The sequence below is a fragment of the Canis lupus genome, chromosome 36 (genome assembly GCF_003254725.2).
Source record: "Canis lupus dingo isolate Sandy chromosome 36, ASM325472v2, whole genome shotgun sequence".
Taxonomy (NCBI): domain Eukaryota; kingdom Metazoa; phylum Chordata; class Mammalia; order Carnivora; family Canidae; genus Canis; species Canis lupus.
The window spans coordinates 26036038-26162495 of NC_064278.1; the positions used below are offsets into that span (position 1 = coordinate 26036038).

Below are 126458 nucleotides of genomic sequence, written 5' to 3' on the forward strand. Positions count from 1 at the left end.
CAGGCGCCCCACAAACTATGATGTTTTAAAGCTTGAACTCGATCACAGAGAAAATTTGAAAGGAACACAAATACATGAAGGTTGAGGAGCATCCTACTAGCAAATAGGTCAATAGGAAATTTAAATATTTTTTTTAATTCATGGAAATGAAAAAAATAATTCAGAACCTTTGGGATGCAGCAAAGATGGTCCTGAGAGGGAAGTATACAGCAATACAGGCCTTCTCAAGAAATAAGAAAAGTCTCAACTACACAACCTAACCTTACACCTAAAGGAGCTGGAGAAAGAACACCAAATAAAGCCTAAATGCAGAAGGAGAAGAGAAACAGGAAATATTAGAGCAGAAATCAATGAAATAGAAATCAAAAGAACAGTCAAACAAATAAATGAAACCAGGAGCTGATCCTTTGAAATAATTAATGAGATAAACCTCTAGCCAGATTTATCAAAAAGAAAAAGGACTCAAAATTATAAGGGAAAGAGGAGAGATCACAGTCAACACTGAAGAAATACAATTATAAGAACATATTTCGAGCACCTAAATGCCAACAAATTAGGCAATCTGGAAGAAATGGATGCATTTCTAGAAACATATAAACTACCAAAACTGAAACAGGAAGAAATAGAAAACCTGAACAGAACTATAACCAGCAAAGAAATTGAAGAAGTTATCAAAAATCGCCCAAACAGGACTCTAGGGCCAGATGGCCTCCCAGCAGAATTCTACCAAACGCTTAATACCTATTAACCAAACATTAATATCTATTCTGCTGAAGCTGTTTCAAAAAAATAGAAATGAAAGGAAAACTTCCAAGCGCATTCTATGAGGCCAGCATTACCTTGTTCCCGAAACCAAAGACCCCACCAAAGAGGAGAATTACAGCCCAATATCCCTGATGAGCATGGATGCAAAGGTTCTCACCAAGATACTAGTCAATAGGATCCAATAGTGCATTAAGAGGATTATTCACCTCAACCAAATGAGCAAATGATCCTTTCCTGGGCTGCAAGGGTGGTTCAACATCCGCAAATCAATCAATGTGACACAACATTAATAAAGGACAAGAACCACATGATCCTCTCAATAGATGCAGAAACAGCATTTGACATAACACAGCATCCTTTCTTGATTAAAACCCCCTTCGGTGTAGGGATAGAGGGAACATACTCAATATCACAAAAGCCATATACAAAAAACCCACATTGAATAGCATCTGTGATGGGGAAAAACTAAGAGCATTTCCTCTAAGGTCAGGAACACGACAGGGACGTCCACCCTCACAGCTGTTGTTCAACATAGTGCTGGAAGTCCTGGCCTCAGCAGTCAGACAACAAAAAGAAATAACAGGCATCTAAATTAGCAAAGAAGTCAAACTTTCACTCTTCACAGATGTTGAAAATCCAAAGACTCCACCCAAAAGGGCTAGGACTCATTCATATAGGAATTCAGCAAAGTAGCAAGATAGAAAATCAATGCACAGAAGTCAATTGTATTTCCATACACTGTGTGACAGAAGAGAAATCACAGACTCGACCCCTTTACAATTGCACCCAAAACCCTAAGATACCTAAGGATAAACCTAACCAAAGAGGTAAAGGATCTATACTCTTAAAACTATGGCATATTTATGAAAGAAACTGAGGAAGACACAAAGAAATGGAAAAACATTTCATGCTCATGGATCGGAGGAACAAATATTATTAAAATGTCTACACTGTGCAGAGTAATCTACATATTCAATGCAATCCCTATCCAAATACCATTGACCTCTTTCCGAGCTGGAATAATCTCAAAATTTGTATGGAAAGAGAAAAGACCCCAAATAGCCACAGGAATGCTGAAAAAGAAAACCAAAGCTGGTAGCATCAACAATTCCAGACTTTAAGCTATATTACAAAGCTGTAGTCATCAAGGCAGCATGGTCCTGGCACAAAAACAAACACAGAGTCCAATGGAACAGAATAGAAAACCCAGAAATGGACCCTCACCTCCGTGGTCAACTAATCTTCAAAAGAATATCCAATGGAAAAAGGACAGTTTCTTCAACGAATGGTGGAGATTCTAGATGTGGTTCGGCTACTTACTAAGTTTGGACAAACTGCTTAATTCATCTTCTGCATCCTGATCAATTCATACGCTAACAGCAAAAATATCTCTTCCGCCTAGTTGTCACGTAGATAAAATGAGATAATGTGTTTTGTAAGAAAAACATACTCAAGCAGCAAAAATCAAGAATGTGAGGATTTTGCAGAACAAATGACATGATTTCTTAATGAAGAAAAATGATAAGAAAAAAAGAGGAAGAGAACTTATAGATTAAAAGAAAAATTTAAAAGAGACACTTTTGAGTCCTATCAGCCAAAGGCAATGTGTAGACTTTATGTGGATTTTAACTTGAAGAAACTGACTGCAAAAAATTTATGAAATATTTGAGGCTATTTAGAACACTTGGCTGGACATTTGATATTAACCGAATATTGTTTGGGGAGAGGGAATAATGGTGTTCAGGTGTGCTAGTAATATTTACAAAATAACAGTGTCTGGAATTTGCTTTAAAATCATCTGTGACCAGAATGTTGGAGGAAGATGGAGCAGAGGAGAGAAAAAAATAATAATCCGGGAGGTGGTTGTCAAGTGAAACAAGAGTGACTGTATCTTACTGGATCTGAATAATGGATAAATATGGGTTGGTTATACAATTCCATTTTTTCTATTTGAAAATTGCCATAATAAAGTTTAATAACTGTTTAATTTTTTAAAGGCAAAATGTTGTCTTTATAACTAAGATATTGTTGAAAGTTCATGCAGAACTCCAAATGACAAATTTATGATCATCTCTCTGCCAGAGAAATCAGTGTGTGAGGAGAGGTAGGAAAATTACAGGATAAAAATGGAATCGGTTGGCACGAAGTAGGACTACTTTGGAAGAGAGTATGTGCGATTCATTTTCCTTTCATTACTCCCTCCCAACTTGGAGCCCGAGAGCCACTTCACTATTTAGGGCCTATGTAATTGGCTCAAGCTACCAGAACGCCTGAAAATTAGGATCCCGTTCCCTACTCAGGTCATAAGATTGAATTCCCAAACAGAATTAACTAGAGATTGTCTGGTGGACCCAGACTAACAGAGCTAAAGCCTCGTTAGACACAGGTTCACCATCTTCTGCAAGGGCCATCTAACTGAATCTGCCAGAGAGGGCAGGGTCCACCATCTTCCTAATGCCACCTTTCCTCCTGCTCCCAAGGGATGGTCCTTTGGCCCACAGCACCTAGCACTTGCCCCTGATGGAGCTGCCAAAGCTTCAAAGAGCCAACCACCAGCGGTTGCTCCTCCCAGGGGTGCTTTTTCCTGACCTGAATCACTCTTTCCTGCCCTGGATCAATCCCATCTCTTTCTCTCTACAGCTCATAGGCTCAGTGTCCTTAGTGCAATAGTACTCCTGTACGAAAACTTGTGTTTCTAAAAAAAAAAAAAAAAAAGAAAGAAAAAAAAAACTGGACTTCCCTTGAAATAGTTATAGTTATTTAAGAGAGTTTTGTGCATTGCACATCATCTCAGATGATTCTGAAGATTATTGAACAATATCGCCTGTTTAACCAACATGGTATATAAGACACTATGGATACAACAGTATATAATCATATCATTAATGAGCTAAGTGGACTCACATGGGTTCTAGTCTAGAATGTACATCCCCCCCTTACCCCTCTAACTCCTTCCTTCTGCGTTCTAAGGCAGACTTTCTTCTGGCTTTGAATGTGTTTCCATAATCCTTGGAGGGCGCAGTCTTCCTTACCCTCCCCTGCATTATTGAGTAGAGCCCATCATTCTTCTTGATTTTACCTGAATTCAATCCTCCAGGAATCCTAGGAGCAACTCTCAAGATTTCTTCCATACCCCATCGTGAGGTATAGATGCACCCCTATACACATTGGGCCCAGAAACCTTCTTAGGTCAGCCACAGAGCCCCAAGCTGGAGGCACAAATTCAGTCCTACTAAGTTTAATAGCTATCAAGGAGGAAATTTCTTTGGTTTGAGAGGAGAAAATTGAGGAGTCAATCACCTAAATGTTTGCTATAATATTGTTTTCATATTTCACAGCAGTCTATGAATAATTATTTTTAGAGACTATGAAGAGAAAGTGCCACTCAAATCAGCAGATGAGAGCTCCAATGTGTGAATGAAAGGGTCAGAATGAGTAACCACTCCACAAAAGGGACTAGTGGTTTGGGAGAATCAATATTAGTGGTAGTTTGATAAGGATCACCTGTCTCCTTTTGCAATACAAAATATAAACTGGGGTGATAGCCGATGTACATGGTAAAGTTCAAGTTAAAAGAGAATTATCTAAAAAACAAAACAAACCCCTCTTATTCATTGAAAAAAATATTGGCTGGGACCAGCTAGAGAATATATTCACCTAAGCACCAGCCTTAGCCTAACCCCTCAGTATTTCTACAACTGCAAGTCCTAGTTCTAAATCAGGCGCATCCCCACCGGTCACGTGAACACTAGAGGGAATTCAAACTTATGGGTATTACCACCACTTTTGAGCAAGGGACTCAACACCCACTAGTCACTGGGGTCTCTGCTTCACAAGGCTCTAGAAATTGTAGAAGGAAATAGCGTAGGTCAACATTATCTGCAAACTACCTGGCATCTGACTTCTGAATAGTCAAGTTCTGCTGTTCAAGAAGTTCAGAGAAACCTATAAACAACACTGAACAGTCCATGAGTCGGCACAAAAATGTGCCAGCAGAGCCATAGACTAGGTCTAGGCCTTTCTATGCAAGACCACTACTGAAGGCTTACATGCTTGGTCATGAGCAGTTTCAACTTCAACTGGAAAAAAAAAATACAATTTAGTCAAAATAGGTTTAGGAATAAAGATGTAGTCATAATATATTTACTAGGCAAACAATGTTTTAGAAATTAGATGCCTGGGATCCCTGGGTGGCGCAGCGGTTTGGCGCCTGCCTTTGGCCCAGGGCGCGATCCTGGAGACCCGGGATCGAATCCCACATCGGGCTCCCAGTGCATGGAGCCTGCTTCTCCCTCTGCCTGTGTCTCTGCCTCTCTCTCTCTTTCTCTCTCTGTGACGATCATAAATAAAAAAAAAAAAAAATTAAAAAAAAAAAAGAAATTAGATGTGTCTCAGTTGAAGTAACGATTCGTAGAAAACTAGGATAAACAATTCCAATAAAATCTCAGATATAAGTGTAACAATTTTTTTTAAGAGCAACTGTTTGAGAAAAAAGAAGACTAAAAATAAGGGATAACTAAGAAGTATTAAAAGTTGAAAAATATTTAGAAAGGATGGAGACCTGAACTACTATCCCAGAATGAGAAATGTCAGCAAGAGATACCGGTAATCAATCCTCCCACAAGTATTGGTCATATCTGTGACCTTTAGTTCTGGAGGAGAACAGAAGTCAGCAAGCTGTGCCCAGCCCAACGGACTTCAGTTTATCTCAGGGGAAATCCAGGTAACTTCCCTTCTGGGACAATGGGATGTAGACCATATAGAAGTCTTCTAGAATGGCTGTCATGTTCTGGGGCTTTATGATCACTTAGAGTTAGTGATTGTTCTTCTCCCTGTACACAGGGATGAGACCTACGGTCAAGTATTTACACTCGGAGAAGTATCTATGGATTCTCTGCAAGAATATCAAGCATATCTAGGTTTTATCTTTGGAGGGAGGGATGTTCCAAGTCAATAAAGTGTGTTCCTTAGAACTCTTGATTCCTTTTAGTTTTCTAAAATGGTGACTAGCTACACAGAACAGGAAATTTACCGTCTTAATTATTCTTAGGTGCACATGACAGTAGTGCCAAGTTTATTTCACACGGTTGTACAATCAATCTCCAGAACTTTTCCTTCTCGCAAACCAAAAACTCTACACCCATTAAACAACAGCTCCCCATCGTCCCTTGCCCCAAGCCCCCGACAAGCACCATGTCCCTTTCTGCGTCTGTAAGCTTGCTGCAGTGGGTCTCACATAAATGGAGTAATACAGTATCCGTGTTTCCATGACTGGCTTATTTTACTTGGCGTCATGTCCTCAAGGTCCATCCATATGGCAGCATGTGTCAGTTTTCTTCTGAAGACTAAATAATATTCAATTCTGTGTAGATACCTCACTTTGTTTTTCCTTGTATCCATGAAGGGGACGCTCAGATTGCTTCTACCTTTTGGCGATCAGCAACAATGCTGCTGTAAACATGGATGTACAAACAGCTCTGACACCCTGATTCCAATTCTTTTGGATATATACCTAGAGTTGGAAGTGCTGGATCATGTGGTGATTCTATTTTTAGTTTGCAGAGGGATCCCATAATGTTTTCCACAGTAGCCACACCATTTTACATCCCTACCAACAGTTCACAAGCATTCCAATTTCTGTAAATCTTCACCCGGGCCTTGCTCTTTTCTGTTGCACAGTAGGCATCCTAATGAATGTGAGGGGATACCCTGTGGTTTTGATTTGCACATTTACAGTTTTGTGGGTTACTTAGAATTTTATTTATTTATTCATGGGAGATACAGAGAGAGAGAGGCAGACACAGGCAGAGGGAGAAGCAGGCTCCCTGCGGGGACCGGATCCCAGGACCCCAGGATCACACCCTGAGCCGAAGCCAGTTGTTCAACCCCTGAGCCACCCAGTGCCCCACATTTGCAGCTTTTTAATAACTTTTTCCATACCAATTTATTTTATGGGAAGTTGACTAACTTATATTTTCATACCCATTTCATAGTATTGTCCCGTTTTGATGCCTTTTTCATCCTACACCTCATCCTTTAAATCCAATCTTCCTTTGTGAAGCCTTTACTGATGTCTATATTACATATCAATTTCTAAATTTCTAAAAATATCTACCACATAACTTTGTATTTGTTTATAAGAAAGCACTAGTTTTTATTCAGCCCTGTATTATTCTCCAAATATTCCATATGTGGTCTTCCCAAGTAGATTGTTAGGACTTCAAGAGCAAAAGAAAAAAAAATTTTTTTAAGAAATTTGTTTTATACTAATAACCTTCAGGAGCCACTGAAATGCTTTCGGGGAGCTTATTCACTTAGTTTGCATGACTTTCCGGATGTGAAATTTGAGAAGTTTGCAAAGTAAATATTTGGACTTCTAGAACTGAACAATACTTCGATGTATTTAAATCTGCTATATAAAATGTCAAAAGTAAAATCCATCATCTAACAAAGCAATTGTCCCTTTTCTTAAATTACAACAGTAATAATCACACTTTCCAGCACCGAATATCAAATAACCTTAGTTTCTTAATACATCGGTTACACTGACTGCTGGTAGGATTTGTTTTTTGACATTGCCTTTGCTTTATTTTCTATCTTACTTCTTCCAAGTAGCCGTATTTATTTCTTTCCTCCTTTCTCTTTCTACTTTTGTTCATTATTCTATTACTTAAACAAGTAAATATTTTTAGCATTCTTTGGGATAAAATATACACTATATAAATCCAGGGGATAAATACGCACCCACAGATCCACCCTACATGAAATGTGTTCTCTCAGAAGTAGGCCAATTCATCCATTATGGGATCAAGCCATAAAAACTGAATCCAAGCAGTAATTCTCCAATTAAAGAAACTCCAGAGCCTAGTTTTCAGTCCTTCTGAATCATAACTTTTTGGCAACAAAACCTGGCATGCCATGGTGTGAATAAGTCTTAACATAAAAACTCCTGTCCCAGCCTCCAGACTCAGGATTTAAAGGAGAAAGGTGTTCAGGTGGCCATTCATACACAGTATTTTTTCAATACTATTTTGCCCAAGTTGCTATCAAATGGTTTGCAATCCAGTGAAATTTTAAAAACACACACATCTTGAATGCTCAGCCCAGCTAGAAGCTAACCTGTATCCTGACACCAAGCTGAGGAAAACAAATTTGATTATATGATGATTATATACCTCTGAGCAAAATACTAGCCACACCGACTTTAATTCCATGTCTTGTATTGAAGACATTCCTCAAACTGCCCTCCCCGAAGAAATTTTTCTTGACAAAGGAAACCTAGCTAGCACTGATAATGACTACAGCTGACCCTTGAACAGTGAAGGAGCCTTGGGACACCACCCACCACCCCACCAGTCAGAAAAATCTATGAAAAACTTTTGACTTCCCCCAGAACTTAACTATTAATAGCCTACCGTTGACCAGAAAAACAGTCAATTAACAGATTTTGTATATGTATTAATATACTGTATTCTGATAATAAAGCTAGAGAAAAGAAAATGTTATTAAGAAAATCAGAAAGACAATGTATTTATAGTGCTGTACTTTATTTACTGAAAAAAAATCCATGTTTAATCCATGTTTAAAAAAATCCATGCAGTTCAAGCTCAGTTGTTCAAGGGTCAACTATACTTTGCTCTTCCTTCCATTTATTTTCTGCTTAATAAATCAGCATCCAGACATACAAACTGTACATAGGGTTTGGAGACACTCCAGTGTAATGTGTATATGATAATTTAAAGAATGTAATCATGATACTATGCAGTAAGATTTCTAGTTAGGATTTTTAGTATCACATTTTAATTAATTGCAACATGGGCATAAAATACATGTTTAAAAGTCAAAAGTGCATTTCAATAGTGAAAGTTTAAAGTGTTTTTGAGGGGCGCCTGGGTGGCTCAGTGGTTGAGCATCTGCCTTCAGCTCAGGTCATGATCCCAGGGTCCTGGGATCCAGCCCTACATCGGGCTCCCTGCTCAGAGGGGAGTCTGCTTTTCCCTCTCCCTCTGCCCCTCTCCTGCTTGTTCTCTTTTTCTCTCTCTTTCTCCCCCCATCAAATAAATAACATTTAAAAAATATACAGATGTGCTGTCCAATGGATTTATTGTCTCACCTATCTCATTTTTTTAAAGAACAACTCATTGCATCCCACAAATTACAGACCTATTGGCTTAAGCAGTCCATTTAAAAGGCAGCCCAGTTTCTCTCTTGGTGAACTGCAAGCCTGTAATTTCAATGTGAGTAGATGCCAGGTTCAACTCTTCCACTAATGGAACACTGCGATCCTCTTTGTCATCTTCCCTTCAGCCTGCCTGAATAAAAATCCTATGAGCCAGCCACATGAGTTCAACACAAACCCCCATTGTTCAACAAAAATCCACTGGGCACTTAAAAGGTACTAGGCTTTGTTCCTTGCATTTCAGTTAGTAAATTAGAGTTCTTGACTTCAGGAGGATTTGATTCTAGTAGGGAAAGATAGACAATAAACTCCTAATATAAGTAAATGTTACAGTATGTTAGAAGGAGATATGTTACAGCATAAAGGACAAAGCAGAACAGGGTAAGAGGAATCAAGAGTGCGGTGGCAGCAGCAGGAGAGTTGCAGTATTCAACAGGGTAGGCAGGGTAGGTCTCCTGGAGAAGAGGACACTGGTGGGGCTGAGAAACCTAGCCACAGGATGTCTGCTGGTAGAGCATACCCCTAGCCAGGATGGCTGCGGCAGGAGGGCTCCACGTCAACACTATGCAAATACACAGGCACATATGCACAAAGTTGGTCACTGCAGCATTAGTTGTAATTTCAAAATACTATAAACAACCTAACTGCTCACTTATCGGACACTGATTTTATAAACTATAGTTTATACTCAGTAGAGCACTAAGTAGCTAGTAAGATGATTAAAGGTTTTTTTTTTAAGATTTTATTTATTTATTTCTGAGAATACACACAGAGGAGAGAGAGAAGCAGAGACACAGGCAGAGGGAGAAGCAGGCTCCATGCAGGGAGCCCGACGTGGGACTCGATCCCGGGTCTCCAGGACCAGACTCTGGGCCGAAGGCGGTGCTAAACCACTTGAGCCACCCGGGCTGCCCTGATTTAAGTTTTTTTTTTTTTTTTAAAGAAAAATCTATATAAACTGCTATGGAAGGGGTTTCTAGGATATATTATAAAGAGAACAATGAAAAGTTCAAAAGAATAACTGTAGAAAGGTACCTTTGCCTAAAAAATGCAAGGAAATAAGAGTATACATGTTTGTTTGTTTTTGCAAAAGGAAACACAAGAATGAGAAATTAAGGAAATTGGAGACCCCATAGGGTAGAATGGGGTAGAAGGGATAGAGGAGAGAGGAAAATTACTGAAGGTATGTATTTTTGTAGTTTTGGGATCATGTTAATGTTCTACATATTCAAAGAATCGTCAAAGATGAAGAGAAACCCCCCAAATTAATTCAAAAAATTATAAGTGAAGCCAACTATATTTTGAATAAACTACATAACCAAATTGAAGGGGAAAGGAGGACAAATTCGAGGAACTTTAAAAAATTGATTCACGTGTATGCCTACAGTCTAGGCAAATGCAAATACATCTTTAACTGGTTTGTTTTGAGTAGTGATAGGGATGTGGCCATTCTTAAACAATTCTTTGTATTTTGTAGGAATTAGAAAATGAGTTAAAATGTTGATGTTGTTGAGAGATAGGATTCTACTATGGAAGAAGGGAAGTTAAAATGTGAAATGAGTGAAGTCAAGAAAAAACCCTATGGGGTTGGATTGGAATTTGGCAGATGGGAGGATAGATAGGCAGATGGATAGATGAGTATGGTTAGCTAGGGTGGTGGACCCGAGTTCATTCCTACTGACTTATGAGAGCCAATTGTACATTTATTTCCAGAGAGACATTTAGTGATTTCATAATGGTAGCTTGAAACCATCCATGGTGGGAACACTTACACCTTGGAAATCGGCACATGCTAAAAATCAGGGCTTTCCACCCCTCCCTGTCTCTCCCCACCAGGTTGTAGTTCAACTTTTCCAGTTCAGTAATAAATAATAGATAAATAGGCTTCCTGGATCCATCTGTTTAAAAGGTCTAGAAGCAATTATACGCTAGTGGAAATAAACACATGTAATATTCAGATCATAGTTTCTAAATATCATTCCCCACTTAGAAAAAATGACTAAATTCAGAGCTGCAACAGTAAAGTTACAAGAGGAGCTTAGAACATCTTTCTGTGACGCAAAATGAGGGCATTTTCAAAAAATGATGAGGACACACAAGGTAGCAAAAAGCATCACACTCTGTCCAAATCTGGGGCACCAATATAAGGACAGGAATGATCTGTAACTCACTGAATACATTAGAAATCCAGGAGTCAAAACTAATGATAGGTAGAAAGGCAAGGGAGGGAGGTAGAGATGGCATGTACAAGGGGTGGGGGAGGAGGGAGGGAGAGGGAGGGAAGGAGGAGGGAAGGAGGAGGAGATGGGGAGAGGGAGGGAGAGGGAGGGAGAAGTCGCTGTAGCAGGCTCTCTCTCACAGTAGAATGTGAACTAATAAATGTAGGAGGACTGCTAAGTCATAAAAATCAAAATTTTGCGGGATCCCTGGGTGGCGCGGCGGTTTGGCGCCTGCCTTTGGCCCAGGGCGCGATCCTGGAGACCCGGGATCGAATCCCACATCGGGCTCCCGGTGCATGGAGCCTGCTTCTCCCTCTGCCTGTGTCTCTGCCTCTCTCTCTCTCTCTCTCTGTGTGACTATCATAAATAAAAATTAAAAAAAAAAAATCTTTAAAAAAAAAAAATCAAAATTTTGCAATGATACTACTAAGGACTGCTCGGGAAGTAATCATCCAGGGATACTAAGTGTAGGGGAGTGTGATGAGGAGCAGGACAATTACCATGGTCTCAAAGTCTCCCTCCATAGACGACTTATAGTTTCAAGGAGGGAAAGAGGAACTATGGAGTGGGAAGCCAGGGCCACACGTTGATGAAGTGATTATGTTACCAACGTGGAGGAGGGAGAAAGAGTGTGGCTCCAGATCGGGATGCTCTGAGAAGGAAATATTTTTATGGTATTCCAGCTGAATATGCACAACCTAAATGCAGTAAAAAGGAAACATCAGACAAACCCAAACAGAGAAACATTCAAAAACCTCAGTATCAAGGAAAATATCTGAAAAGACACTTGACCAAGAAGACATACATATGACAAACACACAAAATGACCTCAACATCCTCGGTCATTAGGGCAATGCTTAAAACCACAATGATATGCATTGGCTAAAATCACTAACGTTAAAAAGACTAATCATTTTAGTGTTGGCTGGAAGCTGCAGGATCCGGAACGCTTCTACGGTGCTATCGGAATATGAAACAGTACAACCACTTTGGAAAAGTTTGGCGGTTTCTTAAGAAGTCAAACATACACCTATCGTGTAATCCACATATTTCCTTACATACAATTTCCTTAAGACCATACAAAACTTGTACATAAATGTTCACAGCTTCTTATGTAATTGTCAAAAACAGCAAACAACCCAAATGTCCATCAACAGGTGAAAGGGTAAGCAATCTATGGTCTCTCCACACAAAGAAACATTTCTTAACAACAAAAATGAAATACTGATATATGAATCTCAAAATAATTATGCTGGAACATACCCTATATATGATATATATAATATAGATAATATAATATAATATAATATAATATAATATAATATAATAATATATATATTCACACACACACACTACTGCTTTTTTTTTTTTAGTTTTTTTTTTTTTAGACACTACTGCTTTATCCAGTCAACCATCAATTTATTTGAAAGAGAGAGCCAGAGAGATCAGAGGGAAAGTGGGAGAAGCAGTCCTAGTCTCAGAAATCAGACAACAGAAAGAAATAAAAAGTGTCCAAATCAGCAAAGAAGTAACAACCCTTTGACTATTTACAGATGACATGACACTCCATACAGAAAATCCAAAAGACTCCACCAAAAAATTGCTAGAACTGACAGGCAAATTCAGTAAAGTCACAGGATACAAATCAATGTACAGAAATCTGTTGCATTTCTACACACCAATAATGAAGCAGAAGAAAAAAAAATCAAGGAATTGATTCCACGTACAGTTGTATCTAAAACACTGAGATGCCTAGGAATGAACCCAATCAAAGATGTAGAAGATCTGTACTCTGCTAACTGTAAAACATCAATGAAAGAAATGACACAAAGAAATGAAAAAACATTCCATACTCATGGATCACAAGGACAAATAGTGTTAAAATGTCTATGCTGCCCAGAGCAGTCTACGCATCTAAGGCAATCCCTATCAAAATACCATCATCATTCTTCACAGAGCTGGAACAATCCTAAAATTTGGATGGAACCACAAGAGACCTCGAATAACCCAAACAATGGTGAAAAAGAAAAGCAAACCTGTAGGCATCTGCATTTTGGACTTCAAGCTGTACTACAAAGCTATGGTCAAGACGGTATGGTCCTGGCACAAAAAGAGACACACAGATCAATGGAACAGAACAGAAAACCCAGAAACGGACCCACAACTCTATGGTCAATTCATCTTCAACAAAGCAGGATGGATTTATATGTAAATGGGTTTTATTTACCCATTACATATATTTATTTACCCATTTACATATAAATCCATCCATTGTTTCCTTTGGATTTTCTGCCCATTAATGTGAGTGGGGTGTTAAAGCCCCCTACTATTATTGTAGGACTATCGGTGAGTTCCTTTATGTTTGTTACTGTTCTGTATATTTGGGTGCTCCCACGTTAGGGGCATAAATATTTACAATTGTTCCATCTTCTTGTTGGACAGTCCCCTACTAAGTCCTCCTTCATCTCTGGCTGCAGTCCTTGGTCTGTAATCTAGTTTGTCTGGTATGTAAGTGCTGCTACTCCAGCTCTCCTTGGTAGTCCATTTCCATGGTTAATGTCCAACCCCTCACTTTCAATCTGGAGGCGTATTTGGGTCTAAAATGAGTCACTTGTAGGCACCATGATGGGTTGCCTTTTTTTTTTTTTAAATCCATTCTGATACCTTCGGTCCTTCGGTTAGAGCAATTTAGTCCATTTACGTTCAGAGTCTTTATTCATAGATGTGTCTTTAGTGCCATTTTATTACTTGTTTGGTTATTGTTTCTGGAGATTTTTCTCTGTTCCTTTCTGGTCTTTGTCACTTTTGGTCCTTCCTTTCCACTCAAAGAGTCCTCTTTAACAGTTCTTGAGGAGCTAATTTAGTGGTCACGAATGCCTTTAGTTTTTGTTTGGGAACCTCTTTATCACTATTTCTTTTCTAAACGACAGCCTTGCTGGAGAGAGTATTATTGGCTGAAGATTTTTCCCATTCAGCACATTGAATGTACCCCCGCCCCCCGGCTTGCCAAGTTCCTGGGAGAGATCTGCAGCTACCCTGATGGCTCTTCCCTTATAAATTAGGGATTTCTTTTGTCTTGCTGCCTTTAGGATTTTTTCTTTATTGCTATATTTTATAAATTTAATTCCATCATGTCTGGGTGTTGGTCTGCTTTTGTTGATTTTGATGGGAGTTCTCTGTACCTCCTGGATCTGGATACCTGCTTCTTTCCCCAGATTAGAGAAGTTCTCAGCTATTATTACATCAAATATGTTTTCTGCTCCCTTTCTTCTCTCTTCTTTTGGGACTCCTATAATATGAATATTATTACATTTGAATGAGTCACTGAGTTCCCTAAGTCTATTCTCATGTTCCACAATTCTTCATTCTCTCTTCTGTTCAGCCTTATTATTTTCCATTATTTTATTTCCTATATCATTTACTTGTTCCTCTGCTTCTTCCTTGTGTTCATTGTATCCAGCCTGTTTCAAATCTGTTCTTGTTTTTCTCATTTCTGCCTGATTGTTCTTTAACTCTTTTATCTCTGTGGTAAGGGCCTCCCTGGAGTCTTCGATTCTCTTTTCAAGCCCGATGAGTAGCCTTATGATTGTTTCTTCAAACTCTCTACCAGGCGTGTTACTTACATCTCTTTTGCTTAGATCTCCAACTGTGAATTGATCGTGTTGTTTCATTGGGATTAATTCCTCCATCTTAGGCAAAATGCCGAGTCTCCACCTTCTTCTGTGTGTCAGAAAAGCCCGGTAGGTTTCCTGCTCCTGAGATACCGGCTTTGCGAAGAGGGCCTGTAGTGTCCAGGGCCTGGGACTTCATGGAGCGTCTCCGGTGCGTGCTGTCCTCAGTTGGCTGCCATGCTTTGGCCTCTCTAGCCTTCGGGCCGTTGTCTACACAGCTTTTCCTTGCCTATGCGGGCAGTGTTTGGTGCTTGGCCAGAGTGTGGCAAGTCTTAACGAGGCATGCTCTGATCTGTTAAATGAGACCTGATGCTACTTCCCCTAAAACTGAAGCCTTGCAGAACTCTGGTCAGGAGGCATGGTGTGGGCAGGGGCCTCCACTGACCTTCTAGGGGCACGGCCTGCTGTGCAGGGGCTGAGGCAAACTTGACCAGAAAGGACAGGAGTGGCAGAGAGCAAGGCTTGGGCCCTGGTGCAGGCAGGTTAGGTAGCTAGTGTCGGGGTTGTGCTGTTTACTGCATGTGGCTGCTGCTGCGTGTTTATGCTGAGGGGCAAGGGAGGGAAACGGCACCAGTTACTGCTCTGTCTCTGGACAGGGGCCTCCATGTTTGCTGCTCTCGGGGAAGCACTTTGAGAAGAGCAAATAATCTCCCCATTGTACAAATTGAATTTAAATAAAATATATTTTAAAAATCTCCCCTCCCCCCAAAAAAATTTCCCCCTTGTATTTTTTTTTAAGATTTTATTTTATTTATTCATGATAGACACAGAGAGAGAGAGAGGCAGAGACACAGGTAGAGGCAGAAGCAGGCTCCATGCAGGGAGCCCAACGTGGGACTCGATCCCAGGTCTCCAGGATCAGGCTCCGGGCTGAAGGCAGGTGCTAAACCATTGAGCCACCCAGAGATTTGCCCGGCCTTGTGTATTCCAGACATTGTTCAGTCACTGTTTCCATGATGTATGCCTCGAGGGTGTTTGCCTGTCTTCTCTCCAGGAGCTTAGCTATACATAACTGAGGTCCTGGTAATGAGCAGAGTAGCTTCAACGAGTTCAACAATGGCTTAAGAAAGTTGGTTTTATTCATTTTAATTTTTTTAAGATTATCTTCATATCACCATTTTTTTTTTATCACCAATGCAAATATTTGATTGCATCCGCTTTTAAGAATTCCAGATTAAGGGATTCCCATTCAGGATGGTGGCATAGGAAGATCCTGAGCTCACCTTCTCCCACAGACACAACAAATATACAACTACATATGGAATAATTCCCCTTGAAGGAGACCTAGGAACTCAAAGAGCAGAGCCTTTACAAGGGACATGACCAAGACAGAAAAGTACAGGTATAGTCTCATCAAGGAAAAAAAAAAAAAAAATCACACCTCACCTGCAACATTCTACAGTCAGGAAGGGAAATTTTCTTGTGGATCGAGAGGTTTGAGCTCTATGTCGGGCACCCTAACCATTAGATCCTTACCGGTGAAGTGAGCCCCAAAACACCTGGTTTTGAAAACCAACAGGATTCCGAAAACTATAGAATTGCAGGAAAAGGAAAAATCACTCTTAAAGGACGTGCACAAGCCAGAAACCAGTGCAAAAACACCAGGTTGAAAAGCTGATAGGCCACAGATGAAGGAAACTCATTGACCTTGGAGTACCTGGAGGGGGAGGCAGCTGGGCTTCTCCATGGGACTGAGACCCTGGTGGCTGCCGTTTTTGCTTCTCACTCAGGCATGCTGATCCCAGCACTGAAGAATGCCATTTTGGAATCCCCCTCTTAGGCTCCTAACACTATGGGGTCTGTTCTGCTAAAAGCTCCATGTAATGCTGGGCCTGGGCTGGGCCTCACAGCGAACAAGACAGTAATCCCCCCCCGCCACCAGGATGCTACAACAGTCCTGGCAGGGTCTGCAGCCAGCCAGGCTAGGGCCACCCCAACTGACCAGCATGCCCACAGCACCCACACCCAGCCTCATCAGGAGGATACAGGTAACACTTCAAAGAAATGATCATAAAGATGTTTACTGAACTCAGGAGAAGAATAGATGAAACCAGAATGTTAATAAAGAGATGGAAAATGAAACAAAGTACCAGCCAGAGCTGAAGAATATAGCAACAGAAATGAAAAATACACTAGAGGGAATATACAACAAATTAAATAATAGAGAAGAATGGATTCACAGTCTGGGAGACAGGGTAATGGAAATCATCTAAACAGAATAGCAAAAAGAAAAAAGGATTTTTAAAATAACATTAGTATAAGGGACTTCTGGGAAAACATCAAGCACACTAACATTAATATTATAAGGATCTCAGAAGGAGAAGAGAATGGGGCACAAAAGTTGTTTGAAAAAAATAATAACTGGAAACTTCCCTAATCTGGGGAAGAAAACACATTTCCAGGTCCAGAAATCAAAGCGAGTCCCAAACAAGATGTATCCAAAAAGATCCACACCAAGACATTAAAATTTAAATGTCAAAAAGTAAAGATAAAGAGAGGATTTTGAAAGCTGCAAGAGAAAAGTCTGTTACATATAAGTAGTTCCTCCATATGACTATCAGGTGGTTTTTAGAAGAAATTTCACAGGCCAGAAGAGTGGCATGACATAGCTAAAGTGCTGAAAGGAGAAACTTACAACTAGAGTACAGTAGATGGTGAGGTTGTTATTATTATTAAGAATTGAAGGAGAGATAAAGGGTTTCTGAGACAAGCAAAAGTAGACAAGTTTATCACCAGCCTTCCTTATAAAAAAATTAAAAGAACTTTAAAAGGAAAGAAAAGGTCACAACTAAAAATAAGAAAATACATGAAAGAAAAAAAATCTCATTAGTAAAGACAAATATACTGAAAAAGTAATGGATCAACACTTATAAGAGTAGTATGAGTGTTAAAAAAGACAAAAAAGTAAAATCTGCTGTATCTACAATAATTAGTTTAGAGATATACAAAATTAAAATATGTAAAATATGACATCAAAAACAAAATACGTGTAGTGGTTAAAAAATGCAGTTCTTAAAAAAAATGCAATGCTTTTAAAATGCATCTGGACCAGATAGCTACCAACTTAAAATAGACTTCTATATACATAGGCTGTTATATATCAACTTCACAGAACCACAATCAAAAACCTGTAATAGATACATAAAAAACAAAACGTAAAAAATCCAACATAACACTAAAGAAAGACACCAGATCACAAGGGAAGACAGCAAAAGAACAAAGAAAAACCATATAAAAGTTAGGACACAATTACAAGAGGACAATAAATACATACCAATCAATAATTACTTAAATGTAAATGGACAAAATTCTCCAAAGAAAAGATAAAGTGTGGCTGATGGATTTTAAAAAGGGACAGGGGGACGCAGTGGATGGCTCAGTCAGTTGAGCCCTGAGTGTCTCAGTTGGCTGAGAGCATCTGACTATTGGTTTTGGCTCAGGTGGCAGTCTCATGGGTCATGGGATTGAGCCATAGATTGGGCTCCATGCTAAGTGGGGAGTCTGCTTGATGGTTCTCTCCCCCTGTCCCTCCCCCCTCTCACAGGCTTGTGCTCTCTCTTGCTCGCTGTCTCTCTCAAATAAATAAATAAATAATCTTTTTTAAAAAAAAAAGGTCCATCTATATGTTGCCTTCAAGAGACTCACTTCATATTTAAAACACACATAGACTGAAAGTAAAGAGATGGAAAAAGAGATTCCATAAAAATAGAAGCAAAAAGAAAGCTGGAGTAGTAATACTCATATTAAAAAATAGACTTTAAAACAAAGGCTATAACAAAAGACCAAGAAGAGAATTACATAATGAAAAAGGGATCAGTCTGGCAAGAAGATAAAACTTGTAAATGTTTATGTACCCAACAAAGGAGACCTAAATATACAAAGCAAATATTAACAAACGCAAAGGGAGAAATTGACAGTAATATAATAACACCCTATTTACATCAATGGATAAATTTTTCAGGCAGAGAGTGAATAAGAAAGCATTGACCTTAATGACACATTAGATCGATGGACTTAAAAGATATATTTAGAACATTCCATATGAAAACAGCAGAATACATATTCTTTTCGAGTGCACACGAAACATTCTCCAGGATAATCACATTAGGGCACAAAAAGGTATTAATTAATTTAATAAGATTGAAATCATATCAATCAGTTGTGTCAGAAAAGACCACAACTGTGTGAAACTAGAAATCAATTTATAGGGGAAAAGGTGGAGAATAAGAAGATGAACACATGCAGACTAAACAACATGTAAGTAAACAATGGGTCAATGAACAAAATCAAAGAAGAAACAAAGAAAGTACCTTGAGACAAATGGAAATGAAAACACAATCCTCCAGGGCCCCTGCATGGCTCAGATGGTTAAGTGTCTGCTTTCTGCTCAGGTCATTATCTTCAGGTTCTGGGATGGAGCCCAACATCAGGCTCCTGGCTCAGCGGGGAGTCTGCTTCTTCCTCTCCCTCTGATTCTCCTCCCTACTTGTGCTTTCTGTCTCCTCTCTCTCAAATGAATAAAATCTAGAGAGGAGAGGGGAGGGGAGGAGAGGGGAGGGAAAGGAAGAGGAGGGGAGGAAAGAAGAGGGGAGGGAAAGAGAGAGGAGGGGAGGGAAAGAGAGAGGAGGGGAGGGAAAGAGAGAGGAGGGGAGGGAAAGAGAGGGGAGGGGAGGAGAAAAAAAGGAAAGAATAGAAAAAACAAACAATCCTCCAAAATTTGTGGGATGCAGTAAAAGTGATTCTAAGAGGCCCATTTCAAAAGAAAAGAAAAACCACAAATAAACAATTTTATATTACACCTGAAGTAGGAAAAGAAAAACAAACCACAAAGTTAGTATAAGAAAGTAATAAAGATTTATAATAAATATAAAAATAATAAAGAGTAGAAATAAATGAAACAGATCAATAAAACTAAAAAGCTCATTCTTTGAAAAGATAAAATTGATAAACCTCTGGCAAGATTCACCAAGGAAATAAAAGGCCCTAAATACATAAACTCAGATATTGAAGAAGGGAAGTAACAAATGAAACCACAGAAATACAAAGGATCGTAATAGACTACTACAAATGATTACATGTCAACAAATTGAAAAACCTAGAAAAAATGGATAAATTACTAGAAACATATAATTTTCCAAGAATGAATCTAGCAAAAATAGAAAAAGTGAACAATCACTAGTAATGAAATTGAATCAGTAATCAAAAAACTTCCAAGAAACTAAAGTCCGGCACCAGATGGCTCCAGCACCAGATGACTTCACAGGCCGGTCCTACCAAACATTTAAAGAATAGTCAATACCTATCTGTATCAAAGTGTTTCACAATATTGATGAAGAATTAATACTTAGGAATTCATTCTAGGAGGCCAGAATTACCCTGCTGCCTAAACTAGACAAAAATACTATAGAAAAAGAAAACTAGAGTCCAGTATCCTTGATTAACATAGATCTAACATAGATCTAAAAATCCTCAAAAAATTATTAGTAAATCAAATTCAACAATACATTAAAAAATCATAAACCATGATCATATGGAATTTATTCCAGGGATGCAAGGATGGTTTCATATCTGGAACTCATCGTGATAAACCACATTAACAAAACAAAGGATATAAATTATATGATCATCTCAATAGATGTACTTTGTCAAACGTTTTCTACAACATCCATTCGTGATAAACTCTCAACAAAGTGGGTATAGAATGTACCTCAACATAGTAAAGACCGTGAGTGACAAACCCACAGGCAACGTACTCAACAGTGAAAAGCTGAAAGCTTTTCCTCTAAGATCACAAACAAGACAAGGATGCCCGTTCTTCCCAATTTTATTGATCATAGTAAGTCCTAGATACACCAATTAAGAAAAATATCAAAATAAAAGGCATCCACATTGGAAAAGAAGAAGTAAAAGTGTCACTATTCACAGATGATGTATTATATATAAGAAACCCAAAACTATTAGAATATACGAATTCAGTAAAGTTGCAGGATATAAAAATCAATATATAGAAATTTGTTGTATTTCTATCCACTAATAACAAACTATCAAGAGAAATTCTGAAACTAATCACATTTACAATTGCATCAAAAAGAATAACATACCTAGAAATAAATTTAACCAAGAAAGTCAAAGACCTGTACTCAGGAAATTATGTGAGATTGATGAAAAGATACACATACACGGGATACCTTGTCATACCTGGGGAGAATTGATATTGTTAAACTGTCTCTTGTACCCACGGCAATCTACAAATTCATTGCAATCCGTACCAAAGTACCAATGGCATATCTCACAATACCAGAACAGGTCATTCTAACATGTGTATGGAACCCAAAAGACCCCTGAAGGGCCAAAGCAATCTTGAGAAAGAACAAAGCTAAAGGTATCATGCTCCCAGATTTCAAACTATATGACAAAGCTCCAGTAATCAAAACGGTATGGTCCTGGCAAAAACAGACAATCAGTCAATGGGACGAAACAGAGATCCCAGAAATAAACCCATGCTTATATGGTCAATTGACCTACAACAGAGTGGGCCAGAACATGGCAGGGCAAAGGATTGTCTCTTTAATGAGCAGCGTTGGAAAAGCTGGACAGGGACAGCAGCCTGCAAGAGGGGGAAACTGGACTTGTTTTATGCCATCCACAAAAGTAAACTCAAAATGGGTCAAAGACTTAACTATCTGCAACTGTAAAATTCCTGGAAGAAAATGGAGGCATAAGCTCTTTGACATGGGTCTTGGTGATATTTTTTTAGTGGTCTCCTTAAACAAAGACCAAAAAAAATTAAGAATAAGCAAATAAAACTACACCAGAATAAAAACGTTTTGCCTAGTGAAGGAAATCAATTTTCATTAATCAAAATCAAAGGGCAGGGGCAGCCTGGGTGGCTTAGTGGTTTAGCGTCGCCTTTGGCCCAGGGCCTGATCCTGGAGACCTGGGATTGAGTCCCACGTTGGGTTCCCTGTGTGGAGCCTGCTTCTCCCTCTGCCTCTCTCTCTCTCTCTCTCTCTGTGTCTCTCGTGAATAGATAAATAAAATCTTTAAAAAAATTTAAAAATAAATCAAAGGGCAGCCTAAGGCACCCGGGTGGCTCAGTGAGTCAGGCAGCCAGCTCCTGATTTCAGCTCAGGTCGTGATCTCAGGCTCCTGGGATTGAGCCTCGCGTCACATGCATCAAGGAAGTCTGCTTGAGGTCTCCTTCTCTCCCTCCACCTCTGCTTCTACCCCCAGCTCACATGCACACACACTCTCTTTCTCTCAAATAAATAAATAAATCTTTAAAAAATATCAAAGGGAAACCTACTGAATGGGAAAAAATAGTTGCAAATGATAGATCTGATGAAGGGTTAACATCCAACATATATAAAGAACTCCTAAAACTCAGCATTTCAAAAAATTAATTTTAGGGGCTCCTGGGTGGCTCAGTGGTTGAGCGGCTGCCTTTGGCTCAGGTCATGACCCTGGAGTCCCGGGATTGAGTCCCGCATCGGGCTCCCCACAGGGAGCCTGCTCCTCCCTCTGCCTGTGTCTCTGCCTCTCTCTGTGAATAAATGAACAAATGAATAAATGAATAAATGAATAAACCTTTAAAAAAGTTAATTTCGGAAAACGGCGGAGGACCTCAACAGACATTTTTTCAAAGATGTGCGGAGGGCCCACAGACATAGGAAAAGCTGTTCAGCATCACTGATCGTCAGGGCAACGCGACTCGAAACCACAGAGAGCCACCACCTCGTAGCTGTCAGAAAGGCTGGTATCAAGCAGACAGGCAATGACGAGTGTGGGCAAGGACGCAGGCAGCAGGACGCCCTCGTGCCCTGTCGGCCGGGAGGCCGTCACTGCGCAAAAGTGTGGCGTTTCCTCTAAAAATGAAAAATGCAGACACTATAGAAGCCGGCTCTTCTGTGTCTAAGTATTTATCCGAAGAAAATGCAAACACTAATTCAACACTGAATGTGCAGGAACGTCTCGGTCTGCACAACGTCACTCTGGCTCCATGTAGTACTGGGGGGTGGTCAAGGCCCCGGATCCTGTTCCCTCGCACGGGGGGTCCGTGCGGACTGGGCGGCCCTGTAGTCAAGCGGTATCCTTGCATTTCTTCAGCTTTTACCAAAAAGCCCCTTCCCTTGCCCGTTGGGTTGGCAGCTGAGGCCCCACGCGCAGGCCGCAGCCGAGAGCTGCACCCCGGGCCTGGTCGGGGGCCTGGGGCTCCCCAGCCCTCACAGTTTTACAAAAGCCCAGTTGAGAGAAATAATAATTACGGCCTGGGCCTGTGGAGTCCACAGTCCACTCTTCCCCCGAAACAGCCTAAACTGTTCCCCTAAATTAAGCCAGCCCAACGCAGACCACGAACCTGACCACGGTTTCTGGAATCCACGCCCCAGTGGAATGGCTTTTTTTTTTTTTTTCCCTGAATTGGGCCTCGGCGTCAGTCGCACATCATGACCCAGTGTAGGATGTCGTCGGAGGCGGCCCTGCCGCCCTGTGGTGGCCGCTCCTGGGAACTTGCAGGACAGGCCCCCCCTGTCCCGACCAGAAATAATCACCGGCTCCTGAGCGCCTGGCCTGCTGTCGCCTCCCGAGCCCTGGGAGGCAGGTCCCGGCCGTGTGTCCTCCTCCATGTCCGCTGCCACAGCCCGCGGAGGGGAGCTAGGGCCCAGCCCGGCACCCAGCACCCAGCCACCCGCCACCCGGCACCCACAGGCCCCTCGCTGGGCCAGGGAGAAGGAGCCCGCAGGCCCTGTTCGGGGCCGGGGAGCCCACCGACTGGGGTTGAGGCAGTGTCATCCCTGTCTCACCTGTCCGATCTGCTTTCCCTCTGTATCCATTCCCTCTTTCACCAATTTTTAAGTCTGGTCGTAGGTAAGCCGCCTTAAATGCCTCCTCCAACAGAGCTGGGTGTTAAAAAAGGAAATGCGCGCGGAGAAAGCGCCAAAAATATATGCAGCTCCTGACAGTCGGTTACAAGTCATCAGTAGGAAAGTATTACTTCTTGTAAAAGATGCCTGGGCGGCTCAGTTGGTTAAGCGTCCGACTCTTGGTTTCGGCTCAGGCGATGGCCTCAGCGTCCTGAGATCCAGCCCTACGCTGGGGCCTCCGCACTGGGTACGGGGCCTGCTTGAGATGCTCTCTCTCTCCCTCCCCCTCCACTCACCCCCTCCCGCCACTCACACCTGTGCTCGCGCCCTTCTCTAAAAATTAAAATGAAACACATAATAAACTTACACAACAAGCATAACAGGGATTATCATCTCAGTAGACGTTAACCCGGCTCTTGCACCTTCCAGAAGCTGCTGGAAGGATGATCCTGTTCCGATTTGTCCTGGTGAGTTTCTGTGAGCAAAGGCTGACCCTTTGTACCACCTAACGGGTCAAAGGCTGGCACCAGGAAACTGCACCAAACTCTTCATCAAGAGACAAGCCAGTAGGAAAGGGATTTCTCTGCCGTCCCCTTGACTACCAGGGGGCTGGGCTCTGAAGGAGCGCCCCTGATTCCCCAGCACCACTGATACATCTCCTGCAAAGTCTGTTTCTCATCCACTTTTTCCCTCTCACTCTCCGTTGAGAGCTCTTGGGAAGGCTAGCCTTGGGCCTAGCTCAGAGATCATCCGAAGGATCCCTTGCTGTGCAAAAAGACTTGCTTGAATCTATTAGTTGCTACGAATTAGGGCGTGTTCCGCTGGCGACCTCACAGCACGGTCTCTCCCGCTATAACGAAAGCAACCCCCAGAAGGGGTCGTCTATCAAGGTGTCTCAAGCCCCCGGAGATAACTATTGGGTTTTAACTAAAAGCAGGTTTTGATAAAAGAAGTGAGTCGGTAAACATTTACTCAGCACCCACTTGGGGCCCAGCAGGCGTTGGAGTTGCCCCAGCGCAGGACTCCCTCGGGGCGCGCAAAAATGGTGGGAAACCAGGAATAGATGGTGTGTCGGATGATGAGGGCAAAAGGAAGTCATAAAGCGAGAGAAGGAGAGAGAGAGAGATGAGGCCAGGCGGGGGGAGGTGGGGGAGGGCTACTCATGACCCAAGGGGGTTGGGGAAGGCTCATGGATGGGAGGACAGGGATCCCAAGAGGCCTGTGGTGAGGGGTGGGACTACCCCCAAGGAGAGGAAGAGCCCCTCCGGGAAAGGGGGGAAGGGGTCCTGGGGGTAACTTAGCGGGGGCTGAGCAGCAGCCAAGCTCTGGGCCCTAAATCTTGGCTCCGTCAATCCCTGCCCTGCTCCACCTCATGTCTCAGATGAAGCTAATGTTTGCCCTGTCTGTGCCTTGGAGCGACTCGCGTTTGAGGTAACGTTTAGAGAATATTTTCAGCCCCACAGGCTGAGACACATGAGGAGAGCACAAGGTACAATTATGGTTTTTCCCCCTATATTTCTCTCCTGTTCCTTTCAGTTTTTTTTTTTTTTTTTTTTTAATTATTAAGACAAACAAACAGGGCTGGTGGCCTCTCCCTCCGAGGCTGTGAGCCAACCTCACGGGTCAGTTCCTACATTCTTGACCTGACAGGGCCCTGAGGTCATCCCCCATCCGGTAGGGTCTAGGTCCACGGGGAACTGGGGAGGGAAGGTCGTGAAGCTTGAGGCAGGCCAACTCTCTCAGCCCCTCAGTGCCCGACCCGGTGCGGAGGGCCAGCGCGTACGAGGAGGCTCCCCTCAGAGAATCTTTATTCTCCGAAAAGCAGACGAGCACAGGATGGCACAGAGCCCCTGGGGGGGCAAGAGGGCCATGGAAATAGCAGCCCCAGCAGCACGATACTCATTTACTGTGCCGACTGTTCTCGAGAGCCAGACAAAACCCCACAAGACATGATTTTTCTGGGTCTGTGCAAGTTCAAGACACTGTTTTTTGGAGCCCTCAGATTGTATTCTAACCTCCTCTCACGTTCTCTTAGGACGGAAGAAAGGGGTAGAGCTGAAGGAAACAGGACAATAAAAAAAAAATCATGAAGATGTTGAGTCAAATACTGACATTGATCGGAAGCATCAAACGTTCATGAAAATATCTCTAATTCAAGTGTTCAAATATTTATAATGGGATTTAAAGGTAATTTTTTTTATGATTGGAAATGCCAAGCATATACCAAAAGAGAGAAAAATAGCCTAATGAGCCCTCAGGTGTCCATCACATGGCCTTACCAATCTCCGACTCCTTGGCCATGGTTCATCTATGCCCTGACACACTGTCCTGGACCCTCCTGAATTATTTTACGCAACCCCTAGTCACTTCGTCAGAAACTACAGTCAATTCTCACTCTTCTGTGTGGTTTTGCTCCATGAATTCATCACAAACATTTTATTAGCAAATACTGAGCCACTCCTATGGGATTATAGGACAAGGTTCCCAAAGCCTCTGGTCACATTTCTGACAACTGGTGAACATACAGCTGAATTTTATTATGAGTATTTTCTCTGTAAGGTACATCCCAGGATCCTTGTACTTAGAAACACGAGATGGCACTTTAACGCTATGTTTGGAGGCCACTTTAAATAGCAAAATAATAAAGCTTCCCACGTGAAAAGCATGGCACTAAACAGACCCTAAGAACACTGCTTCATGACATGAAAACTGAAAGAAGGCAGAGAGCCACCTGGGCAACCCAAGCTAGAAACGTGTATGTTGGGCCCCTCGAATTGTGCCGCACTGCTCACGACTGGGAATGACCATGGAGCCGCCATAAGTATTGATGCTGGGGTTACAAAAACCTTTTAGTCTGTGGGCAAACTCATAAATATGAATCCACAAATAATGAATCAACTATATTTTGACATGTATTTCATGTAAGGGTTCCTTCTTATTAACAAAACCACAATATCGTTTTTTTTTTTTACTTAACAACAAACAAACAGTATTTTAAAGTGACCTTTGTCACTCATTAATAATACTCATTCAGTAATGACACTCATTCAAAATGATATTCAAAAATGGCAATGATAATTCAATAACATCACTCATTAACTCAAACATTTATTAAGTCCCCAAGAGGGGACTGGTTTAGTAGATCAGGTTACAACCAAGCGATGGGGCTCTCTGCAGTTATAAACGTGGAGACAGATCTTTGCATGCTGTTATGAAGCTATATTGCTAAGAGCAAAAGAACAAGTTAGAAAAAAATACATATGACATGCTACCATTTATCTAAGAAGAGGAAATGATTATGGATGGATAGACCTCTTGGTAGATCAGTCAGCCAGTAGATAGGACAGGTAATTTACATAAAAGAACAATGGAAAGATGGAGCTTTTTTTTTTTAATGATTACTGATAAAGGAAGACTGGAAACAGAATAGGAAAGATGGGTATAAAGTAAGATTTCCCTGAATGTATTTTAGTCCATAAAATTTTATTGTGGAACACTGTAAAGAATATTAACAATCATAAAACTTATTTTTAAAAATTCCTAAAGAGCAATGATAAAACAAATGAGTCTAACCGTAACCAGTTGGTGGTAGGTATAGTTGATGTTACCAACTAACATCAAAACACAGTGTTTGGAGTAAACACCCTCAGTGAGATGTAGCCTTAGGACAAAAGAACTGCAAAGATTCATAAAGAGCATCTAAAAAATTCTATTATTGGCAGCAATAGTACTTTCATGAAGATTGATGGATTATTTGAGAAAGAGAATGAGCATGAGAGAGAAAGGGAATGAGCATGAGAAAGAGAATCAGCATGAAGGAGCAAGCAGGGGGGAGGATCTCGACCCCAGGACCCTGAGATCATGACCTGAGCCAAAGGCAGAGGCTGAGGCACAAGGCACCCCACACTGCAGTTTCGAAATATTATGTCCCGCCAAAGAGCCATGGCTTCTTTAGTAGTAGCCAGGGCCTACCACATTCTTTAATGTCAAATGAGACTTAAATTTGTTAAAGATGAAGTTCTAGCAATAATTAAGTATTCTATAGGTTGTCTACAAGAAACTCAATTATTATCCTCCCCACCTCTTGGAGATAGTGATTTTTTTTTTCTATTTGGATCTATACCCTATATATCCTATATATAGGATTCCTGGGTCGTAAGGTGGTTTTATTTTTAATTTTTGTAGAAACCTCCATACAGCTTTTCCACAGTGGCTGTACCAATTTACATTCTATTTATTTATTTGAGAGACATAAGTATATGATGGGGGTGGGAGGGGGAGCAGACAGAGGGACAAGCAGATTATGTGCTGTGGGCGGAGCCCAACTCAGGGCTTGATCCCACAACCCCAAGATCATGACTTGAGTCCCAATCAAGATTTGGATGCTTAACCCACTGAGCCACCCGTGGCTCTGAACCAATTTATATTCTGACCAGCTCTGTACAACAGTTGCTTTTTCTCCACATCCTCAACACTTGTTATCTTGGGGGGGGGAGGGGTTCTTCATTGTATTGGAATATATTTGACATATTGCTCTGTAGAAATGTAATATGCACAGCATAATGACTCGGCTTACAAGAAACCCACTTCCAAGGTTTTATTTTTAGGTAATCTCTATACCCAATATGGGGCTCAACCTTAAAACCTTGAGATCAAGAGTCACATGCTCTACTTACTGAGCCAGCCAAGCACACAAGAAATGTACTTTATTTTTATTTTTCTTAAATATTTTATTTATTTATCTGACAGAGCAGGAGAGAGAGCACAAACAAGGGGAGTGACAGGCAGAGGAAGAGGGAGAAGCAGGCTCCTGCTGAGCACGGAGTCCAATGTGGGACGTGATCCCAGGACCCTGGGATCGTGACCCAAGCTGAAGGCAGATGCCCAACCAACTAAGCCACTCAGGTGCCCCCAAGAAATGCACTTTAAAGATAAAGCTCCATATAGAGTAAAAGTAAAGAGATAAAGAAAAATATACCATGCTAACACCAAAAGACAGCAGGAGTAGCTCTATTAATTTCAAACAGAGCCGACTTCAGAGCAAGGAAAGTTACCAGAGATAAAGAGGGGCATTACATAATGACAAAGAGGTCAAGTCTCTAAGAAGATGAGACAATTTTTCACACATATGCACCGAACAACAAAGCATCAAAATACATGTGGTAAAATCCGATAGAACCACAAGGTGAAATAGGTGAGTTTATTATTATAATTGGAGGGTTTAATACCGCCCTATTGGAAATGGACAGATCCAGCAGGAAGAAAATCAAAAATACCTGAACTCAACACCATCAACCAACCGAATATAATAAATACTTTAGCCTATTTCATCAAATAATAGCAGAATACGCATTCTTCAAGTTGACATGGAACATTCACCAAGATAGAACATATTGTAGGCCATAAAACACACCTTAATAAATCTAAACCAACAGAAATCACACGATGTCTGCTCTCATACCCCAGTAGAATTAAACTAGAAATCAGTAACAAAGACAACTGAGAAATCCCGAAATAAATGAAAATTGAACAACACACTTCTAAGCAACACATGAGAGGAAACAGTCTCCATCCAGAGCAGAGCCCGACACAGGGCTTGATCCCAGGACCATGAGATCATGACCGGAGCCAAAATCAATGGGAGGCTTAAGCAACTGAGCCACCCAGGCACTCAAGAAAAAAAAAACATTTTAAACAATCCCAACACCCATTCATTCTAAAACCCTTGATAAGCTAGGGATAGAGGGAAACCTCAACTTCATTTCTAAAAAGTAAACAACTTACGGCCTGACGTTACACTTAATGGTGAGAAACTCAAGGCTTTCCTACTAAGATGGGGAATGAGGCAAAGACTTCCCCTCTCATCACTGCTCTTCGACGCTGTAATGAAGTCTTGATAACGCAGGAAGAGATGGAAATTAAGGGACATAGTCTGGGAAGGGAGAAAGAAAACCGCCCTCATTTGCAGATGACACGATCGTCTGTGTAGAAAAATCCTAAAGAATCAACAAATTAAACCTCCTTATAGGAAACTCACGTAAGAAGTTATAACCAGGTTGCAGAACACAAGGTCACTACTCACAAGTCCGTCCCTTTTCTCCAGAGCAGCGATGAACAGTGACATTTCAAATAAAGGACAGTATCAGTCACATTAACACCCCTAAAAATGAAATACTCGGGTACAAATCTAAAAAGAAAATACGTAGGATCTATTTGGGGAAAGTGACAAAACTCTGGAAAACTACAAAACTTTACTCTTCATCTGTCCTGTCTACTGTCCCAACTTCACTTTCACTCTTTTTGATCCTCTTCCACCTTCATTCTCCCCGACACCCCGTAAGCTCTGGCCACATGCAGCCGATCCCAGGGCCCCAAACGTCGGGCGGCGACCCTCATCAGCTGCCCCCAAGGACTGGGGCAGCGGCCATGCAGCCCCCCGAACACCAAAAGAATCATGCGAGTGAAGTACAACCTGACGATCTGAGGTGCTCGCTTTCAAAGGGGGACCACCTCGAACCCAAAACTTCTCTTGTCCAGGTGGGGCACCGACGACCCCGGGCCCCCTTCCTGCGGCCCATCTGCTGCACCTGCTGGCCGCGCTGCCCACTCCGGGCAAGCCAGCTGCTCCCGGGCCCCCTGCTCCCCTCCTACCCCGGGCCCCGGGGGCCCCCTGCACTTCCCTGCCGGGCCTCCCACCCAGGTCCAGGCCCCACGGGCATTTGCCCAACTGGCCATCTGGCACATCCTCATGGCGATCCTAATGGTACCCCAAAGCTTACAGGAGCAGGTCGGCCCTACAGCCCCCCTCCCCAGAGCCCCACTTCCTCCCACGTTCTTTCCATCTCCCTGAAAGGTCTCCGCAGCGGCTCGTCCCCAGAACCTGCGAGTCACCCCTGATGCCCCTTTTCCACTTACCTTGCATCACCCCCGTCATCAGCGAGGCTCGCAGAGGCTACTGCCAAAGCCTCCCCTGCGCCCTGGTTCCGCCTTCAGCCTCTCCTGTCCCCCTTACCCGCCCGCCTCCCGCCGCCTCTACTCGGACCCCCTCACAGTTTGTTGTAAAGATTATTTCTACTCGATCAACAAAGTGTAACCCAGGCCATTCCCTGCTGAAGAATCCCTCCAAGCGTCCCACGTCACGCAGAATAAAGCTCAAGCTTCCTGGTGACCTACGACAGCTCTGGTGGGACGTGCGCCAACCTCCCAGGCGCACACACCTCCCTCCTGCCACGCTCCCTTCCAGCCTGTGCGCCCCGCGATCGTGCTCTGCTTGTGGGCCTTGGCTCATGCGGCCCCTGCCTGGAGCACCTGGGCCCCGCTGCTTGTGCACTTGCTCCTCCTGCTCTTTGAAATCTCACTGACTCCCACCTGTAAAAGCCGGTTCCTGAAAACCTTGCTGCTCTTCTTTACGACCCAGTTTAGGTGATGGCGTGCATGGGAATTCTCTAAAAATCAGCCAGGAAGCATAGTTTTTAAAGATAATGAGTTCAGCTTAGAGCCTGTTGAGCTCGGGACAGGATGCTGCCCAGCAGGTGAGCGGATGCGCCCATCCTTCGGAAAATGGGTGTGATGGAACATGTGGGTCGCAGCAGAACGCACGGCATCAGGTAGGTTTGCCCCAGGAAATCAAAAAAAGAAAAGTTACAAAAGGACTAATCTCAGAGCACTGTGAAATGCCACCCATTTATTTCACTGAGGAGCATAAGAAGAGTTACCAGAACGGCCCAGGGGGTAAGACACCCAGTGAAGAATGGGGACACAGAGCAAAGGAGAACGAAGTTTCCAGAAGAATGATGTGATGAACTCCGATGAGACATTAAAAGTGGAACAAAAAAGGTCCACTGCGGTCGTTGCTGGCCTGGGCTGGAGTATCAAGCCCAGTGGGGATAAGTCGGAGGTAGGAAGTGAGGACGAGACGACTCCACCCCCTGTTTATCAAGTGTTTGTCTTCTGTGCCAAATATTAGGCCCCATGAGGACACAGCCCGGTCTTTCCAGCACATTCCTGTTTTCACCACAGTGTCAGACACATCGCCGGCACCCCCACCAGGTGAGTGAGGTTGCGGGGGGAGAAGGGAGGAGGAGGACGGGGAAGGCAGTTGTGGAGAAAGAGAGCAAGGGAGGCAGCAAGGGATGAAAGGACAGAGCGCAGGACAGGGAAACGCGGCAGTGCGTGGACAGGATCTAATGGTTTTCAGGATGGGAACCTCGTGAGCATATGGGGGGGGGGGCACAAATAGAGAAAACTCTGCCAGAAGATGAGAGGAGGGACCAGGAACTAGTGGAAGGATAAGTTTTATATTGAGAATCCAATGAAAATTACGTTTCAGGGGCGCCTGGGGGGCTCAGTGGTTGAGCATCTGCCTTTGGCTCAGGGTGTGACCCCGGGGTCCTGGGGTCGAGTCCCACATCAGACTATTTCCCGTGGGGAGCCTGCTTCTCCCTCTGCCTCTCTCTCTGGGTCGCTGATAGATAGATAGATGATAGATAGATAGATAGATAGATAGATAGATAGATAGATAGATAGATGAAAGAAAAGAAAGGAAAGAAAAGAAAAAAGAAAGAAAAAGAAAAGAAAAAAGAAAGAAAAGAAATAGATAAGTGAATGAATGAATGAATGAAAATTAGGTTCTAGTAGGACTATAGAATGTCACTGACAAGCCACAAACGATCTGTAAAGGATTTTCATTATTTAATATTATCATTTTCTTATTTAATGCAATTACATGAAATAGCCAGTATTCATATCAGATTTTAAATTCTTGATTAAATCGTCGATGACCCACTTAAGAGTTCACACTCGTTCCGTCGGAATTTTAATTCTTTAGAAGAACTTTCTACCGTAGCTACGAAACGCTTTACCTTTGGAGGTAGAAACAGGACCGGGAATAATAATTGAATAATATTATTCAACTGTCACATAAAATCAAGGGCCGGATCTCGAAAAAGGTCTTTGTTGTTCTGGGCTGCCCGCGTCAGAACCGATAGATGACGACGGAAGAAACCAAGAAAGGTTTGCTGTTTGTTATAAGAAAAGATTCCAGTCCCGGGCTCCTCTATTTTGGTCAACAACGTCCTTTGAGGAATGTGACCTTCCCTCCACGTCCAGAGAAGAGGAGGACCCTGAAGGGACTGAGCTCTACCGTGGGGCTCTAACTGGGCCAACCTCCTTGTTTACCAAAAACGAACCGTCCTAACATTTGTCCCGCACGTTCCCACCGAGAGGACAAGGCTCTGCTGAGCTCCTGGTGCTCTTAAGCCTCGAGCCGGCCTCACCCCCAACCCAAGGAAACAAACGCGCGTTTTCTCCAATTTGACTCTCAGTTGAAGACGCCGAGGACAGGACAGGCCTCGCTCACGCCTCGAGGACAACGGCCCTCGGGGGCCGACGAAGGACAGAGCGTCAGGGCTGCCCTGAGAGACGGTCATTCTGGAAGAAGACGACACCATCGACAGAATCAGGACTAGATCTCAGGTTTTCCGCCTGTTAAGCCAGTTTGTTTCCTACTAGGCACCGGGTCGCCGAAAGTATTTGCGAATATTCGTGGATGAAAAATATTAATCGTTGACACCAAGGTACAGCGAACCCCATCTGACCCGTCTGCGCCTTAAATTCCGCTTCTTTCCCACCCCAGTGGCACCCACTGTTTCACGGATTCGGGAGTCGGTGAACCTGCTCGTCGTGAACCGGATTCCCAGTTGGACTTGGGGGGTCATGGTCTAATTGCCCGCTAACGCCTCCTGCAGCAGGGAGCGTGCGCCACCATGGGCCGAGGGGGACCCCCCGGGGCCGGACCTGCAGAGTTGGTGAGCGCGGCCAGAACTGGCAAACGAACGGTGCCTTGGCGGGTGTTTCACGTGGCGACTCCTGCCGGAGCAACTGAGAGTTGGTAGGGGTGCCGGGGGCCCCCCACCCCGTGGGCAGCCGTGCCCGTCTCCCCGGACCAAGTCCCAGGCCTGTCCTGCATGCCCGCCCCGAGCCCCCCAGCCCTGATGTGGCCCGGCCCTGAGTCAACCCCACCTCCCCAGGGGAAGCCTGCCTGCGCTTGGGGCGCCCCTCCCCGGTAGGGCCCACCTCCTCCCGCCACCCCAACCTCACACCCCAGGGTTACTCCCGACCAAGGGTGATGAGAACCGTTGGGCAAGTTCTCCAAGGTCTCCCCAGACTCCAGCAAAAGGCCCCAAGAGTCCAGTCCTTTGAGTCCTTGAAACCTCCCTCCTCCTAATCCTCGTTTCTTAGGGAGCTGTTGAGGCCGGCGGGTGGGGGCTTCCTGGGGGAGGCAGAGGTCGTAAGAACGCGGAGGGTGGCCGAGAGGAGAGGGGCACACGCACAAACCCTCCTGCACTTACATTTCTGGGACATTCACAAGGAAGGGGAGACCCCAACACCCTTATTAAGAATTTCCTTTAAATCCTTTTTAAAAAACTATTTACTTGATTTATTTTGAGAGAGAGGGAGAAAGAGGCTCTAAGCAGACGCCCCCCCCCGGGGCGAGGAGCCTGAGGCGGGCCTCGACCCCGCGACCCTGGGCGCACCGGCCCCTACCCAGCCCCTACCCAGCCGCGCCCGGCGGCCTCCCCTAGGTGCCCCTACACCCGCTACTGCTCCCCCTGGTTTCCCCCCCAGACATCTCTGACATACCGGCTCTGCCCAGGACGCCTTCGCGAATTCAAGCCTCCGTCTGGATTTGTGCCGCCCTCGGTCTCCCTCCAAGGCCTCCCTCCTCCACCTCTCGTCCTGGGCACCGACGCCGCCCCCCCCCGCCCCAGAGCCCCGTCCCCAGCAGCATGGCCCTTCTGGATGTTTTCTAGGGCGACCCCCGGCAGGACGGCGGGTCGAGTCGGGGGCCTGGGGGGCGGTTCTCACGGTGGCCCCTGGGCAGCGGCCGGGCCGGGCACTGGACGGAGGGCTCCGGGGGCGAGCGCGGCCAGGACCGCCGGGGAGCAGGGGCCCGGGGAGCTTCGGGGACCCAGCGCCCCAGGACCAGCCTCAGGTGGGCTGTGCCGGCGCTGTCCCCTGGGCTGCGAGGTGGTGGTGAGGGGGCAGGAGCGGCCCACGCGTGGCAGCTGCTCCCGTGGGACCCGCACGGTCCTTCGACTCCGGGCACACGTGGCGGCCCCGGCGACAGGGCCTGCGGTGGCACCGGGCCTCCCGCACCCGGGAGCACACTGCAGCTCCGCCGGGCTCTTCCGACAAAGGCCGCATTTTAATTCGCTTTTATTAACAGCAGCGAGCGCTGCAGCCCCCGGGCTGGGCATCAGGGCGCCACCTCCTTCCCGGGACACCAGCCGGAGGGCACCAGCGCAGGCTCCCGGGCGATGACACACTGCTGGGGGCGGGGGGGGGGGAGGGCAGTAAAGTCTCCGTTCAGGGGTGACAGAGTCACCCAAGCCTCCGCCTCCCGGGCTTCATCTGCCTCGGTCCCCACCAGCCCCTGTGACTCGGGGGCTGTCAGCCTCGGTCCTGGCACAGCAGGTGACCGAAGGAGGAGGACCCTGTCGGGCGGAGTACGGGCCCGCCGGTGGATTCAGGTGTCGGGACTTTCACCCGGGTGGCCCGAGTGCCCTGGTTAGAACACCCCTCACGGCTAGCCAGCAACCGGCTCCCGGCGGCCCGCGGCGGGGAGAGCCCCAGGCGGCAGGTGGCGTCTACACAGAGTGAGCCCCAGGGGGCAGGTGGCGTCTACACGGAGTGAGCCCCAGGCGGTGGGTGGTATCTACATGGAGTGAGCCCCAGGCGGTGGGTGGCATCTACCAGAGTGAGCCCCAGGGGGCAGGTGGCGTCTACACGGAGTGAGCCCCAGGCGGTGGGTGGTATCTACATGGAGTGAGCCCCAGGCGGCGGGTGGCGTCTACCAGAGTGAGCCCCAGGGGGCAGGTGGCATCTACCCGAGTGACCCCAGGGGGCAGGTGGCATCTACCCAAGTGAGCCCCAGGCGGGACAGGGCTGGGCACAGGCACCCCTGGCAGGAGCGACCCGCTGAGCATCCCATAAACCCGGTGGTTCCGTAATCCTGGAAGGCATCCACCAACTCCAGGACCGCAAATGTGGAGGGAAGCGCCACTTTTAGAGGCGGCTGGAACGGGGTCCGTGTCACACCCACACGACATCCACCTTCGAGGGTGTCCGGAATCCCCGTGGGGCTGGACATCCGGGGCGCTCACCTCGGACCTCTCGCCGCAGGCCGCTGGTGGCCGGAGCCCGGAAGCAGCCGGGCCAGCAGGAGACACGATGCGTGCACAGGGGTGCAAACCCTCCAGAGCTGGCAGGGGACAGTCCTCCGAGAGGACCCGGGGACCCGACCAAAGGCCTGGGAAGTAAGAGCCCCTCTGCGGTGGACGAGGGAGCGGACGAGGCACTCGGCCGCCGCGGGGGATGCAGAGCTCGGCTGGGCTCCTGGTGCTCCCCACGCCCCGACCCGACCCTCCGGCTGGGCTGCCACCAGGTAGGGACCCGCCGTGGACGGGGAAAGCCACCCCGGCCGCACCGTGGCCCGGCCACCGCTCTGCTGACCCAGGTCACATGCACGTTGCCACTTGCACGTTTTGAGGCAATACGTTTAGCTTAGTAGAAAGGGAAACCAGAACAAAAAAAGATGTTTTGATGTTCTAGATTTTAACCTCAGATTTTTCTTTCATGCGACTGTAACCCTCACATATACAACCCTGAGTCCCGCTTTGTTCAAATTGTAGCACAAGCATTGAACACACAGACGTTTGCTACTTGATTCTATTTTCTCAGGAGGATGGATCATGGGTCTTTAGCCACTCCTCCATCAAGGTCCTAAGGCTAAATTTGAAGTCAAAAGGTTCACCTAAAAAAAAAAAATTAATTAAAAAATAAATAAAAATAAAAAATAAAAAAAGGGGATCCCTGGGTGGCTCAGCGGTTTGCCGCCTGCCTTTGGCCCAGGGCACGATCCTAGAGTCCCAGGATCGAGTCCCACATTGGGCTCCCTGCATGGAGCCTGCTTCTCCCTCCTCCTGTGTCTCTGCCTCTCTCGCGCTCTCTCTCTCTCTCTCTGATAAATAAATAAATAAATCTTTAAAAAAAAAAAAGTTCACCTAACTCTTGCTTCAGCTCCAGAGGCCCAGGAACTTCATCCGTGGGCACCGCGCCCCGAGCCGCTACCTGCAAGGCTATTGCAATCAGTGAATTACGGAGCACGTCACACTTGATCAATTTTTACCATATTAACAGTGATTACACGTTTCTCGGGTTTCAGGGGGAAATCGAATAATTGACCACAGCTGGCACTATTTTATTTTACATGGAACGCCACAGCTGGAGGAGCGCCAGCCTAACCTTGAACAGGGCTTTAATTGACTGCAAACATTTCGGGGCCACGTCTCGCGCCGGCTTTCTCTTCGTCGCCCAGTTTTCATTTGGTACCTGAGTATTTTTAAAAGCGCACACAGGAATTGCAAAGCCTTCGCCGAGGCCCAAGGAGAACCCAGGAGCCCCACAAGCTTTTATCCCGAGAATGCAAAACAATCCTGATCATGTGGGATCCAGCGTGGGCATTTCTGAATGCCTATGGAAGCTGGAAACGCGCTTGAGCCCCTCAGGTTGAACAGCTGCTTCCAATCGATAAGCAAAGACGGTCATTTCAGAGCAGATGTTTGGAATACCAGCAATTCTTGCCACAAGATGGTTATAAACAAGGACGAAATAAAAATGGGAAGAGCGAGAAAGAACTTTTCCCAGCCCTTGGGTTTACAACCTCTCCCTGAGCGTCACCGCAGTCCACCTACGTTGACTGAACACAGAAGCGCTGCAGGAGTGAGGTGTAGGTGCGATGCAGCCTAATAGAATGTTTATCCGTCCTGCGTTCTTGGTTGCAATCGTTTTTGCTATTAGAAATGTCAGATCTGGGGATCCCCGGGCGGCTCAGTGGTTTAGCGCCTGCCTTTGGCCCAGGGTGTGATCCTGGAGTCCCGGGATCGAGTCCCGCATCGGGTTCCCTGCATGGAGCCTGCTTCTCCCTCTGCCTGTGTCTCTGCCTCCCTTTCTCTCTGTGTCTCTCATGAATAAATAAAATCTTAAAAAAAAAAAAAAAAGTCAGATCTGTGCTCACAATCCACAGACTTTAATTTTCCTAAAGATGATTAGTTTTCACTGGGCGCTGGAAGGAAAGGGGGCGGGGGGGCGGGGGGGGGGGGAGATCATAGGAAATATTTTCTAGGACATATCCTTGATTTACTAAAAATAGAGACAGAAGCAAAGAAGCCAGTCTTATTACAGCTGCTTTTTACTTGACAGAACAAAGGTTGCTGCTGTCTACAGTAAAGGCACTTACGGTCCACACTTGAAATAACAAAAATAATCCTTAAAGAATTAAATTACTGCAGTAGGTCATACCCTAACTGAAAAACATACTTAAGGACCAATTGGAATCAGCTGATTGAAATATTTTCACTCCCAACAAATAGCCATATACAGGTATGAATAAACACACACACACGCTCAAATATACTTCCCACAAACTCTCGTCCACTAGAATGTTAAAGACTGAACAAAATCATCATTTTAAAATTTGTATATGTTTTCACTCTTATTATGTAATTTCCATCTTAAAATGTGGGGCTGCAATGCCTGTCTTCACGCGGAACAATTTTACAAGGTGGACTAAACCATCTTAGCAGCCTTCAAGCTTTTACATTATTTTCAAAAGCTTACTTTTAAGAAAAATGTTAACTGAGAACTTTAAATGTGCCTCCGGAGTCGCTGGGCCCATCTTTCTTGTGGCTTCTCCTAGGTTAAAGCGGACGTCGCTTTTACACGGTACCACCGAGAATGGCTTTGGGGGCAAAAAAAATCCTGCAGGTATTTTACCCCAGGGATGATTTTAAGAATACTTCCAACTGAGATGTCATTTGGAGCTTAACACAACTTTATGAATAACTTTAGGGGGTAAACCACATGTCAAGGTCGTAAGCGGTTAGGAACCAGAGGACTTCACCCGGTGTGAAAAACTGGTAACCTGGGCTGAGGCCGCCTAACCACTAACCCAGCCACTTGCCTGCAAATGCCACCGGTATTTCTTTTAACCCAGCTTGCACGCCTGCGGTCGCCTCCTTCCCCGGGTGCGGAAGGGAGCTGTCGTGTTGGTGCGGCGTCTTGTGCCGTCACACGTGGGGACCTAGTAACCTTTGCACCGCCACGGTTACAAATAACAAGGTGTGTGTCCCTCAGGTGTGAATCCTGAGCCCTAACAGTGGGCCCGGGTCTGGAGGGTCCTTGCCGGGTTTCTACCTTGGTCGGGCGGGTGTCCGCCGCGGTGCACGGAGCCTGCAGCCGGGTCCTCACGCTCGGGGGGACACCAGTCCATAGGGCAAAAGGGCAGGTAACTCTTAGTCAAGCGTTTCTCCGCTAGTTGGGCCACACACTCCTGCAGGCGCAGGTGCACACGGCGCGGCTGAGCTCCGGGAGCCTCCCCGCGGCCTCCTCAGCCCCGCAAGCGGCGCCTCGGGCCTCCCTTCACTGCCTCCCCTGCCCGGGAGGGAACAGCGACGGCCGCAAGCCAGGCTATGTGCCAACGGTGGCTGAGAGGGGGGGCCAGAGCGGGTGGGGCGAGTGGGTGCTCCCAGATCAGGTGGGGCCAGAGCAGGTGGGGCGAGTGGGTGCTCCCAGATCAGGTGGGGCCAGAGCAGGTGGGGCCAGAGCAGGTGGGGCCAGAGTGGGTGGGGCCAGAGCAGGTGGGGCGAGTGGGTGCTCCCAGATCAGGTGGGGCAGAGTGGGTGCACCCAGAGCGGGTGGGGCCAGAGTGGGTGCACCCAGAGCGGGTGGGGCCAGAGTGGGTGGGGCCAGAGTGGGTGCGGCCAGAGCAGGTGGGCCCAGAGCAGGTGGGACGAGTGGGTGCACGCAGAGCAGGTGGGGCCAGAGCGTGTGGGGCCAGAGCGGGTGCACCCAGAACAGGTGGGGCCAGAGTGGGTGCGCCCAGAGCAGGTGGGGCCAGAGTGGGTGAGGCCAGAGCAGGTGGGCCCAGAGCAGGTGGGACGAGTGGGTACACGCGAGTGGAGCCAGAGTGGGTGGGGCAGAATGGGTGCACTCAAAGCAGGTGGGGCAGAGTGGGTGCACCCAGAGGGGCCTCCTCCCGAGGCCGCGACCGCCGAGGGTGACAGCTGTCCCCGTGGCTCACAGACCAGGAATGCACCAGAGCAGAGCCCGCAAGCGCGTGTCTCTCCTCTCCAGCAGGGTGGCCCTGGGTGGTCCTCGGTAATCCTCGCTCGGGCCTTGCCTCTTACTCCATGTTCCCCCAACGTTTTTTTCTTGTCATGAATGTGTCGCTCTTTAGGGTTTAACACTAATGTCAGGCGGCCACAAGAGTGTGATTTTCGCCCCTAGAGCGCTTAGGTCGGGGGTCGCTGGTGCTTCCTACTCTCCGCTACCTTCCTCACGCCTCCCTTCTTGTTTTGTTTTGTTTTTTTTTCTAGAGTAGATTTCTATTCAAATCCCGCTTAACCTTCAAAAGAAGTATTTCGGGAATGGTATGCATGAGGGCAGTCGAGGACAGAAATCCCATAAAGATAAGGTCCAAAGGGCTTCTAGGTCACCAAGTCTCACCAAAAATAGAAAAGCATCCAAAGAAACGGGTCTGTAATAAGACGGGGGTCATTCCCACGAGATCCCCCGTGGAAAAACGCTTACAAAGTCCAACCCTGCCCTGATTCTGGCATCTTCACATTTCATAGCTACAGGTGTCCTCCCCGACCCACCTTACTTTGTAGCCTAAGAATCTCCTTCCAGAATCCCAAAGTGATTTCAATACCTGTGCATTTTTTAAAGGCTGAGACTGAAGCTGTTTAAGAACAGCACAACTTTCTTTGCATGTGCAAGTCCTGACTACGTGTGCTCGCCTAAATTCCATAAGGAAAATGTAAGCATTTTTTTTGAAATTTATTTATTCATGAGAAACACACAGAGAGAGACAGAGACACAGGCAGAGGGAGAAGCAGGCTCCATACAGGGAGCCCGACGTGAGACTCGATCCCGGGTCCCCAGGATCACACCCTGGGCTGAAGGCGGCGCTAAACCGCCGAGGCACCCGGGGATCCCCATGTAAGCATTTTTGAAAGGCCAGCGTAACAGATTCCTTTGCCCTCATACTCCAGTATCTCCGTCTCACAGCTCTTTGAAATTGTCCCCAGTGCTACCGACACCACGCAGAAATATGGTTTTGTCGGGATCCCGAACCCTCAGATTGTGTTTAAATAAAGTTGACATTCAGGACTTTTCAGCCAGATGAGCCAAGATTCCTATTCCTTGCTTATTTGCAAAAACGTGTATTTAACTTCTGGGAAAACACAAGCCTCCTGAAACCTCCTAAAGTCAAGGTCTTAATCCACAGGCAAACACAATGTTGGCCCCATTTCACGTACGCTTTAAAAGCCGGGTCTGTTCATTGACTGGAATGATTCAGTGTTAGCCAGACCATTGTTTCTCGCAGGCCACTAAGAAATGTAAACTTACTCGGATAACAAAGTTAACGTCTGATTTGTGGAGACGGTGTACATATTTCACACGCCTAATTCATTCCTGCACACTCGAGTGGGATTAAATAACACAGGATCACGTCTAACTCCATAATCCTGCTTTTATATCACCTTCAAAGAGATGTCAACATGGGCATATTTACACTTACAAAGCCATATCCACTATAAGGTTAATAAATGCCTTTCGAGAAATTCCTGATACAACTTTTTGTGATTATTGCAACCTGCCGGCTGTACTCCAGACTCCAACGTCTTTCTAGAAGGATCCCGTAGTTCCACATAAAGTACCTCTGCAACTGAGCAGTTCTACTTAATCTGGCTTAGGAGCTTCTTCCTGCCTCGTTTGATTACATTATGGAATGAAGAACCACTCAAAAGAGCAGAGGTAGGAATCTTGTAGGGTCGGAAATGTGCTGTTTATCATACGTACGTTGGCGACTCCTAAATTTGCACCTGTAGCTTTCCTCTATGTTCCAGACCATGTCATCTCACTCTCTTCCCGTTGGGTAGTAAGCATGGCCAACTTAATACAACAAATCAGAACTCTCATTTCCCCCCAGACCCACCCACCCAGCTTTTCCCTCTTCCTGGGCCCCAGGTAGCACTACGCTCCATCCAGTGGCTCAAGTCAGAAAATCATTTGTCGCCTTTGACTCTGTCTCTTTCCAGCTCTGTCCATCCAGCCCATCAGCTAGTCCTAGGGTTCCGTGGACCAGAATCCAAGGTGGGCCTTAAGTCTGGCCACTTTCCTCCATAACCCGAGCCACCAGCATCTTTCACTTGGAATATTGCAACAGCCTCTTTCTCTAAGCATGGCCCCCAACCCTATATCAAGCATTCTTACAGAATCTGAGTCATTTTTTTAAGATTTTAAAGTTTTATTTATTTATCTATCATCTATTTATTTTAGAGAGAAAGGGAGAGCGCATGCCTGAGCAGCGGGAGGAGCAGAAGAATAGTGGGGTCGGGTGTGGGAGGTGGGGTGGGGAGAGTCCCAAGCAGACTCTGTGCTGAGCGCAGAGCCCCCCACAGGGCTCGATCTCATGACCCTAAAATCACGACCTCAGCCCAAAGCAAGAGTCGGACGCTTAAATGACCGAGCCACCCAGGGGCCCCGGAGTCATCTCTTAAAAACATCCATCTGATCGTGTTATTCTCCGGCTCCGAACATGCTGATGGTTTCACATGCCCCAGTGACACAAACCAAACTAGGTAATCCGGCCTCCGCGGCCTCCGCGTTGGCCCCTGCTATCGTCTCCAGCCTTATCTCTCCCTCCACAGGTCCTCCCAAAGCAATTTCCAGCTTCGGAAGTTTCAAATGGCCCAGCGGCCCACCCGGACCACAACCCTCACCATCCTGGAAGGAAGCGTGGCGGCTTCCTTCTGATCCTGTTGAAATCAACTGAAATAGTTCTTCCACTGAGAGATCTCCCCTAGCCACCAAGCATGAATCCAGACTCCTTGGGCCCTAAAACTCATGCAATTGGAGGGAATCTTCTTCTACGGAAAACCAATTTTTTAGAATCTTAAATTTGCAAACTTCACAAAGACACATGATGACGGGGTGCCTCTGGGCCTTGGAAGAGGCCAGGACATGGGAAGGACACTGAAGCTCAGTGTCATTAGCTCCACAGTGATTGTACCTCGGTGACTCCCCTTGTTCCGCAGATACCAGCTCCCCATCCCCTCCCTCTGCACCCCCGCCTCCACCTCTAACATCTTATTCATCCTTCTCAGCGCCTCTCACAGCACGTCACTTGTCTGCTCCCTGCCCCACGTCGTGTGCTACAGCAGGGCAGGCACCACGCGAGAATGCCCTCCACCCAACGTAGCGTCTGGCACAGCGGCGCTCAGTAAAAACGTGCCCTTGAATGAGTAAATGACAAAGTGTCCTTTCAGATGAACACTGCCAGATAAATGTAAAGAGCTGGGGCCCCTGGGGGGGCTCAGCGGCTGAGCGTCTGCCTTCGGCCCAGGACGTGACCCCGGGGTCCCGGGATCGAGTCCCGCATCGGGCTCCCTGCTTCTCCCTCTGCCTGTGTCTCTGCCCCTCTCTATGTCTCTCATGAATAAATAAATAAAATCTAAAAAAAAAAATGTAAAGAGCTATTTGACAACTTAAATTTGCATGTTATTAAAGCAGGCTTGTTCCTTTCCTTTCTCCCATGTCAAGAAGCTTGCAGTATGGACAATTTCTGGTGCAGAGGAAACAACTGCTGTGCCCTTTCTATCTACTCCAGGCCTCAGGAATTTTTTAACACCACAACCTAATTTCCTGAGACAAAAAAAAAAAAAAAGCAGTTGTCCAAGAGGTTGGTTCTCTGGGTGGAAGTCACCATCCACTGTGTTTGGGAGGAAGATTTTTGCTTCAATCATGGCTTGTGGCTCTTTGACCTAGACTAGGGCCAAGGTACTAGCCTCCTCTGTGGAGCTCTGGACTTTTCTAAGCTCAAAGCCTATCTTTGGGTACATTTGTGCACCCACTGCCTCCTTTATTCATGTTTTTTGTTGTTTTGTTCGTTTGGCTGTGTTAGGCAGCCTGGCCTCAGCACACAAGACATTTTCCCAGCTCTCAGGCTGTGGCTCCGAGAAGGGGATCGGGTCAAGGGCCTGTGGTTTGTCTCCAAGGACAGCTAGCGCCTGAACCCAGGCATATTTGAAGCTAACACATTCTGCCCTGAGCTTGAAGGAGAAAGGTAGGACTTAAAATGTTACCAAGACTTATTAGGAAAATATCCAATCTAAGTCCAAAATACAGATCTGGCTATTTAAGTGTAAGGTATTGAACAAGTACTTCAAAAAAAAAAAAAAAAAAGTAAAACAGTTATAATTGTCGCTAAATATTTCGTGTAATTTGACATTTCCTTGTGCTAAAAGCCTGCAGCGGAATTTAAGAAATGATTCTTAAATTCCAGAATTACCTACAAAAAGAGATATGTCTTCCAGAATATTCTTTTTGAATGAGATAGATGATAGATAAGTCGCTGTCTTATATAGAGTATATTTGGCTTTACCTAGACTAGGTAAGAATTACTGGGGTTGCTCTCAGGTGTAGAATGCTGCAAGAATCATGTCTGCCTTTCACGGAAAGTCCCTAAAAGTCCTCAAAAAAGGAATAAACTCACAAATTCAAAGTTCTTTTGTATTTGTACGAGCAAACTGCAGTCCGTTTGTCGAATGGCTCAGGGTCTCTGCCATTTATTTATTTATGGCAGGATCAACAGTCAGCTGGAGTGTATATTTTATGGTTAAATTAACCTGAGGCAGGTTAATTATGCCGGCAATTGAACCTCGTTCCTCTAAGCTCGCAGACTGAACCCTAGTATGACCATATTTGACTCAAAGCTACGGTATTTCAAACACAAACTTCTGACTGGGAGCAGTTTCAGAATCAATTTACATTCAAATAAAAAGGGACTCCAGTGAGAGGCACATTAAGATGTTTAAATTATGGGGCATGTGGGATTCATCAGGCCGGGAAAGCAGTTGTAAATCAAGCTCACGGCGAATGGGTTAAACACACAAGAGGGTCTTGATGCGTGGGCAGCACTTCCTACTGTCTGTTTTTTCCCCTTTTCTTTTCTTTTTTAGTTTTAGCAACTTAAATGGAAATATTAAGGAAATAGCAAAGAGTTAATAACATTTTTAAAATTTTTTATTTATTTATTTTTAATAACATTTTTTTTAAATGATAGCTACCAGTCCTATTGATAGTCTCCCATCATTACAGGCAGCCCAGCTTTAAAGAGAGGGGATAGTTCGCGGTAGGAACACATTTCAAGACACCAAACCAGAATGAATGGGAGGGGAGGCCAGAGAGAAGAAATGAGACCAGCAGCCAGAGGGACTTTTCAAAGAATTACCTCTTGTTCTTATTTCTTTTATAGATCCTACCATCGTGTATTATACATGGATTTTCCCCGCTGGATCATCCCAAAGAATATGCCTTTGTAGAAAACAACAAACTATTACTGGGTGGTCAGCCGAGTCCTGTGGATAATTGCTTAAGGGAGGCAGCTAACATCTCCCTTTCCCGGCTCCTTTCAATCTCCTGTTCCCCGGGCCAGGTACCATGTACTCTCTGGCAACTTCTAGGGCCTCTTTCGGCCCTCGTTACTTAATTGATGCTAAGGAAGGGGTAATTTGATATATTTCCCAAGCCCTTGCATTTCATTCCTGAAGAGAACAGTGTTCTACGCAGTAGATTCACTCTGTTGGTAAAATGTTAGGCAAAGTCCTATTTAAGCACAAGCCCAACCTTTCCCAGGAAAGCGTCTATGTCACCAAAACTACCTATTTCATTAAGCCCCCAAAAAATGATCATTGAAGCTAGTTGGCGGACATTTGATTAGACGACCCACAAAGGCAGGCAAACTACAGCTTGTAAGCCGGTAAGGCTTGCAAAGCCTGAAGGACAGAGCTCGTAACAGAGGCCGCGCGGCCCACAAAGCCTCAAGTGTTTGCTGTGCAACCCTTTACAGAAAGGCATGCCAACCCTAGAATTTGGTTGTTCCCTGTTTCAGCTGGCTGATAGGTTATCCTCTGCTTTTCCAATATGTTCTAGTCCAAGGCCTGAGGAGTTACCCTTATTTCCCAAATTTCAACTAAAGCTGCCTCTGTTTTGAGAACCCTCAGTGTGCAGCCTGGAATGCAGAGCCTGCACTTTTGAAACATAAACACTTCATCTCGATATAATTTTAGTACTTCTGGAACTCCCTAGGAAATGAAAAACACCAAGAAGCTCCTCTGACAAAATTCAGCTCGCACAGAGAGCGCATATCTTTGCAAGAGGCGTCGTCTTGCTCACCTAAACAGTGAACAACGGCTCTTCTCGGGGACCAGAATTTTACCAATAACATCAAGAAAAATATTGGTTTACTTGTTTGGTTCCCTTACGTGAAATGACCTAAAACGAATCACATTAAAGCATAAAAGCCCACTTCCAAAGTTGGAAGATTAAGTGAATCAATCGGAAAGTTCACATCTCCATGGAGATAACCAACATAAAGATGTTAAGCTTCCCGTAAGTTTACCATCTTCTGTATTCAGAAGTCGTTAGAGAAGCACTTTGGTTTCTCGATTTCCAAAACAAATCATATTTGGAAGAAAAAAAATTTATTATCAGTTCTATAAGTACTTGCCGAACTGAGTATTATGAAGTTTTTCCAGAATTGTATCTCTTTTTTTTTTTTTTAAATTAAATAAGAATTCATCTGGTCTCCTGACCATGCTACTGTCTAAGCACGTCTGCGTAGGAAGAGGAAGGAAAGAAAGAGGATTTCGATCTTCAACCTGAGAATGGATGAAAGGGATTTTTTTGAGTTTGGCATCTTGAAGATGGTGGGGCCAGAACAGGTCAGGGTGTAAGATGTGTTGGAAGCCACTTTTTCTTCCTGGCTGGGTAAGCATGCACTAGCGCCATGTTTGAGAACCGTGGACCTTAGAGAATTCAAGAGTAAAGGTGGAATCGTTCTGACATTTTTTGAGCACCTACCTCGCTCCAGGCACTGCTCAACATGCTCTGCCCAGCTCAACTCACCTGATCTTAAGACTTGGGGAGAAGGCTAAACGCACAGTAACTTGCAAAGCAAGAAGTTGAATCCAGGGGTCCTAACTTCAGAGCTCTTTTCAGGGTGTGATAATGGGGCCATTTTGAGTGACTGAGTGTTTCTAAGGAGGAAGTGCAGGCAACTGTAGTCTCAGGCTATTGGTACCGGGTACACAAGAGAAGAGAAGACAAGACTGCGTGAACCAGTGATTCGAAAGAAATTCAGATGAGCTTCGTGGATATTGATCAATGGGCTTGAGGATTGTCCATCTCTTCTATTTGTTTCGTGCTTGATTTTCTCGCGATTCTGAATTTATTTCCTACTGGCCTGTATTGGACTTGGCACAGCAATATAAGGAGGAACAGAAAAGGGGAGGATGAACAAGACGGGAAGAGACAAATGTGCACAGACAAGACAATGAAGTCTTTGCAGGGGTACTATTTCCGAGCTTCGTGCTTCTTTTTATTTTTTTTTTTTTATTTTTTATTTTTTTAATTTTTTTTATTTATTTATGATAGTCACAGAGAGAGAGAGAGGCGCAGAGACACAGGCAGAGGGAGAAGCAGGCTCCATGCACCGGGAGCCCGACGTGGGATTCGATCCCGGGTCTCCAGGATCACGCCCCGGGCCAAAGACAGGCGCCAAACCGCTGCGCCACCCAGGGATCCCTCGTGCTTCTTTTTAAAGCTTTGAGTTACACGTCACAGGGAAAGGGTTGTACAGTAGAGATTTTGTTTGTATTCATATGTTCTTTTGTCCAGTTAAGTAATAACTGTTTACCTCAAATTCTGTTAATACTAGCATAGGGATCCTATCTGAGAAGCCCTGATCCTTCCACTGCAGAGTCACCAAAAGAACATGGAAATAAAATGAGAGTAAACTAGATCGACTTCATTAGCTTATTTGCCATCCAGTATAGACAAGAAACACTTTGTTTTCTGTTTCACAGACTATTTACCATCTCAGAAGCTTCATGGATCACCCCGGCCTACCCTCGCTGATGCCCCAAATTTTCTTTTTTCTTTTTTTTTTTAAAGATTTTATTTATTTATTCATGAGAGACACATAGAGAGAGAGAAAGAGGGAGAGAGAGAGAGAGGCAGAGACACAAGCAGAGGGAGAAGCAGGGCCCATGCAGGGAGCCTGATGGGGGACTCGAACCCTGGACTCCAGGATCACGCTCTGGGCCGAAGGCAGGCGCTATACCACTGAGCCACCCAGGGATCCCCAGTGATGCCCCAAATTCTCCTAAGACCCAACCCTACAAGCCTATTCAATCCTATTTCATAATGTTAAGTGTGCGGAGGGGCTGCTGGCTCCTTGGAAGGGCAGCCCCGGCACTACGATGCCACTAAGAGATGGCCTTCCCTTCCACCGCCTGGAGATTGGTGGGAAGTTCCTTTCCACATTTGCTTTCATTGCTGACTTCGCCTCCACAGTCCATAGATCCCTTCCTTCTTCAGCTCCTCCTTGGGCTCTCAACACCCGCCGTTCAAGTGCAATAATGGTTGCACTTCCAAAAACAAACAAACAAGAAACAAAAACGCCAGCTTTAGTTGTCTTTCAACGTGTTGAATTCCTGTCATAATAAAAATATTTAATGGAAGAAAAGCAGGAGGAATTAGGTCATGTAGAGGCTGGGGAGGACGCTGGCCGTGCGAGGGCTTGGGGGAAGATCTGAGAGTGGGAAACAAGAGCTCCCCGTGGAAAGTAGCCAATCTGGTTTTATTTGGAGTAACTGTCAACTCTGAATTTCGCCTTTCCTCCTGACCTTGTTCAATACTATTAGCTCCATACTTCTCTCCAAATTCAAGGGAAAACAGAAACGTAGAGGGAAAAATACCATTTTTGTTTCTTCAAAGAATCACATATCTTTAAACTATTGATGCTAAACAAAACAATTAATGCCAAAAGAATCACTTTAATTGTTCATTTACCTGCTCATACTCGACAAGAATCATTCCATTAAAAAACTTTGATTTTCGGGCAGGGAAAACTGAAAAGCAAAAACGACAGCGCTTGGGATCAGAACTGGAACTCTATTACATGCACTTTCTGGCATTCAGTCAGTAGATCTCCATTGAAGAAAAAAATATCAGCACCCCACTCCAAGCCTGACACTATTTTTTTTTTTTTTTTACAATGTCAGGATGCCCTGATCTTTTTATCAGCAATTGCGATGGTGGGAAACATAAGTTGGGAAATAAAAATAAGAGGGTCTGAGGCCCAGCTCTGCTGCTTATGAAACTCTGCGTTCCCAGTCCTTGATTTCTTCATCCATAAAGTGGAAATAATACTTACTTGACAGCCCTTGCAGGATTACATGAGGTAACACACATACAGGTGTTTTCTATAAAGCTCTAGCCCCTGTTAGATATTATTACCCAAAGAGACAACTAAAAAAGACTTGACTGTACCATTTTTTCTTATTAATACAGCTGGGAACCATATTCCAAAACTCTATCAGTTGGATTTCAGTAACAGTATTAGAAATCTCTGTTTTAAAAAAATAATAATAATAAAAAAGAAATCTCTGTTTTGTCTCATTTTTACCATCTTCTTGAACACTTATATTACTTAAGTATTAAAACTCACAGTCTGCATAAACACCAGTCTTGAAATACTTATTTGTCATTTTACTTGTTGAAAAAATAATAGCAAGCAATTTCTTGCAGAAGGCAATAAGTAGTGCTATTTACTCACAGTGACTGTAATTTTTGTATTTGCCTTCTTAATACTTAACAGATGTGGAAAGCCGTGGACTTGTCCCACCCCACCCCCAAATGCTCAGTGCAACATATGGCACCGAATCAGGTTACACTCTCTATGTGACACAGTAAAATACTCACAAATCTGGGAAGAGAATCCAAGTTTGCTGCTATTTTCGTTTGTGCTGGCCTGCGCAGCGGGCGCCGAACATTTTGGAGCTGTTACCTGGCTGGGGAAATTAAAATCCCGGAGGTGAACAAGGTGTTTCTAAGGAATTTATTTATTTTATTTTATTTTATTTTATTTTATTTTATTTTATTTTATTTTATTTTTTTATTTTATTTTTTTTTTATTTTTTTTATTTTATTTTATTTTTTTTTTTTTTTCAAGGGATTTGGTGTCTAAGGAATTTTAAATGAACTTTCTCGATCTGCAGGCTACCGACAAGGGTGCATATATATTACATGTTTAGTGGCTCTGGGAGTTAGCGCCCGGCCGAAGAGCCCTACAGAGGCGCCAAGAAGACGCACTTGCATTTTGGCGATTACGGAGGAGAACGGACTCTGCAGCCGGATTAGGAACCTGCCCGACCTGGGGACCGTCACCTCCTCGCCCGGGGAGGCCTGCACGGACTCGGGGTGCAGCTGCTGCGCCCCTCGGCCGGCGGGGACGTGGCCGAGGACACGGCTGGATCAAAAGCTGCAGTCCTCTGTTGGTTCTGAGTGTAGGTGTCCTGAGCGTAAACTGTGTCACACGTGCACGTGGAATCGAATTATTCCTGCGGCTGCTGCCTCCCGCCGCTCAGCAACACTGCAGGCGCTGGATACACCTGCGCCCTCGTGGGGCGTTGGAAGAGGTCCCTCACTTAGACTTCCTGGGGGGGCGGGTAAGCCACCAGGCCTGGGCGGTGGCTCAGGCCGCGACCCCACGGCCAGCTGCTCGGGGGGGGGGGGGGGGGGGGACACCACCTGCTGGCTTCTCCCCGCCCCCTTCCTCCCCCCCTTGCTCACCTGCTCTCTCAAAAAACGTCTCACTATGCTTTGGAGAGGGGAGGACGCCTTGTGGGTTCAAGAACCCCAGCCTTGGAGGTCTCCCGCCGTCCCCCCTTCTGGCCCTTCTGACCAAAGCAAACCTGAGAAGCGCAGGAATCAAGCAGGACCCACCACGCAGAACCACCTGGGCCCCCCTCCTGGGGATCCCAGGGGGCCGCTGGGGGCTGGGGGCACCCCGAGGACAGGCGCATCTGGCAAGGGAGGCACCTGCCAGGGCCCAGGGCGGGTGGAGGCGGGCGCCTCAGGTGGGCAGGTGAGGGGGTCCTCCGGGATTCCAGAAGCTGCGGGCCCGGGCATGAGCCGGCCGTCAGGGTGCCTGCTCCCTCTCAAGAGGGGGGACTTACAAGACGTATTTGCTATTTGGGGGGCCGTTCCCGAACGCATGCCTCACTGCCCCCCAACGGCCCTTGTAGCCGAGGAAAGCGCAGCAGGGGGCTGCACACCTGTGCACACCTGGCCTGCTGTCCAGGCCCGAAGCTCAGAACCGTGGTTCTGCTGATGTCCCACAGGGAGGGGAGGGACTCTGCTGGGGGGGGGGGGGAGAGCCGCGACAGCCGCCCCAGGTCCCCGGGGTGGGGGGTACACAGCTTGGCTGCTGCTGGCTCCAAGGTCCAACAACCTCCCCCCGATGACCAGGACTCCCTTTACTGGGCAGATTTCACCGAACATGAAACAGCACAAATCCAGGCGACAGGAGCACAGGCCTGCGATTGGGTCCAGCTCGGGTGGGAGTGCACACGCACGCAGGCACACGCACACTTCACCATCCTGCAAACCACAGCATCTTCTAGAGCTACGCATCTTTTAAAAGCAACACCGCGGTGCCCGTGCATGCATACTGCCTCTCCGGGTCAGCGCTGCAAGTCAAGGTTTATCTTAAAAGATTGGGGTGGGGGGAAGACTTACGCCGATGGGTTTAAGTCCAGGGAAGCGAATGTAACAGAGCTCCGCTGCTAACGGCAGAGGTCTCCTTCCAACTCACTTCCCTAGTGCTGATTAATACATTCAGAAGCAAACCAAGTGTATTGGCCAAAAGAAAAACGCTACTGGTAACACCCCAACGGCTCCCGGTTTCAGTTGTGCTTCTCAATCAGGCGAAATGTTCTCTCCCCAGCTACCAGCACTATTTATTTTGCTTCCTGCCAATCTTGCAAATAATTTATCTTGTGTGTCGTTTCCTCATAAATGCTTCCCGGTGCTTGATTGCTCTGCCTGTGCGGCGTCTGATTTCAAACTGCCATTTTACCTTTATAAACATTCAGAACTTTGAAGCGCGAGGAGAAGGCCCAAAAGGCATGTGAAAATGAGGCGACCGTAATTAGAGGAGCAGACTCCGTTTCACGGCGCGCCTGGCCTTCTGCATGTGCCCCAGAAGTCTCCCTCTGCATCCGGGATTGCATCCCCAGTCTGGGTGCAGGACAGCAAATTCACATTTACTCCAGCAAAGAGCACCTGGTATCAACATGTTTAATTTATTATTATTATTGCAAAGAACAGTTTTCCCAGGATTAGTGAAACAGAATACATATATTTAAGGATCTGCACTCAGACCACAAAAAGAGAGAGAGAGAGAGAAACAGAAAACAGAGAAAATAGAAGTAATATCAGTAACCACATGATTTTTGTGGTAAAAAATAGAATATGGCGTGCAATAGTGCAATTTTCCTTTGCTGATCCAGCAACGCAAGTCTTAGTAGGAAGTCCACTGGTGTTCTTTCTGCATTTCAGGATTTAGTTGCGTGCTTGCCGGGGGTTGGCGTTCCTGCCAGACTTCTGACTCTGGGTGGAATCACTGTGGCTAGAATCACTTTTATTCAGTCCAAGATGACGGAGCTTCATGTCCCAGCGCTGTGAAATTCAAAACAGGAAATGGTCACGTGCACATATCACCAGGGTCATCATTACAATTATTCTAACAACTAAGCAAGGCCGCAAAGTCAGGTCTCAAAAGCATTTTCCAACAGCATAAGCCTTCGCTATCTCAGGGTAACAAAACTGGTGCTAAATGGACATGATTCTCTGATCATAAGAAGCGCAAAACTGGCCCCTCTGACGTATCAGTGATGTTTTCATATCAAACCTTCAACTCAAAATCTCCATGTCAAGTGATGACAAAAGAATCTATCAAAATCTGCAAGTATTTTTGCAAGTGACATACACAAATCTGGCACTTCACAGGTGACCAACAAATGGAAGCTTTGCACGGGGAATTCGAAGGGTTATTTTTCATCTTCTCTTATGACACATCAGAACACAGTCTTTTAAAACATATGGAATTTAAGCAGTGAAAAAAATAGAAATTTGGGGGGCAAATGGGATCTCTTAAAAACGTCTACCAAGTGGACCAATCACAACGGACAGGGTTCTGCACTCAAAGTTTTCCAAAGCAGACATCACCAGTATTTCTAATAACCACAATCAAGCTCACTGATAATTCATATTAACAATGCCAACAGTGTCCACATGTGAACTAATTAAAATTAAAAGGGAGTTATATTTTGAGTATCACAGCTAGTGAATAAGGACTACAGCTATACTTCTCAAATTTCAATAAATATAGAAATAACTGGAGATATTGTTAAAATTGCAGGTTCTTATTCAGTAGGTCTGGGATGGGGCCCAAGATTTTCACACCTAACAAGCTCCCAGGTGATGCCAGTGTGGCGGGTCCAGAGACCACACGTCGAGCAGCAAGGAGCTAATTTGGTCCAAAGGCCCAAATTCAAATCCAAATTCCATTGGTTACTGTGCAAAGTTTCTTGAACTTATTCAACCTCATTTTCATCATTAACACATTGGAATTAATTATAGAATATACTTAGAAGACAGTTGCGATGATTATCAAATAAAAAGTGTATAAAGGGCTTAGTACATAATAAATTATCATTTTTCAAATACTGTAAGGAATTCTTTATTTTAGCATACTCTATTCCACAATCTTACTGTTTTTCATATGAGAAAATAGTCTGATTCTCAGCTGCCCAAGGCAGACCAAATATTTTGATTTGAACAACCTGTTATGTCAGAGACTTAGGTAAACAACCATTTGTACAGCAAAATCATAAGAAGGTCTTTATTTCTAATTCTATTCACTGAGCAAAAAGAAAAAAATCAGCTGAAAAGGGAAATTCATATCTGAAAAAAAAAGTGTCCTCCATAAAACTTTTTGACATCCTCAAATTGACTAGAAAACTAAAGTAAAAATCGCAGTAATTCTAGCCAAAAGAGATTTTTCTACCCAAGATCTTTAGCCATGAGTATCTGCATGTGAATTAGAAATTGGGTTCACATCATGGGTTTAGTTCTTCCCTTTAACATGTTTAAATCCAGACTGAGAATATAAAGGATTTCACAACAACTCTGTGAGTAGAAAGCAATGGACACCGTATGTTTGCCTAAGAAACAGGATAAACAAGCCATGCGTCCTGGGTCTTTACATGATAGTCATTGTTTTGGTACCAAAAGAGAAGCAGCAAGCCTCGTTACATGCTTTGCAGCAGGGATGTTGAAAGGTCTTCCAACTGGTACAGGAATTTAGGACAAATTCCTGTTCTGCATTAGCAAGCAGAAAACCAAATTAAAAGAACAGTAAGAGATTCCAACGTACTGAAGAGCCACTTTTTAATAAATACCAAAGTAACTGAAAAGAGATACAAATGGACAATTCCCACAAGCCTGAACCCGAAATGCATCTCCCTTTTGACAAACACACTGGGGGCAGGGGGGAAGAACTTACTGAAGGATAGTTTCTCCCTGCAAAATAATAATGCCCTTTACATTTTTGTAGGTCACTTAGGCTCAAATGTGTCTGCTGTGTCAAGTGCCAGATGTAGAAGATAAACCGCCCAGGGGTGTTTAACTTACCCTGTAAATGTTTTCCAAGCCTTCAAACTCACCGAAGGAGGAGGATGTATTATGTTCGGTACAATTCCCACTCTTTCTTTCTCCCTCCCTGCCCACTACACACACACATGCGCGCGTGAGCACCCTTTTCAATTCTTGGCCATTCTACGCATACGTTCCTTTCTTTGAAACAGATTTGCTTCGTAGAGTAAAAAGAAATGAAACCCAACTTTCTACAGTAAGGTAATTTACTGTGATTTTTTAAAAAACGCATCACTTCCAGAATCTGAGAATAACTGGCTTAAAAATAAAGCTGCGCGACTGCTCTAAGGACCTAACTGAGCCAGGTCTCTTACACGCAGATGAATGTGGCTGCACCTCGTACAGAAGAACTGGGGTCTATGATTTGGGACACTGGCAGTTTCCTGCCCATCATCCATCCTCCCCTTCCTGACTCGCAGAACTGCAATCTGTTCAAAGAAGCAATATGCCCAGCTAAAGAAAAAAAAAAAAAAAAAAACTACATTTGCCAGCCTCTCTTGCAGCTAGGGATGGATACCAGACTAAAACCTAACTATAAGTTGCCTTTGCACCTCCCTTTTTTTCCTCCCTAAAACGTAGGTGCGATGCTGGAGGTGACCTCCAGGTGAACTTGAGCACGGCAGTGATATCCTTTCAAAGGGCAGAAGAGTAAGGCAGGAGGAGCCTGGAGCCCTGATGATAACGTGCAGCCACCCAACCAGGACTCGACTCCCCACAGCCAGATTTCTCGTTGCAAGAAATGAGACTATTGTGGTTAAATCTCTGATACGCTTACAGAGAATTCATTCCTCAAATTAAGTGGACATTAAAAACAAAGTCCAGGGGTGTCTGAGTAGCTCAGTCAGTTCAAAACAAACTCCATCCTTAGAATTTCACACACACACACACACACACACACCCCTCAGGTTTTAGTATTTCTCCTAAAGGGCAACTCTTTCGTTTAAATGACAAATGGCTGATTTTCTCCTTTTATTTCTTTTATGAACACAAAGTACAGGCTTACCTTGACTTTTTTACCAAGTCGATCCTTCCATTTCTCAGCAATAGACCCTTCCACCAACAGTAATCTGTAATTTTTTAAAGAGAAGCAACCATTTTTGACAGGTTAAAACATGTTCTTGAGAAATACAAGGAGTCATGGGTCAAAAAAGCTTTCCTGTTCATTGTAGGACAGCCAAGTTTTAGATTAGCAACCCTCAACAATTTACGAGTCACGGGCTCCTTTAAGAAGAAATGATGCAAAAAAAAAAAAAAAAGAAATGATGCTATGATCTCTCCCCCCAGAAAAATGCACGCCCACAAACCGCACACCTACACTTTGCTACCCAATCCATGATAGTGAGGGACCCAACTGAAACCTAACTATCGTCCCCTAGCAGGTGGACAGGGCCCCAGGTCAGAACCGCAGAGTAAGAGGTCCGGAGAGATGCAGGAAAGAGAGGCAAGCATCCTGCACCAGGGAGCCACTACCTGGCACGCTCCTCATCCTCATAGCCCATGATGACAGTACTCCTCGTTGACGCTGAGCGGAGGACACAGGCAGCCAGAGCTGGTGTACAGGTTAACGGTGTCCCTTGGAATGTTTACCAGGGAAGCCTTTAGAATCTCCTTCACCTCAATGACCACAGTCACATCATGGCACTTGGTCTTTATTTCTTTAACTTTAGCCCGAATGACTGGATAAGAGAAAATAAAGCTGAAATGGTAAAACGACACACAACAGATGCTCCATTCCAAAAAGACAAGTCGGCTTTCTCACGGTCGATGCGTGAAAGTCAACCAGGTATTTTTTTTTTTTTAAGATTTTATTTATTTATTCACGACAGACATAGAGAGGGGCAGAGACACAGGCAGAGGGAGAAGCAGGCTCCATGCAGGGAGCCTGACGTGGGACTCGATCCCAGGTCCCCAGGATCAGGCCCTGGGCTGAAGGCAGCGCCAAACCGCTGAGCCCCCCTGGGCTGCTCTAAGCAGGTGTTTCTGTCTTAGGTGGAGGGGAGTGGCACACGACACAACACACCTGCCCCTTTTACTGGTCAGCCCTGACCCCCTTCCAATTCGCGGGCACACACATATTCGTGCACACACACACACACACACGTGTGCACCTGTATCTCATTGTGAGAAATCCACTTAATCGAAAGTTGAGCGAATCTGATGTGATTTTCCTCCAAAATTTTATTTTGAATGTGTGCATATGTGCTTTCAGTTGCTGCCAAGAGGAATTTATATTAATTTCACGCTAGGTAAAGACCTGGTACTTAGATACGCTTTGTTTCCTTCCACTGCGTCCGCGGCACCATATACCTCTCCCGGTGGAGACCCTGGCACCCAACCTGGCTCACAAAAGCCAGCTTCACGTCTCCATACAAACTGTCTTAAAAGTACCAATTCAGCTGCAAAGTCAAAGTATTTGACTCAGAATCTAGAAAGTACAGTGCTGCTTCTACGCTGTATATTCTGTCCCTTGGAAAAGCCAGATTTTTTAGATTCCTCTTTCTGATAAATGAGCTTTCCTTTCTTTTTTTTTTTCTTTTTTTTTGGGGGGGGGGTGGGGGTGGGTGGTGCAAAAGCCTGCAAAGAGGTAAAAATGTCAACTAGCAAGAAGCTAGTGGCTTTTGCCCCAGCTCCCTAGTCCCATACCCAGGGATGTTATACAGAAAACTACACAATGCATACAAATGAATCCACTTTTTGAAAGCCTCTAAGCACATATCTGCATACTCCTTGCATCTGGGTGCCTTCCCACGGATTTTAGGGTCTTTTAGACTACAAAGGAATGGGGAAAAAGTACTCCATGAAAACATAAAGCCAGCTAATAAACCGTTTCCCCCGTCGATGCCCCAACCTCACGCAGAAATGTTCAGCGACATTCCATCAGTAGGACAGATGGTGGATAGAAATTAAGTTGCTGATTCTAAAAGCTTCAGGACAAAACCCCATTTTTGCTCCACAGGTATTTCAATTTCCGGAGAAAGCAGGAGCACTCCAGCGCACGGAAGAGCGCCAGCCAGCCGTCCCTGCGGGTGCTCCTGGGGAGCAAAGGAATCCCTTGTCTCTCAAGTCCGTATTTGAACAAGAAATAAGATGGCCCTTTTTGAAATGTCACTTGGGAGAACTGATGATAAATCGACAGCCCTGGCTGGCAGACATTTTTGGGTGTCCTGGTTTATGTAAATGTGCTTCACAGCTTCCATCAGCTCTCAGAGATTAGCAAACTGTGCAAATGTTCTCAAACTAATGATTTATTTACCCAGTGTGTCTACTATTTTCATTAGAAATTTTTAGCACATGTCCCCACTCCAAAATAAATATCCCTCTACAAGACTGACTTTATTATTCAAGTAATTTGGTTCAAGCTCAAGAGCTTTTACTGAATTCATCTGAATGAAGCAGAGATTGTCTGAAGGATCTTACCCCCACCCCCACTTTGTTTTCTCATTCCACGCGGGCAGATACTAGTGACCAAAATCACCGTATTTTAGAGTTTGAATTGCATTTGCTTTTCAGAGTTCTTCCTTCCATTTAAGCATCTGAGTGCCCGCCTTCCCCCAAAGCAGCTGAGTAGGCAGCAGATGCGTGAACATCCTTCAACTGTGGGCAACCCGGTCATTATTTGGGTACGAGGAAGAAAGGATCTCCTTCCCATTGATTGTGAGCTGTATTTCATTTTACGCCGTAATATTCCCTCGGCTACCTTGTCAAAGATCTCCTCTTTCCCTGACTTGCAACCCAAGTATTAGTAGTATTTCGACTTTTAACCAAAATACGCAGCACCCACCGTCACAGCACTAAGAAAGTGAGACAGAGTGCAAACGGATAAGAGAAGAAAAATAAAGTCAACGAAATGTCCCTGAAATAACATTTTTATTATGCCTTTGTTTTTAGCATAACTATACTAAACGTTCACCTAACAGTTTTCAATCTTGAAGAACTAATCTCCTAAAAAAATCAAGAACCTCCATTCCCGTGATTTTTCACATCAGTTTTTAGAGGAATGGGTTCTCAGAGGAGCAGCCAGGCATTCGGCCTCTCAGGAAAACATGACCTTTCGACCTCGCACAGTGCATCCACCACCGGCTAAGAGAAATTGGATTCCTCTTAGGATGAGTGGTGAGCAAAAAATAAAAATTGATTCCATTGAAAAAAAAAAAAACTTGGGAAACCATTTATTTCAAAGAGATTTACTTACACTGAGAATTTCCTATTAAATACCTTCTAATACACAGTTTCATAGATATTAAAGATTATTCTTACGGAGTCTTACCGATTTCTCTCCTTCTGATTCCCCACAGTACAGAAATAGAAACAAATCTGTGCCATATGTCCTGCGTCCTCTAAAAGGAGGCACATAAATTCAATAATAAAATGCCCATTCTAATAATAAACTTTCCTTTAAGAATCTAATCGTCACGTTCATTCGTTGACTCAGCATCAACAGAGATAGTCCTGCAACCCTTTATCAATCTCATAGACATTAAGGGGGAAAAGTCACAATAAGATGCCTCTGGATGACAGCAAATGTTGACTTGTCCCTTACATTATCAGCTGGGAAATTCTGAGCCTTGCAAAGATAGTGGTAATTGGTATTTGTGAGTCTGAAGCCTGAAGCCTGCCAGGGCCTAAAAGTATATTCTAAATAATTAAGAAAGGACAACCCAGGTTCAATAGTCAGTGATGGGACACCTGGGTGGCTCAGTGGGGGAGCTCTGCCTTGGGCTCAGGTCGTGATCCCGGGGTCCTGGGATCGAGTCCCGCCTGGGGTTTCCCCACAGGGAGCCCGCTTCTCCCTGTCAGTGTCTCTGCCTCTCTCTGTGTGTTTCTCATGAATAAATAAATAACACCGTTTTTTTAAATTATCCCTGATAAAATTAGGGTAGTACTACATCTCACGGGGCAGGTGTACAGGACGCACCCAGCACAGCACCTGGTGGGACAGGAGGCCTTGTCCCCCTCAGTGAAGCCTGCGGCTACATGTGGGTTGGTGGCTCTCCAGCTAAGGTTTCAACAGGAGGTCACTCTCCGGGGTCCAGCTAGAGCAACAAAGCCATTTCCTTCACTGCACACGAACACCTTCTGTCTGTGTCACCTTCCAACTGGGTCCCCACGTTCCAGCAGACAGATCGACGACGGAGACACCAGGTTGTGCTGTCAACCATCGGTCCCTCGAGCTGGGGGTTGACCCTTGCTCCCCTCTGCAGGCAACTCGCCCCGAGGCTCCAAGCTGGGCCAGGCCTTGGCCTCCGGGGGAAGGAGGGGCCCCCACCGCACCCACAGGGCACCAGGTGCCAGCCACGCTCACCCCCAGGCTTCAGAACCCAGCATGTGGGGCCCGGGACTCGGCCCTGCAGTGCCCTTCGGCCCAGGACGTGACCCGGGGTCGCGGGATCGGGTCGCCCCTCTGCCTCTGTCCCTCTCTGTGTGTCTCATGAATAAATACAGAAAAGTCTTTAGAAAAAAATAAACATAAAAAGTTAACTTTAAAAAATCAAGCATTTGTTAAGAATTCTGCCCGTGGGGGAATAAAAAAGACAGAATTTTGCCCAGGAGACATTTTAATTATTTGGCAGGGACGGGGCACTTGCGCTTAAAAGTTGTCCCTGTTTGGCCGTATTTTTAGATCGCTCTGCGCCCCCCCAGCGCCCCCCCAGCCCCGAGACGTCACCCTTACCGTAGTTGTAGTTGTTCCGGAAGTAGGTCTTCTGCGTGGCTCGGACAGGCTTACATTTGCAGCGCTCTGAAAAATACAACGTTTTTGGTTTGGGCCCAAAATGCAACCTGAGCTTTCTTTTTTATTCAATCACATTTTTTTTCTTGGTACGAGGAGCTGCAGCTGGGGGTGAGGGTGAGGCGGCTCCTAGCAGCGCCCTCTCCCCTCCATCACCCATCCTCCCCCATCCCCCCATCCTCCCCTACCCCAGCCCCCCATTCCCATCCTCCCCATCCCCCCAACCTCCCCATCCCCCTCCCCCCACCCCCATCCTTCCCCATCTTCCCCATCCCCCCATCCTCCCTATCCCCCATCCTCCCCATCCCCCTCCCCACCCCCATCCTCCCCCATCCTCCCCATCCCCCCTCCCTACCCTCCCTCACCCTCATCCTCCCCATCCCCCATCCTCCCCATCCCCCTCCCCCATCCCCATCCTCCCTCTCCCCCCACCCCCATCCTCCCCCATCCTCCCCCATCCTCCCCATTCCCTCATCCTCCCCATTCCCCCTCCCCTATGACCCGGGCCGCGGCCCAGCGGGGTGAGGCGCCTGTAACCAGCGCCCGAGAAGGCTTCGTGAGCCGTGGATGACACCTGCTTACGTTTTGATGCAGAAAAAGGAAAAAAGAGCAGAAAAAGGGAAAAAAAGCAAAGATTCTTTCCGAATCACAGGAAGCCAACACGAGAGGGGTCCTAAGTGCTTTCTGCCAGGACGCCCCGCAGAAGGGAGACGGCCCTGCAGGCCCGGCCGGCCGCCGTCCTCCCACCAAGGCCCGGCTTCCTCGCGGCTGAGCTTCGGGGGGCCCCTGCTTCCCGGCCACGGCCCCAGGCCCCTAAAGCTCCAGAACCCCTCCGACGGCAGCCAGCGGCCTCCCCCGGGCCCCGGGGCGCCAGGCCTGTCTCCCCCCACACAGCAGCGCCCTTGCTGGGCACAGGACTCCTGACACGCGTGTCGGGGAAGAGATCTCGGACCCACCCCTGCGCCAGCCTCGTGCTGGTGCCCCGTGGAGACCAACGAGGGCGCTCCTGGGCAGGACACCTGCATGCCCACCTGTGCAGGACGGAAGCTCCCCCGCTCTCCGGCGCGGCCGCTCTACTCTGCACCGAAATGTCACGCGGTTTGAACGACATATTCTCTAACAGGTTAGGACACGGATTCCACGGGTCCTCCGTGCCGCTGAGCTCACCACCCCGCGGCCACCGCCCGCCGCCAGCTGCCACCAGAACACCGCTGACCAGGCTGGGGCTGCTGGCCTGTATCCCCGGGACTCATGTCACCGCGGGGAGCCGACACTGCTCACTCCCTTCATGCCTTTCGCCCATTCTCCGACCAGTTTCTTATCTGTACTTTTGGATCCATTTCTGCTTTTCTTTTGTTTGTTCGTTTGTTTGGTTTTCTGATTCCACATATAAGTGAAATCATATGGTAGTTGTCTTTCTCAGAGTCACGTGTTTCACTTAGCATCACACCCCCTGGGTCCATCCATGTTGTCATCAACGGCAAGATCTCAGTCTTTTTTTCGCTGAGTAATATTCCTGTGTGTGTGTGTGTGTGTGTGTGTGTACACGCACACACTACATCTTTATCCATTGATCTATCAGCGGACGCTTAGGTTGCCTCCCTATCTGGCTGTTATGAATAATGCTGCAACAAAGGGGTGCATATGCTTTTCAAATTAGTGTATTTGTTTTCCTTGGGTAAATACGAGTAATGGAATTACTGGATCATACAGGGTTTCTTTTTTTTTTTTTTTTTCCCTAAGTAAGCCCTATGCCCGATGTGGGGCTTGAACTCACAACCCTGAGATCAGGATTTGCATGCTATAGTGACTGAGCCAGCCAGACACCCCTCTATTTTTAATTTTTTGAGGAACCTCCATACTATTTCCCACCATGGTTGTACCAATTTACATTCCCATGAACAGTTCACGACGGTTCCTTTTGATGGAAAGATATTCTGGAGATGAGACCATTTCTGAAGCTATAACTGCTATGGTCTTTGATTTCCAGATTATCCTCAGAGGGATTTGTGCTTCTCCATAATTTAAAAATAGATATTTGTCAAACATAATGTAGATAAATTATCGACATATTTGTAATTCTTTAGAAATTTGCTAATACGCTAATAAAAATTCTTGGCAGAACCATACCAAGTATCACTGGGCTGAGTTGAATATGGGGTTGTTGCCATAGGACTCTGCTTGAAGCATAAACAAAGCGATTCCATAACCTTCCCAAGCAGAGATTTTTCAAAAATTAGATCATAAAGTGATGTAGAAAGATTTCAAATCGGTATTCACATACCATATATACACAGAGCTGCACCATTTCCTGATAGCTAAGGAGCAAAGCAATTATATTCCTGGAACTAGATTTGACTTCTCTACGGCTCACTCGTTTCTGCTAGCCTCAGAGGTGGCGACGCCATGCCATACACGTGACCCTGGCCATGCCTCTATCCGTCGCTTTTGCTATAAGCAAACATCTGCCTAGGTAAAGTAACTAGTAGCTCAATAAAATAGCTGACTCAAAGGAGAAGTGGAAATTTATATCTACAAAGGGCTCAAATAGGGGAGGACTTCCTTTCACTTATTTATGCTAACTCAAGTCAAACATAATTATGATTATGTGTATTCATGAAAAATACATCTTAGATCGGTTCTTCTTCTAGAGTACATTTACTCACATCTACCTATATATCCCCAAAAGCCCAAAAACTAGGAAATTACAAAGAATCACGGAGGGATACGGTACACACATTGTTAGGTTTTTCGTACCTGCCACCCTAAGTCAGATTATAACAGCCTCCTTTTTTCTTCTTCTATTACTATGAGTAGTTGACTCCTCGGACTTTGTACGGAGCCAGTAATACTACCATCATTTCTACTTTGATTTGCTAATAACTCTTCTAGTAGTCTTCCTCTCCCGGCTTCCCAAACTGCACAAAGGTTTTATTTTCTTTTATTTTTTATTTTTTTATTTTCGCACAAAGGTTTTAAATTTTGGTTTCTACAGTGGCAAGATAAAATCTATTATTTACTGAGCTTTGCACAAAAACCCTTAGCGATTGATCTGCTTGCATTCCACTGCTGAGAAGCAAAGGTTGTAAAGGAAATGCCTTGAGGTTTTTATCTAAGGAATATGAAAAAGTCACAGGAGCTGGACGTGACAAAGAATTCTTCAAACGAGGGGAAGGTTTTAGACGAACAATTCATTCACCTCACGTCCAGGATTGAATAGAACGTCCGAGTTGCAGAAGAGCATCCTCATCATCCTCATCATCCTACATCCCACAGGCGTCCGCGGGCCCTGGTCGGCCGCTCTCCCAGAATCAGTGGTTTCCCCCTCCTTGGCTAATGAAAGTGAACACTGCTTCCTATCCTCGTACAAACACGAGTTTATCACCCTCACACAAATATTCATTTGCAAAATTAACGTGCCGGAGGTCCACAGAATCTGGTTTGCAATTCAGAGGAGATCCCCCCCCCCCCGCCCCATGCACTGCAGCGCCCGAGCCTTAAACAGCCTCCTGAGCAATGAGGCGCCTTACAAACATAGTTCAGAGAGGAAAGTAATCACAAACTTCCTTATTTGAAATTTGGTTCAGAAAAATGGGCTCATTTACTGAAAACACATAATGATAATAGTCTTCCTAAAGAGTCATATGGTGGGGCCCCTGGGTGGCTCAGTGGTTGAGTGTCTCCTTCAGCCCAGGGCGTGACCCTGGGATCCTGGGTTCAAGTCCCGCATCGGGCTCCCTGCAGGGAGCCTGCTTCTCCCTCTGCCTGTATCTCTGCTTCTCTCGGTGTGTCTCTCATGAATAAATAAATAAAATCTTTAAAAAAAATAGTCACATAGTTTCATAAGAGCTAAAGAATTAGAAGTACCCAATACAACTATGAAATTCGATTATCAGTGGACCTTAGCTACTTGATGGAATCTGTTCAAGTTGATGCCTAATAAGGGTGACACTACTTTCTAACCTTGACCTTTCCTTGAAACGGACTACTGCTGGGTCTCATCCAGAGCCGGAGGACCCTAACGGACCTCCTTTGCCAGATTTCAAAACCCCTGTAGTTTTCAGGTACCATAACTTTGGAATACTACTCTCTATGAATTAGTATTTTTCTGATTTTTCTAGGAAGCAAACATCTTAGATCTGTGTGCAGGATCTATTGTCAGAAAGTACGTGGGGGTTAAAGAAAGTATAATCCTATTTGTTTTACAATTTCCAGTGTAATTCTTTCAAGATTGACTCATTCTAATCAGATTAGAGTTTAAGTAATTTTAATTTGTACCAAACGTATTATATGTTTTATATCTTGGCATTCGACCCTAGGAGCCCACTTGCCCCCTTCCTTCCATTTGAAAAAAACATAGGAGCAAACCACAAGTTTTAAAACAGACATAAAAAATTATTTTTTATAATTTGAATGTCTATATTCTTAACTATGACTTCTTTACGGAGATCCAGATCTGTATTTTTCACCACCTATAAGGCATGTCCATAAGCATGCCCTTAGGTAATTTTAGACATCTCCTTTATAGAAGTACTGGGAGAATTAGAGGAGAGAATACACATAAAATACCTATCACAGCACCTGGTATACCTGCCTCGTAACTGTCAGATTTAATCAAGATTCACTGGGATTTTTAATCCGTTATATATAAAGACCATTTAATGGGTAAGAGAAGCACTATTTTTTCCAGGGTCCCTTGTCACCCACTGAACCGTGGTGCCCACCAAACTCAGGCAATCAGTCTTCTCAACGGTGCCAGATTCTGCTGTTTTGGTCCAGGTGGACCAAGCTCATTTCTGTCCCCATGCAAGGAGTCCCTTCGAATTGTCATGTACGTATTCCAAATTTGAAGGATCAAGCTTAGCAAGCCAAAATGATCACATATGTGACCATTCTCATACGTATTAAAATGTAAGAGAATATGACAAAGTGATTAAGGGCCCATGGGTCTGCCTCCCAGCTCCATGCCTTTCCCATCGTGTGACCCTGGGCCGGTTACCTTCGGCAAAGCCTAGGTCTAAACGACGACTGTCTATCTACCACGTAGGGTTATTGTTAAGAATTTAAAGAATAATTCACTTAAACAATTTGGCGCAGAGCCTATTAGTGAGTAAATCATTCACTGAACGTTAGCTCTTAGCAGGAGTCATACATAAACAAACCAAAAAGATCTGAAGATATTTTATGCAAATTCAAGAGCGGTTGATGACGCAGAAGAGACGATTTTTCTAACAGAAAATCATCTGCAAGTTGGTGTAAAAATTAAAGTTTAGACTTAAAAGTTCACGTTTAAAGATAAAAATCTACTAGATTTTTTTTTCCCCTGGAGACAGAATATGTATTATACTTGGTTTTGGGGGGAACTATATGGAAAAAGGTAGAATTGAGAAATCACACTGGTATTACGGTCCCACAAGGGAACGTTACTCCACAAAATATAATGATACCCAGAAATGGATACATCTCAGAAACATTACCCCAAAACAAAAGTAGCCAGTCACAAAGGAATAGGTTCTATATGATTCCATTTACATGAATCTGAAGAACGGATACCAATGTAGGGTGACAAAAAACGACACCTGTGCTTGCCTCACAGTGGGGTGGGTGACTGGGCCCGGAGGGATCCTTAGGGTGCTAGAAATGCTCTCTATTTTGATCACGGTGAGAGCCACGTAGGCGTATACAGTTGCCAAAATTCAATGTGGCACACGCTTCATTATGCCTTTTATTGTAAGTGAGTTATATATCGAGAAAGTGCCAGGAACATACAAATTCATGAGACATTCCTTTCATTTTTCCATAAACTGAAGTGTGCCACGGCTTAGCAGCTGTTCATTACATGTTTAGAATAATTTTTATTTCCCAGTCGTATGCATAAGGCAAAGAATCTATTAGATTTCCTTTTGGATAAGAGCAGTATGTGCAGAAGGCGATGCAGCTGACTGGTGAACACAGGTAATGTAACGAGGCTTTAAAAAGCAAAAATAACCCTTGCTCAGTTTAGCCTACAAAACAAACCTCAAATGTTGTAATAAAGGTCTCTATTCATAGTAATTTGTACTTTGTAAAAGGGAACTGTTTAAGATTGAGGGGATTAAAAAAAATAAAAAGATTGAGGGGATTAACCCTGTATTAATAAGAAAAGGAAATTTAGTGTATTCCTTTAGGATTTATGCCTTCAGAAATTTTTAAATAAACTGTCCCTCACAACACTTCTGGATCTAAGAATCATTGGGGATGCACAAAATATGGGTAGTCCATGAGATCTGTCTACTTTCTCCCATGAGACTGGAAGTGTTATGGGGGAGCCTGATTCCCCCTCTCCCTCAGCCCCTTTCCCTGCTCCCTCTCCCCCTCCAGCACTCTCTCTCAAATAAATAAACAAAATCTTTTTTTAAAAAAAAAAGATCATCAGCCATCTATCTACCTCCCCCAGCCCCCAGGGGTGCAGTCACTGCTCACTCCCTCTTCCCAAGTCCTGGCCTTCGGGAGGCCTGGTAGGAGGAAGTGGCCCTTCTAAGGGCCAGTGGGGGGGGGAGGGACCAACAAACGGACTCTGAAGTTTCAATCCTGGGGACCTGAGAAAACAATGGTGCCACACATTTAAAAAAGAAAGTTGCCAGGAGGAAATCTGCGATACAAAGAGAGCCTTAATTATTAACGAGGCTGTATCTGAGGTACAGCCCGGTGACTCAGGGAGAGGTGTTTATCCAAGGAGAACTGCGGGCTCTGCCCCTGACAGAGATAAGACCCGGTCCGGGGAGTCAGGGGAGGGAGAGCTGAGCCCCTGTGGCTGGGCGCTCCAGGGGGAAGAAGCCCCCAGAAGGCGGGAGGAGCGGAGGCCTGCACTGGCTGGGGGGCTGGGGGGCAGGGGAAGCTCTGGTACAATTTGGCAAACAGCTCAAAGAGGAGAATGCTTAGGAATAAAAATGAGTCAAGTGTCAAAGAATTTAAAAAAAAAAAAGCGCCTCTACTTGGAAGCTACTGTGAATTTATAAATAGACCACTTTTTAATCCATCCTAATTTTTTCCCAATAAAGGGCAGGCATTGCACCCAAGTTAATTTAGCTGCCAGAATCAGTACACATGTGCACCCAAAGCAAAAAAAAAAAACAAAAAACCTAAATTCCTTCCCCAAATTAGGAGGAAGCCAAAGGGGAGGAAAGAAGTTTGGAGAAGGAGAGAGAGTGAATCTATACTACCCAAGCCGGGCATAGGCCACCCCAAGAGTGGGGAGCTGGGGCCGGCCTGGCAGGTGCAGGCAACTGGGAACCCAGTACTCAGCCACCCAGGGGAGTTTCTCTGAAGCACCCCTGAACAGGCAGGGAGAGGCCAGCGCAAACCTGGTGAGTGCCCACCTTACCCTGGGGACGCTGCTGATGTCTCCCGGATTTGAATATGTATCAGAAGGAAACCGAGAGTCAGTACAGTCTGATTTTATATCTTTGGAAACCAACCAGTAAAGTAATTCTGTTATGCTTATGTCAATTAGCTCATGTCAGAATTTGCCAGCGCTATCTGCCCCCCCCCCCCGAAACTTTGTGTTTTTCAAATATAGGAATTCATAAACCAGTCACCATCACAAAGTGGGGAACTGAGAGAATTCTTTCAATACAAAATAGATCTTTTCATTGCACCCCTGGAGCACCTGCCTTAATCTTCGGTGTTGATTTGACAGACCAAATGACTCAGTGGAATAAAACTAGAACTGTTTTTCCCCAAATTCCACGTTATGGAAACTAGAAGTGATGCACCCCTTAGTGGGACAGTGGGTTTACAAAATAAAACATACTCACAGATTGGAAGCTGTTCAGTCATTAGCTCAAAAAAAAAAAAAAAAGAAGGAAGGAAGGAAGGTAAGAAAAGAAAATAATTATGAAGCTTCTAGGCAAAGAATAACTTAACTGGAATAAAAGAATTTCTTTTCCAAATTCCAGCAGAAACAGCTTAACACTTTTGAAAGTGGGGACATGTGGGTGACAGTGTTTTTGTATCTTCCTCATTCCTTGTTTCGTCAACCTCGGCTGCTCCATTTTTCCAAGGCATGAATTTCTGCGTGTGAATAATTTATATTTTCTTTGCAGAACATGTGAATATGTCAGTACATTTTTTTTTACAAGCAGAATGAGCTTGGTTTTGCCTGTTTGCTGGTTTGTTTTCATGGTTCCCATTATACCAGGGAACAGGAAAACATTGGTAAAAGAGGAACAGTCAACCCTAAACCCAGGAAACTACGTTCATTCCAGGTAGTTTTACACACTGAACTATTTTCATATATTATTTATAGTATTGTTGATGCCATCTTCCGTTTACACACTGAAGGGCTGTATTATTCTAACTATAACTTCTGGACCATTTGATAGCACACGCATGCAGTTGCCAAAAATGGTGACTTAGCCAACTGTACTATACAAATGAGCCTTGTGGTTTGTTTTGATCAAATATAAAGTAGGGGTGATCATTAAAATAGAACCATCACTGGACACCAATAATTTCCAGGTGATTTTATGACACTCCAAGAACATTCTCAACTGTATCAAGAAGGTAATGAAATCGTTCTAAATAAATCATTTTCACTCACTTACGTTTTTCACAGATAAATGTTTGTGGGACACCTCTGGCAGACATGGCCTCCGGTTGAACACCTGTCACTCTTAACAATATTCATTGGAAATCAACGGTGAAAACTGCTGCAGTCTAATGAAAATTGGTATTTCAAACTTATTTACAACTCCATAAAAGAAAAGTTCCACTTCCACATATAAGACACCTTACAAGGCAGAGGCACCTGAGTGCATTGACTGGATGTTGGCTCAGGTCACGATCTAAGGTCATTTCAATGGAATGATTCTTGTAGAGGATGAACAGGTAAATGAACAATTAAAGTGATTCTTTTGATATTAGTAGTTTGTTTAATTTAGCATTAATAGTTTCAAGGCATGTGATTCTTAGAAAGAAAAAAATGGTATTTTTCCTTCTACGTTTCTGTTTTCCCTTGACTTTGGAGAGAAGTATGGAGTTAATGGTATTTAACAAGGTCAGGAGAAAAGTCGAAATTCAAAGCTGATTTTTGATTAGTTACTACAAATAAAACCAGATTGACTACTTTCCACTGGGAAATCTTCTCATTCTTAGATCTTCCCTTAAGCCCTCCCACCACCAGCATCTTCTCCAGCCTCTATATGACCTAATTCCTCCTGCTTTTCTTCCATTAAATATTTTTATTTGGACAGGGATTCAACACATCGAAAGACAACTAAAGTTGGGTTTTTTTGGGTTTCTTTCTTTCTTTCTTTCTTTTTTTTGGAAGTGCAACCATTATTTGTTGTTTCCTCTTTGAATGGCAGGTGCTGAGAACTCAAGGAGATATGAAGAAGGAATGGATGTGTGGACTGTGGAGGCAAAGTCAGCAATGAAAGCAAATGTAGAAAGGAACTTCCCACTAATCTCAAGGCCATAGAGGGGAAGGACTCTCTCTCTCTCTCTCTCTCTCTCTCTCTCTCAATCAATCTTAAAGAAAAAAAGACACCTTACAAGGCAGGACGCAGAGACCCAAATCAGTGCAAATTACTAGAGGAACGTGAAATGAAAAGGTATATAGTAATTAATTGTAGTTATAACATTCTTATAAGAGCAAATACAGCATTAATCATAAAAATAAAAACTAGAAACGACCTAAATATTCCAAGAACATTAGAATAACATGTGGTATATTCATATGATAAAATACTATACAGCACTGAAAATTCAGAAGAACTACTATACACAGGGTAATGAAGAGCAAAGGAAGGCACACCCTATATATATGTTCATAAAAGATCAAAATTAATAGATGTTATTGGAATTTCTGCTAGTAGTTACCCTTGGAGAAAAAGGATGGAAGCAGTGATTTGGAAGAGGTACAAGGAGGCTTCTGGAGTGCTGTCACGGTATGTATCTTGATCTGTGTGGTGGTTACACAAGAATGTTTACTTTGTGACAAGTCACTGAGCTACGTGCTTATGACATGTTTTTTGCACATATGTCATACTTCATTTGAATGCTTATTTTAGGAAAGACGGAGTAACTAGATGCCACCATGTCTCTCCCCCTGAACACAGTTACAGAATACGTGAAGCAACTACTTAAGCACTCGGCTAGTAAAAGCAGGAGATTGGGGAAGAAGACTAATACTATCAAAGTGGCAATAGGTTCATCAATTTTTCCCTCTCTGGTCTCCTCAGGCCTAGTTTCAACACAGCCCATAGCCTGTAAGCGGGCATCATGCAGCAGAGTCCTTCAGGAGAGGCCCTCTAGCTAAGAATCAAAAGCAGGTGGGACACCTGGGGGGCTCAGCAGTTGAGTATCTGGCTTCCGCTCAGGTCATGATCCCAGGGTCCTGAAATCGAGTCCCACATTGGGCTCCCTGCGAAAAATCTGCTTCTCCCTCTGCCAATGTCTCTGCCTCTCTCTCTCTGTCTCTCATGAATAAATAAATAAAATCTAAAAAAAAAAAAAAAAAGAATCAAAAGTAGGAAAAGCGTCTTCTAACACCCCATTCTCTTGTATTCCAGCCCTCAAGCAATCCTGGGGCAGTGCTGACAACAGCTGCACCAAGGGAAGCCCTCAGAATCCTAAACTGCTGATGTTGGAGAACCTTCTCTTCTGATTAGATATGTAGTATCAAGAGATTGGGGGAAAAAAAATGAGATTGGGGCAAAGTTCCATTGCGTTGTCCTCCCACCATCTGGCCTCAGGTGCAGTCAGTCACAGAGTGGGATAAGTAAAGCTCCAGCTTTCCAGCCAAAGGACCAAAAAGAAGAGCCCCCAAGGAACTGAAAAGTACTGAGAAGACCACAGAGAGGGAAGAACTTAGAAATTAAAAATCCATAAAATTGTTTATGAACTGGTAGGTTCACCCCTGGGTATATATGAATCTGACACGAAACAGTATACTATAGACTTTGAAAACTAAGCCATGCGGTAGGTCACTGCCCTGATCTCACACTGGCCACTGGGCAGGATACACATGGGATGGACCTGAAAGGCATTGCAAAGACTGAGAATGGAACTGGTACTGAAATCACAATTCACAGAAGACAAGTCAGAATTTGCTGCTTTAACCCAGCAGGATCAACTCCTGCTAAAACAAAAATATCAACATTCTTCATAGAACTTTAAACAAGAACCAAATTTCTTAGAACATAATAATCAAAATGACCAGGATGCAATCAATTATTCTGCACATGAAGAACTAGAAAAATCTCAGAATGTATGGGGAAAAGAAATCAGATGACACAAATGTTAAAGGTATCCAACAATAATTTCAAGGCAGCTTTTATAAAAATTCTCCAAAAAGTAATAGTGAAAACTCTTGAAATGAATGGAAAGATAGAAAGTCTCAACAAAGAAATACAAGATACAAGGAAGAACCAAGTGGAAATTTTGAATGCTGAAAACTCCAATAACTGAAATTAAAAATTCACTGGATGGGCTCAATAGCAGAACAGACATGATTGAGGAAAGAGTCAATGAACTTGAAAACAGACCAAGAGACGTTATATAATCTGAACAAACAGAAAAGGTTGGGGAGGGAAATGAACAGAGCCTCTGAGACTTGTGGGACAACAACAAAAGCTCTACCATTCACATCATCATAGACTTGGAAATAGAAGAGAATGTGTTATAAAAATAAGTATTTGAAGAAATGGTTGCTGAAAGCTTCCCTAATTTGACAAATGCTAAAACTTATAGATTCAAAAAACACAGTTAACTCTAAACAGGATAATCCCAAAGAAACCAAATGTCCAGACATAGCACAATCCAACTGCTAAAAACTAAAGACCAAGAAAAAGTCTTGAAAGCAACCAGAGAAAACTGATGCATTATATACAGGGAAAAATGATTCGAATGACTACCAATTTCCCATGAGAAACGCGGAGGACAGAAGTAAGTGGAATAACTTTTTAAAGCACTGGATGAACTAGCCAACCCAGAAGTCTATATCCAGTGGAAAATGTCCTTCAGGAATGAAGGTGAAAGACACTTTCAGAGAAAGGAAAACTAAGAGAATTATTGCCACCAGAACTGCTCTAAAAGAAGTGTTAAAGGATGCTCCTCAGGCAGAAGGAATACTAGAAAATGGGGAAAACAACAGAAGTTAAAAACATCTGGGTAAACACAGTAAGCTATTCTCCTATTGAGTTGCTTAAAACATTTTTAAAGTCAGGGCACCCGGCTGGCTCTGCTAGGTAAGCATCCGACTCTTGGTTTTGCTCAGGTCATGATCTCAGGGTCATGAAATCAAGCCATGCAATGGGCTCCATGCTCAACTAGGAGTCTGTGTGAGATTCGGTCTCTCCCTCTCCTCCCTCTGCCCCTCCCCCCCACCTTCTCTCTCTCTCTCTCTCTCTCTCTCTCTCTCAAAATAAATAAATAAATCTTTTTAAAAAACATTTTTAATGTCTGGAAAAAATACAACTGTATATACTCTCATGATATGTATACACACCTTGTGAATATATATATAACACAAAAATATATGTGTGCATGTGTGTGAAAGACATTCACCTAATCCAAAATAAATTAGGAAATACAAAACAGGGATGAAAAGAGAAGGAACAAACAGAAAACAAATAATAAAATGGTAGATCTAAATACAAATATATCAATAATCACATTGATGTAAATGGTCTCAACACATTGATCAAAAGATAACGATTGGTAAAAAAGAAAAAAAAAGATAACGATTGGTAAAATGGACAAAGAAATCAATACCTACCAAAAAATTATCCAATTATTCCAGGCCTACAAGAAATTTACTTGAAACATAGTAATACAGGTATGTTAAAATAAAAAGATAAAGACATAAGACATACCTTGAAAACACTGATCAAAAGAAGATTAAAGTAGCTATATTAAATACCAAGGAATAAGACTTTAGAGCAGAGGAAATTACAGAGGTAAAGAGGGACATTACATGACAAAGGGTCGATTCCCTAATTAGACATAAAAATACTAACTGTGAATGCACCAAACAACAGAGCTTCAGAATACATGAACCAAAATTGACAGCCCTGAAAAGAAAATAGAAAAGACTACAATATTAGGAGACTTAAACATTCATCTCAAAGTGATCAATAGCTCTCATACACAGAAAATGGGCAACAATATAAAAGTACTAAACAACAGTATTAACTAATCTAATTGACATTATAGAACATTCCAGCCAACAACTGCAGAATATATGTATTCTTTTCCTGAAGGCTAATAAAACATTCACCAAGATAAATCACATCCTGGGTCATAAAATAAACCTTAACAAATGTAAAAGAATCAAGATTATACAAAGTATGTTCTCTAAGGTAATTAGAATAAAATATAACAACATAAAGCAAAGAGAAAAATCTCCAAACAGCAGCAAATTTAATAGTACAATCCTCAGTAATTCAAGAGCCAAAAATGTAATCTCAAGGGAAATTATAAAATATTTTAAGGTGAAGAAAAATTAAAATAAAACCTATCAAACCTTGTGAGAAGCAAATAAAGCCATCCTTAGCTGGATACTTATAGCATTAAATTACTATAGTAGAAAAGAAGAAAAGTCTCAACTCATAATCTAAACTTCCGTAAGGGGGAAAAAAGTCCTACACAAGCAGAGGAAAGAAATACTGATGAGCAGAAACCAATAAATTTGAAAACAGAGAAAATCGATGAAACAAAAAATGGTTCTTTATAGCCAGGATACGGCACTACCTTGAGGGGTGTGAACTAGCACTCCACAGCTATCAAAATAGCTAAGATTTAAAAAATAAAACCTGAAAATACTACACGCCAGATGATGCACAACAACTCGAAATCTGAGACACCCCAAGTGTAAAATAGAACAGCCATTTTGGAAACAGTTTCACCGTTTTTTACAAAATTAAGCACACCCTGACCATATAGCCCCAGTAATCCTATTCCTACTTACCCTAGAGAAATGAACACTCAGGTTTATTCGAACACCTTTATGCCAATGCTTATAGTGGATCTACCCATGACTGACCAAAACTAGAAACAGCCCGATAATCCTCGAAGGCCTGAATGGCTAAACAAACGGTAGTAGACTCAAGCAATGAAATCTTTAGCAATTGCAACGAGTCCATAGTGCCACATGCAGCACCAACTTGGATGAAGCTCAAAGGCATTATGACAAGTGAAATAAGCCGATCTCAAAAGGTTACAGACCCTACCATTCCATGTATAAGATCGTCTCAAAAAGACAAAGCTAGAGCGGAGGAGGGATCAGTGATCGCCAGCGGTTAAGGGGGGCAGAAGCTTGTAATGATGAAGAGACACCATGAGCAAGTTTCTTCTGAGGGGATACGATAGTTCTGTATCTTTGCTGTGGTGGCTGTTACGCACATCTATTCCTGCATTAATACCCACAGAACTCACAAAATCCACACAATTTTTAATGACCAAGAGAAAACATCAATGTTAGTAAATGCTAATGTTTTAAATAAAATATGAGTGATTTTTTTAAGTTTACTTTTAAAACGTAGGGCACAAATGTACCCAAATGAGACTTGAGTAGATAGGTCACGAAGGCTCATGTGAACACAAACGAAAAGTAGGAAGGTACTGGTATACTCACCACTGCTGGTCCCTCTACAGTTTCCGTTACTAGAATCCATAGGAAAATCTGAAAGGTGACAGACAGAATAAGCAATTATCATTTATTCATTATTATTTCGAGAATTCCCGTATAAAAGTCTAATTCAGTCATGAGTTTAATTTGGGTAAAAAACCAAGGTGCCTCAAGGAAGTCGATTCTTATCAGTGACATGAGCTTGGTTCTCTGTTACTTACAGGTCAAGTAAGGACAACCGTCGGTCCTTTTGTGTGATTAAAGGATGACACTCTCTCTGGAATCCTCACCGACTACGCATAAAATTTCAGGATTTAAGAAGTTTTGGGGTCTCACAAAATTTCTGACACGATGAAGTCCACACACATATTAAGTCCTCACCCAACACCCAAAAGCAGCAAACGCATCTCTTCAACAAATAGACGCCTCATGCGTTCCTAGCATGTACTTAGATTCTTAGGGCCTAAGGAAAACACCCAGAATGCATTCTCATGCCCTTTGTTGCCTGTAAACTAAACCGTCCCTCAGCAGAAAGGAAGCACATCATGCTGGGACCGCTCAAGCCAGCGCGATTAACGGACGTGGCAACGATGACTAAGAGTATAAAGCTCTTCTGTGTTCCAGCTAAGAAAGCAGCCTCCGGTGACTGAGGCCTCGGCAAGACACCATGCTGAGACCTGCTGCCCCTAGCAATATAGTATTTTATTTTATTTTATTTTATTTTATTTTACTTTATTTTATTTTATGTCAATTAAAAAAATAAAAATAAAAATAAAATAAAATAAAAATAAAAAATAAAATAAATTAAAAAATAATAAAGTCAATTAATTAACATACGATGTATTTCTTGGGCCAGAGGTAGAGTTCAGTGATTCCTCTAGTTATAGATTCTTATGGACACTTCAACTCCGTACTCCTACGCAAGCTTTAATTTTGCATTAACACTTCATGTTATAGGAGTTGAGTATCCACTGATCCCAACAGGAAATACCATCCTTGCTCTGTCCTTTTTCTTCATAGGATGTATCATGATTAAAAAGGAGTGGTTAAACACCATTTTAGGACAACAGCACTCAAAATTACAATTAGTGAATTATTCTCTCAGGCTTGGTAATCATCATCTGTTTTTTTTTTTTTTTTTCAATTTTTAAAGAAATTCCTTAGCTGTTATTCTTCTGGTATTTAAAAAGCTATATACAAGGAAAGACAGTAACCACCAGGCAACACATACTTGATTCTAAAACGTGAGGTTCAACTCAGTCATATGCTATTAATTTAATGACTTTCATTCTATTCAAAGACTTTCTTCATGATAAATGAAGTGTTAGAGTAACATGCCAATGGTTTTATTCCTGAAAATGTCCAATAATCATGGTTACACACATACGATCTATACAAAAATGATCTCTCTGGGGGTGTCTGGGTGGCTCAGTCGATTAAGCGTCTGTCTCTTGATTTCGGCTCAGGTGATGATCTCAGGGTTCTGGGATCCAGCCCTGCCTCCAGGCTCCACACTCGGCGAGGAGTCTGCTGGAGATTCTCTCCCTCCCTTTGCCCCTGCCCCGCTCGCGCATGTGCACACGTGCACTCTCTCTCTCTCAAATCTTTTTTTAAAAAATGAGCTCTCTGTAAGTGAAGAAATTATATTAATCCATGTGTAAAATAACTGTTAAGTCCTGAAATGTTGACAGAAAAATGAAAAATAAATCTCTTCTCCCGGGGGAAAGAAAACTCTTGATATAGCTGAACGTAGGAAAATGGTTTTCTTCTCTCACTCTTAGTCACAGGAAGATATTTCTGTTTATAAAAGCATTTAGGTATCCGTTGTTAGAATTTTAAGAGAAAAAAAAAGTTATCTGATCAAAAATCATCCAAAAAAAGTTGTTTTCAGAAAGTTGAACTTAGGCATTCCGAGAAAGTCATCTTAAGTGAAGATTATTCGTAGGCATTATTGGGTTTTACGCCCCAAGGATTTCTAGGAGGAGTCACAGAAGTTTCCAGAATAGTCCCAAAGCTGCTGGGGAAAGTCGGGGAGCGGGGGCAGGTTCCAAATAGAAAGTATCATGTGTGACAAGTATGGACAGAGATTGCGGCTGTGACCGAGGGCCCCCAAGTCCTGCAGCGAGGCTAACGGAGAGGGGAGCTGCACCCAGAGAGGCGGGGGCGAGGCCCATGCAGGCCGGGCCGAGGCACCGCCGATGTCAGCAGCACACCCTCTGCACAGAGGGCATCGGGCTGTGGGCAGCAAGCCGTTACTGCCCCGGACCCGTGACCTGGGGACCCACTGGAAGCCCAAGCTGAACGAGCCGCAGTGGAAAAGGAAGGAAACTGGATTCAGAGCAGGTTCAGGGACACTTGAACGCGGGGCTACAAGCGGGGGCTGCCGATGGCTGGGGGCCTGACCTCACGGCCCTGGGATCGAGCCCCAGGTGGGGTCCCTGCTCCGCGGGGAGCCTGCTCCTCCCCCTGCTCCTGCTCCTTCTCCCAAAGAAATAAATAAAATTTTAAATAACATAAAAGGGGGAGGTGCTAGAATCAGGGTGGCTCTGGGGCCTGGAGCCAACACAGAGGGAAGCATCGGCCGACGCGGGGAAGGAGACGAGAGTTCACTCCGAGGCGCTGCCCCTGAGGTCTGGGGGTCGGACGGGGGCCTGGGACCTGCTCGGTCCTCCCCAAGGGGCAGCACGTACCTGTCTGTCCTGGAACCCCTGCCCGCAGCCGCCTCGGAGCTCTCGGGGGCTTCAAGCGACAATGCCCAGAACCTGATCCTTTAACTGCAGCCTGAGGGCCAGCGACAGATTCTTCGTCTTAGGTTACGAGTCCCTTCCTTCTTCAGGAGACACGAAGCGTGGCGGAGGGTGGCGGAGGGTGGCGGAGGGTGGCCTCTGCTGGACCCCCTGTCCCCGGAGCTGGCCTTGCTCTCCTTCCCACGAGCAGGCGGCGCAGCCAGCAGGCGTCATAGGGCCAGGCCGCTCCCCCCAACAGCAGGGGGACGGGGTGCCGCTGCCCTGCCTGTCGCTGCAGCCGATCCCGCTCCTGCCAGGACCCGGTGGCCCAGCGGGCTGCTGTCGCTAACTCCCACGCCGTCCTGCTGTGCCATTTACCGGCGCTTCCCGGGTACGGCGCCTCCGTCCTCCTCCATCCTCCTCTTGCCAACGTCGCTCTCCACCGACTCGCTCAGGGCCTAAGGGCCACGCCAAGCCGGAGTTCCAACGGAGGGCCCCCCGCTCTAAACCCGCGAAACCGCGCACATGAGACCAGTTCTGGACTAGTCACGTCCGTGTGTCCGTCCTTCTATTCACCTACTGGAAGGGGAAAGGCCCAGCACAGCTTAGTTTTGCTACTTATCGCAACAACTACTTGGAAATTTGGCAGGAATGAGACAAACAGGGACACCTGGGTGGCTCGGTGGTTGAGCGTCTGCCTTCAGCTCAGGTCGTGACCCCGGGGTCCCGGGTTCGAGTCCCACATCGGGCTCCCCACAGGGAACGTGCTTCTCCCTCTGCCTGTGTCTCTGCCTCTCTCTCTGGGTCTCTCATGAATAAATAAATAAAATCTTTTTTTTTTTAAAGTAATGAGATAAAAAATGAATTCTTAAAATAAGGCTTGGGGCCTACCCAAGATTCTATGCCCACCGGGCAGGTCAGCCGCGGCCCTCGGAGACCCGCGTCCCTGGGCCACCAGAGCGCCCCGCAGTGTCTCCCGTGAGGAGGGACCACAGAACCGTGCTCTCTGCGCCTGAGTCGGAGTCTCCACTTGTCCTTCCCATTCCATTCTCCGGCCCTCGCACGACGTCATTCTGCCTTCTTGGTATTTGGCCCCTCAAATAGCTGTAGACCAGGGCGAAGGAAAGGGCGGCCTGTTCCGGGAGCGCGGAGGAGTGACCCCACGGCGGCCCAGCAGGCGGGACGGGCCCGGAGGACCGTGTCGAGCAAGGGCCGGGGTGACAGGCTGACAGCGGCCCGGAAACCGGCGCTGCCCGAGGCCGGGGCCGGGGCCAGGGCCGGGAGCCGCGGCCGCTCATGTCAGACCACGCGTGTGCTTGGATCCTTGCTCCCTGCGCTTCCCAGACACGCTGTTTGTCACCAGCAGACGCCCATCAGGCTCATTCTCTCCTCCTTCCCGCTGCTGCCCCAGGGACTCGATCCGGTGCCTGAGACCCGGGTCAATCGCGCAAAATGAAACCTGAGGCTCACGGGTTCAGCAGGAAGATCCGCTTTCCCACTGGGCCCGGGGGTGAAGCTTGCGTTCCAGAGCCGAAGTGACAAAAGCTCCAGGCTGCATCCGCACTGACCAGGGGACCATTTCAAAAAAGAAAAACCTCATTTTGGGATCCCTGCGTGGCTCAGCGGTTTAGCACCTGCCTTCGGCCCAGAGCGTGATCCTGAAGACCCGGGACTGAGTCCCACGTCGGGCTCCCTGCATGGAGCCTGCTTCTCCCTCTGCCTGTGTCTCTGCCTCTCTCTGTGTCTCTCATGAATAAATAAATAAAATCTTTAAAAAAAGAAAACCTCATCTTGACGGAAGGACGGTAATCAGGACGGTTATCAGGGCAAAACAGAGAAGCAGCAGCACAGTCTGTCAGGGCCCGCGCCCCAGGGACCAGGCTGCTTCATCTCATCTCCCAGGCCCCGCACACGTCCGAAGACTTTAGCTCACTCAGGTTACAGAAATTCCCCAAAATGACAGCTGAGAGGGGTCCAGACTGAGCACCTGGTCTGCGGGCTCCGAGCCCACGCCCTGCTCGCCCCCCCATCCTCGAGAGGGGACCAGGGGTCTGAACAGAGGACGTGAATCCTCAGATGCAGCAGCCGCAGGAAGCCCCAACCCCGTGATAAATATACAATGTGGACAAAGAACAAGTTCCATATAAATTTGTCCATAATAGTCAGGATGTGAGCTTTTTTTTTTTTCTTTTTTAAATGTACCCTGGCCCTTAGTATTTTGAAAGCAAAGAGTAGTTTGAAGCACTGCTCCGTTTCTGTAAGACTTTGCTTTGTAAAGGGGCCTAGACTCGTTTGTGGGATCATACTGTGCTAGGAAGGAACAGATCCCTGAACGCTAGGATTTGAAAGTCCTCTTGGCATTGAAGGAATGCGAAGGGTGGCCCCTTTTATTCAGGGAGACCTCATTTTCGTATTCGGAGCCCGGATTCTAATCCTAAAACATAAGCAATTCTGTTTATACCTAAAGGAAGGCGGGGGGAAGTGCTTCGGGAACTATCATATCCCGCTGAACCAAAGAGTATACTGCGTTGTAAATTAAACCGGCCACATATGGTAGTGACTAAGTAAGTCCAGGTGCCTGACAGTTTGACCCAGGACAGGGAATGCAATTTTTAGCAAGCTGGCCTCGGAAGCCAGGAGACCCTTCGGGTTGGAATCCAGCTCTCCATTCCCCTCCCCACCCCTCCTGCCACCAGGCTCTCTGATTCACACTGAAGGTTGTGGTAAAAAAAGGGAGACGGTCATAAAAATATGGTTCCAACTGCCACCTAAGCCTACTTATTTTTCTAGCAAGGATGCTGTCAACAAAGTGGATATTATGGCATTTTAAAGCAGCTCAGAAACCAGGTCCCACATACTGACAAATTGTTTCCATGCATGGCCTATTTGAGGGCTTCAATGAGGCAATTGTTCTGCATCTGGTCCCCAATGATAGGTAATTCGGGGACACTTAAGGAAACTGCTTCCCAACCATATTGACCATGGCTTTTGAGAGCTGTTACCCTTGCCAAACCTCGCTCGTCTGAGGTCCAGGTCCGTCTCCAAGAGAGGTTTCAGAACAAGTCTTTTCCTTTAAGGGGAGGAAAGCTATTCAGAGTGAACCATCGCCACCCCATTCCTAGTCGCTGGCCCGAGCGAGCGAAGCGCCTGCATCTAACTGATTCTAAGTGCCTGGCAAAGCAGGGCAGCGACTGAGCAAACTTTCCAGAATCCGCACAGCCTGTGACTTTACTGAGTACAAAGGCTCAAGAGTGTTCCTTTAGCCCAGAGAAATACATTCCTCCCCGCTTAGAGCACACAGCCCGTTCTGGGCTCTTGATTAAAAGCAGCAAGACAACAGGTATTTAGAAGCCCGACTCACTGAGCGAGGGGATGATCGAAAAGCTTCTGGAATCTTTCTGTTCCTGGGTTTGCAGTACTTTTCGCCTCTTTGCTCACTGTATGTTGAGCGGGTCATTGTGCACAGAAAGCAGTTTTTCCCCATCAATTCTCTGACAGCCAAGAACCATCCCTTAGAAATGGACTAAGGGTGTGAGCACAGGCTGAACAACTTGAGAAGCAGATGAAGTGGGGGGGGGGGGAGATGCCCAGGAAATGAACAGGGGAGGCAATCAAGTCATCACATCTAATAAGAGAGTTCCTCCCCGGACAGGATGAAAGAAGACCAACCACCAACCATAAATATATCCATATATGAAACTATATGAAGGGTGCAAGTTGAATTGAGGGGTCCTACGCGGGAGGGGTACAGAGCGAGAGTTCAATGAACCATCATGAGCTGGGTTTCGCTGGGGTCTTCAGAGGCACGACTGTCATAATGAGACCAAACAGTTGTGAGAAAACCACTTGTGACTGATTCCATTAACCGTCGGAGAGCAGGCAAGCTCTTGGGGGGCAGGGGAACACCCCGAGGGACCCGGGGGTGATGCACATGCAGAACAAAGGGCATGAGATGAGGTGTTCGGGCCGGGTCTGCAGAGCACAACAGCGGGCTGGGGAGCTTGGGGGGCGATTAAAATGCCCTTGCACGGGTGAATGGTGACAGCCGCCTTGGGCATAACCCCTTTCACCCCTGTGCCCCTCACAAAAGGGCTGCAGGTGAGTGGCATGTGGAGGGGCCTCAGCAGCTTCCCAGCCACCCGGGGCTGGAGTGCGGGAACAATCTACCCCATAGAGACGAGGGCAGATTTAGGGTGAAGGTAATTGCTCACACTGGACTGCGAGCAAACACATGCCACTGACATCCGAGGCTGGAGCGAGGTCCCTGGAACCATCCAGGCTTTCCTAATGGCTAGGGGGGGGGGGGGGGCGCAGTCTGAGCCGCAGCTGGAGACCCTGCAGCCGCGGGGGAGGCGGGGGGGGGGGGGCGCACGCGGTGCCCCCAGGAGCCACCCATGGGGGGGGGGCGGGGGGGACTCACCGGCTCCGTCCGCCGTGACGATGGCCTCGGGCGAGATGCACACGCCGCGGTCGTACACGGGCAGCTCGTCGCAGGCCAGGCTCTCGGGCCACGCGTGGCGGTACTTGATGAGGATGGGCTCGCAGCCCTGCCGGGCGCGCTCGCACACGGACTTGCAGGGCTTGATGGGCTCGTGCTGGAAGTCGATGGTGCAGATGGGCGCGTACATGGCGCAGAGGAAGAAGAGCAGGTCGGGGCTGCAGTGCGTGCCCAGCAGCCCCTCGAACTGCTCGATGGCCAGGATGGCGTTGGCCTGGGTGCTGTGGTGCAGGTGGTTGGGCATCTTGGTCATGTTCCAGGGCAGGGCCTGGCACAGCGGGATGCGCACCGGCTCGCACGCCGCAGCCCGAGCTCCGGGCGCCCAGAGCAGGCTCGGCGCGGCCAGGGCGAGCAGGCCGGTGCGCAGCAGCAGCAGCAGCCGCCCTCCGGGGCCGCGCGCCATGGTCCCCGCGGGACGCCGCGCCCGCCCGCCCGGCCCCCGCCCCGGCCCCCGCCCCGGCCCCCCGCTCCTCCCGCCGCCCGCCCCGCGCCCCGACCCCGCGCCCCGAGGGCTGCGCCGCTGCTCGGCCGGGGACCCCTGGGACCCTCCGCGGGGGCGGCCGTGGGCCGAGCGGGTCCGGGCCCGGGAGGCGACCGGAGGCGAGACCCGACTCCGCCGAGGCCGCGGGCGCCCCGGACCGTCGCGTCCCCGGATCCGGCTAAGGAGCCACCCGGGGCCGGAGCTCACCCGCGGGCCGGGCGGGGCGGGGCGGGGCTCCACGTGGGGGGCGGGGCCCGGGGCCCGCAGGCTGGGGGCGCAGCGCTGGGATGGGGCGGGGGGGGGGGGCGCCCGCAGGAGCCGGAGCCGCCGGAGCCGCCCGAGCCGGGAGCTCCCACCGCCGCTCGCCGCGTCCCGCGCCCCGGCCCCGGGCGCAGCTCCGCCCCCCCCGGCCCGCCCGGCCCCCGAGCCCGCCCCCGCCGACCTCCGCAGGCCCAGCCCCGAGCACACCCCCGTGCACTCCCAGCCCTCACCCCCCACCCCGTGCACTCCGAGCTCTCACCCCCCACCCGTGCACTCCCAGCCCCCGAGCACACCCCCCCGTGCACTCCGAGCCCTCACCCCCCACCCCGTGCACTCCGAGCTCTCACCCCCCACCCGTGCACTCCCAGCCCCCGAGCACACCACCCCTGCACTCCGAGCCCTCACCCCCCACCCCGTGCACTCCCAGCCCTCACCCCCACCCGTGCACTCCCAGCCCCCGAGCACACCCCCCCGTGCACTCCGACCCCTCACCCCCCACCCCGTGCACTCCCAGCCCTCACCCCCCCACCCCGTGCACTCCCAGCCCCCGAGCACACCCCCCCTGCACTCCGAGCCCTCACCCCCCACCCCGTGCACTCCGAGCTCTCACCCCCCCACCCCGTGCACTCCCACCCCCCCCACCCCGTGCACTCCCAGCCCTCACCCCCCACCCGGTGCACTCCCAGCCCTCACCCCCCCACCCCGTGCACTCCCAGCCCCCGAGCACACCCCCCCTGCACTCCGAGCCCTCACCCCCCACCCCGTGCACTCCCAGCCCCCGAGCACACACCCCCACCCCGCGCAGTCTCAGCCCAGAGCACACCCCCACCCGCAGTCCCAGCCCCCGAGCACCCCCCCCACCCCGTGCACTCCCAGCCCCCGAACGGCAGCTCCTGTTCCCGGGAGGGGGCGGGGAGGGGGGAGAGCAGGGCTGCGCGCTGAGGCGGAGGGGAGGGAAGCCTCGAGAAGCTGCCAGGATGCGATCGCCCGACACGGCGCGGACTTGGGACGTGCACCTCCTCCCCATCCCCACACTGGCTGCAAAGAAGAGCCCCCCCCCCCAGGCCCTCGCTAACCTGTCACGGAGGAGTACCCCAGGCTGCCCCCCTGGGACCCCCCCTGCACCCTCGCGCCCTGGGGATAGCTCCGTAAGCAAACTACAGCTCTCCCTCTGCGGGTCGGCCCCGCCGAGCCAGACGGAGGATGGACGTCAGCTGTGTCGCTTTAAATGTCCAAGTCACAGAAAACAGCCCCCTGCACGCAGTGGTGGGGCTTTATCAGCCCCAAGGTCAGGACTACAGAGTCTGCATTGTGAGGAACTAAGGGGGGGGGGGGGGACACTGCCTTTCAAAAAAAGAGAAAGAAAGGAAAGAAAGAAACAAAGAAGAAAGAAAAAAGAAAGAAAGAAAGAAAGAAAGAAAGAAAGAAAGAAAGAAAGAAAGAAAGAAGAAAGAAAAAGAAAAAAGAAAGAGGCAGCACAGTGCACATAATTTCAAGTAGGCCACCAGGAGCAAGAAACAGGTTTAAAAGAAAATTCGTCTTGTTTGCCTGCAGAATTAGAACGTTTGGAGTTTTGCTTCTTAAGGTTTAGAGTGAAAAGCTACCTGCTTTGAAGTATTTGGATATCCCCCCCCCCCCCCCCCCCGATTTCACTCACTACAATAAAATGGCACTTCCTATTTATCTCTTGTCACCAAAGGTTTCTCCCAAAGCCTGAGAGAAAAGTGCAGGAAATTTACACCACCCGGGTCGTGACAATCAAGATGCCGCTGACAACGAGAAAACCCTTCCCAACCAAAGTAGCTTAATCTAGAGAAGAAAATGGAAAACAGATCCCCTCCCGGTCCTCTCCCTCCACTAATGAGCCCCCCCCCCCCCCCCCCCGGGCATATTGTGGAGGGAAGACCTGGGGAGGCCCAGCACCCTGCCCTTTCACTCGGCAGAAGGATTACAGAATGTCAGAAAACACAGCCTTCATTGAGACGAGAGGAAAACAAACCCTAAAACAAAACAGGAAGTCACCTCTGCTCTACATCATTGAGATATTTCGCTGCTTGAATCCAGCCATTTCTCCCAGGCAGCAAGAAGCAGGAAAAAGATGCCCCCCCCGTCCCGAGCCCACGGGGAGATGCCGTCTTCCAGCCCCCAGCCCCGAAAACATCACGGCTCCCTTGAGTTTATGGAATTTTATCTCTAAGATGACCGTAAACAGCAGTTTGTCAGTAAATTTTTTTCAGAAGAAAGTTTGTTCCATTTAGGAGAGGAAAAAAAAAAAAAACACCCCATAATAGATGATAGATAACGAGCCATTTAGCAAGTATGCAAACTTTGATCTGCAGTTATTTCATGTCGTGTAAGAAAATAAAGCCAAGAATTACAGAAATGAATTAGATGAAAAGTGATACAAAAAAAAAAAAAAGAAAGAAAAAGAAAAGAGATACTGCAAGTGCAAGGTGGGGGAGGGATTGGATTGGAAAATCGTGGCTATTAGAGCCTTTGGGGGCTAATCTGCATCTAATAGGTGGCTGGGATTTTCCATAAATTAGAAGGAAGAAGCAAAGAGTAGATCTAGTAGATTCTGTGCTATTAATGTTCTCGGGTTCATCGTAAGTCTTAGAAGACACAAGCTAATTGTCTGTATGGTTCTGCGAGTCTCTGAAATGAAGGTTGCTTTCCTCCCCCGGCACAGAAATGATCCACTTGGTCTACTAGGTGCCCCCACCGTTTTTCTCTAATCCAAATCTGTCTTTATCAAAATCCAAACTAAATTTCACTGCCTCCCTCAAGGCTTTTGGGTACACTGCCTGGTTCCGTGCATTTTTCTAGTTAGTTCCTCTTGAACTTTGCAAATTATTCTTTAGCACCTGTCCCGTTATTGCCTGAAAATTGTTTCTCTTATTATTTCATCTGGGTGTCCTCTGCCCTCCTAGATGGCATGTGTGTTTTTTTTTTTCAAGAAGAGAATTCATCTAATATTTCTTTCGAAATAGGCATTTGAGAAATGCGAGCTGATGTAATTTAGAACGCAATACTTTAAATATTAAGATTTTAATGCCAAAAATATAAAAAAATAATAACCATCTTAAAGAGAAATAAGATACGATTTGAATAAACAGTGAAGTCTGAAAAATAGGCGATGTGATGGTGAGGGAAATACAAATCAGATGTGACCTGCGGTCTCCGCTAGTGGATGAGCCGTAGCCCCAAGTGAGCGCCTTCCAGCAGGCCCACATTCAGAGAGATCTAAGGGAGGGTGAATCCGGGTCCTCCGAGGAAGTGGATCATAGGTGGCTTGTTTGTCTTACGTTATTCACTCGGTTTTATTTAACCAGTTGTTAAAAGGACAGAATCCTTCTGGAAAGTGCCCCTGGGCTGCATGCAGGGCAGCTGACTGCCTCAGACCTTTCCCCCTGTCTGCTGAAGAGAGGGCAGACGAAATCATTTGCAGGCAACACACAAGTGGCTGGAGAATCAGATAAAGGGCTATTTTGTTGCACGTAGCAATAGGAATCTTTTAAAACTCACTTTTTAGGGGATCCTTGGATGGCTCAGCAGTTTAGCACCGCCTTCAGCCCGGGGTATGATCCCGGAGACCCAGGATCGAGTCCTGCATCAGGCTCCCTGCATGGAGCCTGCTTTTCCCTCTGCCTGTCATTCTCTCCCTCTCTCTGTCTCATGAATAAATAAATAAAATCTTTAAAAATAAACAAAACTCATTTTTTAGAACTAAGGATGGAATTCAAAGATTTTTGAGAAGATTTGAGAAGGCTGTCGAGGTGCAAATGCAAATAACTAATGTACCAATACCCTCCTGAGAAAGATCCATGGAGACCTGGTTCCAGGACTTCGAAAGGCTCCCCAAAGCACATGCGGTGGCTCTTGGGGGGGCTGGGGACGTCCGGCCTGCAGACTGAGGCCAGTCCCGTTCTGGGGGGGGGGGGGGGTTGGGGGTCGGCCCCCGAGCCCCCAGAGCAAGGAGCCGGGTTTACTGAGTACCCACTACCTGCGAGGTGCAGAAACCAGCCGGTGCTTGGCAGAGGTGCTAGTTGCAAACACCGAGAGGCGAGGCTCCAGGCAATGAGGCATCTCCCAGGGCTCTGGCAGCTGCAGAGGGGCCAGAGATGCCACCTGAACCCTGCCCCTTCCCCCACTCAAGCCATCACTTCCTTAGCAGAGGGCATGCGGGAAGCGCAAGGGCCATTGCTCCCTGGGGACCTAGGTCTCTCCCGGGGCCTGTCCTGGTCGGATGTTGGCTTTGCCTTCCAGGAACAGGCTCTCCAAATGGGGGGGCCTTCAGGGCCTCCCTCGAGGTGCTGTGCACCTTTGGGAACGTGTCACCTTTCCGGCCTCCACAAGCCATCCCATGAAAGCTGCCGCCTGCGAGCTACCTGGACATCAGGGCGGTGACCTGGTGAAGTGCAGGACCGCAGGGCCTCTGACGCCCCGACGCCCGGGCCCCAGCCCAGTGTCCGGCAGTAGGTCTGGGCCGGGCCCAAGAACTTGCATTTCCCACACCTTCCCAGGTGACCTGGTATTGCTGTCCCCGGACCACACTTCGCACTTAGATATGAGGCCCCGATTTGCCCTCAGCAAATTCTGCAAGCTACGAAGATTTCATTATTTTATCTCCTAGTTATGTTTCCTTAGGAGGAATCTAGAAACAAAATTTCAGTAAAGCAGCCTGACAGCTAAGGGACACTCTGAAGGGGGGTGAGGGAGGAAAAGAGGATGAGATTTCCCTACTGGTCCTTCAAAGGCCAGCCCTGACAATAAAATCAGCTGGCTCTCTGACCCCAGTGACTTTGCTAAAGGAAACTAGCACCCCTCCACTGCCACCGCCGCAGAAGAACAATAGATCCAGCTTCAAAGAAGTTCCAGACGTAACCATAGTATCTTAGCAATGGAAGGAACCTCCGCAGTCTAGCCCGCCCACCTGTTCCTCCCCCTCTGACCTCCCAGCCTTCCCTAGCTTAGTCTGGAAAAAAAAAAAAAAAAAAAAAACCCTCAGAGATAAAAATCACTTGTGCAGAATCATGCAGCCAACGGCGGTTAACGGGTGCTCCTTCAATGACCTATTTACACGGCAGCCTCCGTCGGAAGTTACGTTTGGGGACACCATAGAAAGTATGTAGGATAATGACACCTGATGGTATCCAGCTTTCACAATCCCTTAAAATCATCCAAACCTTCCAAACAGCCCCAAAGGATTTGAGGGTCCAGGAGGAGGGGTGTGGGACACATCCAAGTGGACTCCAGACTCCAGTGCTCCCTCTGTCTGGCGTCGGCGGGAAACTGATCCCGAATTTTTTCCTAATCTCCCTTCGACAACACTTACTTAGAGATGATTGCTAGACCAACCCTCCGCCATCCTACTCTGGGACAGACCTACACGTTGTGCTACGTCTTTCCTCTTGGATCTTTAAAGTCTCGATTTACTCCCCGGGTGCCCCTCTGGTGGCGAAGGGAAGTCAGGTGGCTCACGCGTCATCCCAACAGGGACTTTAGGCTTGAGCTGTGACTGAACAACTGAGCAACTGACTGCGACGGTCAAGACCGAGTCAGAGAAGCCTGAAAAGGATCCCCACGGTACTAGGAATCCTGCAAAACGGTCAGTAAGAGGCCAGAACCCAGCGAGTCCTCAGTCACCTGTAACGTGTCGCACGTGAGTCGTGCATCGCAGGCTTACCCTGGGAGATGGATTGTTCTCTGCCAAGAACAGGTAGATAGCGAGAGCGTGAGTCCGCCAGCGTGGCAGACGCATCAATTCGAAACCAATGAGGGAGGGTTTTTTTGTTGTTGTTTTTTTTTAAGTCTAAAATCGTCTCCTCGGTTTTGAAGAATGAGCCTACACCGGAATATCAGAAATGGTTACTGAAGGACTCCTCGGCTCACAGCGAGGTATTTCAAGAATAACCAAGGCCGGGTTAGGGGTCTAAATCTTCCCACGCATCCTCCGAGTGTTAACAGAACCTTTGGGGCACTGGGGGGATAGTCCTATGTCACCAAGCAACTGATTGGGCCCCTGTGCGAATCCTGGCCTGCTCGCCTTCCTGCCACCAGGGCATCAATCAGCCTTAAGGGCGCCTGGCAGGCGGCTCACTCCGAGAAGCGGCTGCCCCAGGATCGAGCCCCTCAGCTCCCCGATCGGTGGGGAGTCTGCTTTCCCCCTGCTTGTGCTCCCTCCTCCTCTCTACAAATAAATAAAATCTTAAAAAAAAAAAAAAAAAAAACCAGCCCGTGCATCCCCCCAGCCCCCGTCCTTTCTAACTGATGCCCCGACCGTCACAGGGGCCTCAGCTACTCTGCCCTTCCCACCACCACCTCCCGGCCTCTGGCTGCCACCCTCCCTTCCAGTCCTTCCCCGCACGTCTCTCGTCCAGAACTGGGCCTCCAGGAGGCAAACGCAGACCTCATGCTACGCTTCCTCCCCACCTTGTTTCCTTACCTGCCCGAACTTCGAACTTCGTCCCTGGGCGATCTGTTTTCCTTCCTCGAGCACAGGCGCCTTTCTCAGCGCATTTATTCACTAAGCTGGAGACAGAAAGAGCTGGAATTCAGAGAGCGCCAGAGGATGGCTCTGGACGTGGGCCACTCGGTGACGGGCGACAAGGGCTTGCCCGCGGGCCCTGGCTCGGCCTGGCGCTGCTGGGGCCTCCACCTCCCCGACCGGCCCAGCGGCCGCCCGCAGCGTCCCTCTTCCCACTTCACGAATGAGGAAGCTTGGTCTCGGGTCACCCATTTTCCCAAGGCCCCAGACGCAAGCAAAGGTCATGTCAGGGTGGGGGTGCCCACGGTGCACGGCGGCCTGGGCAGCTGGGGGGGAGCTGGGTGCAACAGAAACCCTCTACCTGGACCCCGGGGCTCAGCAGTGGGGCACCTGCCTTCAGCCCAGGGGATGACCCCGGGGTCCCTGCATGGGGCGTGCTTCTCCCTCGGCCTGGGTCTCTGCCTCTCTGTCTCTCTGTGTCTCTCATGAATAAATAAATAAAATCTTAAAAAAAAAAAAAAAACCCTCTACCTACTACACCGCATGCCATCCCCCAGGTGGCTTTCACGGACACAGCTCACTCCTCCGGAGCCTAGAACCGTGTGGTCCTTGGCTCGCCCACAGGCACCGAGCAGTCACCACCGTCAATTTGAGACCGTTTCCCCCACCTCCCCCCAAAACCCATACCCATTTGCAGTCACTCCTCGTTTCCCCCTTAATCCCTTCAGCCCTAGATGGCAGCGAATCTCGGCTCCCTCTCTTCACATTGGCCTATTTAACACTTATGCAAACTCACACAAATGGGACCGTACAGCACAGCTTCCCGCGGCTGGCTGCTTTCCCCTCCTACGAAGTTTTAGGTCCATCTACATTGTAGCCAGAACCTGGAAAAAAACCCATCAGCTAATGGGCACCTGTTTGGGATTTTTTGGGTTTTTTCCACTTTAGGGCTACAACGAATAATGCTGCCATAGTATCTGTGCACACATTTTTTTTGGTGGACATATTTTTTTAAAGATTGTATTTATTTATCCATAAAAGACACAGAGAGAGAGGCAGAGACCCAGGCAGAGGGAGAAGCAGGCTCCATGAAGGGAGGCCCGAAGTGGGACTTGATCCTGGGACCCCAGGATCAGGCCCTGAGCCAAAGGCAGAGGCCCGACCGCTGAGCCACACAGGCGCCCGTGTGTTTCATTTCTGTTGGGTACATACTCAGGAGGGAACTTGCTGGACCACATAATAACCCTATGTTAAACCTTCTGAGGAACTGCCAATCTCTGTCCCAAGTAGCAATACCACTATTCCCACCAGCGATGTGGAAGGGGTTCTCATTTCTCCACTTCCTCATAAACACTTACTATCAACGTCTTTTCCATCATCGCCGTCCTAGGCGGGTAAGAGGACATCTCTGTGGTTTGGGTGCATATTTTCTTAACAACTAGTCACAGTGAGCATCTCTTCAAGTGCCGATTTGCTGCTTAACTAATCATCTTGGAGGAGATCTTGATTCAGACCCTTTGCATTTTTTAATTGGGTTGTTTGTCATTGATGATTTGTTCTTGAGTCGTAGCAGTTCTTTATATAATCTAGACACCAGCCCCTTATCAGATAGATATATCATTTACAAATATCTTTTCTCATCCTACGGTTTGTCTTTCCATTTGCTCAATAGTGTTCTTTGAAGCACAGAAAGGTTTTAATATTGATGAGGTTCAATTTATCTTTTTTTTTTTTCTGTTCCCTCTTTGTGTTATATCTAAGCGGGCTTTGAGTGACCCAAGGTCACGAAGATTTACTCTTCCACTTTCTTCTAAAAATGTCATAGGTTCAGCTCTTGTATTTAGGGCCAAGATCCATTTTTAGCTAGTTTTCGTGCAGAGTGTGAGGAAGGGGTCCGACTCCCTTCTTTTGCATGTGCCTATCTCGTTGTCTCAGCACCGTTTGTAGAGAAGATTTTTCCTACCCCATTTCTTGTTTTGACACCTCTGTCAAAAATCAAGTGAACACCTAGACGGGGCAAGCTGGCGGAGGAGTCGGATCCCCAAGTCACCTGTCCCCACCAACTTACCTAGGTAACTTCCAAACCATCCTGAAAACCTACGAATTCGGCCTGAGATTTAAAGAGAGAACAGCTGGAAGGCTACTGTGAGAAGAGTTCGCGCTTCTATCAAGCTTTGGAATCCAACTTTATTGACTGTGTCATTTCTGTGTCTTTGTTACTTTAATGTGTGATTTAAATAAATGTTTTTAAGTAAATTAAAAAAAATCAAGTGAACATGGACATTAAGGGTCTGCCTGGATTCTTAACTCCATTCCACTGATTCTCTTGATAACCTGATTCCATCTGATGGTAAGTAGTGAAGACCTTAACACCAAGATGGGTTTTATCTCAGGACATTTGTCTTGTAAAGCCTGTCTTCCTTGAGCAATCTCTCAGAAATAATAAGGCAAGACGGGAAGATGATAATTCTCAGATCCTACCCTGAATGTATGACGTGATATGTTATTAATGCGATATTATTAACTGAGCACAATAGCAAAAGATTTTTTGGGCCCAAAGGAAAAACATCCGGTTAAACCCATTCCTTACATTATGATACATGACAGTCTCTGGAATCATTCTAGGGGAGAATTATTCTATAATTATTCTATAATTCTCTCTCTTCTATACCTTCCATCTAGATAAAAATTTGTTTTTACTTATAACCTTTATAAGAAATCAGTTCTGGGGCAGCCCGGGTGGCTCAGCGGTTAGCGCTGCCTTCAGCCCAGCGCATGATCCTGGGGACCCGGGATCGAGTCCCACATCAGGGTCCCTGCATGGAGCCTGCTTCTCCCTCTGCCTGTGTGTGTGTCTCTCTCTCCTCTCTGTGTATTCTCATGAATAAATAAATAAAATATTTTTTAAAAGAAATCAGTTCTAAGCCTATTTCAAAAATATTTAATAATTATAATTCATAAGTAATTATAAGTAATATTTATTTTGATCCTCAATCCCAGCTGTCAGTCTGATCCTGTACGTTATTAAAGTAACAGAGAAGTGAGAGGCTCTCCTATTTATTTTTCTATTAAAGATTTTATTTATTTATTATAGAGAGAGAGAAGCAGGCTCCATGCAGGGAGCCCAATGTGGGACTCGATCCCAGGTCTCCAGGATCACGCCCTGGGCTGAAGGCAGGCGCTAAACCTCTGAGCCACCCAGGGATCCCCGGCTCTCCTATTTATTGGTTGACCTGATGAAGTTTAGGATTGGCTAGGACTCTGCACGTAGGTCTGGGAAAGCACTCCTTTCCCTTGTTCCACGTCCTCTGAAAGGCAGCACGGTGTGTGGAGTGTTTCCCTGAGAGAATTAGGGGAAATGCTATATGGAGTTAGCATTGCTCCATTATTCTATCTGAGGTTAGAAGATTGATTACATGGGGACAAAGAATCAGCCATCCTTCCTGCTGGCTGGTCAAAGATAAAGACCTGGTGGAAAAAAAAAAAAAAAAAAAGACCTGGTGAAATTATGAAAGCAGCAACACAAGGGAAGATCAGAGGCCGTCCAGATACTTTCTAAGCACAGAATTTCTCTAAATCTACCTCCTGTCTTGATGCAAGTTCATCACTAGTAATGGCCAAACAGAAACATTTTGAATTCTTTAAATATCTTTTAAGAATAAGACAGAGTGCCTCTTTTCTTGGCTCTTCTTCCTCGTCGGTTTTGAAACTTAAGTGATTCTAATTGGTAAGCATAATATAATCTGCTTTAAACAAAAATAGTTTAGGGGCAGTTTAGGGGCACCTGGGCGGCTCAGTGGGTTAAGCGTCTGCCTTCAGCCCACGTCATGATCTCAGGGTCCCGGGATCCAGCCTCACAAGGGGCTCCCTACTCAGCGGGGAGCCTGCTTCTCCCTCTCCCTCTGCCCTCCCTCTACTCGTGCTCTTTCTCTCTCTCTCTCTCTCTCTCTCTGTCAAATAAATAAAATCTTCAAAAAAACGAAAAACAAAAAATTGAAAACAGTTTATAGGTCTTCAAGAAGGCCTTGGAGAGGAGAGTCCATGGGCTCCCACTTACAGTTTTATAAACAGTATAAATGCTTTCATTTTTTTTATTATGATAAGGATGGTGATTAACACGAGAACATAGCGGTTAAGGTCCAGAAATCTGGGTCCAATAGCACCAAACTATTGGTGGGAAACATGAAGCATCTTCTTTGAGGGGCAGGAATGGGATGTAATCTCTGGAGAAAGCTTAAAAGAATAGTGTTGTTCTGGAGAAGAACATTGGCCCGTTCATTCATTCAACACTTACGGCCGGCCTTGTAAGCTCCAGATAGTTTTAGGTGGAATAAGCAGCACAATAAACAAAGTCATGGCCATCATAAAATTGGCATTCTGATCATTTTTTTTTTCTGTACAAAATGGAAAGAACTGTAAATGGTCAGCCCTGTGTCTTAACTGAGGAAGGAAGGACCAGGTTACAACATGATGCTACAGCAAGAAAGAATTACATTAGATCGAAAGAATGTTCAAGGTAGAAGTTGATAAATTCCTGAATTTGTTCCCTTAAAAATTAAGTTATAATTGAAAGAGAGAACATGTTTCTCTTCCAAGAGTGTAGACGACTCCACCTGCAAACCAGGTCCACCTGCAAACCAGGTCACAGATCGCCATTTCATATTCAGTCAGGCCCTACGCTTAACGTGGAAGACGGAGGCCCTGGGAGGTGAAGTTTAGGAAGAAATGGCAGGTAGAAAAATGGTTAATTTGGCATTTTTGATAGTGCATATAAACAGCTTTTGAAAAACTGCTTACATTTCACTGACATATTGTGATGCTGGTGTATATATTTATTTAGTCACACTTAGTACCCTAAGTGTATACAATTGAAATGATTATTTGTCTGGCAGGTGGCATTTAATGTTTCATTTCACCAACTTACAGGTCCCTATATTCTTTTTATTTTTGTTTCTTCCCCTACAATATCCATGGACATGGTTTTTTGGTTTTTTATTTTTTGTTTTTGCTTTTTTTTTTTTTTTGCAGGAAATTGCATTTTCTCATCTAGATATAAAAAATGTTCACAGAAGTATCTGTAAGACCTGAATTGCCAGCTTTGTGCAAGCCACAAGGAGCTCTCTGTCACCCAGCACCGCATCACTAACTCGGGGTGGGCCGCCCGGTGTTACAGATACCATCCATAGTGAAAGAGGAGGTGGGGAACTTTGCAGGGCTTTCCATCTGCTATGCATTTTGTTTTAGGACTTGTTTTTCTCTGAAGAATGCAGTTCACAAGAGCTAAGGTTTTCCCTAAAGTATTCAAGAAGAACCAAACAGAAAACCACAAAACTGTAACACTTAATTCATAGTAAGACTATAACAAAGGAAGAAAAGGCAATCAAGAAACTACTTTACAGGGGCACCTGGGTGGCTCAGGGGTTGAGCGTCTGCCTTCAGCCCAGGGCGTGACCCTGGGGTCCTGGGATCGAGTCCCACATCGGGCTCCCCGCAGGGAGCGTGCTTCTCCCTCTGCCTGTGTCTCTGCCTCTCTCTCTGTGTCTCTCATGAATAAATAAATAAAATCTTAAAAAAAAAAAAAAACTACACAGAACAGAATTCAGTCACATTTGAGAAAGAAAAAAATTACCCAAATAGACAGCCAATCAATTGTTTTTATTGTACCCTCTAGGGAAACAAATGTGTAGGTTCTGTATATAAATAAACTTATTCCATAGTTTTAAGAAATGTAATGTTCCTTAGGTGTTCACAAACTCCGTGTTTTCAACCAAAGTACAAAATTAATTTTTCTTTCCTGGATATAGATCATTAAGATCTGTGTCATAGTCACATATAGATCTCAAGGTATATAAAATACATGTTCCCATTCTTGCATCTTAAATGGGTATAACTAATATTGATATTATATTCCTAAGGCTAGGATGCATTGATGGAGATAAGTTATTAGAAGAAAATGCAGAAAATAATGTTTGATGGCTACCCGTGATCGATACAGCATGCAAGCACCCCCTGACCCCGGGAAGGGAAAGAGAATGAAGGGAAGAGCAAAGGAACAGGCTGGTAGGATGCTGGGGACAAACTTGATGCTGGTAGAGAAACCAGGAGATATTTCAACAGATAGGAGGTGATGTGCACTCTTCTCCCCAGGATGGAAGACCTTGGGAGGATTCTGGACAAGGGGCAATTTTTCTGACCTGTGAATTCGAGCAAAGAGTACTTCAGGCTTCCCCTCTCTCCCTGGGAGCCCTTCCACTGCCCCTGGCGTCCCAGGTGGTCTTTCGAGGGGTGGCCCAGCGCTGGTAAGAGAGGGCTTTGTTGATTGGACTCCTTCAAGATTTACCAACAGCCCAACTTCACCCGATGGGCCTCCGGGACAACTGTGTGCCGCTGGAATCCGGTTCCCCTGGAACACGGATGGTAACGAGCCCTGCCTCAGCTGAGGGAGGCCTCAGCGATACACCACGAAAAAGGATTCGATTCCAAAAAGATGTGCACCACTCTTGTCAATACGACTGTGTAATTTTGTAAGTAGGATCATAGAGAATAAATAGGTCACAGATGATAAATACACTATTTAGCAATCCTTCAACTCTCGCCATTTTTATTTTTCTCATGTTTGCCAAGGCCCTCCCACCAATTTCTCTCTCGTATTGCCTCTTCTTTGCCCACCTATGAACAGAAATGCCCTGGAGACTAAGCATGACGTAAATATAAGATGGAACAGATGGTGTGCTAAATAACCCTGCCCCCTCCCCAGAAAACCGGGGGTTGAAGGTGCTTTTAGCACACTGTGTGTTTCTCTAAGGCTAAAATCCTGTTGTACCTTTTTATCCTATGGGTCCTGTTCAGGAATCTGATCTGCACTGTAGTGTGTAGCTAAAGCCATAAAACAGTAGAAGTCTCTGAGGCAAGATCCATGAAACCCCCGAGCCGCTGTGCACCCCGCTTGCAACTTACCACTTGTCCCACCAGGGTATCATGTGCTGTCGCCAAGATGCTCCTGCTTATTTTTTTTGCAACTCTTCATTGATAAAAGTCATGAATTCTGAGTACGTTCGCAGGAGCCTCTGAACCAAGGCTCGAGTCAGGACATAAATATGTTGTCCCGTGATGGGGAATGGCTACAAAATGCGGAGGCCTTGTGGATAAAAATTCCTGTACAGTTCCAACATTAATTAGTACGTAAATTGTTTTTAAAATTTACATCTGTTGAACCCTTAATGGGTCTGCCCCGATTTCCTTTTATTTTTTTTTTTCATTTATTTATGATAGTCACACAGAGAGAGAGAGAGAGGCAGAGACATAGGCAGAGGGAGAAGCAGGCTCCATGCACCGGTAGCCTGACGTGGGACTCGATCCCCGGTCTCCAGGATCGCGCCCTGGGCCAAAGGCAGGCGCCAAACCGCTGCGCCACCCAGGGATCCCTCCTTTTATTTTTTTAAAGAATGTCCACACACAGGTACCTACGTACTGGGTAATAGTAGCATGTAATTCCAAAAGGTGTGGTGATCCTTTATTGCTTGGAAGGATTATTTGATTCTTTAATTTTTTTTAAAGACTTTATTTATTTATTCATGAGAGACCCAGAGAGAAAGAGAGAGAGGCAGAGCCACAGGCAGAGGGAGAAGCAGGCTCCATGCAGGGAGCCCGATGGGGGACTCGACCCCAGGACCCCGGGGTCATGACCTGAGCCCAACGCAGCCGCTCAACCACTGAGCCCTCCCTCCCCAGCCAAGCATCCCTGATTGTCTAATTATTAACATTAGATTGTATAGGTTAAGCAAGTCCTTCAAAGTGCCTCGGGGAACCACTACCAATAACACTTTCAAACTAACACAGGGGACAACAGAGGAGGAGCGGAGAAGAAAACTGAAATTAGAATCTTCCAAATGTATTCCTCTGTCCTTAAGAGGAGATGCAGTCTGGAAATTATTTACATTTGCAAATATTCCGTAGAAAGCACAACATCTCCACCTTGGGACCTTCAAATATTGGTCCCTCACCACCTGGAAGGTTAAGTCTCCCTCTTCCCCTCTCCCTTCCTTCCTTCTCCCCCTTCTCTCCCCCTCATTACACACACACACACACACACACACACACACACACACACACACGTATACCCATATCTATAGGCTCAATTTTATTTTTAGATCAATGTTATGCCTATGTCTTACGGCCTTAGAAAACAGAAAATAAATTACTGGTCCCTATGGTTGAATCTATATATTAACAAACAAATTTGACTAATGAAGAACAAAGGGTCAGTTTGAATATAGTAGAAATTTGACGTGTCTGGTTGGTGGCAGTGTTGGGGCTTTTTAATCCTATTTTCAATGTTAAGAAAATCCAGTTAGATTTATGTAACTTAAAGCACTCTATTAGATCAGAAGTACGTATTAATTGTTTTGTTGATAATGATAATTTAGGGGAACGGAGAGGAAGGAGAAAACAGATCATCGAGGCATGCAGAGAAAACCTCTGGGCTCCAAATCAGTTTGCAGGAGGAGGGAGAGGGGAGTCGCCTTCTGCACCAGTTTCATCAGAGATTTATCAACACCACCTCTTTCCCCTCTTTCGAACTCTGATTACATGGCCCTCATTCAACCAATGAAGCACCATAAGGTTAGAATTAGATGCCGTGTCTCATTATTAGGGACTCTAGGAAGACAAGACCGTCTACACTTGCCATCGTGCCATTAACCATAGCCAGGGTCCCCCCAGAGCCTTTATCTGCACAGCCCGGCTCGATAAGAAGGTAGGAGGCTTTGAAACTGGATTAAATGTGAGCAAAATACAACTCCTTGGGAAGGCATTCCACTGTATTCTAAAAAATAAGATTTTCAGACTTTAATTTATAGGGCTCTTCCAATTTGTGACTATCCACCAATGAATTCTAAATCCATTTGCTTTACAGCGAACTAACTAGAAACACCTCAGGGTCAGGCTCTCCAGGACGGTCGAATTAATGTGGCAATCTAAAGGAGAAGACTCGACAACAACCCACGCTAAATATTTCCCAGACGCATAAAATGTGACATTGACTTGAAAATTGCCCTAGGTCACCGTTTTGTTTCAAGATGCCACACTGAGCTTCAGATCTGACTTACAGTGTGTGTTGTATGCTCTCTGGCAGCCACGGGCTTGGCAATTTTTTTCAGACAAACATAACATAGCAAATGGCTAAGCTTAAACAAAACTTTACTGCTACCAATTAAAGGTTCCTTAGTGTAATGCTTTGGAAATGCTCCAAAATTCTCAGTTTCTTTAAAAAATAAAAATAAAAAGTTTTTGCCAAAGTCATTGTTGCTGCATTTACCCAGTCCCCAAATGGTAAATATAGCCCTAACTGTAAAGAGAGCAAAAAAACAAAATAGGGACGCCTGGGGGGCTCAGTGGTTTAGCGCCGCCTTCGGCCCAGGACGTGATCCCAGGGTCCCGGGATCGAGTCCCACATCGGGCTGCCCACAGGGAGCCTGCTTCTCCCTCTGCCTGTGTCTCTGCCTCTCTCTGTGTGTCTCTCATGAATAAATAAATAAATAGAATCTTAAAAAAAATAAAAAATAAAAAAATAAATTCTAGATGAACTATGCCAAAGTCCTAGAGTTCGTTTTTTTCTTTTGACTTTCTTCTGCAGCAAAGACATAAAATGCACATTGAAATTTATGAAAACGGCCACAGTGTTTATCTTTTTTTTATTACAGTGATTAAGGCATTTAAAATACATTCTGAGGTTCAACATGGTCTCTCCTAAAGAAAGCTTTCAGAGAATAACCTGAGGTTGTTAATAGTGAAATAAAAATCCTTTGAGTAAAAAGTCTTGAAATGACCTATCCCACTGAATGCCTTACGCCTCTTTCCCTCTCGGAAAAGCATCACTTATTAGTGGAGTAAAATGATAAAACTCAAATAACTTCAGCACTGGGTTCTTCTGTAGTCTCTTAGCCTTCAAGGTGAGCACATGATGACTGCAACTAAGAGAACAGTTAAGCTTTATTTAACAACACGCTTGGTCATTGCTTTCCCCTTGAGGCTCACAGGTGCAAAATTAAACTGAATCCACTATTTGAGGTTATGAAGTGGATGTGATGGGGCACCTACCTCAATGGGTTTTTTTTTCTACCAGGAAGTATTCCAAGTATAACATCATATGATGTGAACATCAGGAACCTCCACAGAAGGCAGAAATTATGCTCCACCCATTTTATGCCCTCAGCACGATGTCTTCTATACACGTTCAATAAATGTAGATTATGAGAGCGGAGAGTGAACGAAAAAATAAGCAAAAGGATATGTGTCATTTTTGTCCAGTATAGCAACTTTCTGTTCTTTAAGAACGTTTTGATATAAAAGACCAGTAAAAATTTCACAACACGTTTTCCGAGTGAGGTTAAATCTAACACTAAATCTAGTGGGCGTGAAAGGAAGAAAGCAAGCTATCCTCGGAAGTCACCCCTGTGAGCCTCCGGTCCTGAAATTTAAGAAGGACCCAGAAGGTCAGTGGGGCTGCTCAGCCTCCACCTCCAGTATGAGAAGGTGCCGAGTCCTGATGTCCAGGCTTCCCCAAACCTGTCTCTTTAAAGCAGTGTAAGTGGCTGGGGCTGAGACTTACCCTTTAAAGTTTTAATCAAAACCCTATAGAGGCCTGGCCCAGGACGGCCGGACCCCTGACATCTTCCCACTGCTGTGGCCATGCTCCCCTCCCAAACCACCTCTACCCCAAGGCTCCCAAGCCCTGGTCCCACGCCCCTGAGACCTTACCTGGCCCTCTCTCCAAGTCACAGAGCGGCCTTCCAATTCACGTGGTCTGCTCCAGGAAGGCTGTTGCATGAGCACGACCTTCACGAACTCTTCCCCAGTCCCGGCAGCATGCGGTGACTCATCCCCAACCACCTCACTTCATCAGATTACTCTGTTAGAGAGACATGTAACAATTTCCGAGGCCTTAGGGGTGAGAGCCATAGTGCAACTCTTCTGGATACCCTGCCCTACTTCCCAGTGAACAACTCCCAAGGTATGTGGTTAGGATTTGTAACCCAAAGGAGAAGAGATTATTGTTTTCCTCTAGAATTAGCTTATGTGGCTTCTTTAATCAAGGCATGTTAATCCAAGGCAAAGCCCTTTCTGCAGCCATATTCTATCGTAGTAGAATAAGAGGCATGTCTTATCATAGGAAAGTCAGGTAAGCAAAGGCTGCACTAAGCAATTTCACCACCCTTATGGGTACGCAAAGAGGTCACTCTTGCTCTGCAAAGCACTATGATGGCAGATCCAGTGCACATAACCAGCATCATGCAATAGCTATGTGGTCGTGGAAGTAATAATGATGGTGGTATGATGGTGGGGGGGTTTGTGGTGGTGGTGGTGGTCGTGGTTGTCGTCATGGTGGTGGTGATGGTAATAGTGGTGGTGGTGGTCATCGTGGTGGTGGTGGTGATGGTGATAGTGGTGGTGCTGGTGGTCGTGGCTGGGGGTGGTGGTGGTGGTGGTTGTGGCGGGGGGGTGGGGTGGTCGTGGTGGTGGTGGTGGCAGCAGAGAACTATTTGCGTACGTAGGAGAATCCTGGTATGCTCTGTACCTAAAAGATGATCCCGGAGAAATCCAGGAAAGAGAAATCCTCATCTCCCTCGATTGTGAACTGGAGAGCCCAGAGCTCAGTGAGATCCGAGTCTCTCCCTGGCAATCACTCCCATGGTGATCTCATCCAATCCCGCGGCTTGTTATGTTCTATCTAGAAACTGATGACCGCCAGGTTTATGTCTCTTAGCCCAAGTCTGGCCCTGAACTCTCCTCAACTTCCTACTCCACAATTTCCCCTTGGGGTATCTACTGAATGCCCCAAAGTTAGTACGCCCAAACCGCACCTCTGCTCTCCCCTCACCTGATTGCTTACTGCCCCCACCCCCACCCACCTAAAATAAAATACTAAAGAATGAAAAAGTTGGCCTACTTGCAATCTTTCCAACCTCAGTTAATGGATCCATCCTTCTAGTTAATTCAGGCCACAATCCTTGGGCCTCTATTTCCTTCAGTTCTACCTTCAAAATATATAAGAGTCTACTGCTTGTCATCACCGCGACTGTTAGCCCAGCGGTACAAGTCTAGATTATTCCTAGAGCCTCCCGACTCGTCTCCCTGCCTCCGTGTTCAGCTCCTCACTGTCTAATCCCAACAGAAGACACTTTAAAAATATAAGTCAGATCCTGTTACTTTTCCAACGGCCTTCTTTTTCCCGAAACTCAGACACCCTGTCTTTACAGCGGCCACCCAGGCTCCAAGGGATCCCCCTTCCCTTCGCTCTGGCTGAATGGCCTACTACTCTTAGCCTCATTCACACACCACCCCCCCCCCCACGTGTTTTCTTGCTGCTTCTTGAACACGCTGGGAATGGAAATGCTCCTGATGCACGGATTTCTCAGCCCAAACTTCTCTAAATTCAGATGTTAACTTCTCAGTGAAGACTTCCCTGAAAAGGTAAATCTAAAAAGGTAAATGCTCAATCCTATGGCCTCTTTATTCCTCTTCTACTGCTTTATTTGTCTCCATAGCTGTTTGGACCTGGTAGCAAACAGTAATATATATGTGGATATCCTGTGGCCTAGAATGTAAGCTCACGAGCATAGGAATTTGACCACTTTGTTCTAGAGCCTACAACAGAACCAGGCGCCTAGTAGACACTCAAAAAATATTTGTGTCACAAATTAATGAATAAGTATGAAGAAGAATCTTTCCTGACTGTTCCACAAAAGCACAGCAGCATTGAGAAGTTCTTCATTAGGGACGCCGGGGTGGCTCAGTGGTTAAGCGTCTGCCTTTGGCTCAGGGTGTGATCCTGGAGACCCGGGATCGAGTCCCACGTCAGGCTCCCTGCATGGAGCCTGCTTCTCCCTCTGCCTGTGTCTCTGCCTCTATCTCTGTCTGTGTCTTTCATGAATAAATAAATAAATAATAAAAAAATAAATTCATTAAAAAAAAAGAAGTTCTTCATTATAATAACCCCCTGAACATAAAGTCTAGAGAGACGTATTGGCTTTCAGTCCTGGTTCCACCTCGTACTAATACCTTGACCTTGTGTAAGTCATTGAACTTCTCGGACCTTCAGTGTCCTCATCTGTAAAATGAGCCCAAGAATTCTTTCTCACTCTATATCAAAAAGCAATCTTAGAGGGTGAAATAAGATAACATATATTTTTAAAAACGGTGTAAATTTTAAGTCATAGCCTTGACAACATTAGACAAATCATTTTAATAATGAAATATCAAGGATAAGTTGAGTCAATTCCCTCATTTCTTCTTGACTAAACTGACTGCTTGACTTATTCAGCATTTCATTACATAATGTCATTTATAATTGTCATTTATGGCTACTCCTTCAACTTTTCATACACTGAAATGAAATACAAAATCTTTGACTGCTTATAGCAGGATTCTGAAGGGCAGAAATTTTGTAACATATATATTTTTGTATTTCTCTTTTACAAACAGGCTCTCAGTTCATATTGGATGGCTAAGTTTTTGTGAAATAACCTCATTAAATGGACTTCTAAACAGGGTAAGCCGTGGGGGAAGTGGCTCAGAAACCCTGGCTTATAGAAATCAGGTCCAACTGCCATCGGCTTACGGTACACAGCACAATATCATTATGAAACTATGAGACCACATCCTCATAATTACATTATTCTAATTATACAACAAATTATAATATAAATAGACTATTAAACTGATTGTGATCTTATATATCATCTCATTCTTCATCCTGCCTTGAAGCAGGACTGTGTCCAAATGATTTGAAGACCAGTAAGAATATACTAGAAGATCCTATGATTTCTATGGCCCCTAACAGAGCAAGATACACGGCTACAGCAGGTTCATTACATATGCAAGACCTATTTGTATAATTATCCATGTATAGATGTATAATTATCACTCTACCCAATCCATCCCACAATTCTCAGGAGAAAACGCAGAATTTTAGTCTTCACAATCCATGTCTTTACCAGTTTTCAGGACCAAGAGCTTTACACGACTAAATTCATTGATAAAACCATAGAAAAATATAAAGGCTCTAAATTAAGCCCTGCTTTTAAAAAGACATTTGTTGCTGGATAGTTTATAATAAAAAGTTGGAAACAGCGTGACTGCCATCACCCGGTCCAGTAAGTGATGGCAGCTGCCCCAAGAGCCAGTCTGTGCAGCAACCGAAACAGTAAGGCAGGTTTGCAGCTGTGACCTGAGCACCAACCCACGATGTATGAAGTGAAAAAAAAATGCCAATACACTGACACCTCAGGAATCCGTGCGGGTGGCAGGAAATACCCGCATGTACCTGCACGTGCTGCTGCGGTGCCCTAGGAACAGGGGAAGGAGACGCCAAACCGGACGGGGGTGGGGGGGGTGGGGGGGTGAGGGTCCAGGTGGTGAAAACTGAAGCCTGAAGTCCCAGATTGGTAAACGGCCTCTTCACAGGAAACATCCTAAACCGTGTCCCACCCAAGGCCAGCAGGTGACCTTACAGGGTCAGGTCAAGGGCCACACGTGTCCAAAGCTGCGGAGAAAGGCTCCGGGAGACATGGGGCTGGACAGTGCTCCCCCGCCCCCCAATCCCCCACCCCCCACCCCCACCCCTGCTGCCGCGTGGTGCACCCCCCACACACACACACACACAGACTCATGCACACATGTGCACACCCAGCGAACCTTCCAGAGCGCCTGCTCCCACAGCAGGTGTCTTCAGCCCTCAGATGAAACGTCCCCAGGATGCTGCCCAGCCGTGGATTCCACTGCGGCTGACAGGTGGCCGGCTGACAGGTGGCCGCCCTGCGTTCCAGCCCCTGGGACCCCATGAATGAATTAAAGCTTTCCACGCCACCTTAAAAAGATTGCCCGCTCTTTTTTTTTTTTTTTTTTTTAAGCAAAACAAAACAAAGCTTTTCTCCCTTGGAACTAAACATACTCACTATTGTGGAGTCTGTTCATTTCATCGGCTGTTTCCTGCAACAGGGCTTCTCTCATATTTATTACGGAAGCCATCTATTTTGCAGAAGCGTAAAGGGAAAACATTATTCTCTCGATAAGCACACCCCCCTGTCAGAGAGGTGGCCCTGTTTCAGCTGCTGCCGGGGCCTGGACAGGCCTGGGGGGCCCTCGAGGCGGGAGCCCCTGCCGGCCTGCCGATTCCCCAGGGTCCGCCCCCGGACCCCCTGATTCACTGTGAGCTCTCCTCCTGTGAATTCAGGGCCAATGGAAACCACGTTGCTTTTGCTTCTGGGCCAGAAATCACTGGATCCTGGGAATCTCACGGGACACAGAGAGGCAGCCGCAGCTCCCAGCAGAGCGGGGGGAGGTGAGGGGGGGGGAGGAGACAAAATCAGTCATCCCTGGTGACACCCATGGGCCCACGAGTGCCTGGCTCAAACCGAGGTGTGCTGGATGCAACCCCGCCGTCGGGGGGATGCGCGCTCTGGTCGCAAAGGCCAGAAGCACTCTCTGGTCAGTGGGCAGAGCCTGAGTCCGACGGCGTAGGTCGTGCAGGGCAGGAGGGTGACCGTCACCTGAACCTAGCTCATAAGCTTGGGATAGCTGAGGTGTAGGGCGCAGAGCAACCGTATTTTTATCGTAATTGCCGGCAGAAGTGTTCTTCGAAAGGGAACTGTGTCTGGGAAATGTTTTCCTAAACGCCTTGGGTGGAGGCCAGAGCCACAGGTCAGCAGCTGCCCAGACCACAACCAGGAAGGCGGGTGGCGGGGGGTGGGGGGCAAGCCTGGGGGGGCAGCGGGAGAAGCTGGGCCTGCGAGCCAGGCCTTGTTCTCGGGCCCTGGGGAGCTTTAGCCCCCTTAAGCCTCCCAACAACCCGGGGCCGTGGTGACCGTTACTCACTCCCCTTCGAACCGGAGCCCACTTTTCAGATGCGGCCTGGGCGTTCCCTAAACCAGGACGAGCCCGAGCCCACGTGGCATGTGTCACTCGAGGGTCCATGCAGCTGTGATAAATCCCACCTCCTGAACCTCCGGGCAAGTTTCCTCCACGGACATAAATATCTCTGGTGAATGATTTCAGAGTCAGGGTCACCGTGGCCCCAACCGAGGACGGGGTCGCGGGAAAGCGAGGCGCCCTCAGCCGCCAGGCCCGCGGCCCTGAGCTTCTCCGGAATCCACGGGCGTCGCTGCGAAGACGCTGGGCTTTCGGCAGCAAGTGGGAAGGCATTTGACCGGCCTGGGGCAAAGTAACCCCCAGTAACACTTGGGGGACCCGGTATAATCAGTGGAATCCCCAACAATTGTCTATTCCACCTCCTAAAACATCTTTTTCCTGCATGCCAAGCTGCAAAGGGCCTTTTCCTGCGTGTAAACTCCGTCCTGAGCACTCAAGATACATTGTTTCATGGAATCTTCACCCAAACACTAAGTTTTAGGTCAGCCCGATAGTAAAGAGCTGGTAAGTCAGAGTTAGGTTTGAACGTAGGGCTTCCAGGCGCCTGACGCAACCCGTCTGAAGTCACCAACTGTGAGGCACCTGCGTGGCTCAGATGGAGCTGCCACCTCTGGCCCCGGGGCCTGGGTTCGAGTCCCGCATCGGGCCCCGCAGGAAGCCCGCTTCTCCCTCTGCCTGGATCTCTGCCTTTCTCTGGGTCTCATGAATAAAATCTTAAAAATAATAATTCTAGGACCCGAGGCCCCTATCGTCTGAGACAGGATAGAGAGGTCCTTACTGGTTGCGCCAGTGAAGTCTCAGCTGGTCGGGAAACCCCTGGAGGCTCTCCAAGTGGAGACGAGCTGCCTGCACCCTGGGCCTTGGGAGGCGGGCGAGGGGCCCAGCGTGCCTGGGAGGGAAGGGGAGTCTGGGGGTCCCGCTGCCCCAGGTGATAACGAAGAAGGAAGTGCGGTCCCCTCCCCTGGGAGTGGCACCTCGGGGCCAACGTCCCTGGCACAGCAGCCTCCGCAGAATGCCGGCTCCTAGGAGGGCCAGCCGGCCTGCATGCAGACACAGGGCGGGCACTGGGCCGCCGGGCGAGGCTGGCACAGAGCGAGGCCCTGCGGGCCGGGTGGCCGCAGCCTCATGGCAGGACACTGGTTCCTACTCTTTAATTTTCCCCAATTTGGTTCGTGGGCTCACGCCCTCCCGCTCCCAAGGCCCTCCCTGGGCCCAGGCCCGCCCCAAAGACAGGTCCAGGAGGCCCCTGAGCTCCCGTCGCTTTCCGCCCTTCTCACAGAACAGCTTCTGGGAGGAATTTGTCTTCCACTTGTAGGAAAGAATGTCTCTTTCCTTCTAGGGACACGGTCTGGCCTACAGGGACAGTAACGGTCACCACCATGTACCAAAACCTCACACTGGAGATCCACAGAGCGGGTCTCTCAAGACTTTAAAGACAGGAAACTGAGGCACCTGGAGAGCTCAGCGGGTGGGCGTCTGCCTTGGGCCCAGGTGGGATCCTGGGGTCCCGGGATCGAGTCTCACATCGGGCTCCCTGCATGGAGCCTGCTTCTCCCTCTGCCTGTGTCTCTGCCTCTTTCTCTGTGTCTCTCATGATTAAATAAATAAATAAAATCTTAAAAAAAAAGTCAGTAAACTGGAATCTTCAACGGTGTCACGATAAGGGATATACCTCACCAGCGTCGTCTTGATTACATGGACCCTGGACCAGGTGATGCGCTGGAGGTGCACAGTCAGACCCGGGAGAGGTGCCACAGGAAACACCACCACATTTGGGCCTCAGGGAGGTCGACGGCATCGAGCAAAACGAGTTTGGTTCAGATGCACGTACTCTGGCGGCCACCCCTAGAGGCTTTGCAAATAAATTGGATTTTGAAAAATAAGATCATGTCTTGTTTTCTTTCTTCTTTTTGGAAGTTAGCTTTTGGGTCACAGTCATCAAAGAATACTCTGAATCTCTCTTAAAATGGCAGAGAAAAGACGCATAAAGACTCCTTGGAAAAAAAAACATTGAGCCAACAAACCATATTCTTGAAATATCTCCTGGTTTCTAAGTCACCTAACTTTTTTTTTTTTCTACTCAAACTAATAAGACACGATATATCATTGTTGGTCTACCTTGCTCACAGGAAACCTCATTACGTATCACCTTTCACAAACTCAGTATCAAACGCCTCTTTTCGTTTCAGAATCACGGTTGATTATGTGCTACCTACGGCGCGGACACCGGCCACAACCTCAAAGAGGTGGCAAATATACAAAACAGGTTATTATGCAGCGGAGGCTGTCCAGTAATACATAACTCACAACGTAATTTACTTGTTTCCCCTACAAAGTTACATGACTTGCAAGCACCATAAAATACTTCACTTCCAGTCATAAAAGGGGAATTTATTGTACGTTTCCTGTTTCAGCGGCGATCTCGTTATAGCTCCCACAGGTAGACAGGACACAAGAGAATTCTAGCTTCCTTTAATAATTGCTCGAACTCGAATGGAGCTAATCTAGAAGGAAACGGCAACAGGCTACAAGCATATGGTACCCGCCGCGTGTTTGGGAATCTCTGGTTTGTATTTCTAACTCGATATCGAATCATTTTGTCTTTAAAATCGAAAAAACAAAACTCTTTTAATTGCGAGGCTTCTCTTCCTAAGAAAACAAATGCAGCTGACTTGTTAAATTGTCCATAATAGATGGGGCGATATCACCCCAGCTAGATTTCCTCGGCCGCGTTTTGGATCCTTTCCTGAGCACTGCACACTTGCTTCTTAGAAAATAATGACTAATAAGAAAAATCATTTTTCCCAAGCACCTCAGTGTAGAGTTACAGCTGTATTTGGTTACTCTCTGGATGGGAAATAGGCCGGTTGCTTTTCTTCCGGGCCTGCAAGCCTGGCTCCTGAATCTTCTGCACACATGCTCCTCAGATTTCAAAGGGAGGCCCCGCTGGGAGGCTGAAGACCTGACCGTGAGAGAAGGAAGTGATGCTAATTTCCCACCCCAAAGACACCACGGAGCATTTCAAAGACTTGCAGCTCAGGAGCGGAAAAAAGGCTCCATTCTGGATCAATTCAACGTTGGTCTCACTTGCAGGGTTTCCGGCCCTGCCTCCTCGTCCCCTGTTCCCCTCCTGCTTAGCTCAAGAAATCATGCGGCTGCTGGAGGCCGAATGGACCAAGTGTCCTCCCAGGACCTGGGGCTGGGCCCTGTGCCGATCTATCACGCAGATGACTGTGTTTCTGGCCACAGGACAGCCAGGACGCTGTGTTTGGGGGAACTCATGGCCCCCAAGGTGTTGAGGGAACAACCATCCGACACCCAGAAGTACTTGGCCTCTCAGACTTGAAAGATTCCGGAAGGGAGAGGTGGAGGGGGGAGGGGGCTCTGGAAAAGGAAACATTTGTAAAATGTTGACACATCTGCCCACAGTGAAATAACAGACCCTCTTACCTTTGTTGGTTGAGGAATTTCTAACAGAACAATCTTGCAAGAAGACATGGTGCATAGTCCACGAAATGTTTCAAGAAGAAATACAGTCCAAGGCAAGCAGCCATCCACGGCTATTTTATACACGCAGGGCAGTGACTCCCAACCTTCTCCCTCTCTGAAATCTGATGAACAAGATGAACTACAAAGCCAAGCTCACCAGCCTCCTGCAGTAGAGGCCAGTTTCTCTGGGGGGCCGGGAGTCTCTGGGCCTGCTCCCCACCCCAGCACCCCCAGGTTTCATCATGCCCAGGGACACCCAGGAAGGCCCTAGGTCCCTGCGGTCCCTGCAGGTGAAGTGGCCACGCAGCAGCATGGGGAAACGTCCTGCACACCTTTTTGTGCTGACCCGGGAAAGTCTGAGGATAAAGGTTTTCTTGGAAGAGAGGCCTACTTACCCTGGGTTGGGACTCGGGTGCTCTCACAGGTTTTCAAAGTAGCGGTTCCTATTGGGGCGATGATGTCTCTAGAGCTCAGATCTTCTCGTGTGAAGTGAAGGAAGCGACGGAGCATGAAGGCAGACGTCCCCCGACAGTCCTAGACTCTGTGAGCAGATGAGCCTTTCAGAGCCCGGCAAGGGCACAGGTCTGGTCTCTTCAGAGCTGGGCTCCGGGCTGGGCGATGGGGCCTGCTGAGCCACTTCCCGACCTGTCCCTCCACGTTGTGACCGGTGGAGACACTGGCACAGTGCTTCACGACGTGCTTAAGGAGGAGCTACTGTGTTTATGGAAGAGCCGAGTCTCGCGGACGCAATCTAACAGCAGAATAATAAGTCAACGACTGCGAAGTCAAGAATGAACCCATAGAAGTGCTAGAAATGACGCGGAGGTTTTCTGATCTTGAACAAGTGGGTACATGGGTGTCTACATAATGAGTCAGGAGTTCGGTCTAGCTTTTAAAAAGTGTAAAGACAAATGATAAACTTGGAAAATATCTGCCAATTATATGATAGACCAAAAAAAAAAAAAAAAACCTAATTCTTGAAAAAGTATGCCTCACTGTACGACAATCACCAGCACGCACTCCAGGACCTTTCCCTCTTCCCCAATTCTGTCCCCATGAAGCGCTTGCTCCCCACCCCCTTTCCCTGCCAGCCCCTGGCAGCCACTGGTTTCTCTTCTGCTTCTGTGAATCCAACTACTCCAGGCACCTTGTGTGGAAGAAATCACCCATCTCTCTCCCTTCCTGACTGCTCTACTTCACTTGGCGCAAGGGCTTCAAGGTTCATCCACGTGGCAGCATGGATCCAATTTCCCTTCCTTTTCAAGAATGAATCCTATCCCCTTGCTTGTATGTGCTGCATTTTGTGTACGCATTCCTCTGTTGATGAACACTTTGCTATTTTATCTGTTTAAGTGAAAAATAACTTTTTTTTAAAGATTTTATTTATTTATTTGAGACAGAGAGAGAGAGAGAGAGAGAAAGCACGAGCAAGGGGAAGGGGGAAGGAAGAGGGAGAAGCAGGCTCCCCACTGAGCAGCTGAGACTGATGTGGGGCTCCATCCCAGGACCCTGGGATCATGACCTGGGCCACAGGCAGACGCTTAATGGACTGAGCTGCCCATGCACCCAAAAAAATAAAATTTAAAGCCAAATTTTCCCTGAGAAAATATTAGTGGCACAGAGCATCAAAATATAAATAATTTGACTGGCAACGGAGAGTTTCCAATGTTTCATTGTGAATTTGACTGGAGGTGCTAAGAATAAAGGGAGCCCACCCTGAGATGAGGTTCAGAATGAGCTTCTTGGTCACTCCTAAGGAAAACATTTTGCTCAGTTCCATCTGCAGCCACTGGTTTATACAAAGGGAAAGTAGCCTTCTGGTCACAGACCACAGCTTCGGTCATGTTTGGTGTTCAGACACATCTGCACGTGCCTGTTGGGATAGGGGCGCCATGGTGGAAGGGGCTCAGTGAAGACTAAAATACAAAAGGAAACTGTCGAGCTCCAAGAGAAAGCTCGCTCTAAGGAATTCAGCTGCTGGGCCCCGGAATTGAGGGCCCAAATACTGCACCGAAATACTGATCGGTGCAAAGCTGTGTAGATGATTCTTTTTTTTTTCAAGATCTTATTTATTTATTCATGAAAGACACACATAGAGAGAAAGAGAGAGAGAGAGAGAGAGAAAGAGAGAGACAGGCAGAGGGAGAAGCAGACCCTATGCAGGGATCCTGACATGGGACTTGATCCCAGGTCTCCAGGATCACTCCCTGGGCTGAAGGCGGCGCTAAACCACTGGGCCACCAGGGCTGCCCTGTGTAGATGATTCTTTAACCTGTCCAGATTCAACCACCTGATGGTCCAGAGGTGCCCTGGAAGCCAAAAGGGCTCAGGATGCAAACTCAGAGAGCTGCCTTCAGAACTCTACACTTGAGGTCCACGTAACCCTGCTGTAGGACAACCCTAGGCATTCCAGCACCATCCTGAAGCGAGCACCCCCAGAGGGAGGGCGCGTTCTCCTCCTTGCCTGAGAGACCAGCCGGCTGTGCCAGCTCCAGCGGAGGTGCTTGGCACAGGTCTGTAGCTCACCAGCGAGTGGAGTGGAAGCTCAGAGCAGCCCGTTCGAGCTGCAGTTCTTGCGTGAGAGAGCCAGTATGGTCTGGGTCCGTACCCAGGGGAGAACACCCTGCCTGAGGAAGGCCAAAGGGAAGATTTCTCAGAGGTTTGGAGGCCAGGGTTGAGTGCATGAGGGGAATGGTGACTAGCATTTGGGCATGGATGTTGACATGTCCCCATATGCACACACAACATTTGGAGCCTTGGGAAGTTTGGGTCATGATTCTTTGGCAAAGAAGGCGCTTGACTGCACTTGAGTGCAAAGGGAATCTCAGAGAGGTCAGAACTGACCTGAATTAGTGAAATGCTCCGCTGCTTTGATATTGATGGACAACACCCAAGCCGTGGGCATTCCACTAATTTTGAACAGTGAGCAGAAAACATTTTGCGAGTGGTTTCTGGGGAAGGGTATAGATAGATCGACGTCTCGGATAAAGACCAGTGGGTTCCTAAAGTGAAGAAACCCAGTAAGGAGGCTCCTTTGCCATGTTCTTTCGTCTTGGCCGGAGGACAGGGCCAGAGTCAGAGGACAGGCTTGTGTCCCCAGTGCACCACCTGTTAGCCAGATGTCTGACACAGTGACCCTCAGGATTCTCCTCGGGAAGTCAGAATAATTCCTGCCCACCCTGTTGATAGTACTGCTGTGCATGTCAAATGAGACAACGGGTGTAAAAGAACACCCAAGAAGTTCATCCACATTCTGTGGGAAGAGATCCTCATGACCTCACAGGTAACACATCCTCAAACACCTTTTTATTTTTTCTAGGACACCCCTGGCAATCCAATCCTATTTCCTCATTTTTCATGTTGAGGAGGTGGATGGCCAGACACTGAGAGCATCTGCAAAGTCTGGCCATCTTCACAGAAGGCTATCAGTAAGGAGGCGCAGGCATTCCTACGTATTGTGTAATTGTAAGTATTGCTAAGTATTTATAAGTTCACGACTCCATCTGAATTCACGTCCTAAAGGCCTACAGTTACACGCAGCATGTCAGGCCAAAGAAGACACATCTTTAATTTGGTTCCCGCAGAACTCCACTGCCAGAGGAACATGTTAATCCCGTCACGCTGAACATTGCTTAACTTTATTGAACACTTATATTTCTCCACTTTGCAATATCTCTATAAAGCAAAATTAGTATTTGTGAATGGGACTTTTACCAGAATAAGTAAATTAAGCAATGCGTGAAAGTTGACTCTTTCTACACTCTGATGTGCCAACATGACCCAGCATATTTGTGTAAGACGGAACCATGTTCAGAGGGACTCTGTGTACAGTTTTACGTTGTGTATCAGAAAGCTTACATCCGGAGTTCAAATGATCCCCTTCCCGCTTCCCAGCTGCATAGCCTCTTCCCGGTATCGCCACTCCAGCAAGTGTACATCTCTGTTACACCGACGTTGCGGTGGCATGACTTGCACAAGTGCGTCCAGTGTGGTGGAACATAAGCCCCCACGCATCATAAATGTACCAAGAGCCTATCTGACCCATATGTGGGCTGAGTGGTCACAAGCCTCAAGTTTGCAAGAACGAAAAAGGACAGCTTTGATTTAAGCAAAGGGGGGATTTAGTGAACGAATGTTGACCAGCATGTCACCGAATAGCCAGGAAGGCTAGAAACCAGACTCGAACGCCAGGCAACCAGAGGCATCAAAACCAAGGCGCAGAGATGACCCAGAGGGAAGCCCACCGACACCACCTGCAACAACAAACAATAGAGCTTTACAGAGCTGAGCTCTGGACACCACCGTTAGCGAGGTCTCCACGGGCCTGGGAAATCGGATAGGGCATGACCGCCTGCACTGCGCTCCCCATCGTCTTGCATCACTACCCCCCAGTTCAAAACCAGAGTCGTTGCATCTGACTAGATGAGCCCGAGTCTGGTACCCCGCAAAAGGACGGGGGATGCTAGGAGAATGGGCCTCCAGGGTAGGAGGTGGCCTCTCACCCCCCACGTCTTGGGCAATGGAGATTTCAAGTGCGAACATGGGAAAAGGCTACATTCAAAGGACAGCGAAAATAAAGCTGAAAAATGGCAATAAATTCATGACTTCCCTATTGAGTTACCATATTTTACATAATCTGTTATGAACAGACTATCTAGAAAAACTGAAACCTAAAAATCTTAAACCATGAACACACAGGTGAAATCAATATTCTGACCCTTGAAACTTCAAAATGGTAAGTCCTCAATGGAGTGACCATCATTGGGACTTGAAACTGGCAAAGTCACCAGTTTTGATATTTTTTTCCCCTTTCCCTCGGGGAACATTTGAACATTTATGTTGAATAACACCTACTCTTTCACTTGGAGAACAGACCCCTGTTGATGGAGATTTTTTTTTTTAATGGCAGGAGAGACATCACCAAAATGGTGACACGGGAAATGGTAGCCGCGTTCCCCCGCAGAGAGCAAGACCCCAACAGCTACCCAAGAACAGAGCACGGCTGGGAGAGCAGCGGAGTCCCCCCAAAGTTAAGCAGCACAGTGGAACAAGGAACCTGCCAACGACTGCCCAGCAGGGGAAGGACGGCAGCTGCACTGTGCCCCTGCGGCCCACCCGCCGGAGAGGGGCTGCCCATCTGGAAGCGGCCCCTCGCCAGGAAAGGGGGAACGGGGCGAGGGCCCAGCTGCCCCGGCCTCAGGGCTCATGGAGGTTCCCAGTGGGTGGCACAGAGAGGCAGCTCGGAGGGGGAAGAGCAGCGCGGGCCATCGTGGCCCACAGTCACCTGCGCTGCACAGCAACACGGAGGACTTCCAAGAAACGGATGCCAGCACGGCTGGTTTGCAGCAGGTTTTGCCCACAGCAGACCCTGCAGGTCCCCCCCACTCCGGGGCCCAGGAGCTGCACTGCTAGGTTCCCGGCCCACCTCCACCACCCGCACGCACCGGGGCCGGGCCTCCAGCTGTGACTGGCCTGCTGCTCTCCTGACACCTGTCACCTGCCTCCACTGCAGCGTCTGCACCGACTGCTCGCACACCTGCTGGGCTCAAATTAAGGTGCCTCTTTTGGCGCTGGCCTGCAGCTAGTGCCCCCAGCCATGCACCTGCATAGCCTGGCCTCACCCACCCTCCTTACTAGCCTTCATGATAGGCCATGCAGCTCGGGGAAGACTGTGCAGCCACAGGGGGGCACACCAGCAGGCAGGGCCCCCAGAGGTGTGAGGGAGCCCCTAGCTGGCCTGGCCCTTGCTGCCTGCACTGGCCTTCCTCACTACACGTGTGACCGCATTTGGCCCCAGCCCTCACACAGGCACCTGCAGCTGGCTCTCCCACACCACTGGGGGCTCCCCACTGTAGCCGCCTGCCCTGGTCACTGGTTGGGGAACCTGGAGGCACCACTAAGGATCCCAGCAGCCCTTTCAGCCACAGTAAGTGCTTACCAAGGACCACGTGGGTCTTCATGCTGTCCATTCCAGCAGCTCAAGCCAAAGAGGCATCATGCACCCCTGAACCCAATGCTGCCACATGCCCCCACACCTGTGCCATACCACTAGACCCAGGGTCACAGTAGACTGTGTCCCTCCCATGACTGAAGAAGTTAATCCATAAAGCCTGGAAGAGGTGACTGGTCCTGCAAATGTGCAGACACCTACTCAGGGCTACAGGGGTCATGAAAAATCAGTGAATCATGGCTGCACCAAAGCAATGTAGTAAACCTTAAGTAACTGTCCACAGAGACATGGAAATCCAGGAATTGTCTGACAAGGAATTTAAAATAATTGTTCTGAAGATGCTCAGAGAGCTACAAGAGAACACAGATAAATAATATAACAATATCAGGAAAACAAATACAAGAACAAAATGAGATCAACACAGAAAATAGAAAACATAGAAATAAACCAAACAAATGTCGGGGCTTAAGAATAATGCAATGATTGAACCGAAGAATTCAACAGAGAACTCCCATAACAGATTTGACCAAGCAGGAGTAGCAGCGATCCAGAAGACAGGCCAAGTGAAATCATCCAATCAGAAGGACAAAAAGAAAGAGGAATGAAGAACCCTGACAGCACCTGTGGGACGCTAGTAAGAGAAACAGTGTACACGACTGGAGTCCCAGAAGGAGGAGAGAGAGAGAGAGAGAATGGTGTAGAAAGCTTATTTAAAGAAATAATAGCTGAAAGCTTTCCCCCTCTAGGGAGAGATTTGGACACGTTCACGAACAAAATAGGTCACCCCAAAATTTCAATCTAAAATGATCTTCTCCAAGACACATTATAATAAAATTGTCTAAAATCAAAAACAAAAAGGGAGTTTTTAAAAGCAGTAAGAGGGGATGCCTGGGTGGCTCAGTGGTTTAGCATCTGCCTTCGGTCCAGGGTATCATCCCCGGATCCAGGATCAAGTCCCACATCAGGCTCCCTGCACGGAGTCTGCTACTCCCTCTGCCTATGTCTCTGCCTCTCTCTCTCTCTCTCTCTCTCTCTGTGTGTGTCTCTCATGAATAATAAATAAAATCTTTAAAATAAATAAATAAATAAAAGCAGTAAGGGGAAAACAATTCTCTCATCAGAGGAAATCCCATCAAGCTAACATCAGATTTCTCAGCAGAGACCTTGCAGGCCAGGAAAGAAGAGAATGATATAATCCCAGCGCTGAAAGAAAAAAGCTCCCAACCAAGAATACTTTACCCAGCAAAGTTGTTCTTAGGAAATGAAGATGAGATAAAGATTTTTCCCTAGCAAACAAAAGCCGAGGGTGTTCATTACCAGTCAATCTGCCTTCTAAGAAATGCTGAAATAGAAGGATGCTAATTAGAAACATAAAAACATATGAAAATAACTCCTTAACTCTAGTATAAAAGCGAAAGGACCAATGCGTTAAAACAAAAAGCTATGGTTACAATAACTTGCTGCTAGAGACACAGTATAAAAAGATGAAAATTATGACTAAAAAAAGATAAGGTAAAAAGGTAGAGCTTTTGTAGCAAAGTTAACTTATCAGTGTAAAATAGACTGTTAACACCTATGTGATGTTTTATGTACGCCGCCTAACAACCACGCAATGGAAACCCACGGTAGATTCATGGAAGGCAAAGAGAAGGGAATCAAAGCATTGACCCCCAGGGGAAAGCGTCAATTCATACATGGTGTGTGGGGGCTGGGAGGCCGGGGGAATGTACACACACACACACACACACACACACACACACACAGAATATTATTCAGTTGTGAGAAAGGAAATCCTGCCCTTGTGTCAACCTGGATGAAACTTGGGGCATTATGCTAAGTGAAACATGTCAAAGAAAGACAAATACAGTATGATATGACCATATGTGGAATCTAAAAAAGCCAAATTTATGGAAACAGTGTAAAACGGTGGTTACCTGAGGAGGGAAGGTGGGGAGAAATGGGGAGAGGTTGGTCAAGGCCACAAACTTGTGGACTTAAGATGGATACGTTCTAGGGATCTAAAGTACGCCACAGTGATGGTAGTTGGCACTACTCTATCAGATACCTGAAAGTTGCTATGAGGGTAGGTCTTAATTTTTTTTTTAAGATTTTATATATTTATTCATGAGAGACAGAGAGAGGCAGAGACACAAGCAGAGGGAGAAGCAGGCTCCATGCAGGGAGCCCGATGGGGGACTCAATCCCAGGACCCTGGGGTCACCTCCTGAGCTGAAGGCAGAGGCCCAACCCCTGAGCCACCCAGGTGTCCCTCCAGTAGGTCTTAAATGTTCTCACCGCAAAAAGGAAATGGCAATCGTGTGACTTGGAGGGAACAGTAGCTAACGCTGTGGTAGGAATCATTTTACAAGACATAAGTGGATCAAAATTACACGTTTTACAGCTTAAACTTACACAATGTTGTATGTCAACTCGGTCTTGACAAAGTTGTCGTGGGGGTGTGAGGGGAGAGGCTTCACGGAAGAAAACCCAAACATGTCACAGGGAGCTTTCCCCCCCATGCACTCTTCCCGTAGCTGCCTGAACTAACTTGAGGTGGTTTTGCTTTTTTCGATTTAAGTTTTTCATGCTTTTATTAGAAAGCCGTAACTGCATTTGGAACCTTACTGATATCCCACCTCAGGATGGCTTTTGCATTATTCATGCATTTTTCACAATAGGCTCTTCATGCCTTTGAATTCTTCTAGTTGGAGCAGGAAATGCAAACAAATCAGCAAATGGACTTAGCCCTTAAAAGTTTATGTCCAGCTGAGCAGTTATGATATCAATTACATCATGAAAAATTCCTTTTCCCTGAAAGACTGCTAAAGCTCAGAGGGTTACGGTACAATTTCTCAGCATAGGACAGACCGGGGAGGGTGTGTGTGTGGAGAATGTAGATCTTTGGATATTAGCAAAAATTTGGGGAGTCTTTGGATAGGAGGGAAAAATAAGCATTTATTTGTCTTTAAGGCAACATGTTGCCTGTTATGTATGAATAAACTGGCTTCAACAAAAACTGTTTTATCCATTGTTAAAAAGTGACCGACTATAAAACAGCTACCACAGTTCTGTTTTGGCCAGTGACAAAAGGATTTATTTCCAAATCTTTTCCACTAAAAAGTCCACAGAGATCAAAAAGTTTTCACATGTGATCTCCGCACGCCAGTAAGATAAAAGTGCTATGTTTTAATATGTTATAATAATCCTATTGTGTGCCACTGTTTTCCAATGACCTGTAAATAGTACATATCTGAGAAAGGCTTTTTTTTTTTTTTTTTTTTTTTCAGTTAAAGAGACAAAGTAGGAAGTAGGAAAGGTACGTATGACAAGTCAGGGATCTATTGTTATAAACTAATTGCTTTTTCCCCAGTCTGCAGAGTTCAGAATTGCAAATGCTTGGCCAATGAGACATAACAGAGGCAGAACTTGAATGTTACAGTGCAGTTGGCAAAATGATTTATCGCCCCTTTGTCATTGAAATTAATAATATGTATGCTCTAACATTTACAGCTTTTCACTTATTTTGTTATGCATGCTCTGCACCAAATTAAAATATGTGCACTAGCACAATATTGCAGTCATATTTCATTTATTTATTTATTCATGAGAGACACACAGAGAGAGAGAGAGGCAGAGACACAGGCAGAGGGAGAAGCAGGCTCCATGCACCGGGAGCCCGACGTGGGATTCGATCCCGGGTCTCTAGGATCGCGCCCTGGGCCAAAGGCAGGCGCCAAACCGCTGCACCATCCAGGGATCCCTGCAGTCATATTTCAAAAAAGAAGGAAAGGGAAGAAATAAGGAAGAAAAGGAGGGAGAGGGAGGGTGGGAAAAAAAAAACATCCAGCCAACTCTGAATTCCAGTGAAGTGCAATTTGTTTATGTTTTTGCTAATAATATCAATGTTCTTACGCATTCACGTATCCATTGGTTGTGATCAATAACATCGAAACTTTTACCTGAGCTTCTGGTTGGTTTTGACACCGCACTATCGAATAGTCATTATTTGTTCAATACCTGCCTCCTGCATCAGATGATGAGAGTCAACATTTGTGTCATGGTCAAGATCGGATACGTAACACCTGTCGCCTGTCTCCTCCTCTAGGGACGAACCCCGTGATGGCAGGGACCGTATCTGCTTCCTGTATACACCAAGCATTTAGGACGCAATGCCCCGTACAATTCATTCATTCAATAAATATTTTTTTGAGGACCTTCTCTGCACTGGGAAGTAGTAAGAAATATAAATCTAATGAAATCAATTCAAGTGGAAAAAAAAAAAAGAGAGAGAGATTGAAGGAGAGAGTCTGGATTTTTTCTCAACTTCATCGTGCCATGTTTCTTTGATTTCTTCTGGGCATCCACACCATTCTTTTCACCCGATCAGCTTTCTGATTCTCTCCTTCCTTATAATCTGGGAGCATAGCAAACCGCCCCAATGACCACCCCAATCTCTACTCCATGACACTCGCAGCTGAAACAACCACTACAACCTTCAGCCTTGGTCCTCACTTACGAGAAACATCTGGTAGAAACAGGCCGCCACCTCCAAGTCAGTGGACTAACTCCCCGCGGATCCAGCTTCCTCTCTCATTAACTGCCCGGCAGCAGGAGGACGGGTAGTGGGGTGCCAGTGTAGGATCGCAGGAGCCTCCGCTGGGAGTCTTCCTCCTTAGGGGTGGCTGGGCATGGGGCTGGGAACTGGATAAGTCTAGTTAAATTGTGCTTTAGGATAGTGTCTTCCTACTCCTCTGCCCCAAGTGGCTGGCCCATAGCAGGTATTAAATAAACATTCGCTGCAGGGAGGCTGCAGATGTGTGAGCACATGCTGGGGGGGCAGAAGGGAGTCTAGTGACCCGGGCGTCTGAGTGTCGCAGTGGCGTGGAGCGTGACCTCGGGGACGCTACCATCTTGGCGCTGCCCGAAGACCCAGGTTGTGGGTCCGTCGTGGGCCGCCGGCCGTGTCTGCGGAGCCAGTTCCCGAGCTCATCAGACTCGGTGCTGGGCTGGTGGATGGGTCAAGCGTGCTCCATAAACCAGAGGGAAACGTGCAAGTGACTAACGGTCCGAGTGCAGCTGAGAATTCTAGCCCAAGCTGAGTGGGCCACTAGGGGAGGCCACATCTGGATGTGACCACGCGCCTTCGCACTCAGAACTGCCTCCTTTGGCTCACATGCCTCATCTCAGAGTTGGAACCTGCCAGAATGGCCTGTGGGAACGCTGCTCTAGGAGAAGCTCCGGAGGAGGCGCAGCGAGGACCCTCAAGACTTGAAAAGCACATGTCCTGCCCTGGGAACGTCCAAACCCCCCGCCAGTATGACTGCGTTCCAGGTCTTCAGCGGGATTGACAAACGATTAGAGGGGACATTGGCAGGAGCTGCAGCTAACCATGTGGGGAGGCCTGTATTGCAGGAGCCACTGGGACCAGCCCCCTGGGAAAGGCCGGGGCGATGAACCGCAGCTAATGAAGACCCGGTCCCGAGAAGGCCGCTAATAAGATGGTTGGATGTCGCTGTCCAGTCTTCTGGTTGGTCTGACGGAGCCAAAGTTCACACAGAAAAATTAGCAAAGACAAGCTGAAACCTTATCCCCTAAAAGCTCATACTCCTAAAAGCACCGTTGCTGTGGCCCACCTTTTGGCTACAAGACAACACCTGTCAAAGCTTTTAAGAACAAGCCATGGCTCTATAGGAGGAAAGACCGGCCGAGCCAGCAACAAGGTGTTGACGGGCTGGGTGCCCGACAGGGGAGGTAGACCTGTGAAATCGCACCTCCCCTTCCAGAGATGCCAGCACGGCACAGAGGCAGGATGGCCCCCAGCGGCAAGCAGCAGGCCAAGAAGGGGGGAGGGGGTCATGAACCTTCCCCATATGGTGGACGAGGAGGCCATGAACAAGGAGGACGGAGAGGTCGACGAGGTGGCTACGCCCATGGTAGCTGAGGGGGAGAAGGAGGAAATAAGCATGAAGGAGGCTGGACAGATGGAGGGAATGGAGCAGGAGGTGGCTACCACGGTGGTGCTTACCAAGATTCAGGCTTCCAGGGCAGCCCGGGGGGCTCAGCGGTTTAGGGCTGCCTTCAGCCCAGGGCATGATCCCCGAGACCCGGGATCAAGTCCCGCGTTGGGCTCCCTGCGTGGAGCCTGCTTCTCTGTGTCTCTGCCTCTCTCTCTGTGTGTGTGTTTCTCATGAATAAATACATAAAATTAAAAAAAAAAAAAGATTCAGGTTTCCAGCCAGGGGGCCATCATGGTGGTGGCCACGGTGGTAGCTACCAAGGTGGTAGTGACGGTGGCTTCCAAACATCTACCTATACAGGAAGTGGATACCAGGGTGGTGGATACCAGCAGGGCAGATACCACGATGGTGGGCGCCGTGGTGATCAAGGCAGTGCTTATGGAGAGAGAGGTGGTTGCGGAGGCCAAGGAGGAGGAGGCTGGGGGAGGAAGGGTGAGCCAGAATTGTCACCAGGGGGGCCAATCTGAACAGCACTCAGCATGGAGGTTATCAGCATAATCATTTTAGATTTGGACATGGAGGACATTATCCTAGCTGAGTCTACAGAACCTTAAATTTTGCTAGAGCTCAAGTAGTAGAAACCTAGTCTCAGAATCTTGAATCCAACATCAAATTTTTTTTTTAAGATTGTATTTATCTATTCATGAGAGACACCAAGAAAGAGACGGAGACACAGGCAGAGGCAGAAGCAGGCTCCCCGCGGGGAGCCTGATGTGGGACTCGAACCCGGGACCCCGGGGTCACGACCTGAGACAAAGGCAGACGCTCAACCGCGGAGACACCCGGGTGCCCCTCAACATCAATTTTGAGTTAATGTTGCAGGGAGGTGGCAGGCGGATTCCTGCTTGGCATAAATATTTGTAGGTCTTCATTCAATCGTGTGTTTTTTTTAAGGACTTACATAATGCAGTCTGTTTGAGAGACACACACATCTGTGCTTTGTATGAAGAATTTTTAAAAAGATGATTAAAATTACCTTTAATTGGGATCCCTGGGTGGTGCAGCGGTTTGGCGCCTGCCTTTGGCCCAGGGCGCGATCCTGGAGACCCGGGATCGAATCCCACGTCGGGCTCCCGGTGCATGGAGCCTGCTTCTCCCTCTGCCTGTGTCTCTGCCTCTCTCTCTCTCTGTGTGTGACTATCATAAATAAATTTTAAAAAATTAAAAAAAAATAAAATTACCTTTAATTAATTGACCAGTAGACTAATTCCACAGTCCTTTTTTGGGGAAGAAATTTCTTGAAAAAGTTTTCAATAAGCGATTGTGAAAAGAGGATTGTCCTGGATTTTTTTTCGGATTTACAACTAGGAAACCCTCCTCATATTAATCCATGTACATGTGTTTCCCTTCAAGTATCCCAGAGCCTACTTCCCCAGCAGAGTTCGGCCCTGATTGGCTTTTTATTCAGAAAGATTATACCACGTTTGCTCCACGATAGAAATTTTAGCTCAGTTCCTATGAAATGAGCTCTTCTGCAGACGGCACGTCCAGAAGCCGGATCCTTCTTGGAACACTGGACCCTATGCTCATCGCTGAAGACCCGGGACGCGGCCCAGGTCTGTGAAGACGGAGCTGTGCAGCCAGGGTGCGTGCAGGCACTTGCGCGGCCCGGCGGTTCCAACGGAGCCTCGGCCGGTCAGAACAAACTCTTCCTTGAGCCCTAGTCTTCCTTGAACTCTGTTACAAGAAACAGCAAACTGGGGTTTGTCTGACGCATGAGATCGTACCCCTGGCTCGGCTGACGGAGTCGGTCTGCTCGGGCTGGAGACTTCCTTTTGCAAGGGAGGAAACGCGCTCCTGCCAAGGCAGGGGGCAGACGGCCCTCGGAGCCCGAAACGGGCCTGGCCCAGCCGATGCTCCTTCTTCTCGTGACCGAGTCTCAGAGACCCGGCGTGGGCAAGCGGGGAGGGGCGGCGGGTCGGGCCGCGGGAAGGCTGAGCCACCACGTCTGCGCGTAGCCGCTGTCAGGAAAGAGCTGTTGCCGCTGAGGGCGCCGGGCTGGTGCCCCAGAGGAGCATGTGGCTCCCGGTCTCGGGGTCACGAGCTCCAGCCCCACGTCGTCGGGGGGAAAGGTTGCTTGAAAATAAACTTAAGAAACATTCGTCGAACTGATGCAAGGCGCGACGGGTGACAGCGGTCCTCCCTGATCTCCTGTGCCACGTGGCCCGGCTTCAGGGACCTGTGTCGCCGTCTGCGGCCGAGAAGCATGTGATCCTCCTCCTGCCCGTGGTCACGGGACAGACATCAGCCTCAGGCCGCGACAGGACCCGCCATCCTCCCTCCTCCACTGACAGGCCGCCGTCGGGCCTGCGGCGAGCACCTCTGCCTGCGTGTGGCCCCGGGCCTCTCCCCGCAGGCCGAGCGGCCGGTGCACACGTCCTCCTCGTCCTCCTCGTCCTCCTCGAAGGCGCGGGAGGTCGGGGCGTGAGGCGAGGCGGGAGCTCCACAGCCCTGAGGGGGGCGGCTGGAGGAGCTGCTCCTGAAAGGCCACATCTGTCTCCCAGCTGGGACGCCCTGTCCGGAAGGCCACGTCCTGGTGGGCTGAGGCAGCCCGTGTGGCCGGCGGCTGAGGCCAGGCCCCCGCCCTGGGCAGCGCCCCTCAGGCCGAGCCGCCGTGGGAGCTCCCGTCAGCCGGGCCGGGCCGGGCCCTCAGGACGAGCCTAGAACCCGCGGCCGAGGCTCTTCGCTCCGGGAGTCGCCGCTCCTCAGCGTGGGCCCGGCCGCCAGGGTAGCTGCCGGCGCATCGCGGGGCCGGATGGGAAGTTAGGCTGACGGGGTGACAGGTCCACTGGGCCTTGCGCCCGATGACCTCAGAGGACCGTCGGCCGAGCTCCGGGGCGGGGGCACCGCTGCCCAGGGCTGACGCTGCGGTGAAGGCCTCGCAGCCCCGGCCCCGTGTGTGAAGCGCCCACCTCCGGGAGGCCCGGGTCACCAGGCTCAAAGGACCATTTTTCTACTTCAGGACGATGACCTCAACTGTCACTTTGCAATTTCTCTTAGAGCTCCTCTTCTTTGCTCTTGGCATTTCACTTACGTTTCCAGATTAAAAAAAAAAAAAAGTCATTTTCCTGTTACAGGAAACACTATCTGGATCTCTCACGACCCCTCCCCTTCTTATGCCTATTTATTAAAACTTTTTATATTTATTTTTTTAAGTTTTTTTTTTTTTTAATGATAAACATAGAGAGAGAGAGAGGCAGAGACACAGGCAGAGGGAGAAGCAGGCCCCATGCTGGGAGCCTGACGCGGGACTCGATCCTGGGACTCCAGGATCACGCCTGGGCCAAAGGCAGGCACTAAACCGCTGAGCCACCCAGGGATCCCCTAAAACTTTTTATATTTAAATTCAATTTAGTTAACTTATAGCGTGTCATCAGTCTCAGGGGCTTATGCCTATTTACATAAGGAGTTCAGATTCCAAGTGTCCCCCTAATAGTCCGAACGTGGGAATGATCTCACTGGGAGAAATCACACAAACCACTTTGCGTCATCACTGAGCTACCTCCACTCCGGGCCCTGGAAGCCCTACCTACCCGTGCTTCACAAGCAAGTACAAAAAGAAAAATACCCACTGGCCCCCAACATGAAGTAAAGGCCATTTTTCTACAGCATCTGTCCAGCCATCAGCCTTTTCCATTGAGTTGGGGGTTTGATTAAAAAGAAAGGTGAGGGCAGCCCGGGGGGCTCAGCGGTGTAGCACCGCCTTCAGCCCAGGGCCTGATCTTGGGGCCCCAGGATCGAGTCCCACGTCGGGCTCCCTGCATGGAGCCTGCTTCTCCCTCTGCCTGTGTCTCTGCCTCTTTCTCTCTCTCGTGAATAAATAAATAAAATATTTTTTAAAAAAGGTGAAATGAACACGGACCCAGAAGGTATTCCAAGAATCAAAGGAGACGCAGATGTGTAACAATCACGCTATGATCCAGTAAGTGTGTAATAAAAGTATTTACGAGGTTCAGAAGAAAACAGAGAATGATGTGCTATGGAAAAGAAGGTTTGAACTCACTGTTGACAATGAGATCAGGAGGTTGAGGCCAGAATATGAGCGAACATTCCATTCTAGAGGCAGGAAACAACATGAGGAAAAAGCACAGAGACGTCCAGCAAGCAATTGTTAAAATTGTTCCGGATGCTACAATGACATTGAAAATGCAAGCTTTCTATCTTTTACATCCGTGTGTATAATGCACATAAATATAGTACAATGTACAGGCGTAAAGAGCAGGCTTCAATCAACTTGAGCATTGCTTTATGTTAAAGCTGCCTGAGAAAAAGAACTCTTTCCCATCCAAGATCACATAAAGACTCTCAGACCAGAGCTGGAACATAGGCTGGGATATAGACACAAAGGATTTTTTTTTTTGAGATTTTTATTTATTCATGAGAGACACAGAGAGAGAGAGAGAGAGAGGCAGAGACACAGGCAGAGGGAGAAGCAGGCTCCATGCAGGGAGCCCGACATGGGGCTCGATCCCGGGTCTCCAGGATCACGCCCTGGGCTGAAGGCAGCACTAAACCGCTGAGCCACCCAGGCTGCCCAGATATAGACGCGAAAGTGTCCCAGTCGGGGGGATCCCTGGGTGGCGCAGCGGTTTGGCGCCTGCCTTTGGCCCCAGGCGCGGTCCTGGAGACCCGGGATCGAATCCCACGTCGGGCTCCCGGTACATGGAGCCTGCTTCTCCCTCTGCCTATGTCTCTGCCTCTCTCTCTCTCTTTCTGTGTGACTATCATAAAAAAAAAAAAAGTGTCCCAGTCTCGTGAATGGAAGTTGTGATGTGATACCGTTCCTAGAATCCACAGCAAACTCTTTGAAGACAGTTGTATAAGATGCAGAACAAATTGTCAAATCAACCACAAATCAGAAAAACAACCTCCATCTATTGAATCTTATCAGTTTATACACATGACCTCACTTCAGTCCTGACAACAGCCCTTTGAGGTAGATATTATCTCCGCTCTACGTTTATAGAAGCAAACTCAGAAAAGTCAAGTAACTTGAAAGTAGCAGAGCTGGGATTACGATCCCAGATTTTCTGATGCCATGGAATCATCCCTCACATAGACCCCCTAAAATCCTAGCAGGAACCAGGAAACGCTCATGATGACTAAGGCGTTACGACTGTAGAACCATGCACGTACGTGTAGCAGCATGGCACAATAGAAGGAGCACTACACCTACTATGCCACGAACCTAGATGACAAAATTCTAAAAGAAATCACAAGATTCCTTCTATGTGACTGGATAAATTACTCACCCTTGAGTAGGTTAAAGTAGATCATTTCTAAGGCTCTCTCCAGCTATAAAAACCTAAAGTGCTCCATTATTACTGTCACTCCATGTGCCTGTGACAAGGGACTTAAAGCTCTGTGGTACCATTTCTTCATGAAAAGACAATCCCTCTTGAGCAATTTGGTGGTGGGGATTAAAACAGGCAATGGGTGTGAAAGTGGCATGATGTAGGCACTCAGAAGTGGCTCCTAACGCTGAAGCTGCACCCAAGGCGGTGCCAAGCAGCCTTAAATGCCACTGCATCCAGAAGCCCACCCTCCGATCTGAGAGATCTGAGACAATATAAGGATAAGGATAAGTATATAGTTTGGGACCAGATTTAAATCTTGGCTGCTACTTCCTTGCAACATGAGTTTGTACAAGTTACTCACCTTCCCTGAGCTTCAGTTTCCACATCAGTAACGTAGGGATATTGTGAAGACTAGATGAGCAATACTTAGATCAAATTGGATAAAACTTGGCAGTGTCCGCTGCACAGTGAACTATCAGTAAGTTCTTCTTCTTATTATTCTGACCAGCGTTTTCAGCTTGGACAAACCCCTATTAACAGCCAAGATCAAATTTGACCTTTATTCCCATCTGAGTCCTACTGGCAGGGCCTTGCTTCAGGC

General features: G+C 46.6%; 1 protein-coding gene, 2 long non-coding RNA genes and 1 pseudogene across 3 annotated transcripts; 2 read left to right on the forward strand and 2 right to left on the reverse strand.

The window, feature by feature from the left end:
• Positions 1-51953: 51953 nt before the first annotated feature.
• On the reverse strand, positions 51954-82656 carry FRZB (frizzled related protein). The gene is given in 7 exon segments (XM_025460416.3): positions 51954-52348; positions 55389-55452; positions 55856-55890; positions 55892-56061; positions 60057-60122; positions 74731-74778; positions 81871-82656. Coding segments are annotated over 7 exon segments (981 nt in total). The 5' UTR covers positions 82352-82656; the 3' UTR covers positions 51954-52231.
• Positions 67284-70097, forward strand: LOC118350541 (uncharacterized). Its single transcript, XR_004804498.2, has 3 exons — positions 67284-67459; positions 68710-68981; positions 69461-70097. It is a non-coding gene; the product is annotated as an uncharacterized LOC118350541 (long non-coding RNA).
• Positions 82657-87699: 5043 nt separating the features above from the next.
• On the reverse strand, positions 87700-100510 carry LOC125754430 (uncharacterized). The gene is made up of 3 exons (XR_007408619.1): positions 99936-100510; positions 89136-89221; positions 87700-88535 (listed from the first exon to the last, which is right to left on the reverse strand). It is a non-coding gene; the product is annotated as an uncharacterized LOC125754430 (long non-coding RNA).
• Positions 100511-119004: 18494 nt separating this feature from the next.
• Positions 119005-121098, forward strand: LOC112668269 (protein FAM98A-like; annotated as a pseudogene).
• Positions 121099-126458: the final 5360 nt, after the last annotated feature.